The sequence below is a fragment of the Xenopus tropicalis genome, chromosome 1 (assembly GCF_000004195.4).
Source record: "Xenopus tropicalis strain Nigerian chromosome 1, UCB_Xtro_10.0, whole genome shotgun sequence".
NCBI lineage: Eukaryota > Metazoa > Chordata > Amphibia > Anura > Pipidae > Xenopus > Xenopus tropicalis.
The window spans coordinates 133,675,988-133,820,166 of NC_030677.2; positions in this window are offsets into that span (position 1 = coordinate 133,675,988).

The following is a 144,179-nucleotide window of genomic DNA, read 5'->3' on the forward strand; positions in this document are numbered from 1 at the left end:
CCAATGGGTACCCCGTTAGTTAGGATAGTCAGTGCCAGTGTAGGAACAGCTAGAAACAGTACAGAAGGCTTCTAGCCAGAATCCAAAGGGAAAAGGCCTATCCTGGAAGAGTGAAGGGGTATCGCCGCAGAGTACCAGACCACTAAAGTGAGTGGAGGGGTACTAGAGTGGATACTGGACCACTAGATGGGTAGGTACGACTAGGTCCAGGATACCGGAATGGGAAACGGTGGATGTACTAATAATGTAACTGGACTGGAAGTTGTGTGATAATGAAAAGAACTGTATGTATCATTGTGACGTGCTCCAGTGCCTGCCTGCATGTAGGGAACAGTGACCATTGGCTATAATAAAAGTTATTTACATGTGGACAAGTCTGGCTGTTTCCTTCCTGACTGGAGTTGGCCTACTGAGTACAGGTAAGGGTGCTGTCCCTTTAAGGTGTTGCACCCCCAAGCTCCTACAAATGCCTTTGGTGTACAAAAAAGTGCCTGTTGACTTCAATGCATTTAAACTGAGAAAAAAACTCAACATAAAACACCTAATGAGTCCAATGCATTTGAGGCAAGTAGAAACACAAGAAAAAATACCCATTTACTTCAATGCATTTGGAATGAGAAAAAAAACTCAAAAAAAAAACCCATCCATTGAGTCCAATGCATTTGGTGCAAGTAAAAACATGAGAAATGTCCATTGACTCCAATGCATTTGGTGTGAGAATAAAAGGCAATAAAAAATGCCCACTGTCTCACCATTTTGCAAATTTTTCCAAAAGTGAAATGTGCAACTGCAACAAACCAACTAACTAACTAGTCAGTGGCTCCAATAGATGTAATCATCAAATTAAATACAAAAAAATAGAAAGCAAAGGTGAAATACAGTATGTAAAAACACATATAGTATAAGCTTAACACAAATTATAGTTTGTTTCAACTATGAGTGAAGAAATCACTTTGAAAGATGAGACCAAAATGAGGACGTCTAATAAGCTGCTCTCCAGAGATGAAAGCAAAGCTTCAATAAAGTAAAATAAATACATATATTATGTGTGTAAATACAACTGTCCTGTACACGCCCCAATTCTTGTCTCTAGAACATAAATTATAGGAAACAATGGTAGTTTCTATGCTTTCATTTTTTCTATAACCTATAAAAACAGATATCAAACAACTATGCCAGCATCAGTATGTTGAAGATGGTTAGGTTCTTCCACCGGCATTTAGTTAGGGGTCTAAAGATTGTCATTTACATTTAGCTAAGCTGCCTTTCATCGTTGTCAATACTTGTATCTTAGAAATTACTACTGTCCTTGCTAATGGGAACATTGAGGAATTTGCTAAAAGTTTAACCCAGATTGGCCCTTATAGATGAGCAACTGATAGCTGGCAATACCCCAGAGTGAATGCAAACATTGTCCCAAACATTTCCAGATACACAAATATGTATCACCATATATGAATTGTTAGGGAGCATTTACTATTTCTCAATTGTTTTGGTTCAAATTTTTGTTGCCAAAACCCCTATTTTGTCACAAAAAAATGTGATTTTGTTGCGAGGAACGAAACCTGTTAAGATCATATAGAAGTCAATGGCAGATGTCCCCTTTACAACTGGAAGATCTTTCTTTGCTTAGTAGTTTTAGAGGTTTTCGGAGGGTTTTTTTTGCGACAATACTAAAAGTCTCAAGTTTTCATGAAACAAACTGAAAAAGGTTTTCACGCTTTTTCATTCATTCTTTTTTATTTCAGATTTTTTTAGATTAGTTGTGGTTTAAAAACACTATAAAACCACAAAAATCCAAATAGTAATAAATGTCCCCCTAAGTGTTGGTTTCACAGTCTATATTGATGTTATGAGAGATATCCTCTGTGTAAATACTTGGAGAAGTGGAGAAGGAGCTGCAGAGAGGTAAAGAATGAATTAAAAACATTATCAACTTTTTTTTTTAATTCAGGTACTTTTATTGAATATACAATACAATGGTCCATTTAATCATAATCAAAGTTACAGCATAGGGATTTGGAAATTTGAGCAGGTATAGGATCCATTAACCAGAAACATGGTTTCCAAAAAGTTCAGAAGATCCCTTATCCAGAAAACCCCAGGTCCCAAGCATTCTCAATAAAAGGTCCCATACCTGTACCAGGAAAACCAATAGCAAAAGTACATATAACATTACATCCTGTATTTTATTACCCTGAATTGTTTTAGCTTTTTCTAAGGGATATGTATCCATTCTTGGGCTCTAGATTTTTTGGTATTTAGTAGGGAAAAATACTGTCAACTTTAAAGCTAATATTTGTGAGTGTTGATGAGCGAATCTTCGAAAAGACTTGCAAATAGCGAAGTCAGCACAAACGCAAAAATGTTGCACTTCAATAAAAAAATTGGCACATATGGTTTTTTTTTTAACCAATTTTTTGACGCACACAGCTATTTTTTTTGACATGCGCCATTTTTTTTATGCGGATGACAATTTTTGGCCGCACTACAAATTTTTACACACCGAATTTTGACGCACATTTCGGGGAATAATCTGCAAATGGCAAAACGCGGAAATTCACCACGAATCCATGGCTGCCAAAATATTTTGCCCATCACTATTTCGGAGCTCTGCTGACAAAATAAAAGAATCACTTTATTCCCTAATATATTTGTCCTTATTGTGGTATAAATTACAGTATATTTAAGGGGCATTTCTATTCAGATGGGTATAAAACAAGTTTGAAGTACACCAAACATTGTTACAATGGTACACAAAGCAAAAGCCATGGAATGCCTTAATGTCTCTGTGTAGCTAAGTGTAAAATTTTGTTGTTCAAAAGAAAAGTAATCTTGAAAAAATGGCTCTTTTACATCAATTTTCATGCCCAAAATTCTGTGATGCCTGAATTAGTCCCATTAACCTCAGCAGGTTGCCAGGTGTGATCCTGATAGATTCCTATCAGTTTGAATTTCATTGCATTTATGGCTTGTTGTCAGTCAGGAAAGTGTTTAACAAATTGACATATTTATTAAAGCAAGTGAATATGTCACACTGTCAGAATAAAATAGAACACCATTCTTTTCTATAAGGTGTTAGCACTCAGCAACAGCATTTAGCTTCACCCCTCCAAATTGTTAATCCCAGATGCAAATTTGAATGGGGGTTTAACAATGATTTGAGGGCTTGTTTATGTTGCACTAAACAAATTGCAAAGTGCAAATAACACACAAACTGCAATGTTTATGTTTATAGTAGTTTGTACCCCACAAAAAAAATGACTGTAAATGCCCCTTTTTAAATAAATAATGCATTTATCTCATTTTGTACTTTGATGGGAAAAGAAACCCCATAAATGTTAGGTTTAATGTATTATTCAATACATCATTCTTTCAACGTCTTTAGCAGGCTGTTTATTGAGAGCTAAATATTATTAGCCCGGCTTATAGGAGGAGACATTTGCAAACAAGACAAACTGGTACAATCTACAGCTGGTCATTTATTTAGGAACATGAATTTAGCTGTGTTAATTAGAGGCATAGTGGCACTGGATGATCTGATCAATCTGCCAAAGTTACAAAATGACGCTCTTCCAAAAGCTAATCAGGGAAAGGCATATGGCTTACCCAGTTATAGGTCTGCGAGCCAAGTGATTACAGCAACAAAGCAATTACTGTGTCATTTCTCAATGAATAGATATAACACTTTTTTTTGTTTGTTTGTTTCGGTAATCATTTTCATTTTAGCAGATACTGATAATAACAATGTTTTTATTTTATTTATACATTTTAATGATTATTGTTATTGTTGCTATCTTGGAAAAGTCATCTGCGGTAGCAATAAGAATAATTTCTGGTGTCAGTGCATAACAACTGCCAAGGCAATAGGTGAACCTGAACAGAGAGCTAAACTGTTCCTTCATGCGTTTCCAACCTGAGCAATCCAACAACCTCATCTTGTCAGCACCACAATCCCTTACCTCTGCTGAAATTTCAATATCCTTCTCTTACAGGCTTAGCTTCTAACCACATTTTATTTTCACACTTCTTTCAACCTCTAGTGGTAATTTTACAGTCTGTTGCAGTGACCACAGTCGTGCCTCATCATCCATCTTACAGTTTCAAGTATAATTGGGCAATGAAAATTTCATATTGCATCTCTAATTGTGCAGCAGACTGGAACAGGAAATACTAATTCCAAGCAGTTATGAAGTTTCTGGGAAACACTGGCAGCAGAAGCTGCATTTAGCGTTTGGAGTAGCAAACCAGACGGGAAACCAGTTCAAGAAATATCTCATAAATCAATTTACAGGAATTTTTATATCCCCAAATAAATGCTCTGAAAAATAGATCAGATCTGTAATACTCAATACATGTGAGCAATAGTGATAAGGGTCTTTAATTGGATCATAAATGTGGGAAATGCTTATTAAATATGATTATTTTCAGTCTAAAGAACACTATACACATTGTGCCAGTTTCAGCAATTGTGGCTAAGCATTAAACAGCTCATTTACTGTGGAAATGTTTTCAGTGGTCTCATAGATAGTAATGGGCAGTGTAGAATTACAGCTGATAAACATTGTTCTCTTTCTCTTGATAAATTACAGGGTTGCTATGCCCTTAAATTACAATTTTGTATTAGTCTAAAAAACATTTATGATGGCATAGTTTTGAGATAAGATAAAGGAACTGCCCATGGATAATTGTTTGTTGCAGATTTTCTCTGGTCACAGCCTACACGGCCATGGCCCACGGGAAGATTAGGGAAGGCATACGCGTCATTCTGTTTTATTATGTCGTGCAAAGTTTCCTCTTGCAGGAAATATCAGGCGATTTTGGAAAACAAAGCAATGCATGTGCCTTCCCACTGGTAATGGGATGGTTGAGTACTAAAGATATGATCTATTTTCTGTGTGGTCTGTAGATAGGTAGGTCACTATATAAATATGAGTATGGTACTAATAATACAATTGTAACCCTCTTTATCAATTTGGCAGGTACTGAGTAGCTGATGAGTACCTGAAATTATTTTAAATGGTTTAAAATTGCTGATAGATGCCCTGTATGTACTGTATACCTAAAGGTGTCTTTTATACATTTCATAGGATTTGTGTAGGTGTGCCTTATTTACTTAGTAGCTAATACTTATCAGGCTTTTGCCAGAATTCATGCATTTGCTGTTAATATGTACTATGCAAGGCCACACTATCTCAAACTTAAGTATCTGATTTATAATGTGTGCAATGGGCAGACATATATTTCTTGGGAAGAATACAGTTACGGAAAAAAATTATGCTGTTTTCAAAGGTGATGCTATGCCCTGTCTTACCTTTGCACAGAGGACTGTGCCTTTCACTTATATATGGGCCTGGGCAACTTCCTGCGACTCCCACTAGAGCAAGCATTACATGGGACTCTCGCTTTTTGGTGGGACGTCACTGTAGGATGGTGGGAGGGTTAACAAGAGTGATATTTCACACACACATAAACAAATCTCTCAATAAGATCTCAATCTCAATAACAGTCTCTGGGATGTTACATACATGTATGGGAACATGTATGGGAACATACAATCACTTGATGGTATTTGGCACAGGCAGGTCACAAGTAATTGATTCAGTAATAGGTGCTGAAGAATCAAATATAATTAAAGAACCAGTTGGAAATTCTAAAACTTTCCATCTTAGATCATGGCCTCTTGTTCTGTTAATCCATTTTATCACCACCTTTAATTCTGCTAAACTCTACAACTTATTTATGAATGGAGCACCAAGATGTTATATTTATACCAGCAAGCCAATTGGTTTAGTTGCCATACTTCTGGTCAAAGTAGCCAATGCTAATATTGGGCTTACTGGGAATGTGATTCTAGTCCAGCATGCATCACTGGAAAAATACACGCATGGTTCAGTGCTTGGCTTGGTCTGGCTTTTCATTTTAAAGATTAAGGAGAAAGAGCACACACAATGAGAAATATTGCATTAGCCAAAACTCTTTGTTATGTTTTTAACTTCGTGATAGATTGTGCAGCATCACTTTTTTTAAAAATAAACATTTACAATTGTGCTTTTTTTAATATCCCTGTTTTTTGTGGGGATATGCCACTGTAATGGGAATAACAACTGATTCTCTTCTTTCTGCCTGGGGTGCATTAGCTAGGCCAGGGGTCCCCAACCTTTCTTATTCGTGAGCAACAGTCAAATGTGAAACGACTTGGAGAGCAACACAAGCATCATAAAAGTTCATAAAGGTACCACACAAAGGCTAATTAGGCAGCCTCTATGCACAATATCAACTTACATGAGGCTTTATTTGGTAGTAAATCTTGTTTTTATTCAACCAAAACTTGCCACCAAGTCAGGAATTCAAAAATAGCAACTTCCAAGGGGTTGGCGAGCAACGTGTTGCTCACGAGACACTGGTTGGGGATCACTGAGCTAGGCAGTAATTCATTGTTATTTTATTCAGCACCATGGATAGTACACGTGTGGCTTGCAGTACATAGAGAATAACTAGCCCTGTATACCTTGCATCAAACACAACAGTATTTCAGGATATTAATGTGAGAAAGTCTTGGTATAGCCTAATGATTGCTTGCTATAAATTAAGATTGCAGATATTTAGATGACCTGAAAGATAAAGCTGTTTATCGAGATTTCGGTTTGTTTTTGTCTGTGAATCTTATGGTTATGATGGTTTCTGATTGCATTAAGGAACATTTTAGCATTGATAATGATATAACCAATTCATCTAGGAGTTCCATGATTTTATACAGAGAGAATTTTGGAACAAAAAAAGTTGGTGAGACATTGTTGTTGTCCTGGTATTAGTAATTACAGTATATTACTCTATCTGATTTCATCCGCTACCCTCTACTAAGTAAATTGTCTTGCGGTATACCCATGCCTTGCAGTGTTGTTGCCCAAGAATATGCTAGCATGTTTTTTTTTTTATAAATTACTAAATCACACTTTCAGCCTTCACCAAAAGGTGAATACTGTCATAGATGGGTGGTATACTATGTAATAACTGTAGGTCCCTGAAAAAATGTTAGGCTATATTGCTGATGGCTTGACTTCCATTCATCCATAACTTCTTTCCTTAGTACCCCCTCGGTATGTCTTCTTATACCGTCTATTAGTTATTTAAAATGGCTTATGCTCTTCTACACATTGCTGCATTGCTCAAAGCTTCTCTAAAGATGAGTGGTCCTGATCCATATGTTATATCATATCATTAAGTAGTAAAAGTAGCTGAAGTATGGAATTATTACAAGCAGGCCTTGATATATAGTTTTGAAAATTGACTATTTATAGAGAATTGGATCAAGGACTGAGTGAAGGACATAATAACCAACAATCTGGAAATTCAGTAAAAGTGTAAATGGCTTATCACAGAATGACAGTTTGTTTTTGCTTTTATAACCTTGCTTATTTATAATTTACTCAACAACTTATCATTGAAATCCTTGAGTCTGTTTTTAAAATTGTTTAATGGCTATGTAGCTTAAATATTTTCACCCAATATGTTTACAGGGGTAAAGTGGCAGCTGAGATTCAGTGTAAATAAATGCAAGGTTACCAATAAAGGTGTAATTTACTGCAGGTAACTGATACACTTAATGGGGCTGTATTGCTTGAATCTGTATTAGTGAGGTATTTCTGAGAACTTTCTTGCCTTGATAATAGGGTGGACTCCTCTTCTGCAACTAGTACATTAATTGTGTTGGGTTGAAAACCTCAACATACTGTTCTTCCACTTTGGCTTATTCTTCCGCTTCTTCTTCTTCTTAGTGCCCCTCATTTTCTAAACGCTACTCCTCCTACAGTTTTAGGGGTACAACACCCAAACTTGCCACACATCTTCGCCCTATAGCGAAGCAGGTTGCTTGTGCTTTTCTAAGTGATCCCGCCCTCCGTCTTTTTGTGGCGCCGCTCCGAACCCCCCAATTTTCCCATTGACTTTGACAGGGAAGATTTTCAAACTGTTGCCACACTTACAGCTTTGAAGCTACACCCCCCAAACTTGAATAACATAATAATGGGGTCACCCCGATTGAAACAACCACATTTGATGGATGACCCTAAAGTGGGAGGGGCCAACAACAGCCAATCAAATTTCACCCATTGACTTTTATGGGGAAATTGAAACTGCTGCCAATCTTACAGCTTTGAGGCTACACTCCCCAAACTTGAATCACATAGTCATGGGGTCAGCCCAAATGTGGGCGGAGCTGTGAACAGCCAATCAGATTTTACCTATTGACTTGGCGGAAATCCAACCTGCTGCCATTCTCACAGTAATAACGCCGGGGTCCCCAAACTTTGCAGGGTTAGGCACAAGGTAACTGCATTTCAAGATTAGAAAAAGTGGGTGGAGCCAACAACAGCCAATTAGATTTTACCTATTGACTTTCAATGGGAAATTTAACCTGCTGCCATTCTCACATTATTAACCCCAGGGTCCCCAAACTTTTCACAGTTGGTCACTAGGGAACTGCAGTTTTAGTTTTGAAAAGTGGGCAGAGCAACCAACAGCCAATCATATTTCACCTATAGAATTTTATTGGTTTGATGCCAGGGTGAGTCTGGAGGGGAAAGTGAATAACAGTGAACTGCTAATGTTAAAATCTTTAGTTACAGGGGGTCAAGAAACTGTATCATTATCATCCCCCGCATCCCCCTAAAGTGGTACTGTCCGACCCCCCCCAAACAAAATTTTACGGTCAAACCCCCCTCCCCACCAACAAAATGGTATGCTCCGACCCCCTCTCCATCCAAAAAAATGGTACGGCCCAACCCCCCTTCAACAAAATGGTACGGTCAAAACAACCCCCTTCAACAAAATGGTATCGTCCAACCCCCCCTCCAACAAAATGGTATGACCCAACCCTCCCTCCAACAAATTGGTACAGATCGACACCCCCCTCCAACAAAAAGGTATGGCCCAACCTCCCCTCCAACAAAATGGGACGGTCCGACACCCCCCTCCAATAAAATAGTACGGTCCGACCCCCCCTCCAATAAAATGGTACGGTCAGAAACCCCCCTCCAATAAAATGGAACAGTCCGACCCCCCCCCAACAAAATGGTACGGTCCGACCCCCCCTTCCAATAAAATGGTACGGTCCGACCCCCCCCCCCCAGCAAAATGGTACAATCCGACACCCCCTCCAATAAAATGGTACAGTCCGACCCCCCGTCTAACAAAATGGATCGCTCCGACCCCCCTGTCTAACAAAATGGTTTGCTCCGACCCCCCCTCCCCAACACAATGGTACAGTCCGACCCCCCAACACAATGATACAGTCCGACACCCCCCAACAAAATGGTACAGTCCAACCCCCCCTCCAACAAAATGCTATGGTCCGACACCCCCCTCCAACAAAATGGTACAGCCCAACCCCCCCTCCAACAAATTTGTACAGTCCGACACCCCCCTCCAACAAAATGGTTTGGCCCAACCCCCCTCCAATAAAATGGTACGGTCCGACCCCCCCCTCCAATAAAATGGTACGGTCCGACCCCCCCCTCCAATAAAATGGTACGGTCCGACCCCCCCCTCCAATAAAATGGTACGGTCCGACCCCCCCCTCCAATAAAATGGTACGGTCCGACCCCCCCTCCAATAAAATGGCATGGTTCGACCCCCTCCAATAAAATGGCTTAACCCCCTCCAATAAAATGGTATGGCCCAATCCTCCTTCAACTAAATGGTATGCCCAACACCCTCCAAAAAAATGGTACGGGCCAACCCTTCCCTCTAATAAAATGGTACAGTCTGGCCCCCCCCTCCAACAAAATGGTACGGTCCGACCCCCCCTTCCAACACAATGGTACAGTCCGACCCCCCCTCCAACACAATGGTACAGTCCGACACCCCCCAACAAAATGGTACATTCCGACCCCCCCTCCAACAAAATGCTATGGTCCGACACGCCCCTCCAACAAAATGGTATGGCCCAACCCCCCCTCCAACAAAATGGGACGGTCCGACCCCCCCTCCAATAAAATGGTACGGTCCGACACCCCCCTCCAAAAAATGGTACGGTCCGACAACCCCCCTCCAACAAAATGGTATGGCCCAACCCCCCCTCCAACAAAATGGTACGGCCCAACCCCCCTCTCCAACAAATTGTTACGGTCCGACCCCCCCTCCAATAAAATGGTACGGTCCGACATCCCCCTCCAACAAAATGGTACGGTCCGACCCCCCCTCTCCAACAAAATGGTACGGTCTGACACCCCCCTCCAATAAAATGGTACGGTCCGACCCCCCCTCCAATAAAATGGCACGGTCCGACCCCCTCCAATAAAATGGCTTAACCCCCTCCAATAAAATGGTATGGCCCAATCCTCCTTCAACAAAATGGTACGGTCCGACCCCCCCTCCAACACAATGGTACAGTCCGACACCCCCCAACAAAAATGGTACAGTCCGACCCCCCCTCCAACAAAATGCTATGGTCCGACACCCCCCTCCAACAAAATGGGACGGTCCGACCCCCCCTCCAATAAAATGGGACGGTCCGACACCCCCCTCTAAAAAATGGTACGGTCTGACCCCCCTCCAATAAATGGTACGGTCCGACCCCCCCCTCCAATAAAATGGTACGGTCAGACACCCCCTCCAATAAAATGGTACGGTCTGACCCCCCTCCAATAAATGGTACGGTCCGACAACCCCCTCCAATAAAATGGTACGGTCCGACCCCCCCCTCCAATAAAATGGTACGGTCCGACCCCCTCCAATAAAATGGTACGGTCTGACCCCCCCCTCCAATAAAATGGTACGGTCCGACACCCCCTCCAATAAAATGGTACGGTCCGACCCCCCCCCTCCAATAAATGGTACGGTCCGACACCCCCCTCCAATAAAATTGTACCGTCCGACCCCCCCCCTCCAATAAAATGGTACGGTCCGACCAACCCCCTCCAATAAAATGGTACGGTCCGACACCCCCCTCCAACAAAATGGTACGGTCCGACATCCCCCTCCAACAAAATGGTACGGTCCGACATCCCCCTCGAACAAAATGGTACGGTCCGACACCCCCCTCCAAAAAATGGTACGGTCCGACAACCCCCTCCAACAAAATGGTACGGCCCGACATCCCTCTCCAACAAATTGGTACGGTCCGACCCCCCTCCAATAAAATGGTACGGTCCGACACCCCCCTCCAAAAATTGGTTCGGTCCGACCCCCCCTCCAATAAAATGGTACGGTCCGACACCCCCTCCAATAAAATGGTACGGTCCGACCCCCCCCCTCCAATAAATGGTACGGTCCGACCCCCCCCCTCCAATAAAATGGTACGGTCCGACCCACCCCCCTCCAATAAAATGGTACGGTCCGACACCCCCCTCCAACAAAATGGTACGGTCCGACAACCCCCTCCAACAAAATGGTACGGTCCGACACCCCCTCCAAAAAATGGTACGGTCCGACAACCCCCTCCAACAAAATGGTATGGCCCAACCCCCCCTCCAACAAAATGGTACGGCCTGACCCCCCTCTCCAACAAATTGGTACTGTCCGACCCCCCCCTCCAATAAAATGATACGGTCCGACACCCCCCTCCAAAAATTGGTACGGTCCGACCCCCCCTCCAATAAAATGGTACGGTCCGACAACCCCCTCCAACAAAATGGTATGGCCCAACCCCCCCTCCAACAAAATGGTACGGCCCGACCCCCCTCTCCAACAAATTGGTACGGTCCGACCCCCCCCTCCAATAAAATGGTACGGTCCGACACCCCCCTCCAAAAATTGGTACGGTCCGACCCCCCCCAATAAAATGATACGGTCCGACCCCCCCCCTACAATAAAATGGTACGGTCTGACCCCCCTCCAATAAAATGGTACGGTCCGACACCCCCTCCAGTAAAATGGTATGGTCCGACCCCCCCCTCCAATAAATGGTACGGTCCGACACCCCCCTCCAATAAAATTGTACTGTCCGACCCCCCCTCCAATAAAATGGTACGGTCCGACCCACCCCCCTCCAATAAAATGGTACGGTCCGACACCCCCCTCCAACAAAATGGTACGGTCCGACATCCCCCTCCAACAACATGGTACGGTCCGACATCCCCCTCCAACAAAATGGTACGGTCCGACACCCCCCTCCAATAAAATGGTACGGTCCGACCCACCCCCCACCAATAAAATGGTATGGTCCGACACCCCCTCCAACAAAATGGTACGGTCCGACACCCCCCTCCAACAAAATGGTACGGTCCGACACCCCCCTCCAAAAAATGGTACGGTCCGACAACCCCCTCCAACAAAATGGTATGGCCCAACCCCCCCTCCAACAAAATGGTACGGCCCGACCCCCCTCTCCAACAAATTGGTACGGTCCGACACCCCCCTCCAAAAATTGGTACGGTCCGACAACCCCCTCCAGTAAAATGGTACGGTCTGACCCCCCCCCTCCAATAAAATGGTATGGTCCGACACCCCCTCCAATAAAATGGTACGGTCTGACCCCCCTCCAATAAATGGTACGGTCCGACCCCCCCCTCCAATAAAATGGTACGGTCCGACACCCCCTCCAATAAAATGGTACGGTCCGACCCCCCTCCAATAAATGGTAAGGTCTGACCCCCCTCCAATAAATGGTACGGTCCGACAACCCCCTTTCAATAAAATGGTACGGTCCGACCCCCCCCCTCCAATAAAATGGTACGGTCCGACCCCCGCCTCCAATAAAATGGTACGGTCTGCCCCCCCTCCAATAAAATGGTACGGTCCGACACCCCCTCCAATAAAATGGTACGGTCCGACCCCCCCCTCCAATAAATGGTACGGTCCGACACCCCCCTCCAATAAAATTGTACTGTCCGACCCCCCCCCTCCACTAAAATGGTACAGTCCGACCCACCCCCCTCCAATAAAATGGTACGGTCCGACACCCCCCTCCAACAAAATGGTACGGTCCGACATCCCCCTCCAACAAAATGGTACGGTCCGACATCCCCCTCCAACAAAATGGTACGGTCCGACCCCCCCTTCCAACAAAATGGTACGGTCTGACACCCCCTCCAATAAAATGGTACGGCCCGACACCCCCCTCCAATAAAATGGTACGGTCCGACACCCCCCTCCAATAAAATGGTACGGTCCGACATCCCCCTCCAACAAAATGGTACGGTCCGACACCCCCTCCAATAAAATGGTACGGTCCGACCCCCCCCCTCCAATAAATGGTACGGTCCGACCCCCCCCCTCCAATAAAATGGTACGGTCCGACCCACCCCCCTCCAATAAAATGGTACGGTCCCATCTTAAGTTACAGGGGCTGTCATTATGTTGGGTTTACAAACCCACAAACTATTTTTCGACTTCAGCTTCTTCTTCTTAGCACCCCCCCCATTTTCTAAACGCTACTCCTCCTACAGTTTTAGGGGTACAACTCCCACATTCTCCACACTTCTTCGGCCTATAGCGGAGCAGGTTGCTTGTGCTTTTCTAAGTGATCCCTGCAGTTTTAGTTTTGAAAAAGTGGGCGGAGCCACCAACAGCCAATCATTGAATTTTATTGGTTTGATACCAGGGTTCCCAAACTTTGCACAGTTTAGTCACTCAGTGACATTTCCAAGTTTAGAAAAGTGGGTGTGGCCAACAACAGCCAATCCTATACCTTTACCTTTACCTATAGACTTTGCAAAGCAGAGCCAATCCATTTCCACCCATTAAATTTAATATTTAAACTGATGCCATTATTAAAGTATTAATTTCAGCGTTGTTAAACTTTACAAAGTTAGTCACTGGGTATTTAAAGAATGGCAGCAGTTCAAATTTAAACATATGAAGTCTATACAATGAAAGAAATGGGATTGAGTATGTAGTCACCCAGTGACTGACTCTGCAAAGTTTGGGAACCCTGGCAACAAACCAATAAAATTCAATAGGTGAAATATGATTGTCTGTTGGGGCTCCGCCCACTTTTTCAAAACTAAAACTGCAGTCCCCTATTGACCAACTGTGAAAAGTTTGGGGACCCTGGGGTTAATACTGTGAGAATGGCAGCAGGTTGAATTTTCCCATTGAAAGCCAATAGGTAAAATCGGATTGGCTGTTGGTGGCTCCACCCACTTTTTCTAACCTTGAACCGCAGTTACCTGGTGCCTAACCCTGCAAAGTTTGGGGACCCTGGCATTATTACTGTGAGAATGGCAGCAGGTTAAATTTCCGCCAAGTCAATAGGTAAAATCTGATTGGCTGTTCACAGCTCCGCCCACTTTTGGGCATCCAGCAATCATCATATTTCCATTCAGGCTGACCCCATGACTATGATATTCAAGTTTGGGGAGTGTAGCCTCAAAGCTGTAAGATTGGCAGCAGTTTCAATTTCCCCATAAAAGTCAATGGGTGAAATTTGATTGATCCCTCCCACTTTGGGGTCATCCAACAAATGTCAGTGTTTCATTTGGGGTGACCCCATTATTATGTTATTCAAGTTTGGGGGGTGTAGCTTCAAAGCTTTAAGTGTGGCAGCAGTTTAAAAATCTTCCCTGTCAAAAAATTCGGAGCGGCGCCACAAATAGACAGGGGGAGGGATCCCTTAGAAAAGCACAAGCAACCTGCTCCGCTATAGGGCGAAGAAGTGTGGAGAGTTTGGGTATTGTACCCCTAAAACTGTAGGAGGAGTAGCCTTTAGAAAATTGGGGGCATTAAGAATAATAATAAGAAAAAGCGGAAGAATAAGCTGACGTCGAAGAACAGTCTGTGGGTTTTTTAACCCAACAATGATATGGTTTCATGACAGCCCCTGTAACTAAAGATAAACCGTACCAATTTATTGGAGGGGGGGGGTCAGACTGTACCATTTTGTTGGAAGGGGGGTCGGACCATACCATTTTGTTGGAGGGGGGTGTCGGACCGTACCATTTTGTTGTGGGGGGGGGGAGGTGGGGCCGTACCATTTTATTGGAGGGGGGGTCGGATCGTACCATTTTATGGGGGGTGTCGGATCGTACCATTTTGTTGGGGGGGGTTGGGCCATACCATTTTACTAGGGGGGGTCGGACCATTTTGTTGGAGGGGGGTTGGGTCATACCATTTTGTTGGAGGGGGGTGTTAGGCTGTACTATCTTATTGAAGGGGGGTGTTGGGCCGTCCCATTTTGTTGGAGGGGGGGTCTGGCCGTACCATTTTATTGGAGGGGGGTTGGACCATACCATTTTATTGGAGGGGCATTGGGCCATACCATTTTTTTTGGAGGGGGGTTGGGCTGTACCATTTTGTTGGAGGGGGGAGTCAGGCCATTTTGTTAAATTTCATTGATTTATTTTTAAACTGATGCCATTATTTAAATATTAAGTCCAGGGTTGTGTATACTTTCCAGAGTTAGTCACTGGGTATTTGCCGTTCAAAGTTAGAAAAAAAAGTGGGCGGGGCAACCAATAGCCAATCAAATTTAACCTATTTACTTTCAATGGTGAAGTGTAAAATGCTGTCAGTCTCACAATTTTTATGCCTGAGTAACCAAACTTTGCAAAGTTGGTCACTTGGGGAGTCCAGTTCAAAAAATAGGAAAAGTGGGTTGGGCCACTAACAGCCAATCAGATTTCATTGGTTTAAATTTAAATTGCTGCCATTCTCATTTATGCACCACCAACAACAACCAATCACAATTGACCTATTGACTTTTATTGGTTTAAGTTTAAACTGCTGCCGTTCTTTAGCTATTAAACCTAGGACCCCTAAACTTTGCAGAGTTAGTCACTGGGTAACTGCAGTTCCAGATTAGAAAAAGTGGGCAGAGCCACCAACCACCAATCAGATGTCACTTGTTGACCTACAGTGGGGAAATCTAAATTGCTGCCATTCAGACACTATTATATATATATATAGAATGCAAAAGAGTAGGCACTCACGTATATCAAGGTTACAGTATGCCTGGGTGCAGTATAACAGCAAACAGTAGCACAACGTAGAAAAACGCGAACATTAATACAGCCGTTCCACCAGCACTGAGGTGGTAAGTTTGTGTGCCCTACTTTCATCCTATCCACCCCAGTGGAAGTAGACTTTGTGGCCAGCATTAATATGTATACCGCACAAGCGGGTCTAAACCCCGCTGAGCGCTCGAACCTCTATGGCAACTGACGTGCAGGTACAGCTTACCACGGGTTCACTCGTGGGTATTTTGTTGATATGCACAGGGACCCTACTCCTTGTCCCTCCACTATTAGTGACTGTACGCTCTGATCGTTATCTATACCAGAAGTGCAGATGTGTGCACACTGAGCGGTGCGGTTACTATGGCAACCCGCACTGATAGCATGCAGGACCTTACGAAATTAATTCTGCTCCACTATAAGCCCTATTTCCTTTAGACTACACATCATTCACATTGAGCCTTGCCTCCCAGCCGGTTCACCGAACCTTTTTCCCCCTTGCTGTGTGAGACTTAGTGCGCACAGGGTGCGAGTTGTAGTTCAGCCACTCGGTACAGCTCTTTATTTTTTGTTCGTTTTTCAGTTTATTTTCTTCTATCCCCCTTTCTTTACTGCTATGTTTTTAGATACATATCGAATTTATGTTATGTTTTACATTAACTATTCTTTACACTGGTGTTGATATACGCATGGTTGGTGATTGGTTATTCGCTATATGACGTCATCAGCTACATTTTGGCGCCATTCTGGGTTTAAGAGGGGGTTTGTTACTTTTCTGTTCACTTTGAGAAAGGCTGTGGATACGGCCAAAACGTTAGATTGACGTATTTCCATCAATAAATTTATTCTTTATTTTTTCATTAAGACCTGTGAGTGCGGCATCTTTTTCTACATTGTGCTATATATATATATATGATCCTAATAACTGGTCTACTGGGTAAAAACTGGATCATTTTACAGGTATGGGATCCCTTATCCCGGAAACCTGTTATCCAGAAAGCTCCAAATTACAGAAAGCCCGTCTCCCATAGACTCCATTTTAATCAAATAATTCAGAATTTTAAAACTAATTTCCTTTTTCTCTGTAGTAATAAAGCCGTACCTTGTAATTGATCCCAACTAAGATATAAATAGTCCTTATTGGATGCAAAACAATCCTATTGGGTTTAATTAATGTTTTATTGATTTTTTACTAGACTTAAGGAATGGAGATCCATATTACGGAAAGACCCCTTATCCGGAATACCCTTGGTCCCGAGCATTCTGGATAACGGGTCCTATACCTGTACAATATAGAAGTCCTATTTGCATCTATGTTGCCTGATGACCCCCAATTCTGATATAGGCACAAAAAAGTTCAGTTGGGGTGGGGGACACATCCTATGGGATTTTAGAAGTGCATTTATTTATGGGTAAAAATTAGACCCCACCATTTGATAAATTTGCTTCTAAAAATCTAATAGGAATGAATAAAATGTGGGTGAGTATATATTTATGTATTAAGCTCTTTTTGATAAATCTGCCCCTAAGTAGTCTGGTCCCTAATCTTGTTTTTAGATACAGAATCTGCCTGGTCATACCCAGTAGGAAAACATATTGTGTATGCATGATACCAAGTGGCATCAACATAGCTTTGAACTAGTTTGCTTTCATACGTTCAGTCCCCTATGATGATTTTGATTCATTTCAAATATTGAATTATTCAAAGATGGCTCCCCTCTGTTAAAATGGAAACCTAAAGTGTTGCTATTTGTTGTATTACACTTCATGCAATATATATTCATTTGTCGACCTTTTCTTCTTTATTTAGTGGCAGCATGGATGCCTATTTTCAGTTGAGTGATAATATTTGCAGTAACATGGAAGCTTATACTTCTTTTGTAAGCAGTGGTTTCTTCCTCATTGAGTCAACTATAATAACTCAAAGGGTTTTAATTAAAGCACTCTGTCGAGCCTTTTAAAGATTTCTGCTGAACTGGGTTTTTTGCTATGAAAAATAAAATAGGTTTCTGTTAATAACTTCATTAACCAACCCTCTCCCAACTACCTAACTGTGAGAAAATAGGTTTCTAATATGCAGCAGACTGCGTAATGTATTTTTTCCAGTGAAAATCTGCAGCCCTGTAGTCACCGAAATCCATTTTGTAAACAATTATTTTTCATTCTCCACAGAAAGGCCATTTCTACTAAGAAAACCTTTGAAAAGTCCATATGGTTAAGCAGCTATGCATATGGTAGTAAATCAATAAAAAGCAATACACTTAATCCTACTCCTAGGGTATTTCTAGATTGCCATTTTTTTTATTAATATTATCAGCTGCTCAGTAAAGCAAGATAATCCTACGTGTAAACAATACAAAAGTAAAGTTAAACAAGGTTATAATTTACTGGCACTTTGGATCATACAGTTTTTTTTGCAGTTCTGCAGCCAAAAGCAATCAAGAAACTGGTTAAAAAAAATTGAACAATTTGCAAATTAGCAATTTTTCTTCTTGTAGTGTTATACATTCTGCAGCTGCATTATTTTTATCTACAAATCCATCTAAACATTTCTGGAAGGAATTCATTAGACTTTGTTTTTTGTATATTATGGGCATTATTTGTACAGGTATAGGATCCATTATCTGGAAGCCCATTATCCAGAAAGCTCCAAATTATGGGAAGGCCATCTCAAAGAGTCAATCCTAAGCAAATACTTCTAATTTTTAGAAATGATTTGATTTTTTTTCTGTAATAATAAAACAGTACCTTGTACTTGATCCAAAATAATATATAATTAATAGTGATGAGCAAATCTGTTCCCAAAAAATTCGCGAAACAGCGAAAATGTTGCGCGTCAAAAATAAAATGTGTCCCTGCAGTAATTCTTTTGACGCCCGCTATCATATTGGGCTTATGCCGGCAAACCCCATGTCCCAAGCATTCCAGATAATAGATCTTATATCTGTATCAGGTTCCATAAAGAATGTCTGAGATATCTCAGGATAAAATACAATTTTAACATGCATTATGAAGAGTTCTACTTTCCACTATGGGAAATCCTTCATTATGCCAACAATAACAACTCTTTGCGTCCCTAGATTAAATTGCAACCATTCATGCTTTACAGTAATCAGAGCTGACACTGCTGGTATATTTTGTGGATGCCCACCACAGCAAGGGCCTATGCAGACCAAACAGAAGAGGACTGCATCTATAACCCAATATTGTCCTTGCCTTATCAAATTTTGAAACCTGGCCAATAAATAGTAGGCATATTCTCTGATTAGATATCAATTCTGCAGGTCATCATGTGGACCAATACACGGCCAATAAGTGCCTAACTCAGTCTTAAGTAGCTAAATTGATAGCCAATATCAGTTTTACAAGGGATACACGTATCCTAATCTTGGGATACTGTTTTGATGCCAGGTTTCGATAATCTTTTCTACTTCTAAAATATGAAGTTTACAATGTCTGCTTTTTTTCTTTCTATGAATCTTTGCATTTTGTACCCATATTAAAAAAAACACTGGCTACAGCTTGTGAGTTCATAACAACAGTAGGTATACTTTATCACTGGACATTATTTGGCAATCACACAGAAATATAAAGTGGTGCCAAAAGGCAGGAAATCCAATACTGATAAGACTAGTTTAATATTCTCTTAACTCCAAAAAAGCTGTGGAGGGTACTTTTTTACCTCAATAACTCTTTAGATGGCATTAAAATGCTCAAGTTACAGATCTGATAAAGAAATGTAAATCAGAGGAAAAATGAATCACGCATTATGATGTACAGTATGCAGATGTTCCCACAGGTAAATTAAATATTTTAATGTTGTGCTTTCTGCAACTTGGACATATTAACATAATTTTATATTTGAAGTCTTTTGGCCACTAGAGACCCTTTTTCACTGATGTTTATTTAAATAAACAATCTGAGTTTCTCCCAATCTTCCTTTTTCATAAATAAAGGAAAGCCCTGGAGCTATAAGCGCAGGGGCTGCATGACAAGGGATCCGAATAACCAGCAGCCAGATTACACTGGTTTATGTTTAGAGATTGGCAGAACTAGGTTCAACTGTGATTAGGTGAGAAGAAAAGAGTTAAGGCAGGAGAAAGCTGGCCTGGGGGGCGGAGAAATGAGAGGGATGTGATGTCAGAAAAAGAAGCACTCATTTCCGTATCTTCTGAGCAGGTAGTTTCTCTTCTTTTTGTTTTCATATTATCTATTAATAACTGAATGTGGATGTTTTCCTGAATGCATTGTTATATTGTGCTTTCTGTATCTTTATATGGTACAAACTTGAGAGTCAGCATTGTATTTAATTCATGTTAACTATGATTGCTTGATACAGGGAATGTTTCCGATTGCCAAGGAGGTCAGGAAGGAATTTTTTCCCTCTTGAGGCATAATTGGCACAGGCTTCAGGTTGGGTTTTTTTGCCTTCCTCTGGATCAAAACAGTGGATATATGTTAATATATTTTAAGTTTATTTGTCACAGCAGCGGTAGGACCTTGCCAGAGTACTGCACAGGTCATTTTAGCAGAGGGAGAAAAGAGGTTCTCTCCTGTGACTGCACGGTGGATTGATAGATACAGACGCTACTACTGCTTGTGCTAGGTGACAGCCTGCTTGGATTTCCTTTCATCGAGACACTGCAGATCCAGGACCGGCAGCAGGGCTGCTGAACTTCTCGCATGGTTGGTAATGCAGCTCCTACTGGTTTGGGACCATCCTCTCTGTAGGTAGAGGCAGTCTAATACTCATTCAAGTCTTCAGCGAGGAACAGCAGAGCATAGCAGCGACCTCTTATGGAATTTTGGCTTTGAATATTGCCTTGGGTTAGGCTGGCAAGGTCCTATTTATTTGATAAAATGTGAATAAATGCAGTGGCCATTTTCTCCATCTCTGTCTCCTGGTGTTTCATTAAGATATATAACAAGGGGGTTCAGTGGTGTGCCTCAAGGCGAAGGGTCAATTGAGGAGTCCCCTTGTCAAGAGAAGTATGCAGAAAAACAGAACTCACTGAGCAGCACCTTTTAGATTGTAGGCTGTTGTTGTCAGGATCTCTTGTATATGTTATCGGTTTGTTTCCTATATGTAGTCTGTATATTCAGTGTCTACACCTGTACAGTGCTGCTGAATGTGTTGGCACTTTTTAAATATGTGATACCTGTACTAATAATAATGATAATTTGTAAAAGCCTGTTTAATATATTTTTCATATTTTTAACATTTTTATTATCTGAGAATATGTTTTTGATCAATATATAAACTGTTTTTTAAACAATATTGGATTAGGAGGCAATGCAATGCCAGCATCTATGATTGAATGTCTTTGGGTATGGAAGGAAATATCCATCTATTGACAGGTGTTCAGTGACTACACTGAAAGGTAAACATATTCTTTATCTTCCTCTACCTGGGTAAGGAGACCCAATGCTCCCCCACCCCACTTGTACTTCAATGCTTACCTCCAATGAATGTACTGGTTAAAGGGGGGCAGATTTGCTGGAGCATAGAGCACAATTGCAAGCTCTACACAATGACAAGTTACTGATTATAAAACAACTTTAGATTTTCATTACCAAAAACTTTATTTTGGGCCTTTTTGCAGCTATATTTTTTTCCTGAGCCTTTCCTCTGTATGTAGCTGCATGCCATATGATATTCCCCCAAAGTTTTCTAAATCCCTGCCCTCCAATGGCATGACCTGGCAGGATCCAATTAGAAATGTGTCGGGAAAGTTTATCAAAAACATAAAAAAATCAATGTTAATGGAGGTTTGCATCTCTCTGTCTTCATATCTGCTACATAAAGGGGCTGATTTACTAATCCACGAATGGTCCGAAGGCATCCGAATTAGTTTTTTTCGCAATGATCGGTATTTTGCGTTTTTTTCGTAAATTGTTGCGACTTTTTCGTAGCCGTTGCGACTGTTTCGCAAATTGTTGCGACTTTTTCGTAGCATTATGACTTGCGTGAATTGTCATGACTTTTTCGTAGCCTTCGCGCCGAGTACGAAAGTTTCGGATTCATTCAAGCTTCAGTATCGTGACTTTTCTTGGGCCAGGTTGGAGCTGCAGAGTGCCATTGAGTCCTATGGGAGGCTTCCAAAATCATGCAAAGTCTGAAAGTTTTGCCCGCCATTTACGAGCGCTCAATACGAAAAAGTTGCGACAATATACGAGCAAATCGTAACGGCGACGAAAAAATCGCATTTCGTGGATTAGTAAATCAGCCCCAAAGTGTCTAATATTCTTTCCCAGTAGAAACCAGCTCTGTCTATTATGGAGTGTGGCTTCAGTGGTTAAAGATTATTATCTAATATAATAGTATGTACAACAAAAAGGCATTGCAATTATATCACCATACAATAACAATGCATGAGAAAATGCCCACATCCTTCCTACTTGCAAATTGCATCCGTCAGCACCTTTACACAATCAGGACTAAATATTTGGACCCAATTACCCATAATGACAGGACTATAAGATAAGTGGAGGTGCATTGTGGGACAAATCATTTTTGGTTTTTTACTTTGTACCTTTTCTTTTACTTTTGTACCATTTGCTTACTTTAATGAAGAGCCCTTAATGGAAATGACATTTCTTTGTTTCTGCAATCTCTAAATATATTTTTATGGGCAATTATAAAATATGTTAAACAACTTCCACCTGTTATTGAGGTTATATAAATTCATTTTATACATGTGTTGCTTGATGTGCAAATATCACAGACATACATAATTAAACATTTTAATTAGTGTAAGTTGTTCAAGCATAAATGGTTCTCCTTTTTTTCCTCTCTGTGTCTGTTTGCTTATCATCACCAATACAAAACTCTTACAAGGTCACTAGGATGTACGCACAAATCGCAGAGCAGCATACACAAACAACTGCAAAGTAAACACTGGCTGAAGTCACCATGCTAACTTTCTTCACCTATCCTTGTTTGCTTGATGAGCTCTTGAACAGAGTGAGTTTCTGAAAGACATAAAGGTATAACAGCTTGAGTCAATATTTGCCAAACAGAGTGATTTATTTAACATGAGATGACTGCCCCCCTTGTGCAAATACATCTATCTAGCATAAAATCCCTTGACAAGCAGCCAGCCTAAGACTAGATGGATGAAAATTCTATTCAGTAGCTCTGGAACTTGTTTGAAAAAGCAATAGCCATGGAGTTCTACATGTCAAAGTCACTCATTCAGAAACGTATTTTGCATTTTGAAACAAAATTTCTAATTTTTTTCCCCTGTTTTACAGAAATACAGAACTTTTGTTTCAAGAGCATCTTTCTTAGCATTATTGTAGAATTGCCTTGTATGGATTCATTATTTGGCAAAAGTAGTTTAAGTAAATATTAACTGCTTTGTTATTATGTAGAAACAGGTGGAAAGTTTCCAAAGTTTTCATAAGGAATGTATATGCATGTGTTAATGGGTCCATGAACTGTTGTGTTCAGTCTTTAGCTGGAAAAAAGCTACTAGCCCCTCTGGACACCAGAAAAATATTATTTGCTAAATTACAATGAATATCATTTATACTATCCTTTATTGATATAGTGCTGACCTATTAGGGCACATTTACTAATCCACGAACATCCAAAAAGCGTCCGAATGCCTTTTTTCTGTAATGATCTGTATTTTTGCGTTTTTTTTCGTCGCCGTCACAACTTTTTCTCGAATTGTCGCAAACTTTTCATCGGCGTCGCGAAAAAAATCGTACTGTCGTGCCGAGTACGAAAGTTTTGGATTCCCTTCAAGCTTTAGTATCGTGACTTTCCTTGGGCCAGGTTGGAGCTGCAGAGTGCCATTGAGTTCTATAGGAGGCTTCCAAAATCATGCAAAGTCGGAAAGGTTTGCCCGGCGTTTACGAGCGCTCAATACGAAAATGTCGCGACAATTCGTGAAAAAGTCGTACCGGCGACGAAAAAGTCACAAAAAATACTAAAAAGTCGCAAAATGTTCGTTTCCAATCCGATTTTTCCCATTCGGGATTCGGATTCATGGATTAGTAAATGTGCCCCATTGTGTAGCTTCATAAATTGAACATCATTAGCATCAGTCCCTGCCCCAGAGGACCTTACAGTCTAAAGTCCTTATTACACAAATAAAATGTGGTTCAAACTTGTGGAATCAAACTTTGGACCAGCCATGCTAACCCCTGAGCCACCATGCACAAATGTTTGCCCTTTTCTATTAGGATTTTTTCTCTTGTCAACCATACTAAATGTGTGAGGGGCAGTGCATGTTGCTGCTGAGACAAAAGGGATGAATGACAGTACATGGTATTCTACAAGGCCTTCCAAGCATTTGGAAAAGACGTGCATACCTAACAGCAATATTTATGTTTGAAAATATGTAAAAAAAAGGTATTACAATTGCATCCACTATAAAAATATAAATAAAGCTTTGTTGTCTATGTGTAGATCTGTCCACCATGAGATTCTTATCTATAATAATTAAATATGAATCCCTGGCTAGTCTACTTATGAGTTTGAGTTGTCAGTATTTATTGCCACAAAAGAAAAATTTTCCTTGGAGAACAACAGCAAACATAGAAAGTTTTTTTTATACAGGTATGGGATCCATTTTCTGAAATCTGTTATCCAGAAAGCTCTGAATTATAGGAAGGCCGTCTCCCATAAACTAATTTTTTCTCAAATAGTTCAAATTTTTAACAATGACTTTCTTTTAATCTGTAATAATAAAACAGTACTTTGTACAGTACTTAATCCCTACTAAGATTTGATTCTTATTGGAGGCAAAACTAACCGTTACTCGTATCCTGCAGTTTTCAGCAGGCTTATGATTCCTTGTCAGGTCCTAAGAATTCTCGATTACAGGCCCTATTCCTGTATTAAAACCAAAGTAACAAAGCATTATGTGTAATAGGCAATACAGCAGAATGCATTGCCTATAAAATAGGACTGTTCTGTTCCCTTTTTTATTTAAGGGCATATCGACATTACATGAAATATATTTTCCCTTAATAGACACAGGGATCAATTTATGAATGCAGGTAATAAATTGTACCAGTGCTGTTATCTTTGAAACTGATATGACCTTTGCTTTCACTTTCTAATTGCTGAAAGCTAATTGCTTATTGGTTGCTATTAGCAACTGCATTTGTGCAATTTAGAACCTAATGAAATAAAATGAGCCCTACAGAACCATATGGCCACCCAAAGCCAGGCATGATCCCCAGACTTAAACAGAGCATCAAAAGCAAGTATAAATGCCCTTTATAAATATTGCAACAACTTTGTCCTTTCAAATAAAAAAAAAAGAATTAGCAATCCAATGATTCATGTTTTAACATAAACATCTATAAGTAAGAATCTTAATAAAAAAACTATGACGCAACTAACTGGGGAAATATACATACCCTTAATATAACCATACATATATAGCCCCCATGGCTCCCCATATCTAAGTGCAATACTGCTTGTAATACAAACATATATATTCTTTTTCATTCACACTACTATTTGACTTGATCTCCACCTGTATTGCTTGTTGTACAGCACTGTGTTTCACTGACTGACCTTTAAGTACTGATTAAAATGCATTGTTGCAATAATGCTATTTTGAAAATAATATAGCAAACAGTATTGTCTATCCATTTATAAATGCAGTATATATGCTGATAATTAAATCTTTACTTTCAAATTGGTCTAGAGGAACAAAAATCATATTGGGCAATCGTTCTTTCTGACCACTGACGACTCCTGTGAGGACAGTGTCAGCATTCTATGTGATTACATTTAGAATCAAGAAAAATGTTTCTCTCCTCTCAGGTTTCAGGCATCTCAGCATATATAGAACTACAAACTTGCATTTTTAGATTCACAGAAAGTCTTCTATATCTATTAGTAGACATATGGCAGATCCCCTTTCAGTTTAAGGTGCTATCTCCACTGTGTGCCAGGTTTGCTTCTCTTGCAACCCTAAGCAGATCATTTAGAATATAGCTGCTTCTGCATTCCAAACACACTATCACATATAAGTCAGAAAAATGTGGATACTGCAGATTGTCTTGTCAGTATGTCGACTGGTGCCTGAGCTATTCATAGGGGTTTTTTTTTCAAATTTCTTTAAAAAAATCCTAGCTGAGACAGCTACACTTTCTTTCTGCTGATAGCACAGGTATCTGAGTTGTGTGATGGCAAAAGACCCACACAGATATTCAAATTTTATATAATTTACCCTATTTGATAGCATTATATATAAATGTACAGCTATATTTACATACCATCATAGTAGCCATTTTCCTAGATCTGGTCGCCCCATAGTTATATGGCACTAGATCATTTTACAGTACTGCTTTAAGTCTGCAAAGAATTGAATATTAATAATGTTTAAACAAACATACTGATTTATGTTGTGTTTTTCTTTAACATTTCATTAATAAAAATAAGTTGGTGGCCACATTAAAGTTGGTATCTACTATATAAGCACAAATGAATATATATACATAATATATACACAAATATATATACATGTATGTACAAAGGGCATTAAAAAGTGAGCATAAATTTGAGGAATTATCAATAGTACATATTTGAATAAATATAAATACACATTCGTTATGCTAATATAACTTTGGAACGTGCAGGATATAAAGATATAAAGGTTATTCTAGTATATCAATAGCATCCATTGTTATATTTCATCTATAACTAAAAAAGAGAGGCATTACCCTGGTGACTTTTTTAACATATATATATTTATATACATAATGCTGATTGGAGGCTACAGGTGACTGTACATTTTACACTTTTTATTGCATTATCACATATGTACTTTTAAGATTATCTCAAGGCTTTGTATGGTAATACATGCTATATATATACTGTATATATATAGTGGCTGCTCAATTATGAAAGTAAGATACAGATGTCATGTCTACAAAATGGGAGCAGCGTTACAATAAAATAGGCTACTTGGTGTCTCATTTAGTGAACTATCTGGATAATGTAATAAAAATTATTAGGTTTGACGAAATCTATTAACCCATAGCTGCTTGTTTTCATACAGCCAACAAGTAAATGGTACCTGCTGATTGGCTGCTACAGGTTACTAGCCAAGTAGCAAACTTGTAGAAAACTGCATTACCCTTTACTGGGGTTATGTAATAAAAGGTGCAAAGTTTGCTACAGTTCTACTTACCAAACAGCAGGTACCATTTACTGATCACATGTTTAAAACAAAATCTTGTTGTTTGCTATGAGTTACTGCACCTGAGCAAACTTTTAAGTCCTATGTCTTTTATTAGATGTGGTAAACCCTAGAAAGGTTGAACCAAGTCTCTAGCAGCCCCAAAATGGAAATCTTGCAAAAACCCAAGTGTTAGGTTAGAGAACAGCCCTTTCAGAAGTACCAACCTGTGCATTATATTGAGTGTGAATATCTGTTCTGTAGTGTTTAAATATCTGTAGCTGTGTAAAGTCTTCACAAGTTTGTGAAGAAATCTGTTCATCTGAAACTTTATGCACATAAATGGTAATCTTTTGTATATACAGAAGAACTCTTGGGACTCAATACAAACATTTTACAACTCACTGCATGACAGCAGTAAGCCTTCATCCATTTTCTCACATGAGGAGAGTCCTTCCCCAAGGGAGGAAAATGATTCATATACAGTCTGTGCATAAAGCAGCTGGACAAGTGCTGAGCATCTGAAGGAACCCTGTAATATATTCGTGGGCTACATTTGTCTAACTGAGGGCTAAGGGTTTTTGTGGGTTTAGTCAGCTATACTCACTCCAAAGGTTTATTTTTATAATATATATGGTTTTGAAAAACAACCTATTAAGTTGTATAGGTGGGACAGTGCTAACATAGTTCGTAATCAAAACAATTGATGCCTCCTAAAAGCCTCAAAAATAAATGCCTAGATGTACTTTCAAACTAAACCTTCCAAAGAAATGGAAAAAGCCCACAAAGAAATGTAAAGGTGGCCACACACGTGGCGATTTCCGATCTTTCGTGCGACCATCGGTCATACGAAAGATCGTACAATCGCCCACTAACCATTCAGGGCTGAAACGTCAGATAAGGAGGTAGAAACAACAGGATTTCTACCTCCTTCTGCCGATTCAGCGCTGAAGGCAGATTTTGATCAGGAGCCTTCTATGGCGCCCAATCAAAATCTTTTAACCTGGCCGATCGGCAAGTCGACCGATATCAGCAGCCTCCTGCGATATTGGTTGTCTCGCCGACTTGCCATACACGCACCGAATATCGTACGAAACGGGGTTTCGTACGATATTATTGGTGCGTGTATGGCCAGCTTAAGATGTATAACTAGGCCATACTGCAGGGGGCAAGTTGCAATAAAGCAGATTAAGATTTACTATGGGCAATACAATGAACACTGAAGAGTTTATGGGTCTAATCACCACTAGTCATCATAAGGTTGCATTTATTGGTCGCTTTTTTGAAAGAAAATATATTAGTGGTTGCTATGTGGTACTAGACCTAGGCAAACTTTGCACATTTTATTGCAATATACAATGCTGAAAACACTGAGGTATATTCTGATATCTTAGTTGGGAATGTGATATTCAAAAAATATCAAAAGATATCTAACCTTGTGACCTACATTTTATAAATGTGATCCAGTATTCCATAGTTTAAGATTCTGAAATACTGATTATTTGAGCAAGCAGCTGGGCACAAGAATTCAAGCACACTTGGAAGCTACAATATGGTATATGGTAAGGAAATATTGTACACATTAGAGAAACTTTTATGTGAAATACAAAATATTTCTGTTTCAGCAAAGTGTAAGATTATATTAAAAACAGCAGGAAAAAGGAGGGATCATGCTGATACCAGAAGATGGTATGGTCCTGCACAATATCTATAATATAAATTTTGTTCCCATGTGAATCTATGTTCTTTATCACTGAAGCAGAAGAATGTAATATTGTTTTCTAAGATAATTCAGATGTTTTAAACATTTGTAAAATAAACTTGAGCAGGTGGTAGAACAAATGGAAAGTCTGTTCTATTGAAAATTCTGCAGGCCCGTGTTAAAGAGAGGAAGAATGGTTTGTCCCACTTCGCCTTACTAGTAAAGGGGCATCCACCTACAGTTTACATTGCACTTTGATTTAAACATATATATTTTGAAAGAAATTGCTTACCCAACCAAAGAGGGTTTCATGGCACACTGGAGAATGGGATTGGCAATCTCATGAAGGGCTATGTTTTCTGCCTTTGTTTCACATTAGGAAAGTGAATGTTTTTGCTGCCACTGCGAATGCCTAGTCTATTCCTTCCTTATATGCATAGTTTTAATTGTATTGCCAGCAGCAGGAGAAGATCATGCTGCTCTGATTTTTGTCCCTATGGCTGCTAAATGTTTTCTTTGAAAGATGCAATATTTGTGAAATGGTCCCTACTTGGCAATAGGGATAGCGTAATGCATTTTGCATAATGGATTTTTTTTTTTTTAAATGTTAACCAGAAACTTTTGACCTTTTTGGGGTTTTTTTTGTTTCTCCGAGGGGAAATCTTAATCATTACTAAATAGTCTACTCAATTTTGCAGCACAATGTTAGCATTACAGGAGCTGCCATTACCTTGACAGCTTAATCTGGGAGTAACGTCATAAAAGTTTGCATAGGTTTAAGGTGGGGGGGTATTTATTAAAACTTGTCTTTTTCTGGATTAATATTTGTTTGAAACCATGAAAAAAACTCATTTCCACGAATGGTAGTCATTTCTCAAAATATCCAAACTGAAAAGCACAAATAAAAAGAAGTTATGGAAAAGTTGTAAAAATTATGACTTTTTCATACTGTCACACAAAATTGCATCAATTTGTTAATAAAGCTCAAAAACCTTTGAAAACCATGAAGCAAAGAAATCTTCCAATTGTAAAAGGGACATCTGCTATTGACTTCTACATAAGCTCGACAAGTTTTAGCTGGCGAATTTAAGGATTAGGAATTTCACGGTTTTGTCCAATATTAAATCGCGGAAAAGTCGCAAGGTTTATTTAGTGACAAATTTGAGATTTTGCCATCTAGAAACCCGACACGAAAAATTACATTTTAAAAAAGGTTTCCCTCAGGGGCCCATTTATCAATGTACGATTGGTTATGAATAGAAAAAAATTGTATTTTTTCTAACTTTTATTTTCTGCGACTTTTTTGTACTTTGCGACAATTTGTGAGACAAAATCGTATTTGTCGCAGTAAGTATGAAACTTTCGGAATTCATTCAAGCTTCAGTATCGTGACTTTCTTTTGGCCAGGTCCATTGAGTCCTATGGAAAGCTTCCCAAATGATGCATACAAGTTTCAAAGTTAGAAAGGGTTGCACCCCGTTTATGATAGTTGGGATGCGAAAATTTCATGACGATCGGACCGCCAATAAGTATACGATCATTCCAATGCAAAAATTTCTGAACTTTTGGATCATAAGTACCAAATTTTCATATTAAACGACAATAATTTTCGTGACATTTTCGATCTTCAGAATTGATCGGATTTCGGATTAGTATTCGTACCTTAGTGAATCGGCCCCTTAGTGTAGCCCCAAATTTTCACCAAATTCAACAAAACCAGGTATGTTGCTGGTGTAAGTTCTTCTTTTCATAATTCTGTTTTTTGTATCTTAAAGGGCTTAACTAAAGAAATAGGCAACCACAGCCCTTTATCAGGGAAGATCTGTGCCTCCAAATATGCCCCCAGTAGCTCCCCATCTTCTTTTCTGCTGATTCACTGCACATGCTCTGTGCTGCTGTTGGTTACTGAGCTTAGGGACCAACTCACAATATTCTGTATATATGGAAAAAAATGTCACAATATAAGGCCAATAAGTAATTAATACAGATTATTAGTACATGGCAGCTCAGAAACCAGTGCAATTAGCATCAGAAATGAATAATCAGCCCTGTAGCATTAACTTTTATGACAGACAAACTTCATTTTGATATTTTGCAACAACTCCTAACATTAATTTCTTAACCAGAGCACATTGAACAGATTTCAGTATGGTGACCCCCTCAAACAACATTGGAGGCTTGGATCATTATTGCAATAGAGATGCTAAAACTTTAGGCTGGTAGAATAAGTTCAGTATATAAAATATTGCAATTTTAGTCATATTAGTTTTTAGGGTTTAGTTGTCCCTTGAAAAAAATGAAATTTTTCTCACAGCACATTTTTGTAAATAAGAGATATATATGCCTGACAAATTGGGGCAGACGTTTGAGCATATTTACTAAAGTATGAATTTTCTTCTATTTCAATGTCACCAAATATCACCTGAACTCATCAGGGTTATTTCACAACATATCTCATATTTACTAAACATTTAAAGTATGCTGTTGCTAGATATGATAAATTTTATCTTGGGGTAAAGTCTCTCTAAAAATGTATGTGTATTTTCCCCATGCAATTGTAGTGTGAAAAATTCTCTAAACAATTTATACAATAAAGAAATTGTTAGTAAATTAGTGACATTGTAGTGAATTTTCATTTTGTGATGGAAATACTCTAGATTACTTCAGTTCACTTGGAAATTCAGGAACATGTAATAGATACATGTTGCAGGCCAGGACTGATTTAAAATAAACTGCATCAGTTCAGCCCTTCTAGCTGGATTTTTTTAGATGTATCACTGAATTTTCAGATGATCGTGTCACACTACTCCAGGTTACTTTTACCCATTAGAAAATATGCCCTTTGCTAGATGAAGAGAAAATTCACTCCTTAGTTAATTTGCCCCTTCGGCTTTCTTGGTTTAACAGTTGATTACACAAAAATCAAAGTATTTTTTGATTTGCATTAAACTTCTTTTTACACCAATTTTATATCTAGGACAGTTGCACATGAAAGGCAATAGCTGTATTGATGTGCCATACACATTAAAAACTCTACTTGTATAGTATGTTTCAGATTAAGGATAAATACAATCATGTAGATTGCATGCAAAGGCCAGCCCCTTATTCAGAAGTATCACTTACATACAGGCTTTGTAATAGCAGTCGTTGTTCTCACTATTATGATTTGCACTCATGATTCTAAGCTTCAGTAACAATTTTATTATTTGTATTCATCTGAAACATTCTTTATAAGGTATACTAAACAAAGCATTCAAGGAGGTACATATTCTGATAATATATTGCTTCTCCTTCTTCTAGTCAAATAATTGATTAGGAAAAATTGAAGCTATTATTTGTTCCACTTCAGCAGATCGGTATGCAGTGAAATCAAAAACATGTATCTAAATCCAAAGTTAATGATGAATTCTTAGGTTCTATTCTATGCAGTATGCAGGCAGAATGGAATTTATCAGATTGATTATAGGCAGATAGACATTGTTATTTCCGTGCACTCGCATGATAGACTTTGAATCTTTTGAATCTAGTCTGGGTATATTTGTTGGCTTACTAATAGATGCGGGTTGCACATGAAATATAAGAAACATTTTATAAATCAATTGGATTTGTCATTTACTATTTTATTTTTTAGTAAATCTTTTAAATCAAAGTAATGCATTATGGGGTAACTGTTCTACAGCCAGTGTAGCAATCACTCATCCAATATACAATAATTCATCCAATAATTTTCTTATTTTGGAACTCTGCTGATAATACAGAAATATATGTACACATGAAAAATATGTATTAGCTATATTACCTCTCAGTGGGATAAATCTTTAAGGCAATAGTTGCAATATGGTGTGCTCCATCTGCAACTGGCTCCATTTGTGTTTCATAACCAGTATTACATGGATAGAAGCTATCACCCTTTTTTGTTGACTTTATTTAAGGATATGCATTTACTTTATTGTGTTTAAATGAAAAATACATGAGGTACTACTAAACAGAGTTACTGAAAAAGATGAGAATTCAAGACGCTACTGGAGGGGTCTTTCACGAGTAAGCAGATATGTATTCCTTATTTATTATCTATTTCTACATTGTACTTTGCTAATTATTTCTCTTCATTTTCTTTGCAGTATTGTGTCCCCTGTGCTCCTCACCACTACACATTCTATGTTGTTTTATCACCCTTGTAATGAGTATTGTCTCAGAAAGGGCTGCCATCAGAAATCACGGGGCCCCTCACAACAAAATTTTCTGGGCCCCCCTCCACCCACGCCCTGCCCCCCAATGGCCCCTCCCATCAGTAAAAAGGACACACAGACATTGGTAGCCAGGGCCCCCTAAAACAGTGGTAGCCCGGGGCCCCCTAAAACATTAGTAGCCAGCATCTCCCCAGCATCCGCCAGTTAACCCCCCTCCCTTGTCCTTCAGCTCCTCCCCCTCAGCATCCTCCAGCTCCCCCCCAGCGTCCTTCCCACTATCTGACTAAGGTGGTCCTGCTCTGGAAGTTTGGTTTTTTATGACACACTTTGCTCTGTTCAAAGCAGTACTGCTAACAACCTCCAACATATGTCACCACTTTAACTCCCTGTATAAAAAGACACTGTGGCCCTCAACTATAGCCCCAGAATAATCCAGCACTGTGACACCCAAATAAGATTATATTTTGCCCCAACAAATCCATGCAATTAAACAGCATGGAGACCCTTAGCATCCAATTACTTGGATCCAGAATACCACCAGCATGTGATACAGACAGTAATGCCCCATCATGCAATTATGATATGATCTCAACAAAAGACAGCACTGCAACTGCTAGCATAAATTTATATTTTGACCCCAGCAACTTCCCCCAGCACTGTAACTCACATCACCAGCTCCGACCCCCCCAAGCATCCTCCGGGCCCCCCCTGCTCCCACCAGCATCCTCCAGCTCCCCCCCAGTGACTTCCTGCGGTTCCCCCCTCTTGATATGTGCCCCAGCTCCGCCCAACATCTGCACAGCTCCCCCAGCATCCTCCAGCTCCAGACCCCCCCCCCCACCAGCGACTTCCTCCAGCTCCCCCCCACCAGCGACTTCCTCCAGCTCCCTCCCCACCAGGGACTTCCTCCAGCCCCCCCCCCCCCAGCAGCCCTGGTCTCAGAACTAGAAAATATCTAGTGTGGATATCCATGTATTATGCAATGTAGTCTGAACTATTTCAGACTATTTAGGCTGTTTTTAAAAAACTTCTTAAACTTCATTGTAAAGGTTATTCCAACATAAAATTTTGCACAAAAACTTTACCTCCTTTCCAGGATTCCTACTGGTCCCATCTGTAATTGTGTTTTGAAGAGATCTACTTCCCAGTGCTCATTAGACATTATTAACCCAAAATTAGATTTATGATTCAAAAGCTTGAATGTCTGATATTTATTAAGTGCAAAAAACCATAAAACACAAATTTAAAACTTCAGCATCTAAAAGCTTGGAAATTTATGTAGAAGTCAAAGGGAGTTATCCTAGGCAAAGTCAAGCCATACTTACATTTCAAGATTTTAAAATTTTTCACTTTTTTTTGTAAACTCACAATTTTTGAAGTATTGCAGTTTTTTTATTTGAACTAGTTTTCCATATTAATAAATAAGCAAACATTGATGTTTTTTTAAAATGCGAGTTTAAAAAAATCTCTAATTCAGAAACTCACAAATTGATAAATAAGCCCATTTTATTAAGTAAAATGTTTTTTGTTTGATGTGAACTGGTGGTGCTTTGAAAAAAATCTTTTAAATATCATCTACATCAGGGGTCCCCAACCTTTCTTACTTGTGAGCCACAGTCAATGTAAAAAGACTTGGAGAGCAACATAAAAGTTCATGGAGGTGCCAAATAAGGGCTAAGATTGGCTATTAGGCAGCCTCTATGCATATCAGCTTACAGGAGGCTATATATGGCAGTAAATCTTGTTGTTATTCAACTAAAACTTGCTAGTAAGTCAGGAATTCAAAAATAATTCCCTGGTTTGGGGACACTGAGAGCAACATCCAAGAGGTTGGTGAGCAACACGTTGCCCCCAAGCCACTTTTGGGGGGTCACTGATCTACATGTTTGTATTTTTGCTCCAAAGCAACCTAAAAATTCAATTTAAACCTATAGGGATCTATAATTAATTTGAGCAGTAATTTTTTTGGAACAAAAAAAAAATTACGTATATTTCATTAAACACTGTTTTAAATATAAACACAGTTGTAATATTAAGGTGAGAGACACCTTTGCATAATCCTTCAGATATGACAAGAGACGTATTTATACGTAGGAATTCCAGTGAAATACTCAGTGTTATGTGACTAGCTTGGAACTGTCTTTCATGAAAATATATTTTATGAATTTTCTTTCACATTGATTAATACAAACATCTATGTAACTGGTAAGGAATGGCAAATATTTTTTTTCTGAGAAATAAAGAAGAAAAACATCTGCAGTTGAATCCCACCACTTAGGTAAATAAGGTTTACTTAGGGCCGTGCAGACCACACCGCATAACATTATAAACCAAAGCCACCACAATGAAATATGAGCATATGCTCAAAATGGATCCGTTTTTCAATAAATAGTTTACTGTTCAAATATTAACCAACATGGAACTGCTTTAATCAGCTGTGCAAATATTTGCAGTACAACCAAGCTTAAGAGCGGTGTTTAAAAATACAAAATATGCTGCTAGAACTATAAGAATTAAAAGTAGTGACATGATGTCTAAAACAAACATGTCATGAAAACACAATGGCACCATGTAAAGGTTAGTGTTTAACATATTCTTTCCATTTGTATTATAATGCTATAGTCTAAAATATATATATTTTTGCGCAGTGTCTGAGAATTATTAATTGCTGCCAAAGCAGGAGATTGTGTGAGCTTCCAATAAGCTGTCACCGAACTGAAATTCAATAATAAAGTAATGTTAATATTATATTCACAGCAGGGTTTCAAAGCAGAGTAAATGTTTGTTCATTCTCCGTGTTTCAAACACTGTAGGTCATTCATAAAACAGGAGTGGTTGAACTTCTCCATACAGATGGTACAAGGTTTTCTTGCTAAAGAATTGGCAGGAAATAAAACTCCTTTGAAAAATAAATGTGTCTGACTGAATCATAGATATTTCATGCTGAACATTTTTTGGCACCTAGACAACATAGCATACTTGTAAAAAGTAAACATTCTTTTTTTTTCTCTCTCTTTTCACCTTTGTCCCACTATAAAGTCTCCTGTGAGTTCCACACTAGTAACTGAGAAGTTTGTATTTCCAAGCGTTAGAAACACAACGGCTACTACAAGATGACTACAAGAATTTAACAGGGCTTAAGTTGTATTTAAGGGAAGGATTTATAGCATCTGTGCCATAATACACATTTCAGTAAAATCATAACCTTGATGAAGGTTGCCAGATTTCCTGTTGGCTGCCAACAGCGGTTAATAAATATATTAATAGTAAAATGAATACATAATAGTACTTAGTAGTAAAGCTGAACTTGGCTGTGATTTATTTCATTAAATACTATTTGCAAAGGTCATGGCTTGCAACTTTTGAAGCAATCTTAACACTTTTTAAATCACAATATATGGGAACACTAGGAAAAAAAATCTGTTAATGACATAGCCACCCGTTATTCATTCTATTTTCTATAAATATATAAATAGCTTTCAATATACACTGAAATATGCCTGAAATATGTTTGAAATATGATTTTTTATATTTGTCACTGTATGATGTCAGAAATAAATTATAGGCTTTATTTTTATTTTGACTACTATACTGTCTCCCTACAGTTAGGCGGCAAAATGACTGTATTTTAATGGGCTTAATACATTGTTTTCTGTATGGTATCCAATCTCCTTGTGACTTCTGCAACTTATCTATATATCTATAATCTATTATCTATCTATCTATCTATCTATCTATCTATCATCTATCTATCTATCATCTATTATCTATCTACCTATCTATCTATCTATCTATCTATCTATCTATCTATCTATCTATCTATCTATGTATCTATGTATCTATCTTTCTATCAATCTATCTATCTATCTATCTATCTATCTATCTCTATCTATCTATCTATCTATCTATCTATCAATTACCTATCTATCTATCTATCTATCTATCAATCATCTATCTATCTATCTATCTATCTATCTATCTATCTATCTATCTATCTATCATCTATATATCAATTACCTATCTATCTATCTATCTATCTATCTATCTATCTATCAATCATCTATCTATCTATCTATCTATCTATCTATCTATCAATCATCTATCTATCTATCTATCTATCTATCTATCTATCTATCTGTCTATCTATCATCTATCTATCTATTTTTTATTTAGAAGGACCATGATTAATAGTAAATAAGCAGAACACAGTGTATTCAACTTTATTTCACCCAATCCTGTCCTGTCATATGTGGGGGACTGAAATCTTCCTACAGTATTTCTGCATACTGACAGCTTGCAGTTTGAAGGATATAGGGATACTCTCCAATGCACTGTTAGTATTATGTAACAAAAAGAAGATAGCACCAAGCAATAATATCCAAGACCATCATCTCTTAAAGCCTTAACAATTATACCTGGACCTCTACAAAACTCCAGTTCTTTGTGTTTCTACAGATTTCTGTGAGGGATCCTCAATGCGATAATCCAAACATATAATATTTAGAGCCATGCTGAAACTTTTATTAAACTTTTGGAATTGATCACAAATCATCGGTCCAAAATTGCAGCTAAAGTATGAAAATCGATGTTGAGACAGAGCTACGAAATATTTTTACTGGACAAGCTTACCATCAGAATATCTTTGCTGGAGCTACCATTGATTGATATATTAAAATAATTGCTAAGGGGGCACATTTACTAAGCTGTTTTGAGAATTTTTTTTTTTTTTAAGTGTAGATATTTTCTACATTTATGAATGGGTTTTTGTCAGTACACAATTTTTCCAATATTTTTTCACGAAAAATTAGTGTTTTTTGGGAAAAAATTATTTACGGTAGTTAACTCTTTTTGTGCAAAATAAAATTGTCAGGTTTGATCTGTCGAGTACCATTGAGTCCAACTGAGGCTTAAAATAGCAGAGGAATAGAATAGTCAGTGACAGCCTGTGCTTGACACATTTCGAAGAGGAAATTAATTCCACCATTGTTTTCTATTTAGCACATTTTCAAGGGGAAATTAATCCCATCACTGTTTTTTATTTCACACATTTTCAAGGGGAAGTTAATCCCATCATTGTTTTCTATTTCACTTACTTTCAAGTACAACACATTATTGTTTTCTAAGAAAGAGCACCAGTTCTCCTGAAATGGCTGCTGGAGCAATTGCTGTTTGGTGAAAATAAAGAGGATTCATGGAAACAAACGTCTGTTTAGACTCAAAATTTATAAAGACAATATAGTGAATTTTTCAAGTTATAATGATACTGGCTTGAAAAATTTGTGATTTTCGAAATGTAAACTCAAATTTTTTATACAACCAATAACAGCATTATTGTGACATTTATAAATACAGCAATGATCAAGCATAATTCAAATTGATACCATGGCGAGTTTATATGACTTTTAAGACCAGAAAAAACTAATTTTAGTAAATCAGCCCCTAGGATGTAGAGCTGGAAATCAATCATAAACACTCTAGCAATCCCAACCTAGTAGTGGCATTGGCAACACCTGTCATAGGTAGGAGTGTTTTCTATTCATATAAATAGCAAGTGGTTCAGATTATGAAGAGCTGATGCTGTTGTTTCCCCTAAGGGCACTATTAGTCAAAATACGTGGTGAACTATAGGCCTAAGGAAACCTACATAGAGGCAGCTGTAAGATTTATGGCAGGTTACTCTTAACTACATGTGCAAGAAATCTTGAATACTGTTAAATAAAATGCACTTAACAAAAGATAAGGGTTTAGCACATTTATTTACACTGACAGTTATATACACATTATGCTATTTTGACAATCCCCTTGTTACTTCAGAAGAGCACAGGTTGCAGCTGGGCTCTCAACTTTCACTCCTTCTAGCTTGGAGGAGGAGACCAAGCTACTTAATTTAAAGAGGAATTAGGGCACCATTTATTAAAGGGTATATGCAGACTCCATAATTATTTTTTTAAAAAAGCAATTATTCATTTTTTGGTATGTAGAACTAGATTGTTCCAGAAGTGAAAACACAAAAAACTTTGGCAGATTTAGAAAGCTCAGATTCTCCTGAAAAAAACAATGTATCCCGTTCTCAGCCTGAAAACTATAGGCCTGTTAGTCTGACATCAGTAGTAGGAAAACTTTTGGAAGGGGTAATAAGGGATAGGGTACTTGAATACATTGCAGTTCACAATACTATTAGTTTGTGCCAGCATGGTTTTATGCGTAACAGATCTTGCCAGACTAATTTAGTTGCCTTTTATGAGGAGGTGAGCAGGAACCTTGATGCTGGAATGGCAGTTGATGCCATCTACTTGGACTTTGCTAAAGCGTTTGATACAGTACCTCACAGAAGGTTAATGATCAAATTAAGGAATATTGGCCTAGAACATAATATTTGTAATTGGATAGAGAACTGGCTGAAGGATAGAGTACAAAGAGTGGTGGTAAATGGAACATTTTCTAACTGGACCAGTGTGGTTAGTGGAGTACCGCAGGGGTCAGTCCTTGGGCCTTTGCTTTTTAACTTGTTTATTAATGACCTGGAGGTGGGCATAGACAGTACTGTTTCTATTTTTGCTGATGACACAAAATTGTGCAAAACTATAAGTTCCATGCAGGATGCTGCCGCTTTGCAGAGCGATTTGACAAAATTAGATAACTGGGCAGCAAACTGGAAAATGAGGTTCAATGTTGATAAGTGCAAAGTTATGCACTTTGGTAGAAATAATATAAACGCAAACTATCTACTGAATGGTAGTGTGTTGGGGGTTTCTTTAATGGAGAAGGATCTAGGGGTTTTTGTTGATAACAAGTTGTCTAATGCCAGGCAGTGTTATTCTGTGGCTACTAAAGCAAATAAAGTGCTGTCTTGTATAAAAAAGGGCATTGACTCAAGGGATGAGAACATAATTTTGCTTTATAGGTCCCTGGTAAGGCCTCACCTTGAGTATGCAGTGCAGTTTTGGGTCCAGTCCTTAAGAGGGATATTAATGAGCTGGAGAGAGTGCAACTAAACTGGTTAAGGGGATGGAAGGGTTAAACTATGAGGTGAGACTGTCGAGGTTGAGGTTGTTTTCTCTGGAAAAGAGGCGCTTGCGAGGGGACATGATTACTCTGTACAAGTACATTAGAGGGGATTATAGGCAGTTGGGGGATGTTCTTTTTTCCCATAAAAACATAATATAAAAAAAATATCAACACACCAGAGGCCACCCCTTTAGATTAGAGGAACAGAGCTTCCATTTGAAGCAGCGTAGGTGGTTTTTCACGGTGAGGGCAGTGAGGCTGTGGAATGCCCTTCCTAGAGATGTGATAATGGCAGATTCTGTTAATGCCTTTAAGAGGGGCCTGGATGAGTTCTTGATCAATCAGAATATCCAAGGCTATTGTGATACTAATATCTACAGTTAGTACTAGTGGTTGTATTTATAGTTTATGTATGTGAGTGTATAGATTGGTAGGTGTGGGTTAGGTGTGCTGGGTTTACTTGGATGGGTTGAACTTGATGGACACTGGTCTTTTTTCAACCCTATGTAACTATGTAACTATGTAACTATGTATATGTAACACTTGTTTGGCTTAGATATGGTAAACCCAGGCTAGTGATTGGTATAGAGCAGTGTTTTTCAACCTTTTTTGGGCAAAGGCACACTTGTTTCATGAAAAAAATCACAAGGCACACCACCATTAGAAAATGTTAAAAAATTTAACTCTGTGCCCAGCAGCAGTGCCCCCCTAGTACATTGGTGCCCAGCAGCAGTGCCCCCTAGTACATTGGTGCCAAGAGCTGTGCCCCCCTAGTACATTGGTGCCCAGCAGCAGTGCCCCCCTAGTACAATGGTGCCAAGAGCAGTGCCCCCCTAGTACATTGGTGCCCTGCCTACGGCACACCAGGCAACATCTCACAGTGGTTGAAAAACGCTGGTATAGAGCATGTGTTACATGCGACCTTAATACACAGGAGTGGGCCTCCGCTATATGGGAGGTATTACTGGAGCTGAGGGTGTAGTTGAACTACAACTAGATAGAGCTTGTGTGGTGCAGATAGAATAATGGACGCCAGAAAGGTTCTTGCTGATGAACTATAGTACAAGTTTATTGGACAAGGCACAACTTAATAGTGCAGCAGGGATTATACTCACAGACACAGCAGTATAGGATTTTAGTCACAATGGAGAATGCAGATGTGACCCTTAGGAACAGAATATCCCACTTGGAGGATGCACAGAGGATTAGCTGGTACCCGAGATATAGACCTTTCAGTAGGGAGTATTCCGGCCGACTGTGGTCCAGGGGAGAGCTCCTAACACTGGTTCCTGGCGTCTAATAAACCGGTCCCTAAAGAACGACAACAGAGCCGGGGTAGGCTAAACCCTTTTACAACTCCTGGTTGGGGCTATTAACGGCCCTTGCTAAATAAGCTGACTGTTCTCACCCCTTCTAGAGGGTGCTATTAATAAATCTGACTGTGCTGGCTTTACCTCGTTCACGGGGCCCTGTCCCCGACTTAAATAAAGATGTTTCTCTTTACTGGGGCCTTATGCCTCCAGGCTCAATGACGTGAAGCCTGAGACAACAGCAGCCAGAGAGGAAGCCACTTCCTTGTGCAAGACACTATATAGTCTGCCAAGGGGAGTGGTCAACCTGGACTAAACCTATTAGGGATAGTGTTTCAGCTGTAACCTGAGTATAGAGGGCTCTGCCCTATAACAGTACAGATAAGATTAGATAAGGGATAACACCATAGGGATCTTAACCCTATGGGTCCCTACATATAGTTTTACTACCTGAACTAAACCCCCCACCCCAAAGGAAATGCCCCTAAAATGAAATAAATGTTCATAAAACGTCTGGCATTTCGCCCAACTGTAATGCAAAATTCTACTGGCAATTTAATGGTTAAAGCTGCCTGCTCCTGTTGCATAAACAAAGAACTTGCAGCCTTATTTACAAAGATCAGGTGAGAATACTTTTGGATTTTAATGCTGTCACTGACCCTGAAGGGTTGAGAAAATAAAGCAAATATGAAGCGTCTATTTTGCATGCCAAGAAAATATTTCTATACAATGATTGATTCCGAAGTCCTTAAAGGGGTATTTAACCTTTACATTAACTTTTAGTATGATGTAGACATTAATATTCTGATAATATTTCCAATTGGTCTTCATTTTTTATGTTTTTTTTTTTTTTGGTTATTTAACTTTTTGTTTAGCAGCTATCCAGTTTGGTACTTCAGCATCTATATGGTTGTTAGGGACTTATTTACCCTAGCAGCCAGGCAGTGGTTTGAATAAAAGACAGAAATATGAATAGAGACAGTCTGTATGAAAAGATAAGCAATAAAAAGTAACAATAACAATAAAATTGTAGGCAATAGTTTTTGGCTGCTGGGGTCAGTGATTCCAATTTTAAAGTGGCTAAAGAGGAAGGCAAATAACTCAAGAACTTTAAAAAATAAATTTAAAAAAATCGCAGACTTGCTAGCAATAGGTTTTTCTATAACATACTAAAAGTAAAGGCGAATAATCCCTTTAGCTCTACTGATGACAACCTTGTATACAGCCATATAAAACACAATACTACAGCAAATGTGTACAAATATTGAAATGCTCTTTTTTCACTCTTTCTCTCACTCCATTAAAACCTGTTTGTCCAAAACAAAAAAAATGCAGGTAAATCTTAAAAGAGAGAATAAAATAATACGGGAGTTCCCAGGTATTGAAAGTACTGAAAGCAGTTAACTGCAAATGTATGAGCTTGAGGCACTGATACTGAAATTTCAAACCTGTACACTACGCTATCCTGGCGTTCATTGTAATCCAGATCATCAAACATCTTTTAGTTCCCTACTGATCACAGAGTGAAATTAATGCAGCCACAAAGTTAGTGTTCTGTAATGTAGATAAATGTGCAAAAGAAGCTACTGTATGTTATACATATACTATATGTGAAGCATCTAGGCTGTAACAGTAGGGGTTGACCCATGATAAAAGTAATTAGGGATTATGTGCCTGAAGGAACCTCAGAATATAGAATTAATGAGTCAGCCCTTCACTATACAATAAGTTGACCCCTGCTGGCATGTTTCAGGAATAGCTCTGACCTATTTGCATGGCTGGGCAGCTATTAGAGCTCATCTACTGCACTGTAAGAAATTGGCAAATTAAATAAGAGGGCTCAGTCAGAAGCAAGCCCAAGGCTACGCACATGGTAATGCGATCTGCAGTTCCTTAGAAAAAACTAAATTACATGTGCAAGATTAGATCATTAATCTCAATCCAAAATTATATTAAGAATACAGATTAGTTTATCTGGTCTTTACCATGTAATCAAATACTTAAAATGTCCATGTTTAAGTGTGTACCTGCCTGTTAAAAACAGATAAAACTCATTGTGAATAAAAAAAATTGTAACTCTGTATACACTGAATATTATCTGAATATATTTGAAAATGAAGGTGGAACCTTCCTTCCATCACTAATGCAATACCTCTTATCACCTTTTAAATGTTGAACAGGTATGGGACCTGTTATCCAGAATGCTCGGGACTTGGTGTTTTCCGTATAAAGGTCCCCATACACAGGCCGATAGTAGCTGCCGATATCGGACCCTTGGATGATTCAGCAGCTAATCGGCCCGTGTATGGGCACTCCCGACGGGCCTGCCCGACCAATATCTGGCCTGAAATCGGCCAGGTTAGAAAATCTAGTCGGATCGGGGACCGCATTGGCTCATTGATGCGGTCCCCGGACCGACTTTGCCTATGCCCATCATTATAATTACCCTGGATTGTCCCGATATCGCCCACCTGTAGGTGGGGGATATCGGGAGAAGATCCGCTCGCTTGGTGACATCGCCAAGCGAGTGGATCTGCCCGTGTATGGGGATCTTAAGGGGTCTTTCCATAATTTGGATCTACTTACCTTAAGTCTGCTAAAAAATAATTTAAACATTATATAAACCCAGTAGGATTGTACAAGGTTCTGTTTTATTATTACAGAGAAAAAGGGAATATTTTTTAAAAAATCTTAATTATTTCATTAAAACGGAGTCTATGGGAGATTGCCTTTCTGTAATTCTGAACTTTCTGGATAATGGGTTTTTGGATAACAGGCCCCATACCTGTACAGGTATATTTGTAATCCAGAATGCTCAGAACCTTTGGTTTTCTGTATTAGGGGTTTTTCCACAATTTAAATGTCCAAAGCTTAAGTCTACTAAAATTTAAACATTTATTAAACCCAAAAGGATTGTTTTGCCTCCAAAAATGATTAATTATATCTCAAGTCAAGTCAAGTTTTGTTCTTATAGAGAAAAAGGAAATAATTTTTACAAACTTTAATTTTTCGGCGAAACGGGACAGATTCGCTCATCACTAGTAATTAACCTGACAACAGATTATTTTCCAAAATGGAAATCAATTGAGAAAATGTTTCTAGGGACAGGAGCTATTCATTTTGGACACTTGTCTGAAGGTGAACATCCCCTTTACCTATCTCTATAAGCGATTGGTTAATACATGTTATGTTCCTAAACAGAAGTACAAGTCTGACATAGTATCCTTCTTCCATGTATTCTAGGGCTGCCCAGAAATGCAAAAGTTCTGGGGGGGAAATACTTAAATAGGTGGTTACAGAACTAGACCCCCTTGGCATTTGTTTACACTTTTATGCACACTTGGTATAGTAAAGTACCTCACACTTGCCCCGTATACTAAACTATGCTATTATTATATTATGCTATGAAAGCAATACTGCTGTCCTCTCCATAGGTTTGTGGAAAAAACTGATCAATGATTCCCTGACTAGCCAGAAACGAACCTATATAGCCGGAGGATGTCCAAAAAAATTGATTCAAAAATTGATGACAGAGCGAAGACAATTTGCTGATTATTGTATATTTGTACTTAGTGGGAGTTGTACTAAGACAACCCTATCTATCGAGGCCCTTGAGACCCTTTGTTATCTCTTTTGCTACTTTCTGTTTTTCTTTTTGGTTTTTTTTTATGCTTATACTAAAAAACAATACATAAAACAAACAATAAAATAAAACTATTTTTCTATTGGAGGTGGCCTTCCCATAATTCTGAGCTTTTTGGTTTATGGGTTTTCAGATAATGGATCCCATACTTGTATATGTATTGTGTATATTTTCATACCATGAGAAACATTTTATAAAGGCTGAATTTGTAAATTAAATTACCATTTTGCATTTGTAACTACAAACAAAACAAATAGTTTCTAAAATAATCGTTTTAAGACATTAAAAAAATAAAATGAAAATTCACCAGGGCTGCGATGCAGTTTAGATTAACAACTGTTTTCACATACTGATAACTCATGTGACACGCTGTTTGCCTCATAAATTTACAGCTGGATGGATAAACTCCACTGAGTATGATTATCCTTCTCTCCCTAACATAATGTAATAAAATTTCTATTTCAATGCATTACTCATAAAAATCAACCACAGACTTTTTGACATCCAGGGCAGAGTAATTTGTGGTTCTTATGAACAATAAATAATCATTGTATGAAATGGTTAGAGGAAAAAATCTTCCAGCCTTCCCATACTCTAAGAATTATTGAGGTTGACAGAGATTAACATTGGGGTAATGTAATAATAGGGTCAACATTTGCTCCAAGTCTATTAGCCTATGCTAATTTGATGTTTAGTTTTATAGAGTAGACCAGTAAATGTTACCTGCTGATTGGTTGATAGGGGTTTACTACAATAGGAGCAACCTCTATACCTCATATTACATTATTTAGAAGACTCATAATAAGACATGATGTGCTAAAATCTTACCTACGGAGTGGATTATAAAACTTAATACTGTGTTGTTCTCATGCAGTTTTCTACAACCCCAACATTTTATTTCCTAGGGAACAGAAAGCACTGTTAATTGGTATTTATAGATATACACATTTTTTTTTAACTGGTTATTAAAAAAGTGGGCATTTATGGATTGCTAGGTAAGTTTATAATGATAACACCTGCCTGGTGCTGCACAAAGGCTTTCCTGCCCCTCTTTAGTGAATGTGCAGTGACTTTACTACTCAGAACCATGCATATGCAGAAGAGCATGTAATTTAAATTTACAAGGTCCATTGACACTAATGAAAATGCCTTCTTGTTTGAACACCTTGCTTGTGTTCATATAGAATCCATTATCAGCAAACCTATTATCCAGAAAGCTCAGATTTTTGAAAATGATTTTTAAAATTTGGCGAAGGTCTTTCTATTTCTTATGATAATGCCACAGTCCACAGAGCGATGTCTGTACAGAAATGGTTTTTGAAGATGGAAATGGAAGAACTCAGCAACCTGAGGGAAAACTGGGAGTCTCGCCAGATCATCCAACATAAGTGTTCTACCTCACTAATGATCCTCTATCTGAATAAAGGACATCCTACCAACAGCAAATCTTGAAGCCCAAGGAAATGAAAGAGCACTGCATGAAAATTAATGCAATGAAAGTTAATATGGGACTCGGCAATGTCAAGAAGAGCTTGCTAAATCAAAAGTGACAAGAATTTGATAATAAATGAGACACGTGCTCCAAAACATGTTCCCAAAAGAGTATATATATTTCCCAGAAGAGTATATATAGAAACAAAGGGTGGGTCTACAGAATGTTCTTGGTGGTTGATTTAAAAATATTAAACTAGAGAATACCTAGGGATTATAAGTTCAATATTGTCCCCTATTATTCTTGGTTTTTCAGGAAAGCCCAAATCAAAGCACCTTGTGGCATGCACTCAATCAGACACTAGGGCAGCGGTGAAGGTTAAACAGCTTTATTCATAAATACATCTTAAGGATATATGAATAAAGATGTTTAACCTTCACCGTTGCCCTGGTGTCCGATTGAGTGCGTGCCACATGGTGCTTTGATTCAGTGTTTCTCCCTGTGCTGCGGGTCTGGGGCATTGCACCTGGACCACCGATAAGGAGCAGTGAGTGACCTGACTCTTTTAAAGATTTTTTTTAAATGTTTTCTGAGTTGTATGGCTAATTGAACGGAGTAAACTTTTCTAGTGAAAGGCTTGGGGCCAACAAGTTCCTTTTTATATATAAAAACCTAAGATAGGTTGGGAGCCTCCTTATGGTATAGTAGTGTGTTCATTTTTCAGGAAAGTGTCAAACAATTGACATATTTTTATCAAAACAAAGCAGTGTGCCAGTTAATCAGAAATTCTGGTTAGAGTTTAGTGGCAACACTGAATTTAACTCTTAAGCCTCAGGAAATAAATGACTTCATACAATGTAACTTAAAGGGGGGGTAGCAATTTTGGGGTTTGTAGCTTCCTATGATGACTACAGGACACAGTTGACACCTTACCCTCTGGCCCTTAACCACACTAGCAAGTAAAGGCAAGGTTACATAGGCTGGGGGACAAAAATTAGTGTCTCTGGCTTAGGGCACCCAGCCTTAGGTGGAGTTAGACTTTACAGAGAGGAAACACTAAAGGACAATTGTTAATTAACCTTTGATTTTTTTTCTAATTTCTGCCTTTCAAAAAAAAAAAATGTTTTGGTTATGGTGATTGCTACAATAATAACACCCAAGAATTCTCACCCAGTAATTCATACCAGCACATTTTTCTGTGGCAATGCCAAATCTGGAGTAGCTTATGTTGCTTCCCATTCTTTTCTATGGGAGAGAAATGGTCTTTGAGTCACTGATGTACTCTCAGAAGAAAACCTCCCAATTGCAACTGCAAATAGACCTTAGTTCTCTTATTTATGCCATCTACATGCATATTATTGGAAGTGTATTTTTTCTGCTAAATTTGCTAAAAAGATCAAATTAGTTTATCTAAACGCACCAAAATGCTGATTAAAATGTACTTTATACTATCATAACATAGAAATCCCATAGTAAATGGAAAACTATTACCAAATCAGGGAATAGTTCCAAATTACTGAGCAAATTTATTGTTTATTTTTAGAAGCATATGAACGGTTACGTGATTGCTTTGCATTTTAGATATGACAACTTTGCAACCACTGTAAGCGTTTAATTTTTATTTATTTATTTTTTTTCTCTTCGTTTGGGATTTTGTGCAGGCGGAACAATTATGCTGAAGTAAAGATACCACCATCCAGCTTTATTGTTTGCTTTCATAATGATACATTTCTCCTGGTGTGTGATGCCAATGAGCAAACAGTGAATGTAAGGATAACAAACCAGACAAAGCTTAGAATAATTAGGTTCAAATGGAGTTCAAACTGTTTTAGAGCACACAACCAGCTGCCTTTTCTGTTTGTTTGTGGATCTGCTTGTTTTTTGTAACCAAAAAAAAAACCGCTCCTCTGTACTTATTTAACCCTATGGGTAACAAGCAGGATACACTTACGTCAATTCCTGAAACTTGTGTCCGCCTATTAAATATATTTCTCAGCAGCCAAAGACCCATAACCTTTCTAAATGGCTTCTGTTGTGTATGGTTATGCCATGCAAGTACATTTGTATTAATTGCACCCCAAAGGAAGCGTCAGTACTCTAAATTATAAGTGCATTTATTCTCTGTATATTTCCAAATGCAATTACCGAAGAGTATGCTGTGCTCAAACAGGAAAAGATTGCAAAACTTGGCAATGTTACAATTCAATTCACATTATTGCATCATCCTTCACTAAGCCCATGAGGATATTAGGCTACATCTGTTTAACATCTACTGAAAATAAACAGAAGTGCTGTCAGCTCTTACCAATTTTAGACAGAAAAAAAAAAGTTCAATTGAACATGTAAAGCAATACTGCAATTTATTACAACAACGTATCCTGAAATCCTGTTCATGCAGGTTCGACAGTCCATTGTTAATTATTCGGTTGGCACTTTAGTCTTCTTTGATCTTGAGAGAAGGATTATGTTAAATGATCTAACACCCCACTACTTTGTAGAGCACCACTGTGGTTTATTATATACAGCCCCTATTTGCAGAGTTTTCTTTTAATATAGAAATTAATATTTAATATTTAAGCATTATAGGGGACCTGTTCCCGCTTTTTAAATAAATATTTGAATTTTAAAAGCAACAGGATCTGTACTAGGATAAGGTAATTACCCTGTTTCATTCTCCAACCCTTGTTTAGTCATTTGTTGTAAGCTTCTTGTTTGCTATATTACTTTAAAGCACTGCATAACTTGCTGGCGCTATATCAATAAAGAATGATTATTGCGGTGCCACTTATCATTTGTATCTAATGTGTAAACAGTCCAAGATTTATGCATGTGTAAATAATGTACACAGATTAAAAGCCATGATACTGTGGGGAAGTGTGCAAGAACAATAGAGATCTGACCTTGAACTACTTCTTTAACACTTTTTTCTGGTATCTTAAAAAGCAGTGTGATGACCTAGGAAAGTCAATTTATTTTCAGACTGATGGTTTGAGTACTTAAAGAGGAAGTAGCCTGTGGCAATGACTGCTATGGTTAATTAATCAATTAATCAATCAGAAAACACAGGCTAATTAGAATGGTAGGCATTCTGACAGATATAATAAAGTATTGTCATTTTTTTGAGTTACTCATACAGAAAAAATGAATTGTACTCCTAAAATCTGTGTTTGGAAACTACTTAGAGCAGGGTTGTCCCACTCGAGGTCTGCAAGCCCTCCAAATAGTATGTATGACTCCCAGTCTGCTCTAGGGCACCATAGACATTATTGAATGACACCATTATTTTAATATAACTAGCCTTTAAACACACTGTATGAGAATGAATCGTCTCACTACATGTAGTAAGTTGGACACAGATTTAGAGCATTAGGTGAGTCGACTTTTTAGCCCTGACCTAATGACCATAATTCTAGGATAGGGTCAAAATGTCTTCCAGCACAGTAAACCTATTAATAGTTCTAGAATCAGTACCTGGCATCAGTTTCTAGGACTGGATCAAAGTATCAACCATAAGGCAGTATGCAGGAGGTGGAAGTCAGGCTGAGGTGACAGTATGCAGGAGAGCAGCAGCCAAACACAACAGGAATCAAGCAAATTCAGAGATGGAACCAAAAAGTCATTCAGACATTCAAACAATGTATGAGCCTATTGGCATGGAGCTTCAATATGAGGGCAGTTGAAAGAGAGCTACTGTGCATAACAGTCCCAAGTATAGGTACTATGTCCACACACACTCAGTCAGAAGCATACTACATTAAAAAGTGATTGCTATGGCACATCATGAAAGATCGAATCACTGCATGCAAATGGCACGTATCGCAATACCAGCTAGATTATTTAAACCAGTTACTACCCAAAAGCCTTAATTTATCTGTTTCTGTTCTTTTTCAATATCTGGGTTATCATTATCCAACTTTTAACTTCATATAGAGAGGGAGAGAAAGCTTTGTGTAATATATAAATGAGCTTACTCTTCCGTGCAGTCTATTTTCTGCTAAACAGGGGCCATATGTCTCCATTCACCTCTAACAACACCATTAAAGTGATTATACAGGTTGTATTACTGCAGGATAATGTTTCAGCATTAAACTGTTTTTATTTAACTTCTAGAAACTGAAATGTCATATGAAGTATTATCACATCAGTAAATGCTGAATTAAATAACAATGACCTCATCTATTCATTCAATATTATGTTTTGAATTGTTCAGAACAGTTCAACAAGTAGTTATATAGTTAAATTCAACAAGTAGATGCTGCCATCTAGAGTGCAGGTGAGTCATTAAGACATATTATTAGCCAATTAACTCATTTTATTATTATTAAGTGTATTGCATATGCCTATGTTTATATTTACCCAAGGTGGTAATGATAATGTAATCTAATGTATGAACAAACAAACAAAGCAAAGCTTTTCTTCTTGAATACAAAGCACTGCTTACAAGTTTTTAATTTAACATACCGTATATACTCGAGTATAAGCCGATCCGAGTATAAGCCGAGGTACATAATTTTACCTAAGAAAACTGGAAAAACGTATTGACTCGAGTATAAGCCTAGGGTGGGAAATACAGCCGCTACTGCCAAGTTTCAATAATCAAATTATTTAATAAAAGGACACTTACAAGTGCTTACATGACTACCATATTAATAAACACATTTTCTGTTCTGGGGTTAGCACCACTGGTTGGGTATCAGACTGGATATGGGGAGGGTCGGATTTGGGGTAAATAACTGCTGTTTGCTGTCCTGTCTGCCCCTGGGTACATCCCTGGGCATCGACACTGACAACAGAGCAGTATGGCAGCTCCTAGTCATATTGATCAGTACACAATGGGCACAATAAGGCTCTCTGTGCAGAATAAGCCATGGCTCCGTTTTTACCAGCCATTTGGCCAGCAGTAGGGGTAGGTACATGCCAAGTTGGGGTGGGCACAGTTCTGATTGGCAGACAGAAGAACCCACTGACAGGAGGTGAAGTGAGTGCTGAAGGCATTAGCAGAGACACCATTGTTGGTGGGGCGTATGTGAGAGCGTGCCATCGCTAGCACCTCCCCCCTCCCCCTGGCCGTTATGCGCAAAATACAAATAAAAGCAATATCACCTCACATCCTCGGTCACCCCCGATGCATCAGTCTCCAACCGGCGACGTGTGTGTGCAGCCCCAGCACGAACGTCACATAGGCACAAGCCTTGACTCCCCATCCGGCGCATCCCTTTGTCGCGCCGTGCGCACCACTTCCCCCGTGCGCTGCCCCAGCACGCAGACGTGTCGCGCCGGTTGGAGAAGGATGCGTCTGGTGACAACGATGCGAGGTGATATTGCTTTTATTTTTCTTTTGCGCAGAATGAACTGCCAGGGGGAGGAGGGGTGCGAGCGATGGCACGCTCGGGGGCAGAACATAGTTCCAAGTGGGAGAGCGGGGTGGTGTGAGCCAGCATACATACTCGAGTATAAGCCGAGGGTGCCTATTTCAGCACATTATTGGTGCTGAAAAACTCGGCTTATACTCGAGTATATACGGTAATTATAAGCAATAAATGCTTTTCAAATTCTAAAGCAAAACCTTTACAAGGTAATTACTTTTACTTTTGTGAAAAGTTTGAGTAGTCAAAATGCATTAATATTACTGCTAAATATAAATGATCAGCCATTGTGAAACAAATGTTAAAGAAACAGTAACATCAAAAATGAAAGTGTTTTAAATTCATTAAAATGTAATGTACTGTTGTCCTACACTGGTAAAAGTTGTGTATTTGCTTCAGAAAAACCACTATAGTTTATATAAATAAATTGCTGTATAGCCATGAGTGCAGCCATTCAAGCTGGAAAAAGGAGAAAAGGCAGAGGTTACATAGCAGTTATATAATGGTGTTTTACAGAGCTTATCTGCTGCATAACCTGTGCTATTTTGCCCTATTTCAATTTGAATGGCTACTCCCATGGCTACACAGCACCTTATTTATGTAAAATATGGTAGTGTTTCTGAGGCAAACACACAGCTTTTGCAAGCACAGGGCAACAGTAATGTAATTATATTTTATATGCTTTTCATGGTACATATTATCACAATCATTAATTAATAAAGTGTTGAATCAGCTGAATTTGAATTTTAATAAATAATGATCACAAATGGAATTGTAAAAGTCAGTAGTTTGTAAATAATTACTGAATTCACCAGAAAAAAAGTTTTAAAAAATGTTATATTGCACCATAGCCAACTATGTGATCTTTGTGCTCTGACAAAGTTAAGTAACAATTTTATTTTATATTTTATGCAGAAAATCAGCTAGATTACCCATTTGATCATTGGTAAACCTAACTCAATGTATTGTTAGTAATATTCATCATGTGTATGTATATCCCTGAGGAAGAGCACAGATTGTGCTCGAAACGTTGGAATTTTTTCAATAAAACCACTTTTTCTTTTGTATCAAGTCCCTGTGTGTGCGGCACTCTTTCTACTATATATATATATATATATATATATATATATACAGTATATATATATATATATATATATATATACAGTATATATATATATATATATATATATATATATATAAATATATATATATATATATATATACATATAAATACATATATATATATATACATATAAATTCACAATATAAATCCCACAATTTGATCAATATTAGTCTCTAATGGCATATATATATTTACTGCTATGTGCTGTGTGATCTATAGAATGATATGTTTGGATGCAGTGCTAATCACAGGCCATGTCAGGGATATTACAAATGGCATCAACACATTGACAGTAATAAGAGAAATGTTTTAACAGTATTGATTTGTGGAATTTCACCATTGTGTAATTTTCTAATTTTGTCTAATTTTCACAGCAACATATTGCCCATAGACCCAATATATTTGGGGTGAAAAAAAGTTGCAGTGAAAGAATGCTCATAGACTCTAATGTATTCTGTGCTGAAAAGATCACAAAAAAGAACGCCATGTAAAAACACCAATTAACTATAATATGTACTACAAATTTTTCCACAAAATGGAATCACCGCTCATCACCACACATTAACCTTTCAACTATCTGACTCACTCTGTGGTGTGTTCCTTGGCATCCTACTACAAGGTATATGTAAACTGGATCCACATAGAAATACTTAATCAGTAGAATAGCAGGACATATACAAAGCACAGGTGTCAGGTATATATAATCCCAATTAGTCTTCACACACAATACTCTCCCCCTCAGGGTTAATCCATGCAGATCAGATAAATAAAAATGAGTCGCCTCAGCTTTCAGGATCTTCTCTGCAAGTGGAGCTTAGGCAAACTCTCTTTGTCCCTAGATCTGAACACTTGGTCCCTACTCTGGGCAATAGCGCACCTGGGATACTAATCTCACTAAATCTCCTCATAGGAGCTTCAGGCTGCTCAGTTAGCCCTATCTATGAAAGAGTATATTCTGACACTGACTAGGCCTGTACCTGGCACAATATACTGTATATATAGAACAGCAGGGAAGATCTCTGATTCCAAAGATGCCCCAGTAGCTCCCAATCTACTGATTCCCTGCACTTTTTCTGGACTGCTGTTACCTGAGCTTAGGGACCAATGCACAATATATTATATATTTAAAATATAAATGTCACAATATAAGGTGAACCCAGTGCAATTAGCATAAGAAATGAACCATCAGCCCTGTCTAACCGACAAACCTCATTTTCTGCTTGATAATTTGCTGCAACCCTTAAGCTTAGCCTCTCAACAGAGCACACTGAGAATATGCACTGTACTGGACATTTCTAACATATTCCAGTATGGTGACACCGCGTGACAATTTTAAAGTACTGGATCATTACTACTATAGACATGCTGAACCTATAAGCTGGTTCACTATGCTGATTATAATGCTGTCGCTATAAATACGTGAAAATAATATTTTTATGCAAATCACATTTATTACATTTCACCTACAGTACTTCTGCCTATGGGCAGTACACTGAGATAAGGTATGACTAGCTATTTACAGGAAGGGCCAAATAACATTGTTGTACTTTTTGGTTCTATTGCCTAAATTATCTGATCCGCAGGAAGTGAAAAGCAACTTGCTGATCTAGCTTTACACTATGCATCCAACAGCAAGTGCATTGGCACTGTTATATTTGGTTATATATATTTTACAGACAAAATCAGTGTAACTGCTCAACTGAATCTAGCTATGTATGTGCTTTTGCAGTTTCTCTGCATCTTATTTGTTGTTCAAATTATATTTGTATTTTTCAGCTCTGTAGGTTGTAACGTAAACTGATATCTGCCTGACCTAGGTAGCAGTTTAAATAGCAAACTTGAATATCAATACAAGACAGCCTGTAAGTAATGAAATATTGAACATTAAAATGAATCTGTTTCAGGCTCAGGAGAGGCAATACAATAATGCAGATTTTTTTTTAAAATAAAGACTGGTTGTAAATTGTCTCAAAATATTGCTGCCCACATCATGCTATAAATTTGCGGTGACTGCCCCTTTAAGTATAACAAGAAGCTGACATGCAATGGAGCCCAGAGTTCAGAGACAGAAAGTTTTGTATTGCTCAGTAAGGCATAAGAAATGTATCATTTGTGATACATTTTCCAGAGAACTTAATGAACTTTCACTTTAATATTTATATTTCTGTAAGCACTGTTTTGTTTATCATTTCTTCTTCAATCCTTCACTTGAAATTGTATGTCTTTTAGTGTTCAAAGAATATATTTCTACTTACTCACTAATAATGGTCAGGCAATACTACCCCCAAGGGGCTCTCAACTGACTAAACCAAATATCTAAGACTTAAAGGCCATGCTTTTTTATACTTTCGAGTGATGATGTTCTGCTAGCTGATTGCATATGGCTGCTAACAGAAGGAAAGCATCTAGTTGTCAGAATGACTTCCACCTGCCAGCAGTAACCAGTTCATTCCAGCAGCGAATTGCATGACTTTTAAATTACTGGTATTTTCCTTTTCCTTCAAAGACATTAAACTATATTAAACTGTGTCAGCAATGATTGCCCATGTCTGCAGCTTTCATATGTTATATGTCCAGCTAAATACAATATTTTGGCATTGGTATATTTTAAAACACCAATTTACAATGGAATGGGAGGGGGGGTTAATACTAAGACCTCTTTTTCTTTATTTTTTTTAGGGTACTAACAGCATGTTTGGTGCTGTGAAGTGGATGCAGTGGTAGTCCTGAAATGTTAAAAAAATTAGTATTCTCTTCTTCGTGCATCAAATGGGTCATATGATTAGTTAAATAACTAGGGGTGGGAGATTAGTATTTCTTTTAAATACTTGCTACCTGACACCTGTATTGCTGAAAGTGGTAGATATCAGAAAAGCACTCAATAGTAAAAAAGTCCCACTCATGACTCCTTCATTTACACTGAATAGGTGAAACAATAGCTTATTTCAATATCTGCTTGAAAGCAGGTCTGATATGCTTTCTGCCACCCGAGGGGCCCCCACCATGCCCCCCCCAGGGCCCCCTCTGCCCGCACAACCCTCTCCACCCCCACCACATGTATTTTATTCTTATCTTCAGCACAGTGGGGGGAAAGAGGTCAGCAGGGGAGTGCCAGCGGGGGATACAGTTTGGTACCCACTAGGTTTTTTCATGGTGCCCCGCCAGCCCAGTCCGACCCTGTCTATACTGGCACTATTTATTAATATATACTAGCAGGTTGGGTAAACACCAATGGATGGAACCAATGCCTTATTTTTCAAGGAACAGGTTAGCTGCTCCACACTGGGTAAAGTTCTCAGATTGCATTTTTGAACCATTTGACACAAAGGCCCAGATTCAACTCAATGAGAAAAACTTATCATGTTTATGGGAAATCGTTAGATTTTTCAATAGACTTTTATTGAGTTTTTATGAGATCGACCATAACAGTGCACAAACCGCAGCCAACCCCCAATTCAAATAAAGGGGCCGCATACACCTACTGTATATATATATAAGAACTTGTGCTGAAAATATATTCTGCCATTTTTCTTTTCAAAAAGGGTATATTTTTGCTATTTTTATTATTAAGCAGGAAAGGTACAATATTTTGCATTCTTCTTGCTTACCACACTTTGCTGTGACTGTTCTGGCTTACAGATAAACAGACATCCATAATGCAGTAGTTTTATCTGTGCACTAGCAATTGGATTGTTTACCTCAAAATAACAAAACATGGAATAGATTCAGTTCTCCTGTTTGCCCTATTTAAATCAAGGAATGAAAAAGTTGTTTTTTATTAAAACAATAGGCAAAAAGTATGAGGTTCTCTTCATTCCAATAGGTATACTGTTCCTTTAAATTTTTCAACAGACATCTATATTGGACATTTGTGGTGTCAAAACTGCTAGGCGAACACATGGAAGGCATAATGCCCCACATCATGTGTGCCATAGGCCTTATATTTATGTAATTTACTGGACTTATTATTTTACTCTTTATAACTGTTGTATAGAAATACAATAAAAATAGTTGCTGGGTAAAAGCTTTTACACTGTTTCTTTGTTCTGAGTTAAAAGGCTAAATCATTTTTGTAGCAACCGTTTTTATCCATGAAAAAAGATGTATTGAAAAGGGAGAGCTTTTTGATGACTCTATGCTCCATAAAATATTTATCTCCACAAAGCACAGAGCTAGCACATTTGTATAGATAGAAGGTGTTGTTCAACTACATTGAAATATGTTTAAAAATATTTCATGAGGTCACAGGAAAAAAGAATAATTGGAAGAAAAATTCTGCTTGTCTAAGCGGAGAGCACATTTGTAGCAGTAGGGTAAATGTTTTATCGATTGAGGAACTGGGAAACTGAAGTCATTACTCACCACGGGCTAAAGAATAATTGCTAATGCTCTAGTGGAAAGATTAAAAAACAGTTTCTGGAAGTATTTCTTACAATGATCAATGAAGTATCATCCCAGGCCACTGGATCTTCAATAACATTTTTCCCTTTTGGGATGCAATCAATTTTTATAATATGATTCATTTGCCAGTGGGCATGCTTTTTTTCATTTGATGAAAAGGCACTTATGCTCCTTATATTGTTAAAAAGTAACCTTACCGAGACAAGGTTCAGACTTGCACACAAAAGGTTCAGACGCCCCTCTGCTTTATGAATATATTTTACATTTAATGCAGTTACTTGTTACAGTTTCTATTATCCCATATTGTCATTTAATCTTTGCTGTTAAACTTTTTCAGTTCACTGAGATTTTAAATGAGGAATTCTTTCCATTATCTCAATATTTAATTAGATATTGCCAGAAAACAATGTATTTTTTATGTTGCTTCCCATATTATAGGCTAGGAGTCTGGTATTATTTAAAACCTTTTTTGCTATTTAAACTGCATGCAATCATTAATTGATATGACAACAATGCCCACTCACAGACACCCAAACCAATTCTTAGCAAAACATGGAAACTCTCCAAATAGCATTTGGCAAGATTTTCAACAACACACAAGTTTGTTTTTTATTTCTCTGTATTATACATCCAGATATGGAATTAACAAATCAACAGTTTTGCACAAACACCTACATGGATGAGTCAAGTGGATGTCAAAGTGGTAACAATTACTATTTTAGCTCACTTCAGTGGAAGCCACTGGTGTTAAAAATACCTTTTTTAAACTTCAGACAGCTTATTTTTTGAGAGTTTGTTGATATGTGTGTATATATGTTAATAAAATAATAGGGAAGCAATTAAGTTTTTATTGTACTTGTAGCAGTGTCTAAATAAACTTACTCGATAACCATTTCAATCTATTAAACGATTATAAAATTAAAATATTGATGGGTTCTTCTCACGCTATGCAGACCAGATCTTTCTCAAGCCTACTACCCCCTCCGCGCCGTACACAACCAACATATTCCCTACACCCACAAACATACACTCATACACAGACCCCCCCCCCCAACACACATACCTACATAGTAGTGATGAGCAAATTTTTTCGCCAGGCATGGATTCGCATCAAACGCTTTTTTTTTTTTTTTTTTTAAAGACGCGGTCACGTCCAAAAGCACGGGCGACAAAGAAATACACTCGGGCAACAAAAAATAGACGTAGGCGGCAAAAAATAGACGCGGATGACAAAAAACGCGGGCGGGCCAAAGCAAAACGGGACAGATTCGCTCATCACTACTACCTAGTAGTTTCTGAATGAACTTGCTTGTAATTTCATTTCAATCTTTGACAAAATTAAAATAAGTATGGGTTCTTCTCATACCACAGACCAGATTGTTTAATGTATAATGCTTTGGAAATAGACCACTCAATTCTAAATGTGCTGGCAATACGATCTTTAATGGTTGAAAATTTATACGATGGAAAGAAAGGTACCTACAGGACCAGCAGGATGAGTGTCTCCCTGGGAAATAGGTTCTAGTAGAAATTCTATTGGCCCCATTGGCAATTTAAATCCTTGATGGTGTGCTCAAGGTAGTTCAATGTAACTGGGTAGATCAGGTAAACCCCTGAGACTACACAGGGCAAAAGGGGATTAAAACACTGTTTTTTATGAAGATTAATGGTCTTTTGCTCCCAACAATTTGCCTTCAGTTTATAAATGTCTCTTTATTAATATAGTACATAGATACAAAACCAAGTTCTGGAATAGGATGTTTCTGATTTAACTTTTAAGAAACCTCATGGGATCTGGGGAAAGGTTCTACTGGGTTACTATACACAAAACAAAGTCATCCTGCTTTTAATTTCTGCACTCAATGAGATTACCGCAACAATTAATGAAGCTACAAATCTACAATAATTCTTTTTTATCCTTATTTCCTCGTCCCATGTGCATAAGGTATGGCAATGTCCTACTAATCTACTAATGGATGATTTCATTTTTTTTTTTCATGTGTTTTTGGGAAATGAGGTACTTATCTTCTTAAGTTTTTTTAAGATATATCGTACGTATAATTGCTTTATCTAACTTTGATGTGAAAACAGGGAAGTCTTTACTAAATCTAGTGTAGGGAATACAGGATTAGGAAGCACCTTAATGCAAAAAGAAATAGAGAAATGAAGGGGGCCATTTACTAACCATCAGATTTTTTTTTCAATTTGGATTTTTTAGAAATAAAATAAAAATTCACATTTTTCGATATTTCCTATGTGTCAAAAGGGCTAAAAATACAAATTCAACAATGCAGAAATCAGTGGCAGATGTCCCTTCACTCTCCTGGAAGATCCTTCTTTTATCCTGAAACTTTAGAGCTTTTGGATTTTTGACGCTGGTTTTTGTGTGACAATTCGAAAAGTTGATGTTTCGGAGACAACTCTAAAAAATTTGAGTTTTGTTACCTTTTTTTACACAGACTTTTTCTAATGGATTTTTAGTTTTAGTAATGTCCCCCTTACTAAAACTCATTTCCTCAAATGTCTAATCCGATAGGAAAAGTCTGTGCGAGAAAAGGTTCCACTAAAGGTACACACCTGAATGTGAAAATAATTGAACAAATTAAGATTCATCTAAGAAATTTAAGAAGCGGAGGGGGGGTGTAGTTTGAGGACTATAGTCCAGCCCCCCAACAGTCTGAGGGACCATGAAGTTGCCCCCTGCTTAAAAAGTTGGGGGACCCCTGGTTAATTGCATGAACACGTATGGTCAAGAACAATTTTAGGGGAAAAAAAGAATTCAGTTCCATTTGTTCCTATAGACGTCTTATTGAAGTGCATGTGGCCCTATGGGAAAATCTGGAGATGAATTAGATCAGCTTTTCTCATCAAATCTGTCCCATAATTTCCAAAAGGCTAAAGAAACTAAAAATATCACATTGTTTCCACATATACCCTGGAGTTCTCTCAACAAGTGAAAATGAGCTAAGCTATTGCTGGGCATACTATCAGAGATAAGCTTTTCTCATCAAACTGAACCTGGCTTTTTATCATGAGAGGACTGATTTAGCTGATTGGGTTAAAGCTTAGAAAAACCACTTTGGTAGACATTAAAGACATTAACACAGGGGACATTTGGCAAAAACTAGAATAATAAAGAAAAATAAGTGCTGTTTACCAAAGTCTTGTCGCTTTAAAGTGCAACTGTGTTGAAAGGTCAGCAAATGTGAAGCCTGCACTTTGTGTAAATGTTTACTTAAATGAAAACTATTTTCAGTTTACACAATATGTTGATGCATGTGATAGCAACTGAAAGAGAAAAAAGGGCAATAAAAACAAAAAAGGATGGGAAGAAAAAAGAGGGTTGTCCTTGATATCCTAACCCACAATCATTTATTCATTGGTAAACTACATACACACAGTTCCTAATATAACTGAATTTCTAATGTATATGATTTAAAAAAAATAATCCTTTTCCACTGACAAGAGGAGGCCATTTCTATTTGTGGTTTGCACTAGACGCTGCATTTTGATATTCTTTGTTGATATTTTAAGTTATAAATGCTATTAATCACTCTGCCAAAGGGAAAATAACAGCTTCTTCCTTTACAATAGTTGTCAACTACAAGCTCCATACACCCACCCACCCCACACCACCCCACACACCCACACAAGCAAGTTAACATTAATACAAATGTAAAAAAATATATTGTATGTGGCAGCATATACTAGAATTGGACAAATGTGCATAGTTTGCCCTGGCTCCTACTCCTCCAATATTAAGCATTAAAGTAATTAATGGTTCATCCATAGTGCTTTCAGTAAAGTTAGAGCCCTAAGCAAATGGCTTTCTGTAAATTAACCATTAAACATCAATGAAATGAACAAACCTATAAAGTGTGCCCAAGTCATAAACGTGTATAAAAAGGTGCACGAATTGTATTTTCCAAGAATTGTACTTCAAAGAGTGGCACACATCCAAAATCTATCACAAATCTTGTGAGAAGGCATTTACCTGTAACAATCCGAAAAAAAGGCTAATGATGCAGATCCAGAACTAGGAGTATTGAGCAAAGGCATATGCAATTGAGCAGGGAACGCAATTCCAAAAAACATTTTTACATGATATCCTGCTCTGAGCCTGCCCTCGCTAATCCAAACTGGTTGGTTACTTGATTGATGTTTTTAAAATAACACAGGTGCTGTCTGCTCTGGTTGGTTGAATGGTGCGGCAGATATCTGGGGGAGGCGTTTGGGTGCGGTGATGGATTTTATTGCCTTAGGCACCAATAGTAGTTGGCCCAGCTTTGTAATTGTGTCATTAAATTAATACCTAAAAATCTTTCATTCATGTTGTTTTTCTACTCTAAGTGAAATGATTATTTGTTATACATTTTCTAAAGAGCTCCAAAATACAAAAAAGCCTTTTTTACTAGAGTTATATTTAATCAAACAATAATTATTTTTGACTGACTCAGTCACAGTAGCTTGTGCTTGATGGTAACTAAGCTGCATAAATCTGTGTTGGCGCCAAAATAATTATTTAGTTTTTTTTATTTAATTTCTGTGTTCTTATAGAGAGCCATCAATGGCATTTAACCCCTGTGTAAAAACTGAATCCAAACTAATCAATTCTTTTAGTTTTCAGTACCACCTCTATGCTGATGATACTCATTTTAACCCAGAGCATCTAACTCGCGTCTCTTCCTGCTTGTCCACTATCTCTAATTGGATGTCCCAACGTTACCTTAAATTAAACCTCTCCAAGACAAAATTAGTTCTCTTTCCCCATCCAACACCCACATTGTCCAGAGATATCTGTCACAGTTAACAATTCTCCCCCATCTTCCCAGACCAGGTTCCTTGGGGTTATTCTTGATTCTGCCCTGTCCTTCATTCCTCCCCAGTGACTTATCAAATCATGTCATTAACTCATGTCAAGAAATATTTTAAAAATATGATCATTTATCATTTATCACCCAAGATACTGCCAAAATTCTTATTCATTCTCTTATCATATCTCGCCTGGACTACTGTAACTCTCTGCTGATTGGCCTTCCCCTTCTGGCTGTCCCCTCTCCAGTCCATAGTAAATACTGCTGCCAGGCTCAAACACCTCTCCAACCACTCCTCTTCTGCCATGCCACTTTGACAATGCCTACACTGGCTTCTGCTACCATCCAGAATAAAATTCAAACTTATGACTCTCACATTTAAAGCAGTCCATAACTCCGCCTCACCCTAGATTTCTGAACTCATCTCTAGATACCAACTACTTCTCAACTGCTCACACACCCGCATTCAATACTTTGCAAGGGTGCCCCCCCTCTCTAGAATTCGTTCCCACAATCTTTTCGACTTTCTCCCTTTCCGCCTCCAAAAGATTACCAAATACACATTTATTTAAAGAAGCTTACCCCAATTTAGTTTAAAATAACCTCAATGTGCTGCTAAATGCAATAACCTGTACCATACCTCTCACGTTGCTTAATTTTGGTCTTGCCCATTCCCACACCTTGTGTCTCAACCCTTTCTCCTTGTAGATTGTAAGCTCATTTGGGCAGGGCTCTCTTTACCTCTTGTATTGGCTATTGATTGCTTTATTAATGTATAAAAACCACTTATTGCTCAGTTCTGCAGAATATGTTAGCGTTTTTTAAATACATGTTTATACAAATAATAGTAGTGCTAAGTTAAGAATCAACCACATAAATTTTACCAGGACAGGGTACAATGTGTTTTAGGAGTCAACCTCAGGAATAGTGCTCACATGCAAGATGCCTAGCGTTGGCATACTGTCTCTCGAAGTGTTGCAACAAAGGGAACATCCATTACCTTGGGCTTAAAGATTTAAGTCCCTATTCTTGTAGGTGAACATCTAGGGAAATAATCCCACATTAGCTCTTAACATTTGATTAAACACTGCGTGTTATATTTATTGCATGAACTGTATGTGTGTCCTGACACCACCCTATGTCTATCAAAACAGTAATGTGTATGCTTTGAGATATGTAATTATCCAGTGCAATGTTGGCCAAATGCTTAAAACAGGAAGGGCTAAAAACCATCATATTACAGATATGAACCCATCATGGTGACTTCTTTATAACTGAACAAGCAGCATATTGCTAGGTGACAGATCTTTAAGACTACAAAGCCAGTCCACTGAAATGAAGAAATCATTTGTTCATAATAACTTTCAGATGACCTCACAGGCAAAAGAGATTTTTAAAGTGCTATCTATAGAACAGCATGTCAAGAGTGTATGTAAGGTTCTTGTCACCCACAGTAAAAGCAAGCAGGTAGTGAGACAAAGTAATAAACACCTACTGACAAGGCCTGAGCATGAAGAGATCTCATCACCTACCATAAGAACACTTATGAATAATTCAGAACTTTCTTTCAGCAGCAGGATATTTAGTCAGTGCTTTTCACTGTGCTCCAAAAGATAGGAAAAGGGCACTAGGGAACTCACTGCTTTGATTAAACCAGAGAGCCTAGAGGTCAATGCATTGCTGTACAAGAAGGTGCAAAGAAGTGAGCAAGCATGAGCTCAAAGACCTATTTCCCTTCCAATACATGTGGTGTTTTCCTATTATACGCTTACGGATTATGCTTCTTAGTTACATTGTTACTGACACAGATCATGTCCTACAGCAGATATTTATATATCCACATTACTCCTTGTTGACTTAAAAAATCAGAAGCTCTCTTACAATGTCAGTAGGAAAATATATGCCAGTATCAGATCGATTGGCCAAGGCATGAGATGACATTTAATGTGATGGAAGCAATAGAGAATTTGTGCATGCAAAAATTGTATGACATGGCCATTTATTTAATATTTTTACCACAACACATAATACAACAGGCTTACAAAACAAAAGAAAAACCTGTGAAAAAGTAAGAAGTAAACCTGTACATGCAAGCACATTTTTATTATAGTCACTCTAGAAGTGAAAGATAGGATCAGGGGCTAGTTAGTATAGCTACCAGAGGCTACAACAAGGAGACAAGAGAGCTGTGAACACTAAACCTGAACTTTTGTGAGTCAAGTTTGTGAAGCTATGCCATCTATGAATAAAGAGTTCACCTGCTTTTCAAGAACCACTGAGCCAACGTAATATGAAGAGTGGTGTGAGATACAGTGTGAGAAAAAAGAGTAACACACGCCTACCAGGAGTTTCTGAGAGCTGTGCCTGATTTGACCAGGCCTGAGGTAATTTGTTTGGAGTAATAGTGATTTTAGGGTAATACCGGTATAGGATCCGTTATCCAGAATGCTCAGGACCAAGTGTATTCCGGATAAGGGGTCTTTCGGTAATTTGGATCTCCATACCTTAAGTCTACTAAAGAATCAATAAAACATTAATTAAACCCAATAGGGTTGTTTTGCATTCAATAAGGATCAATTACATGGTACTGTTTTATTACTACAGAGAAAAAGGAAATCAGTTTTTAATTTCTGAATTATTTGATTAAAATGGAGTCTATGAGAGATAGGCATTCCGTAATTTGGAGCTTTCTGGATAATGGGTTTCCGGATAAGGGATCCCATACCTGTATAGCATTTAGCGTTTAATGTCTGTCAGAGTATTCACAGATTGCAGAGTCTCAATGAGGTGTTGCCTCTCCCGCAGCTCCCACAATGGAACAGCACCTGAGGGCTGAGACAGAACTGGCCATGTAGAGGAGTGGCAAAAGTGCTATAATAGGAACACTTACAGAAAACAGGGTCCAAAGGATGAGGAACAAGGATTGGTGCAGGTCAGAATCGGGGACAGGTGGCAAAAGAGCTGAATGAGGTCACAGGCCAGAGGCAGGCAGCACAGAAGCAATGTCGGGTCACAGGCCAGAGGCAGGCATTAGAAGTGAGGTCCATGCTCTTTCCATCCACAGTTTCAAAAGGTGTGTGTAGCAACCGCTAATTGTAATCTTTGAAAGCAGAATTCGGAGAATTCCAACCAAGGAACTGCACCACAGGCATGCTGGTGTACAAGTGCTGGAGAGCTACAGGCTGGAGAATTGCAGCACATATGACGCATACACAAACATTTTGATTTTCTTTCATAAAATTGTTTGTACACTGCTTCTAAAAACTTTGAACTGCATTTTGTTTATAAACATTTAGAGAAAACATACACAACCTTTCGTCTTCCTTTTGCTTATCATACTATTTATAGGAATATCAGTGAGAAGACCTTATGAAGGCTTATGTTGGTTCAGTTAAGTATGCATTCTTCAGCACATGCTTAGTGCATATAATCAAAATACAAAAAAGATTTTATTGTAATTCTATGTAGCATACATTTATTAATGGTTGGTATATACACTATTGCATTTGAAACAGAAAATATGAACTCAAGTATTTTATTGTGTGTGTGTGTGTGTGTGTGTGTGTGTATGAGACTTAAGAAAAAAAAATAATGCTATCAACAGATGATTTAATGAAAAATGAAAACAATGATAGTGATTACCCTGACAAACAGGTTAACATACAGTCACATGGCAATGCTTTTGTTAAATAAAGGTTTTAATCAGAATAGGAGGTCATTGTTTTTACTTGGAAACAATGTGTGACATTAGAAATAAATTATTTTCTTCAATCCTTTACAAATTATAGCCACTTTTTTTGTTTGCATATCACCTGGTAAACATAAGCACACACTATTTTCCAGTCATAAGATTCAAGCTTGGGTCACCCAAAAAAACTCTAAGCAACATGTGAAATTTTGATCATTATAGTGCTTTTAAGAAGAGGGTCCAATCCCTATTATCACCTGTTGCCACTTTCATAGAATGTGTTGAAAGACCTCTTTCAAGACCTTTTGCCTGATTATTTGGACTTTTTTCAGCTTGCTGCATGCCCCGACTACTGGCTTGTAATACAAACTTATAGTTTGTATTCTCTATTCCACTGATTGGACATGATTTTCAGTTTGTTTTCTTCTTCATTATTGTCTCTTGTTTTAGTTCTCATTAAAACAAGTTCTAAGCACAGTTACACATTCTTGGTTCTTCCAGCACCTAACATGGGAACACCACATTACCAAGCACTTATTTACCAGGCTCCTACCTGCCAGTCCCAACCTTGACAGAAATGGAAAACATTCTGCCTAAGGAAAACACTATAACAAGAGTAAAGAGTTTCTGCGCAGGAACTATTGTGTGCCAGAGGCTGTCCACAACACTCCTATAAAATGTTGATATTAATGCACATACACCCTGATACACACCTGTATCTAGAAATGGGCACAAACCTTTGCATAACCTGCAAAAACACTTGAACATGACTCAAACATGGCTGATTGCAACTATTATTTTAGTTTGTCGGCTGTTAACAAATGAGTACCTTTCTTTAGATCCTCAAGAGCTGCAGGCCCTGCAGCTCTTAAAACCCAGCCCAACTGAAATGCTTGTATCAGAACGGCTCTCATTGCATGTTAGGTACAAGACTAAACATCCCTGTTTCATGTTACTGTTTCTTCCATCACAGCTAAATAAGCTACCCTGGATAAGTGCATGGGACAAGTTATAAATCTGCAACTGCCAGCTGGATATTGAAAAAATGCATTCAGTCTACTGATTAGTGTGCTATGGAATTTATTGCAAGAATGTCACATGCAAAACTGTAATGAGGTTTTTGGGAAGGTAACTTTGTACTGTTGTTTTACTGCCCCCTACAGTCTCTGATTTACAAGAGACGAATGCTTAGGCATTTTTGCAAGGTCGCCTTGTCACCATTTTATGACCATCAGTAACTCCAGCAGTAAATTCTATCTGTTGATTGGTTGCTGTGGGTTACTGCTAATGGGCAATCTTGGTGCCTTTTATTACACGACCCCTATAGTAATTCAGAGCAGCAACTCTTTGAAACAATATTAAGCTAACATTAGAGCAATGGGAGAAATCAGACAAAGGCCTTCATTTTGGCTTTAATTTTTAATTATATTCACAAAACAAACACTATTTTTAATCATAATAGCCTTTTATGGTTTTTGCTGCTATGCTACCCCCTTCATCACCTGGCACAGTTTGAGTTGCTTTCTACATTGTGATAGGTGCACCATATCTCTGATTTAGTTTCATGTTGCTGCTGAGATTTTAGTAGTGAAAACAAACTTTTGCAGTGCTGTGTAGGAAGAAGGGAGTTGAAATACAAGAATATATAGAAGACGGCATCTTGTCAGTTTCTGTCATGTGGTGTCTCCAGGACCTGTTGGGTATAGCAATGAACCCTGAAAGCATTTTTATCTACCTGTTATTTGTTAAGAACCAACAAAAATATGGTTTTCAGAAGCCTACTTTAAGGAGCTCACACTAAAAAATGTCAAATAGGGCCCCCCACTTGCAAACTACAGCCTTGTTAGCTAAGAATGCTGGGACCAGAAGTTCACAGCTGCTTGAGGGCAATAAATTTGACATCACTGATATAATACATGCGCTGCTGCTGTTTCAAACACATGCTAACAAAAGTGTGATGGCTCTACTCTCTACTTACAACTAAGATATGACAGTTTATTGAAGGGAAAGGTATGTTTACCTGAGGAAAGAATGTCTTCTTGACACCGATCTGCTCTGATGAATCCACTAATGTGAAATTTCTGACCCAATAGACAGTGATTTCACAGAGCTGAAGCGCCACTCATTATTCATGAAATATGTGCAGCACGGGCTCAGCTCTCTCCCTGTCGACTAGCTGCCAAGCAATTACTCATTCCCATCACTTAGGGATTTTTTTCCTTTTCATTCAGTGGGTGTCTATGTGGCGTTCAGCTGAGAGAGCAAAGCACAGCTCTGGAATGAAAATGTTGATTGTCTTGTTTGAATTTAAATGGAAAATAACACTGTCGAGTCCTTAAATATTTCAACAGTTTAATATCACAAGAGGCAATAATCGTGAGCAGTAAGATAAAGATATATATAAATATAAGCATTATTAGGAATGTGGTACATTTTTCAGAACAGACGGAGATTACATTATGCATGATCCAGTCATAGTTCTCATCTAGAGGTGACACAGTTATGGTCCTTCCTTGAAAGTGAACTGATTATTAATAAAGTTTATTTTATTGAAGGTACATGTGGGGGTGGGATATTACAGTAAGGTTAAGGTAGTACATGTTGAACATATAGCCCAGGAGAAAGGCACAGCCATTGATATCTCTAGTATAAATAATACTAAAGCAACTGGACTTGTTAAGTAATCATTGAAGCCATTGATATCCTACACTTTCAGGGCACCTATGCATGCCTTTTAGGTGGACTGGTTTTGGTGTAATTTGCATCTAATATGTAGTTTGAATTGTTCCCTTGGAATGACTGCAGCATTGTAAATATAAATATTTAATCAGTAAAAATGATATATACACACACACAGATGCCTTTTATCAGATTTAGGATCCTAGCAGACTTAATGTGACCGGGTAAGGAGGCCCTTTTCAATTCAGATGACAAGGAACTCATTGCTGCCACAAAAAAGGGAGGTGGAGGGATATAGCATCCCATTAAAGGTAGAATGTTGTGACAGAACAGTTTCAGCCGCTATACCAGACATGTCAGCTGCCAAGACAAATGACTGCAGATGCTGAAGACTGGGACTAGACTGGAAAATATGTAAAATATTGTGACTTTGGCCTTTTCCAGTCCACAAACATAAATGTAGCAGCCCAAAACTGAATTCTTCTTCTTGGATATACATTTTTGAGTCTAGCAGCAGGTTCCATTGAGTGTGTTTAGGACCTGTCAAATATGTAGATTTAATTAGCAGAAAAGGAAAAACAATTAGAGTATAGAAAAAAAGTTGCAATTCGTAATGAAAGTTCATGGACCAATCCAACTATTAAAAGATTAAGGACAGCAAATGCCTAGACCCCTTTAAATGAAGTCTAGAAAAGAGTACTAGAAAAATAACCTTTTTATGGTAAATGTGTTAAGTTGGCAGTCAAAATAGTTACAGAAGAAATTATCCTGCCATGTTATCCTGGATGTATTCTTTTATGAAAAGATTTAAATAGGGATAGTTTATGCTCAAGGGTAACCTGGTCCTTTCCCACATTTAAAGGCCACACCAGCTAGACTTTAACATTTCCCTTCACCACGACCACACCTCTTTTTTTTGTCACCCACGCTTTTTTACGCAACCGCACCCTTTTTTGACTCGCCCACGCCAAATTTGATGCGACTGTACAATTTTGACAATTTGATGTGCGACTAAATCGTTTTCCGTGCCACAAATTTTTCCATGGTGAATTTTTATTGAAGTTACATGGTGAATTTGCCAATGGACAAATGAGGAAATTCGCTGTGAATCCATGCCTGGCGAAAACATTCGCTCATCACTAATAGTTAGCAATTTAAAATTTGCTCATTGGAAAATCAACTGAAGATAAGGAAGATATTGGTGACCATCCAGAATGAGAATGTTTACTTGAAAAAGTAGGTGAAATCTGACAAGTGCTAGTGGAATAAAGAGGAACCCATTCAACAACTGACCTTATCTCTCTTACCCTTGCTCTCCCTGTTTCTTCATCACTACCCTTCCCTTGCCTCACCAATCACATTAAATTGTTCTGACCCAGGCTGCCATTTGATTTATCACTCTCAGGCTTACTGTATAACACTAATGTGTTATTATTTATTTAAATGATATTATTAACTAAAAATAACTTTTGATGCCTCTAATGATCCCACAGCATTGATGAAAAAAATAAAATATAATGTGATTAATTATACATATTAAAAAAAAATTCAGTCCTAAATATGAAGGTTATTTCTGGGTACCTGTAGTATTCAGAAAAAGTTGGCACTATTAATTAAGGCAATTTGATGAATATATTTAGGGGTAGTATAGGGAAAGGATGCATTTTGGAAACTGAAAGTCTGGGGCACTCTATGCATGACTTCTTCATTTTTGCAGGCAAACGTCTTCTTGGGCCACTTAAAAACATACTTACTAAAAAGCCAAATCCCACATATTTGCTGCTCTTTTTAAAAAAATATATATATTTATATATATGTATAGATATACGATTTATAAATGTTCATATTTATTTTGTTTTCACAAATTGTGATTTATTAAGTGAAAAGAACAAGGGAAAAAATATAAAACTATGCAATCTAAAAGCTGTCGAGGTCATGAAGAAGTCTATGGGAGCTGTCCAAGGTAAATTATATTATTTAGGTTTAAACGCACAAAAAAAATTACGATATTTTAATTTGTTCATGTTTTTTCTACTCACCTTTTTAGTTGCGATGAGTTTATTTGTGATTTCAAAAAGCTCTAAAATCAGAATGTTTATAAATGGGCCACCCAAGTGCAAAGTGCAACAATAGATGTAACACTGTTGTTGTTTTTACCTGCAATACATGAATACTGCTACTATGCTGCACCATGCCTATTAAGAGGCCATTTATTAAAATTATTAAGGTTTTTTTCTGCTTCATCACTCTTTATATGAATTCATTGACTGATTAATTTATGACTGATTTTGTAATGTAGAGAATTTAAAAATACAATTACGGAAATACAAACCAGTTGCATGTATTTATTTTACATTTTTGCTATTTAGGTGAAGGGGAATTATAACAATTATTGCAGTGTATATCGCTGTGTTGTTTGGGTTTTGTTTGTTTATTTTATCAGTTAATTTTTTTTTAAAGGATAGCTTTTAGTATCTATACATGCAAATAAAGTGCAGCCATGCCCTCTGAAACAGTGGCCAAGCAGCAGTGTTTTTTTTTCCTTTAGGTATTTAGTTCCTTTAGTTAAAAGCACACATTTAGAATTTACTTTTGCTAGAATAGTTTTATGATGTATATTAATACAGGCTATAACAGGTGATAATTATTATATCTCCAGGCAAAGAATAGGTCATTTTTTTACCTTTTTGGCTGAGTGTAATCTTCCCACTAAATTTCAGTAAAAATCATTTACACATTATTGTATCTTAAGGGAATCATTTAAACACAGCTGATACCAACTCAGATATAATTACAAGCAATTACAATGTTTGCTTTATTTTTTTAAAACTACAAAAAGCTACAAACTATTTCAACAAACTATGACAAAAGATCATAGGGTAAATTAAAAACTACGTATAGGTTTTCTAAAAGAGAAACAAATAACTAATAATGATGAGCAAATATTTTCGCCATTGGCAATTGTTTAGTGAAACTTCTGTGAAAATTCGCCATGGAAACATTTGTTGCAAGTCAGAAAAAGTTGTGGCCACCTCCAATTGGGCCCGATTGCGTCAAATTGGGCATGGTCACGTCAAAATAAGTGCAGTCGCATAAAAACACTGGTGACAAACATTTCACTGATTTTTCGCAGATTCACTCATCACTAATAACTAATCATAAAGCAGAGTATCAAAATTGCACTGTACACTGTAAATATACTGTCAGTACTTGATCTGCATAGGACTGTGTATATTATACATTATTATATATATTATTATAGATTTGTGTCATATAACACATGTTTGTGTTCTTGTAATGACCTATAATTATACCTCTTTATTATAGAATATAAGATTTATATGAATAAACTGCCTTTTATTGTAATAGAATTAAGTTAATGTGAAACAAATATTTATATTCTTCTTTGGAAATTTGATTGATTTAAAGAAGAAGGAAAGTCATTTTGGCATGTTACTGCCAATAGATTCGCCACATTAGTGCAACCTAGAACAATATATTTATTCTGCAGAAAGTATTACCATATCTGAGTAAAGAGCCCTAGAAGCTTTCTCTGTTTGTTTAAGACAGAAGCTGCCATTTTAGCTTGGTCTTCATAGCTTCCTGTTTGCTGCAGATTACACATTCCTAAGGGTGGGTGGAGTGAGTTTTATGAATTCTTATGGTAAGGGGGAGCAGGAGAGGGGAGAGAGGAGAGAGCTGTGCAGACTCAGGCCCCAGGAATGAAGGATTTTTCTGAGAGAGGAAGTCTGATACCCTAACAACATGTTAACAAAAAAGGAGACAAGGAATGCTGTGTTTCTTTTGATAGAGTACACAGTGTATCTTTTCTGTGAGTGCTTATGGCTTTATTTACATAGACCTTTCTAATAAAGCTTTCTTAGTTTTTACCTTTCCTTCTCCTTTAAATGCTGAAATTACTTTTACTGTTTGCCAATGCCAATTAATTTGGCTCAAAGAAATCATTTGCAAAATCAGATTAGCGAATTTATTTGAAATAACAGAGAGTCGAGTATAAAAATAAGATCCAAACCCAGAAAGTAATCTTTTGCCAGATACCATATCAAACAATTTTATAAGGAGTGGCAGTGAGTCTGATTATAACTCATAAATCAAAAATGAAATATTTTGCGGGTGGAAGCTACGAATATTTCAGTACAGCCAGATAAACTGATTATAAAAAAAACCACAGAACCAAGATTTATTACAAGCTGGCATAATGTTAAGTACCTGGAATAAATTTGTTTGCAAGGTCAGTTTAGGCAATAAAACCAAATATTTCCAACATTTAATAAAAACGGATAAAACTAAGGAATGCCTGGGGGAAAGCAGGTGACCTGAATTTGAGAAAAGTAAGTTTTCTCTCCAAATATGAAAAGTTAAAGAAGGATAGTAAGTTTCATAAAGCAAATTTGTACATTTTAATGAGAAATTTTACAGAAAAATTGTGATATCTGGTGCAGAAAAACAAACACTGACTGCCCTTAATCCAGTATCAATCTATATTCTATTCAAATTAGAGTTTACGAGACTCAAATGTTTAAGATTTTAGCACAAAAAACTCAATGAAAAAAGTTAATGAAAAAGTCAATGGGCACTGTCACAGCAAAAGTTAAGAAATGTTTTTCATTTAAATGCAAAAGCAATTGAGTTTTCCAGATCTGAGATTTTTTAATAGATAAGTGCACATTCCAGTTTCTTCAACGAAAAATAAAGACTCACAATTTCAAATTCAACATTTTTTCGAATAATACATCTACCTGTTTTAGAGCAACCTGTTTTAACCTTGAGCCACATTAAAGTGTACAAAGAGTTGGAGAGCAACACAAGCATGACAAATGTACCTGAAGGTGCCAAATATGGGCTGTGATTGGCTAATTGGTAGTCCCTGTGTGGACTGGCACCCTACAGGAGGCTCTGTTTGGCCATACACCTGATTTTTATGCAACTAAAACTTGCCTCCAAGTTTCAAATTAAGCACCTTTCTTCTTTGAGGCCTCTGGGGAGCAACATCCAAGGATTTGGTAAGCAGTAAGTTGTTCTTGAGCCACTGGTTGGGTACCACTGTCTAAGATAGACCTGGTAGTCTGTGGGGCATTCCCAGAGAGTATTTCATACCATTCTGGCTCTAGGTAGAACCATACTGTGGGGCATTCCCAGAGAATATTTCATACCATTCTGGATCTATGTAGAAACATACTGTGGGGCATTCCCAGAGAATATTTCATACCATTCTGGCTCTATGTAGAACCATACTGTGAGGCATTCCCAGAGAATATTTCATACCATTCTGGCTCTATGTAGAACCATACTGTGGGGCATTCCCAGAGAATATTTCATACCATTCAGGCTCTATGTAGAACCATACTGTGGGGCATTCTCAGAGAAGATTTCATATCATTCTGACTCTATGTAGAACCATACTGTGGGGCATTCCCAGAGAATATTTCATACCATTCTGGCTCTATGTAAAACCATACTGTGGGGCATTCCCAGAGAATATTTCATACCATTCTGGCTCTATGTAGAACCATATTGTGGGGCATTCTCAGAGAAGATTTCATATCATTCTGGCTCTATGTAGAACCATACTGTGGGGCATTCCCAGAGTGTATTTCATACCATTCTGGCTCTATGTAGAACCATACTGTGGGGCATTCCCAGAGTGTATTTCATACCATTCAGGCTCTATGTAGAACCATACTGTGGGGCATTCCCAGAGTGTATTTCATACCATTCTGGCTCTATGTAGAACCATACTGTGGGGCATTCCCAGAGTGTATTTCATACCATTCTGGCTCTATGTAGAACCATACTGTGGGGCATTCCCAGAGAATATTTCATACCATTCAGGCTCTATGTAGAACCATACTGTGGGGCATTCTCAGAGAAGATTTCATATCATTCTGACTCTATGTAGAACCATACTGTGGGGCATTCCCAGAGAATATTTCATACCATTCTGGCTCTATGTAAAACCATACTGTGGGGCATTCCCAGAGAATATTTCATACCATTCTGGCTCTATGTAGAACCATATTGTGGGGCATTCTCAGAGAAGATTTCATATCATTCTGGCTCTATGTAGAACCATACTGTGGGGCATTCCCAGAGTGTATTTCATACCATTCTGGCTCTATGTAGAACCATACTGTGGGGCATTCCCAGAGTGTATTTCATGCCATTCTGTCTCTATGTAGAACCATACTGTGGGGCATTCCTAGAGTGTATTTCATGCCATTCTGGCTCTATGTAGAACCATACTGTGGGGCATTCCCAGAGAATATTTCATACCATTCTGGCTCTATGTAGAACCATACTGTGGGGCATTCCCAGAGAATATTTCATACCATTCAGGCTCTATGTAGAACCATATTTTGGGGCATTCTCAGAGAAGATTTCATACCATTCAGGCTCTATGTAGAACCATACTGTGGGGCATTCCCAGAGAATATTTCATACCATTCAGGCTCTATGTAGAACCATATTTTGGGGCATTCTCAGAGAAGATTTCATATCATTCTGGCTCTATGTAGAAACTTTAGTACTATTTTTGTACTATTACAACTGCAAGTGCAAAGTTTTTAAAATCGATGCAAAACTGTACTTTTAAACACTAATAACACTAAATTTGCAACTGGTGAATTTTATTGCGAAACTGCTGAAAAAATTTGCAGCAACAAAAAAGTTGAGGTTGCGTCACATCCAGGTCAAATTAAAAAAAAATTCATGCTGTAGTCGCATTTCGTGAATTTTTCACTATTTTGCAAATTTTTCTGCAAAACTGAACAGATTTGCTCATCACTACAGATTTTTACAAATATAAATAAGTGCAATTCTCAGTGTATGCTCCTCACTTCAGATACCGTGTCCCAGGTCAAATAAAATTCAATAAATAACTCCAAAGTGCCCTCTTCTGCTTTAGACTTAGCGATGAGGTCTTATGAGGAAAAGAAGAAAAAAAAAAAAAAAAAATATATAGTGTAATACTGTTTTTACTTCACAATGTGCACTCTCATGTGCTTTTTAACACCAGTGATGACTTTTACTTATATCACCCTTTTGTGCCCAGTTGTGATATCCCTTTCCGATTGCCAATCTACTTACAGACCCCCTTGGGTTTATATGGCATCCAATTGGTTCACTTGTAGCTCACTACTCTCTGCTTTCCCACCTCTTAGTTTCAGGCAGTGTTAGGAACCACTTCACATAGGTAAATTTCCAACTTTAGCAACTTTAGGTTAATTCCACGACCTTTCCGCTTCCCTTCCCCTTCTGTGCACTTACTGTGGGATAAATGCATACGCCATATGTGTAAAAACTTAAATACTTTAATATAAATAAAACTTCCCAATACACTCACAAACAGAGTATAGGATGCGCATGTCAGGAGTCACTGGTATGGATCAGGTGGCTGCTCCTTTTTCTTTCCCTGTTCCCGACCTGCAGTGTCGTTTCTGGGTTCAGCAGTCCTGCCCTGTATAGTGCTCCTCCTCTGCGTCCTCTCTCACCGCTGACGCGTTTCGATGATCGCTCAGGAGGAAGCCGGAAGTGGCGAAACGCGTCAGCGGTGAGAGAGGACGCAGAGGAGGAGCACTATACAGGGCAGGACTGCTGAACCCAGAAACGACACTGCAGGTCGGGAACAGGGAAAGAAAAAGGAGCAGCCACCTGATCCATACCAGTGACTCCTGACATGCGCATCCTATACTCTGTTTGTGAGTGTATTGGGAAGTTTTATTTATATTAAAGTATTTAAGTTTTTACACATATGGCGTATGCATTTATCCCACAGTAAGTGCACAGAAGGGGAAGGGAAGCGGAAAGGTCGTGGAATTAACCTAAAGTTGCTAAAGTTGGAAATTTACCTATGTGAAGTGGTTCCTAACACTGCCTGAAACTAAGAGGTGGGAAAGCAGAGAGTCGTGAGCTACAAGTGAACCAATTGGATGCCATATAAACCCAAGGGGGTCTGTAAGTAGATTGGCAATCGGAAAGGGATATCACAACTGGGCACAAAAGGGTGATGTAAGTAAAAGTCATCACTGGTGTTAAAAAGCACATGAGAGTGCACATTGTGAAGTAATAACAGTATTACACTATATATTTTTTTTTTTTTTTTTTTCTTCTTTTCCTCATAAGACCTCATCGCTAAGTCTAAAGCAGAAGAGGGCACTTTGGAGTTATTTATTGAATTTCATCACTACAGATGAATGGTATTCAAAGTGCGAGATGAGAGAACTTTTCCATTTAAATAAATACTGGTACATGCTGTATTGTCTGCAGCTTGCTTTCTGCATATATATATATATATATATATACACACTCAAACTGAGATTTCATGGGAGCAGAAGTCAAGAAATTATACAACAACATTCATAACACCAGAAACATCAGCTATATTACCCATAATAACTAATAGATAACATAGTCTTTTTGTGGATTAAAAAAGAAATGTCACAGTTCGCAGAATAAATAAAGAAAGGAAGGTGACACATTATATTTATTTATCTATTCAGCACATATATTTGGAATATATAAAACTTGGCAGAAAGCTGCTCAGAATAAGTGAAGGTCAAGGGCTGCCTGGAAAATAGAAACTGTAATGCCATATCAATTACATTATGAGTGAATTTACTGTACTTTTTTGTCATTTTATTTGGTTGACAATGCATTTGATGTCTTCAGTCACCAGCCTGTTGATCTAACAGCTTCTCTGTTGTGTAACATAGTTGCACTTAATATACCCGAATTTGTAATTTGCTCATTACATTAACTGGTCTCACTGTATTTGTTTGAGGGAGGCAAATCCCACATATAAAATCAGGACATTTTAGAGCATTGAAAAACGTCTGGCAGCAGAGCCAAGGTTCTAGGTTGATTCTATTAGTGGTATGTAATTAGGTATTACAGGATCTATTATCTGGAATCACATGCTGTGTTCCAGACAAGAGGTCTTTCCATAATTTGCAGCTATATAACTTCTGCTAAAATGAATTTAAACATTAAATAGGATAGTTTTGCCACCAATATGGATTCATGCAGCTTAGTTGGGATAAAGTACAAGGTACTTTTTTATTATTCCGGAGGAAATGAAAAACAAGAATTAATTGCTTAAAATAGACTCTATGGGAGAGGGCCTTCCCCTAATGTCTCTATAAGGGATAAGGGATTGTATACCTGTCCATCCATGTTGCCTTCAAAATAATACAAAGAAGCCAATACACATATCAGTATTGCATTACATAACAGAATAATATACACAAATATACTCTTGAAAACCTTTCACATTGTTACCCACATAATATATTTGGATGAGGCCAGGGTCAAGCAAAATTATCCTTTGATCGGATTTTTTATTGTCCCTATATTTTCCTTCCTTGTATTCATCCCTGTAATGTATTTTTCTTCCTTATCGTTCTATATATCTCTATCCATACATATCCCTGCATGCTATGGTTCATTAAATTAGTCCTATTTTTAGTATTTCTCATTATAACATGCTACCTGGGTGCTATGTGATGTTTATTATGTGCTTGGTTACTCTGCATGGCTGCCATAAGTAAAGGGCCCCAAGGTTTAGATCTCCAGCTCTATTGGTAATACGTTCTAGAATTATTGAAGTACAATCTGAATTGAATAGTACATTTCTACAATCTATTTTTATAGATAATAGATAAAGAAGAGAGAACAAGCATCCCCAAATCTTTGGCAAAGAACTGTTGCAACTCTACAGTCTACAGTACATTCAGGGTGAGATGACCTACCAAAGCTACTTAGTATCAGATTTCGGAAAATTCATGAATTCATGAATCTTTCAAAAGATTCGCCAAACTGTGGCAAATTTGTGAAACAGCAAAAATGTTGCACGTCAAAAACAAAATTTTTGCAAGAATTCTTTTTGACGCGAGAGACAATTCTTTTGATGATAGAGACAATTTGTTTGGTACGAGACAATTCTTTTGATGAGAGACAATTCTTTTTGACGTGGGCAACAATTCTTTTGCTGTGGAAATTCACCGCGAATCCATGCCTGCCAAATTTTTTCGCCTATCACTACTGTTATTAACTTTTAATGCAACAACATGCAGTGCAGGAGAAAAAAGGCGTGTGATTACACACACTCTCACAGGAACAGGAAACAATAGTTCAGGGAGCAACTCAGAACCAATAAGCAATCGCACACAGGAAATGACATTCTAACATAGAGCAGATTATGTCTAGGAAATGTAGTATTCTTTATATAACACAGAGCTTTTAACCCCCCATTACTTCAGGAGTTACCCATTTTTAGTGGCTCTCCCATGGTCTTCCATCCCCCAGCAGCATTCTCCCAATTCTCCTTATGTCCTGCAGTGAATTTTGGGCGCCCTTGGACAGAAATCGTTTGGTGACATAATTTGATGCATTTGCACACGCCTGGAATTTTTTGGCTTTGCGCATGACCTAATTTCCCGAAGTGTGAGGGACATATACGACGTCCGGGTACCGAGAAAATTTTTTGGTATTCCCCCGGGCACTGGCGCTCTTAGGTTGACAGCTCTGATAACATAACTAACACATAATAGAATTCTGTAATAGAGATTCAACAAAATCTATTTAGTAATTTATTCTGTGAATATTAATTTTTAATTTAGTATACAGTATAAAGTTTCTGCTAGAAAAATAGTTAACATATTAATTTCTACAGCCATTTTGCAATGTATCTTGTGAACATTCGTTTTTAATTTAGTACAGTAGAAGCCATGTCACGCGTACTTAGCAAAGAGATACCTCCCTCAGAACTTATCAATGAACTATGAAATTGTATTAAATACAATTAATTAGAAGTTTTAATGAGTCATGTCTGTCTTCATTTTTTATACAATGTAATTTTCAAGGACTGATTAATTATACACCAAAGATGATGGAATGTGAAATGTGATTCAGTGATTTGTTACCCATGTTAAGGAACCACCGATTACAGTTTTATTTTTACGTCTACAGAAAAATGATTTTCCATATTTATGCCTATGAATGTGAACTGCTCGGTGACTGCAGAGCGAATATCCCCTTCTTTTTTGCCGAATTTACTTATAAACTTTCCACCTTTTGAACAGACTGCTGAATAAATAATTGGAAAGATGAAACTTTATTTGTCCTAGACGTATACTTTTTTATGAATTTACATTTTACATTTTTATTTAAAAAAAAGCACCTTTCCCACTCAAACTTGTTGCCAAACCAACCTTGCTATATCTCCACCTTCCTCCATCCTAAATCTAGAAATTAGTAAAAAATGTTAGCAAGTTTAGAAATGCTGTTCATTTTAAAGGGTGATTATGTGCCCCTGTGGACTGATGCAGTCTCACAATGCCATTCCCCTAACTCCCCTGCACTTTTCTGTGCTCTGACAGGTGTAAGGAAGGCCCTCATTATAGTAACATAGTAAGTTTACTTGAAAAAAGACACAGGTCCATCAGGTTTAACCTTTTATGCCTATATATAACCTGACTAACTGCTATTTGATCCAGAGGAAGGCAAAAAAATCCCATCTGAAGCCTCTTTAATTTGCTGCAGAGGGGAAATAATTCCTTCCTGACTGCAAGATGGCAATCGGACCAGTCCCTCAATCCACTTGTACTGTGAACTATCTCTCATCAGTCATCACCCTTTATTCTCTCACTTGCTAAAAAGCCATCCAGCCCCTTCTTGAAGCTATCTAATCTATCTGCCAGTGTGACTGATTCTTTGAGCAACTTCACAGCTCTCACTGTAAAACAAAACCTTTCCAGATATATAGAACCTACTTTCTTGTAATTGGAATGGGTGCCCTTGTGCCCCCTGGAAGGACCTACTGGAAAATAAAGCATTAGAGAGGTTATTATATGATCCCCTTATATATTTATACATAGTTGTCACATCACCCCTTAAGTGCCTCTTCTCCAGCATAAACAATATGTTGAGACACTCACTTATGACGGGTAAGTTCTGTATAAAGGAACAAAAAATCCCCCAGTGTCCCCTATAAAGACAACCCAAGGCAGGTGAGGTAGGAGATAAAGGTATATAAATATAATATATATGCAAGGTATAAAGTAGAATATAAAAAGTGTTCAAAATCAAATGTGCCATCTTATAAAATCACAAGGGCCTGACATGATAATGCTGACTAGTTAAGCCTCTACATGCACTTTGCTATTTGCACAGCTGGAACCACAGAGCACACAGAAAGTTGTAAAAGGGGTATCATATACTTTTTAGATAATGTATGTCATCCTCTATAAAAGACTAAGATTTTCAGGGTCTCATTGGAAGCTGTTAGTGACACATTTCAGTTGCTGTTCTGTGTTGCTGAAAGCTTCCACAAGACTCTGTCTTTGATTAATGAATAAAGCAGTTATGCTAAGAACCTTGTCTCAGGGTCTTGTTCTATAATAATGTTCTGGTTGGTTAAGATTAACAACAAATACCAACCTGGCCAGTCTTTCTTCATAACTGAGACTTCCCATACCAGCTTAGTTGCCCTTCTCTGGACCCTCTCTAATTCAATAATGCCCCGTTTTAAAAATGTACTAGGGGCAGCTTTTTACCACCACAGGTAACCTGCCACACACTGCCACCTGCAGGAATGTTTACACCTTACTTATTGCAGTAGAATGCTCAGTTTAGTAAGTTGACATTGACAAAATATTTCACAAATATAGACATATAGGCATATTTTGTAGTATCATGTTGTAGTCTCCTTTCAAAGGACCACATATAGGGATGATAACATATAGGAATGAGCCTTTTTTTGCCTTATGCAGATTCACAATGAAATTCACATTTTTGCAAGTTGCAAAAATGTTTCCAAATCTGCGCTAGAAGTTTGCCATTTACATCCTTGTTTTTTACATGGAAAAAAGCAGAAGCAAAAGGCCAATGAACTTCAATGCATTTGGAACAAGAAAAAAAAACATAGAGAAAATCCATCCATTAACTCCAATGCATTGGCATGAGAAAAATGCAACAAAAAATAGCCAATGACTTCATTGTATTGGGAAAAATTTCAACAAAATGTTGCCATTTCTTGAATTTTTCTGCAGTTTCCCAAACCATAAATATCTATCTAAAAATCTTTGTGTTTGAAAATGTAAGCAAAGAAAAGTGCATTGATCAGTACCTTTTTCTGTGTGAAGTCATTAGTGATACACAAATATGTCATTCTTTGCCAAAAAATTGTCAAAATGGTGAAAATGCATGAACTGCATTAAACTCAATAGGCATTTCACAGCAACTTTGAAATCTAAGTCTATGGGGCACATTTACTAATCCACGAATCCGAATCACGAATGGGAAAAAATCGTATTGGAAACGAAAATTTCGGAAGATCGCAAATATCACGAAAATGCTTACGAAAAAATTGAATTAGTCACGATAATATCGTATTGGCAATACGAAAGTCACAAAATTTTCGTACCGAACAATTGTAAACAGTAGTAAAACCTTTCCAATTTTTTCGTGCAAACGTCCGAAAAAGTCGTGAGGCGTACGAAAAGGTCGTGCGGCTTGCAAAAAAGTCGCTCCCACTTTGATGGGAATAAATGGTTTGTATGAAGTGCTACCAGGCAGGCCTGAGAAAGGGCAAGAGTAAGCCTGAAACGTTGTCTGTTCATCCGACCTGAAAATATAATCATTTTTCACTTATCACAACAAGGATGTGCTGCAGTTTGATTTTCCTGTGATGTATGTCTATGATGGCGACTCTTTCCATGTGGTATGATATGTATTAAGTAGCCTAGGATTACTGCCCATTCATCTAAGCATTACATTTATAAAAGTAGCTTGTGTGTTACATGTTATAGACACTCAATTTTCATTTAAAATCCTATGTACAGAGAAAAAATAAAAAAAACAAATAAATGTTTGAGGAAATGTGACAAATATATCAATAAGAATTTGATCGTGTGATAGTAAGACCTATGATGATTATAAACGTTATATGGCAATTCAGTAAGGAGCAGTCTATAAGGTCATCATAGATTGACTGTTGATATATGGGATAATAATAGCAGTACTCTGGTTGACATTAACGCAGAGAGCAAGGTTATTCCTTCAAACCCACAGGTATTAAAAATATTCTATTTTAATCAAAAGTGGGTCAGGTTTAAAATGAGTAAATGACCAGTGCCTGTTAATAACTACGGTAGTTCATGCATCAGGCATTCATTTACATCATGTGACCATAACTTTCCCTTGTTTCTTTTTCAATTACATTTTCTATCCAATTATGTTCTGAATTTCCTCATTGTTATAATGACACTTTAACCTTATTATGTGTGGTAATTTGCATCTGGACAAAATGTATGAATTCTAATATGTACATCAGTGTGTTTCAAATTTGCCCTTTAGTGAATACTTTTTAAGAAAACTGCAGAAAGCAGTGAAAAGCATAGTTTGATGTTGTAAAATATAGTCTTAAATGGAAAGGCTTTACTTAATATGGATTAGTACAAAATAACAATGTAACCTTTAAACCAAAGCCATGCCATGTTAAAATACTAAAGTAAAGGGGCTATGATGAGTAGGGACATTTAAATAAGATAAAAGTTACCAATAATATGAACCCTTTTGTTGAGAATGCATTTCCAAATTTTAGAATCCTTCAGTAATTCCGCTAATAGATGCAGGCTGGATGTTCACATTCATTTCTTTTCATCCTTTTCATGGAATATGTAGAAAGCCAATGAAAGAGTGGTGCTTAGTACTCAGTGTACTTATGCAGGGAAAGCTATTAGGTTTTCAGATAAATTTGTATTATTGCTTGCTGCTAAAATGACAGGAGTGGTTGGTAGGGACATACTGAAGATCAAACATTTCATTGTATTCATAGCTCCCGAGTGCCCAGAGTTAAAAAAAACACTCAACATCCATAGAGAATGAAATGAAAAGCCATGGAAGAGTTAGTTCTACCATTTGTAATCCCCTTTAATTTTAAAATGCACTTTATTTACTTTTCTGTAAGATAATGCATTATTGATGACAATATATCATTTCAAAGATGTCATTACCGTTTTTTGTTAATGTCTAAACTGTAATAAATGATGAGATATTGTTGGTCTTAAATAATATTTAAAACTACATGAGTATACATTGTCATGGGTCAAATTGTTGATTTAAAAGAATACTTTACTAGTATACTCATTGGAGTTTCACAAAGTAAATTAGTTGGGAAAAAGGAAGACTCTTCAAAACATCTCAGCTGAGTCAAAAGAGAGAGAGTGATTAAGTAAATTATATCAACATATGAAGGAAAATAGATTTGTACATAGCTGTTGAAATATAAAAATGTAATAATTAGTTTTTACCTAACCATCATTTTTTTCTTTTTGATGCATGGCATAGAACAGGTATAGGATCTGTTAACCAGAATGCTCAGGACATGGGGTTTCTAGATAAGGGTTCTTTTGTTTGGCTCACGATACCTTATGTCTGCTATAAAACATTTAAACATTACATAAACCCAATGCATTTAGCAAAGTTTCACAAATTTTTCCACAAAATAGTCCAGTTTCTCTTATCACTAGTCATTAACCAAACAAAAATGGGTATACATTAATGTCCTAATAAATAGGCATGCACATTTATGTATTATTAACATAGAATTTCAATATATTCCTAGAACTATAATATTTTGTTTGTATAAATAACTAGAATGTATATAACTATAAAAATTCAGTAAATGAACTTGACATTTGAGCCGTACCATAAGTCATGGCAATATACTTGTGTGGAGAGTAGTGATGATCGGATATTTTGCTTTGTGTAAAAGTGTGCCAAACCACTTGATTTTAATTTTAAGGTGTTTTTAGTAGTGATGGGCGAAATGTTTCGCCAGGCATGGATTCACGGATGAAAAAATTCGCCGCACATCCAAAAATTGTCGCAAGAATAATCATGCGTCCAAAAATTGTCTCAAGAATAGTCGCGCGTCCGAAAATTGCTGCAAGAATAGTCGCGGGCGTCAAAATAATTGTCATGCATCAAAAGAATAGTCGCAGGTGTCAAAAGAATAGTCACGGGCGGCAATATTTTTTGCTGCGCAACATTTTCACCGTTTCGTGAATCTTTTGAAAGATTCGCAAATTCTTTCACTCATCACTTTTATCTCTGCAATAGCATATACATTGCCTTTGATTGATAGAGAAGTTCATTTCCACTGTCTTTATATAAAAAAAGGCTTCCATGTTGACAATTTCTTCCATCAATACTGTACTATCTAGATATTTTTTCTCCCAGTTGTTTAGGCAAAATTCTCCAAATCAGGCTCTAATCCCATTGGTTGAAGTTAAAGGCAAGGGACGGAATAATGATGTCTGTTGGGTGAGGATTTGGGGTTTTTTTTTGAAGTGTACAAAGCTGTAGCAAGCAAAAAACTTTGCTTATCCTTAGTAGAGAGGACAGAAAAATGGGCAGCAGGGTTAAGTGTGGAAACAGTCAAGCATTCAAAATGCAGTAACAGACAAGTACAGTATATCAGTTTAGCTAGATTTGGAAAAGGTATTAGTAATACTAATAGAAGGAAGCCAGAAGCTAGTATCAGACCATTATAATAATTTGGCTGTGGTCCTCACCCAATGGAATTTTCACTCAGGCAGGCCCCACACATTAACCAATAAGGTGCTGGCAAAGCCTGTCTACTGTCTATGCTTGATCACTGCCAACCATTTGAATTTTCCTAGCAGCAATATTGCTGCTTTCCTATGGTACTCTGCCCTGTTCCAACCAGTAGTAATGCACATGGTATACTTTCATATTAATTGGACTCAGGTAATTGTTGCATCTCCACTTCTACACAATTTACTAAGGATTGTGCCATTTCCTTGTCTAAACTTTGCCCTATCTGTATATTTCAGTGTGGGAAAGAGCCATCCATACAGAATTCCTTATTCTTAATATCCCAGGTCTCAGTGAAAGGTCTATTAATTTTATGAGGGGTTAGAATAGTGTAGCCTTTGAGTAAACAAGTCATAGGTGTGGGCCAGCCGAACACCATAAACATGCCTTTAGAGGGGGAGGGTGAACTAGGGGAAATTAAAACAATGTGTTGGGTAAAAAGTGTTAATTCTACCCACACCTATTATTAACCCACAGTAACCAATCAAATTTTTATTGTCAAGAGCAGAAATTGCTACCTCTTGATTGGTTACTATCCATTTCTAAAAAAGTATTGCATTTAAGACAATTTATATATTATAATATATTATAATAAATATATTTATACAAACCATAATTTTAGATGGAAATGCATTATTAAGTGGTTCAACATAAATATATATATTGCCTACTGTTTTTATTACTCATTATATTACTACAATTTTTATTAATAATATTACTTTAAGTTAAAGTTAAAATGTTACAAATGCACTGAAAGTAACTTCATGCTGAATGCTTTGGTGCTAGAATGTATGTACATATAAAATACAGTTTATTGCTCTAATCTGAAATGAACATGACCTAAATCAGACAAACAGTGATAATGGAACCTTTTAACCTCAGAAAGACATGTGATGGTGACATAAATACACTGGTTGCCATAATAGCCATCTGTAAACAAAAAGAACAAAAATAAATCTTGGACACAAGCAATCCCCCAATAAGCGTGATTTATTTGTGTTAACAAATATTGTTTTAAACCCAACCTGTACACCCTCTAGGTAAAATAAAGGTTTTAGTAACTGCATAGAAGACAATATGAAATTAAAATGAAATCAACAGCCAGTTCATGGGAAGACAGCATGCTCTCTCTTCTGAACTGTTAGCAGGTGCTTGGTGCATACAGATAAGTTGATAAAAGGCTTATTCAATAGACTACTAGCAAACACTTGCCTGGTTAGAAATTGCTTTTTATGGCACTGTACATCAAAAGCAAAGCGTCAGCCTTTGAGGTTAAACCTGGGATGGCTTGGGGGTTCTTTGAACTGATTCTAAGGCCCAAGGACTAATAAAAATGGCTGCATTTTTTCCAAACATTGGTTGGCCTTAAAAGCTTCAAAGAAAAGAACTATCACAAGCAGGGGCAATGCATCGATTGAACGAATCAGTGTGAAATAGTCTTTAATAATTACCAGAAAGCTAAAATCGACCAGACTTTGAGCTATATTTTATCTTTATTAAATGAGACACAGTAGTTTATGTTGAAGGGAATCTTGATGAATGCTGAAATTAAATGAAGTGTGGATAATAAATAACTCACATTAGATACACCAGCATGCCCATTCTTGCACCTATGTGATAATGAAACTTATATTTAGATACATACATTACATTAATTACTAATTACAATTAGTAAAAACTGTTTCTTTCAGGGTTCATTTATAAAAGCCCCAAGCACAACTATGTGTCTTTTGTCCAGAACATTGCTGCACTCTTCACCTTGGGTGGCAAGTACAGGGCACTCCTGCCCCCCCTTTAAACTTTCATCACCATTTTAGAAACTATTAACAAAATAACTGATATTTTCAGTTCTGATGCTATAGATTGTGTCAGACTCACCGGAGGTGCAGACTTGATGGACTGGTCCGAGGTACAAGAACTTCCCCTGCACTTCTCAATTCTGACAGTCTGAATAGGATGAGCTCAGATGCAGAAGTAGTATAGGTTCCAGTAAAGAAAACAGAAGCAACAAATTATTAAGCCAGGTATCTTGGAGAGAAACTTGTGAGGCAGAAATCGAATCCATAAAACAAGCAAAGGTCTGGGCAGGCAATGGGCCAGAGTAGAAAAAAATTGTATCCAAAAGCCAACCGAGAAGAGCAAAAGAGTAATTAAAAAACAAGCAGAGGCCAAACCAGTAAATCAGAATGAAGTAACACTAGGGGACCCATTTACTAAAGTGAGCATTTTTTTTTGTTTGTTTTATTTTCGCTAATCTTGGTTTTAAAGGAACAGTAACACCAAAAAATGAAAGTGTATAAAAGTAACTAAAATATAATGTGCTGCTGCCCTGCACTGGTAAAAGTTGTGTGTTTACTTAAGAAAGTCTACTATAATTTATATAAATAAGCTGCTATGTAGCCATGGAGGCAGCCATTCATGCTGTGTAGCCACGGGGGCAGCCATTCAAGCTGGAAAAAAGGAGAAAAGGCACAGGCACATAGCAGATAAAACACTATTGTATTCTACAGAACTTATCTGTTATCTGCTATGTAACCTGTGCCTTTTCTCCTTTTTTCCAGCTTGAATGGCTGCCCCTGTGGCTACACAGCAGCTTATTATATAAATTATAGTAGTGTTACTGTAGCAAACACACCAGTTTTACCAGTGCAGGGCAACAGTGCATTATATTTTTATTACTTTAAAGCTCTTTAATTTTTTGGTGTTACTGTTCCTTTAAGTGCTAAAATTGTGGATTTTATTACTTATGTGAAAAATTGATTGATTGATTGATATATTAAGCAAAAGAAATGGGAAAAAAAGACAAAACTATGCCATCTAAAAGCTGTCAAGGTCATGTAAAAATCAATGGGAGCTGTCCTAGGCAAATTGTAACAATCTTTATTTAATTTGTGGTTTTAGAGGTTTTCAGTTGGGTTTCGGATTTTTGATGCTGGTGACTTTTCTGTGGCTTTTTCCTACACATACTTTTTCAGTTCTTTTTAGTACATGTAAGAAATTCCTGGAAATGAGTTTATTCAAATTTTTAGTAAATCTGCCCCCAAATGACTTAATTTAACTTGATCAAATACATCAGTCTATTTATGGACCCCTTGTTTCTAATGGAGCCTTAAGGAATTTGTTCCCAGAATCCCTTTGGTCTATTTGCATACGTATGAGTCTCCTCAACCCTTGTTCGTTGTTTCTACAGGTAATGGCACAGCTGAAAAGAGGTTAGTAAGGTTAGGAGCTACAGAAACAAATACATATTCATCTCTTCTACATGTAACCTTCTTTCCAGTTTTATAAAGGAAAATTGTCATTTTATAAGATGTTTATGTATGTTTTTTTCTACCTCATTTTAGGGTTTATTTCACCAGACCAAGAGGAACACCAATCTTACAACAGTGAAACTCCATGCTTTGAGTTCTTGATGTTTCTTATATTGAAAGACTGTCTCCCTGGTGCCTAAGACAGGTCTCAGTTTTTCTAAAAGTTTGCTACATATTTAGTCACCTATAGCAACCAATCAGCAGGCAAAATGTATTGGTCACCTCTTTAAAAGGAAATATCTTACTGGTTTCTATGGTTTACTGGACCTGCAAATCCATAGTGGCTTTTATTACATATGGGGTTAAGTGAGGGGTAGTGGACAGATGTGATTGGTACCTTAGAAGAATGTAAACTCCAAAGTCAAATTGGGTGCGGCCGCTGCAAAATGGGCATGGCCGCATCAAAATAGGCATGGTTGCTTCGAAAAAATTTCACACAACAAAATGGTCACGCAACACCCGTGTTTCACGAATTTTTCGATAGTTTTACAAATTTTCGCTGTAAGGGGACAGATTCGCTCATCACTAATGAAAGCATTAGCTTTCTTCTATTTCTTTGGAACCTTAGTAAAATATGAGGGAGCTAAAGAGAGATATTTAATTATATTTTAATAAGTTCAAAATATATCAAGGTATATTGCATACAACCCCCTGATTTGCTGCCTTTCTATCTACAAGTGCACAAATTTGCATCTGGGCAATAACCTATAGCACCCTATTCATGATTAGCCTTTTGCATCCATCTGTAGGTTGAGCAATGAAAGCAAATACCTGATTGGTTACCAAGGGTTACTGCCCAGGTACAAATTTGCCCAGACTTTATAATTGACCCTAGTCATTCTGTGTACCACATACATCTTGTTCTGGTGATGATTTTGGGTTTGCCACACCCACTGCTTACATCTTTCTGGCCTACTGCATGCTAACTGCAGGTTAGTCTATTCAGAGCATCTTCATAAGCTTGGGTTGCACAGCTTCAGTATATTGTCTAATAGCCCTAGTTTCTGCCTTATTTAAGTATCCTATTAATGACATCCTGAGTCCTGGTTTAGTCACTGCATTGAGGTCAATCAGCAGACCTTTGTTTCTGTACATTACTTCTATTTAGCAAAGTCATCATTTCAATTAAAGAGATGTACTTAATGAAATTATAAGAAGGGCAATTTTAGGATTTGACACGTCATGCAATTTTTAATGTTTTTTGGTGTAGCCATTTAAGCTTTGATTTCATTTCTTGCAACAAAAAAAAAGGCAAAGGTTATTGCTCAATGAACTGCAGTTTGCACTGACATTTGCTGTAGTGGTTCTTAATTGCGCCTCATTACAGCAAGGCGATCATTACTCTGCTTGTCTGACTGATTTAGAGACCACTAAAACTGTCTTGTAAAAAGCAGTCGAGCTGTCTCCTATGCAACAGTCCTTTTGCTCTCACCCTCATTACTTTGAATCTGTCCAATTATTTGTCATTAAAGTAATAAAACGAACGGCAGCAGAAAACGTAGGAGGCAATTGCTGGAGCCCTGCCGAGGGAAAAAAAAAAGCTTTCAAGGCACTGGGAAGGTGACATTGTTAATTAAGTGTTAGAGAATATGCAAATCAGTCACATTCTCAAGAGACTGTAATAAAATTGAGAAAACATTATTATCACTTGGAGTAAAGACAAAGTTATCGTCACACTAGGTGGCTCAGTCATTTTATAATGGTTAAGAAAGCAAATACAAGAAAATTAAGAAAGGTTTCTAAAAATGATTCAACCACAACTACACCTCACTACAGACAAAGAATTAATTTAGCTACTGCGTGGGTGTATGTGTGCGGTACAGTGTTTTAATTACTATCACAACTCATTATCAGCTTGCTGTAATAGTAACATAAATGTACCTTTTACAAAAGTCAATAAATAATTATTCATAAACAGCATGCTATATTTCCAAGCAATTAATCCCAGCAGTGACTTTTAAAGGAAGTGTAGCGTTACTAGTAAATACTTCTTGCTTACAGCTTCCCCTCTGGCTATCCACACTGGGAATGCAAGTTGGATGCAGACCCCTAAATAATTACAATGGATGCAGACCTCCTCATATTTAGTTGTGGTTGGGTAACATACAGGCGCAGATTGGAAGGTAAGAGTGCACCAGGTATGGGCATTTGCCCTTAAGCGCAGGACTAGGCAAAATAATGTTTTAGTGTTTCAGAAGGTACAGTCTGAGTTTTATCTTAAAGAGAGTGGGTGAGTGTTCCCTATGGAGGGATTCAGGGATTTGCAGAGAATTTCCGCATTTCGGCATTGGCGAATTGTTTTGCGAAACTCCCGTGAAAATTCACTGTGGAAAAATTGGCAGCATGTAAAAATGTTTTGTCGCGTGGCAAATTGGGCATGGTCATGCAAAAAAAGGTGCAGTAGCGGCAAATTGGGCGCATGCGCATCAAAAAGGGGCCTGGTCACATCAAAATTTGGTGCGGTTGCGTCAAAACAGTGCGGGCGACAAAAAAAGAGGCAGGCGACAAAAAAAATGTGCGACAAATGCGTTTCGCAAATTTTTTGCTGTGTCATGAATTTTCTTGCCGTTTCGCAAATTTTATGGTGAAGCCAAACGGGACAGATTCGCTCATCACTAGTAAGGAGCAGTGAGATCAAGGGTATTGAACAACCAGGAAGTAAAAACAAGAGTAGAAATTTCACAGCAGATTAGCACAGTTTAGTCAATCAGTATTGTCCCTGCCCTGTAGAACTTGCAATCGAAATTGGAGGGTAATTTACAGACACAAATAGGAGAATATTAGTGCTGCAGGTTACAGTGGGCGGCACTGCAATACTGCATACCTGTACAGTTGATCCTACCAGTGCAGATACCCAACTACCAGACTTTATATGAGCTTAGGCTGCTTAATTTCCTTGCTGTGGCATAACTAGATATTCCTGGGCCCCACAGCAAATTTTATTTAGGGACCCTAAATAACATTGGTCAACATTGGTAAGTTTACCTATTTTACCAAAATATATTTATATGGCTAATTATTTAGAACCTTACTGGGCCCTCTACACTCCTGCGTTCCCCTGCAACCACAGGGTTTACTTCCTCTGTAGTTACCCCACTGCTTCCTTGTGCTAATTGAATACTATTGTTTTTCATGACTAGCCATATACATACAGATATTGTAGTAAAAAAGTGACATGACCAAAATTTCTTAACAAATTTGATTGCACAAACAAACAATGTCCATGACCTTATAGTGTCTGCCCAGATGAATACCATAACAACTTACCATACAAAACCTTACTGTCTGCAATATCTGTGATTGTATGACCCGATTAAGAAACAATGTTGTCGCTTTTAAACCTCTTTTTCTCACTTGAAATCAAGTTGTCAGCTGCACCATCATAATGAAGTAAAGTCTCTTGGCAACTGAAGGCGGAAATAAGTGCCTAATGTTCTATGATATTTTTTGATAAACAGACACAACATAACTACTGCATCTGAAACCATTACCTAAGTGATCATTTTAGATCAATTTGACAAAGAGAAAAGTACATTAGCAGCTGATTAACTGCTCTTACTTTGTGTAAAGTATTGCTCATCTAGAACAGACGTCAATTTTGCTGCCTTCAATCCTTTGGAGATGTTTGTAATTATAGATCACATTAGCTATTTATACTGTATAGTGCTGACATGTTAGGTACCATTGTGAGATTGTTCATCATTTACATCAGTCCCTGAACTGTGGAACTCACAATCTAAGGGTCTTACTATACTATATTTTATGCCATTTCATTAGGAGCCAATTAACATCCAGAGCATCAAAGGGAAGCCCACACAGACAGAGCATATTTTGCCTTGGTGTAAATACAGCAATGCTAATCCACTGGGAGGGAAAATAGGGGTACAGAAGAATCATATTTGTCAGTAGTCACTTATGCACAAAAACCTGCACTTGTAGGGATTTTAAGACCATAGGGGCCGTTAACCCTATGTGTCTCTACATAGAAGTCCTTATTCTATGTAGGGACCCATAGGGTTAACAGCCTCTATAACCTTAAATCCCTACAGGTTCAGTTCCCTTAGTTGCTGGGCAGAAGGGAATGTATTTAAGTAAGTTCATTTACATATGTATGTTATTGGCTAGCAGGAAAGGAGTGGCACTTCCTTTTTGGATTCTGCCCAAGGAACAGGGTGGAAGTTGAACAGGGCACCGTGAATGAGGCCTTAGATAGTGGCAGGTGTAGCTCCCGTAATAGTACACTCTAGGGGGGGTCATTTACTAACCCGCAACTTTTTAAGATTATGGTTTTTGATGGCAAAAAGTTGTGGGATTTATGTCACAAGTCAAAACAGTTGCGCTTTTTGTGACTTTTTTGTGACTTTTTCCTGCAAGTGCAGGAATTTTGCTAAATGTCTGACATTTGTGAAAACTCATTTATTCATGGTTTATAAAAAAAAAAAAAAAATGAGATAAATTCAAGTGTTAGTAAATCTCCCAGGCAGTTTTGCCTTAAGTATAGGGATCCCAGTGGATAGAGAATCAGAATAGAAGAATACCCTGAGGTGATCCAGGCCACTACAGGGTGTCACAGAGGTGAAGTGAGATTACTGCCAAGTCAGTACTCAGGGGAGTGTCAGCCTGTATTACACTCTGCATGTTATGTTGCCTGTACCACTGTACTGTGAGTATATCCTGCGGATGTTAAACAATTTCTGTTTTGGTTTTTTTGCAAGAACCTCTGGTGCCATCTGGATAGCAGATAGAGAGAAGAACACCTTCACTCTTCTCTTCCACTTAGCGAATGCCCATTCAGGGCAAGAGAGTCTAGTGTAACCCATGTTGTATTGGTAATAGTCCTAGGAGGCAGTTACTGAGCTGAAATAATGAACTGAAATCATAGGCGGAGGGTGACTTTTTTGTTTGGGGAGGCTAAAGATGGCCCATACACAGACTGACCTACAGCTAATGTGACACTTAGTGGATTCACTGCTGGTGTAAAAAATTAACCTCCCATCTACCTCTGGCAGTTCCCACTGACTCCCAGGGATACTGTGCAAAAGTGCGGGTGGGGGGGATTTTTTTAACCCTAAAATGCTTAGGATGTAAAAGTATTCATACGTGCACTTCTGTTAGGGGTTCTCTATACATTTGTGTTCAGTTAGATTAAAGGGCTAGTTCACCTTTAAATTAACTTTTAATATGATGTAGACACTGATATTCTGAGACAATTTGCAATTGGTCCTCTTTTATTTTTAATGGTTTTTCGGTTATTTAGCTTTTTGTTCAGCAGCTCTCCATTTGGTATTTCAGCAGCTATCTGGTTGCTAGGGTCTTATATACCAGGTAGTGGTTTAAACAAGAGATGGGAATATGAATAGTTAAGGGGCCTGCATGGAAAAATAAAACTGTAGCTTCACAGAGCAATACTTTTTGGTCAGTGACCCTCATTTGAAAGCTGGAAAGAGGCAGAAGCAAAAGGCAAATTATTCAAAAACTATATAAAATTAACTAGGAAGACCAATTGCAAAGTTGCTAGGAATAGGCCATTCTATAATATACTACAAGTTAACTTAAAAGTGAACCTCCCCATTAGATGTGTTTAAGTTAGCTTTATAGAAAGTGAGGCAGCAGGTACTGACACCCCAGGCACGTTATATAAAGCGAGTCCCAGTCTTTATATACAAAACCAGCACATTATATGCCATGAGGAGCAGTGGGTACAGAGGGCAGATATTCAGGCCCTGGCACTATAACACTGGCACTGATACACAGCATTGGCCCCACTGTAACTTACTATAAATTAAAAAAACAATGACAAAAGTAAAAAAAAAATAGAATGTGCAAAAAACCATAACAAATATATAAAAGCACAATGAGCTTTGTCAGGGGGAAAAATTAACTTACCCTCCATCTGTTAGGGTAGGGGATATTATAAATGTCAGATGACAAAAAACAATTTAATTCCAGCTAGTGGGTCAGCCTTTAGAACATATACAGTATAGTACCTGTGTATAGTACCTGGGTATAGTACCTGGGTATAGTACCTGTGGGATGAAAACTGCAGCAAAGTTCAAAGCTGGTTCATGGGTAAACTTACAGTCTGCAGATTCTTCTTTTTTAAGTCTTCATTTCTGCAGTTTGCAAAATTTCCCGATCCCTGTCTGCATCTGTGTCTTGATTGGTCAATTTTACGGTCTGTCAAGAAAGCTGTGCTCTGATTGGAGAATGTACAAAAAGAAAGATCCAATCAGAGCACAGCTGATTAGAGCAGAACCCGGAGCTTGCAGGGACAGGAGAAGATTTGCAGGACAGCGCAGAAACGGAGCCAGGTTTTTTTATTTTATATTTTTAGGGTGCCAGAGCAGGTTTGGGGAGGCTTAGCCTCCCCAAGCCTTATTGAAAATCCGCCTATGACTGAAATAGAGGTTACATCTATTTTACACAAGAGGTACTAAATGCAAGTTTGTTCATTTGAAAAAGTGAGGTTTGTAGAACCAATTGAAGAGTACCTCATGCTAAGACATATGTATATGTATATATATATATATATATATATGGAAAGATTTTAAATTAATTACTGATCCCAGTTGTTTTTTGGCAACTTCATTCTTGCACCCTAACAATTTCACCAACATATCCATCATCTTGCCCTTCCCTACCACAATTTTTCTTTGTTCACTTTCTAATGCCATCTTAATCTTAAAACATAATTAATCTAATACTTAATACATAGTTGTTAATCACTCAATACTTTTTAGCAAGATTATACTGACACTTATTGGTGAAGATATGGCAATCTTAAAAATTGTGGTAACTCTGGTTTTTATTGCTTTATTTTACTTGTGTCTATGCTAATATAAAATGATATTATCATATAATGAGCTATGTAATGTAATGTTCCTACCTTCTTCTTGTACATGTACATATTTAAACACAATTTCTTTACATGTCTGTTATCATTTAAACAACTTAGCCATGGCTAGATTTTCTGGCACAAATCAATCATGTATGATTCATTCATGTGAATTTGGGAGATGATAATGTCTAAATAAAGGGGATTCACAAAAGGGGGTTTCATCCGTAGGCATTTAAACTTCACCATTGTATCATTAATTATTTGTTTACTGAATGTCAATGAGAAAATTGCAGTGTAATGTAATGTATTTAAAGTAGTCTAGAGCCTTTGTCTACCCTCAGATAATGGAAATGCCTAGTCCCCTAACCATAGCTGGGTTGCTGAACACAGAACAAAAGAAGTTGCTTTGGTTTTAGTGCTATACAGAGTCTTCCAAAATCCTATCAAGGAGTAGTGAGCCAGATATTGGCAATTTCTCTGTTATTCAGTAATACATGCCCATGCTACAATGAAGTTTAATTCTCTATCCCATCCAACTTCGATCTTACAGTGAAGTAAAAAGATTATTGTTTTCTAGAGGAACTAATTACTATTAAAGTAAAGATGTATTACTTCAGATCAAGTATTTCACAAGTGGACTGCTAATATATGCTGGGGGTGGATGATGTCCAGAAAAGGGAGGTTCAGCTACGCAGGTCAGTTTAATATTGCACTGGGTGGGTAGAAGGGTTGTGTTAAGAGCTGGACTGGAGTTGACAGTGTCATGACAGCAAATGGTAACATCTGGGTAATGAAAGAGAAATTACAGTATATAGTTTCTAGCACTTATTTTAGAAAAGGTAACGTAGAAATTGTACCTTGCACATAGCTATCCCAATTGCTACAGGTCTCTGGACTCCATTTCAAATTTGGAGACCTGTGGCAGCCCATATGAAAACAGATCTGCTTGGAACAGCAGCTCTGTATTCATGGAATGATTGGGGAAACAAATAGGTGTCCTCTCTCACACACCCTACTCATCCCAGTGGCAGTAACAGACAATACCTCAGCAGGCCCCTGTCATTACCACCTACTCTATGACCAACACTGTGCTCTGGATTTCATTCTGGATATTTATCAGTACAGCCTAGGGAAGAAGTGCTACCCAAATAAGCACTTAGGACACACACTTGTTTTCTTGTAATTCTTCCCTGGATCTTTGTAAAATACTATTTTACAAATACAAGTTTTGTTTTGTTTTTAACGTATTTAAGGTTATCTTCATCCCAAAAGGCCTCAGAATAATGTTTATGCAACATAAAGCAGTTATACAGCATACTATACAATACAATTGTACTATGCAATAATAAGCAGGACTTACTGGCATCCATTTATGTATGTCATCATCTAAAATGTCATCATCTAAAGGATTTTTCAGCGATTTTTTAAAATACAAAATGCATGATATTTGATTTTTCTTCTTCTATAATTTGTAGAACTATTTTAGGGAAATAAAATTTATGATCAGTGGTGATGAATCAAAATGAAATAGACTCTTACACACAGAGCCTTCAAAATAACATAAAGTAAGGCTCTTATGCCCTCTAGTGAAAAAGACTAGAACTGTATTTTAATAGATTAATCATGAAGCTTCTGACTTTTCAGATCATAACCATACCATTGTATATCATAGTGACAAACTATGCTGCTCGGATTTTCATTGCAAATATATAAGTTATTGTTAAAAGCATATATTTGCAGAGAATTTACAAAAGGGCAGTAAAATAGCAGGTAATTAAAAGAGACTTCTTTTTTTTTTGCCTTTATCTGTGTATAATTCGCAATTACGGTTTAAGAGTGGTATGTGAATGAATTAGATGGACAGGCAAATGTGGATGATGACATTGGCTTAATATACTTTAAAAAGGTGTTTTTTTCTGCATTGGCTGGCATATTTGGCCTCAATAATTTCCCATACAGACATTTGGTTGGTAGGCAGAATGTACATACCAGGGGAGTCCAGGTGATCAGTGTGATAATAAACTTTGTAGTATGGGGTTCCCTTGATAATTGGCAGCCCTGCAAATGGTCACATTTGAATGAAGTGAATGTCAAGCAGTTTATCCAAAACTGGATGGTTTAAATTTAACCAGATATCCTCCCTATATTACTTTGTGTATCTCACTATTATGTATACTGAGGCTGAGGCAGAAAGTTTGAACTTAAACTCCTTAGCTGCAAAAATGAAACAGGGTCCCATCTGCCTGCAAATACAGCCCATATTTAATTGTATCAGTGTTCAAGTAATGGTTATTAAACCATTTGGTTTAAAAAAAATGCCTTTAAGGGAAACAATAAAAAAGTAAAGCTTTTGTAGTATTTTGCAGCACTGATAACATATTTATATAGCGAATAATGTACCGCCTGTTTGATTGCTTTTATACAGGCCATGGAACTTTTAGGTGATTTATAATATCTCCATATTTTAAAATGGGTATACATTATTTGTCATAATACACAAGTTTTAGTAAGTCATGTGACAAACATTGCATCAATTATTAAAACTGATCACATCACTAAGAACCGTGTATGAGGATATCATTTACAGGGAATTCATAGCTTTTGTGTATTGTGTATTATAAAGCTATTCATAAAACTCTGATTCATACGCTCCATACAAAGAAGACACTACTGTAAACACCTTATTGCACAACAGATGATTGTTCTAGATCAAGTAGTAAAGTAGTATGTATATTTCATGTTACCATAACATGTTCAGCGTTACACACTGTCATGTAACATCTTAATGAATTAATACTGGTGTTGGTATGCTGAAATATATACAGTACTAACAAACCATAACTTACTTAGGTTACAGTGAAGTGCCAGTAGAATGGATGCCACCAGTATAGTCCAGCCCAACATTGGTTGATATGAGTCTATTGATCTATTCAATTCAGGTACTCTGAAACAAGCACAGAAACATGGGGTGCCATAGGATACTGTAGTATAGTTGGCAGATGAGGAAGATGATGTTCCAAGACACAAGGCTATATAAAGGTAAGAACAGTTTGTTTAAAGTACAGGCAGCCATACAGGAGCCAAAAAAAAGATGTTAACTTGGACCCTTCAGCCCAATTTGACCATGGGCATGGGTGCCCAAATCTGGTCCAGAAGAATGCCAGACAAGCAGACCTTGCAGTGTATGGCACCTAAAGCATTTTATCTATTTAAACGTTGAGTTGTCAAAAATAGCAGATATTTGTATAAAGAAATCATTACAGGAACACTTTTTTTCTCAAAGGGCTTTTGACATACTAGTTGCCTTAAGCCTCCTGTATGCAATTAATCCTTTTCCCTGATACAAAGTACTACAATCCGTCTTTGGTGCTCAAAATATTTGCTGCCTAAGGCTAAAGCTAAGCTAAAGATGACAACAGATCTGCCCCTGACTAGTAGCACAAATGCAAATACAAAACGTGATTCTATCATCATAATTCTATCATTGTACATAACCTGTGTTTCAAAACAGAGACAGGAGACTTACAATAAATTAACAAAGAATGTTTGTAGCCTGAGTTAGGGTGTTTTTCATTTAATAACATTTCAAATGGAAATGTTGCATTTTAGCTGCCATTGACCTCCAATGGACAATACATCAGGTTTGCCAAAGCCTTAATGAACACTGCCTAACAATGTTAGTACAGATGGTTATAAAAGGCTCTAATGTGTATTTTTCGGGGACAAGAACTGCCTGTAATGCTGTGTCTGGCATTTTTAATTATATCAATAGAACGTGGCATAGGTGGTTATAAGTGTTTTCCAATGAGCCATTAGATTCAGACTACTTCTTCTGCTTCTACAGTATATAACATATTTATTGGTAACAACGCAACGGTACAGTGACATTCAAGAACAACTTGTCCACATTTTAAATACATTATATACAGTGAGAGGCAATGAGTCCTGACACCACAAACGCAGCAGACTACCTGATGCTGGAGCAGATTTTGTGTTTATCCAAACTAGCTCAGAAGTCAGATGCACTGCTAAAATACTCAACCTGGTGGTAGATATCAGAATTGCACAAAAGAGGACAAATAGAAGAAGCTGTCATATAAAACCTTGAGATAAGAATTGACTATCTGAGGTAATACCTGCCTAAAAGAACTTGCATAATGCTGTCCTGGCTGTTTCTGCAAGCATGGGATCAAGCATTATGAAATTAGATGGCTGCTAATGCACCATTATTAAAATAAAATGGTTAATGGAAGAGTGAGTTTTTTGCAAGGCCCACTGTAATATTGTCTTAAATAATACCCCCCAAAATCATTAATGTAAGTAGTGCAAAGTGCACAAACTATATGCCAATCGCCATGTTTTTACCTACAATGCAACTTTTCCCCCTATGAATTCCAGCATAGTTGCAGGAGCACACCAATACAGTTCACTGTAAATATCACAGAATACACTTATGACTGCAAATTAGCATCCATTTTGGTAAATTTAGATAAAGTTGTGACACTCCTTTTTTCACCCTGCATGTGTCCCTTCCAGAGCACAGGCCTCCAGCTTGGGCACTAGCTCTTTGGTACTATCTGCTCTCCCCATGCTTTCATATGTTCCTTTAGATACTCTGGTTTCCTCTTACACCCCAAAAATACACAGGAGGTTAATTGGTTCCTGATGAAATTGACCATAATGTGTGTGTGAATGTGAAACAGACCTTAAAGTGTGAGCTCAGCTGGCGCAGTCAGCAATAGGAATTGCATATCATTTCTGTATAAGGTTGAAGAATAGAATTGCAGAATATGTTGACAGTTTTTTGAAGAATAATAGCAGTGTCTGTTTCATTTGGTACATTCAGTTGCGGCTATTGATGCAAAATGCTAGGGGAACCTAGGAATTATTGCCAGCTTCAGGCTCTAAATCTAATCTAAAGGGGTTGCCTTTGGTGTGCTGAGAGCTTAAGGACTGGAGCCCAAAACTGCACTGCATACTCCAGGTGAGGCCTTACCAGAGACCTATAAAGGGCCAAAATTATGTTTTCATCCCTTGAGTCAATTCCCTTTTTATGCAAGACAGCACTTTATTTGCATTAGGACAACTTCTTATCTACACAAATCCCCAGATGTATGTATTGTCCAACTCGCATTTATTGTATTTCTATCAAAATGCATAACTTTGCACTTTTCAACATTGAACCTCATTTTCCATTTTGCTGCCCATTTTCCAATTTGGTCAAATCGTTTTGCAAAGTGGCAGCATCCTGCATGGAACTTATAGTTTTGCCCAATTTGCAAAGGATCATGTATGGGTGCAAATACCTTTCTAAATATAATCAATGTGTGCTAAATAATGTATAATAATAATAATATAATTAATAGTTTTGACAATTAAAGTGTATGAGGATCCATAAAAAATAAAAATGTTTATTCTATTTTACAACTAAATAAAAAATTATAATAACATTTGCTTGTCAATTATATAATTTACTTTTTTCCAGGAATATTGGGTGGTCCCATTCCAATGCAGAGCATTACCACACGTTTCTTGGTATAGAAGAAAGGGCACGAAATCTTTGTATAGTTAGTGGTCACCAGTGGGACAATGTGAGCCAACCAGGAGTTTGTGAAGAGGCTTTGTAAGTGTGTATTACATGTCTTAAGGCTTCAGCCTCTTTCAGATAAATATGGTAATAAAAAACCATAATAAGAGTGTCTGTCTTAATTTTTAGTTGAGCATAACCCAAGCTTTACAGTTTGGTTTATGTGCAACTGGTCAATGTTCTCATTTTTTATATCTAATTTGATCAGAGACAGCAAATTATTTGGGTTTTACAGTGCAAATTAATGGCACATGTGAGGATGCAGCTGCCTTGATTAGGCTCAAGTGAAGCTCCCACATAGGAAAAATCCACATTGGAAAAAAATGAGAGTTTGGTGGGACGTTGCCTTGGGAAGGGAGGATTGGTGTAGGAGGTTGTGAGTAGATGTAGGTTAAAATAGTTTATAGTCCTTCTCTGTGCAGCAGTTCAGTGCAAGTGGTAAATATTTACTGTATAGAATGTCTTGTGCTTCTATATGAACTGCTGCCCCCTAGTTAGTGTTTGTGTAGTTGTAATGTTTTAAAACTTCAATACAAATTGAACTGTAAAATGCCTATCTGTGCACACATTAATCACTTTAAACATATGGCCACTATTTTTGTTCTAAATATAGCTTCTCTAGTAAAATAAGACTCTAGGGGTGTGATTTATCAGTGTTCGAATTCAAAAAATTTTCCACAATTCAATTTTTTTGCGCAAATTAAAGAATCATGGTTTTGAAAACTGAAATGTTTGACATTCAAAATAGTGCAAAAAATAAACAAAAAATGAATGCAAAACTTCAGCATCTACAATTTATGCAGTTTTTCAATTCAAGGTTTTCCAGTTTTTCAAAAACAATTTTGAGAGTTTGTGGACCCATTGAAAATTATGAGCAGATTCATTTGATGCATTTAAGTTTTTTCATGGTTTAAATAAGCAAACATTTGCGTTTAGTAAAATTTCGAGTTTATTAGAATTGAAAAAAAACAAAATAAATCAAAAAATAAATAAATGAGCCTTTCTGCAAAACCACACTTTCATCTGTCATTGTAATCTATACTGGCAGTGCTTCTGACTGTTGAAAGGTAGAGAATTAAAGAACTTTTTTCCCACTTTTGATACAGGATCACAACACCAAAACAGATTGTGGTTTATTCTAGGACTAACTGAAGTAACTTAAATGGGATTAAAAGTCCTTGATTGGACTTTATGTCAGATGTCCCTCTTTATAGTCATAACCTGGGGAGATTCCTACTGACTTACAGATTGCTTGTAGTGACCTGGAAATGCCAAAGAGATACGTACACTGATCTATAAAGACTCAGCAGGACTTAGACTACTTGCGCAGTGACCTGAAATGATTACAGTTTACAGCCTTGTCAGACTAATTAACACAACCTATCACATGTAGCTTTGGGTCCCTTAGAAAAGTGTACTCTTTCCATCAGGATATAGTACAATGTATTCACAGAAGCTCAGTGGACTAAACTAAAGCCACCACATTTAGCCTAGTTCTTATAGAGGTAAATACAATTATATCTTATGTATGGCCTGAGACTGAAATAAAGTATATTATTAAAAATACATTTCAGGTGTTTTTTTTTCTATCTGTATACACAAGCACAAATGTACCAGATAAATTATAGTGTAAATATGGGGCTTTCCATCTAGAGCTCTATGGGCTATATGTGTTCCTCCTACTCACTGGTATGCTCCTAGCCTGTTCAAAGATCCCACAGACGTATCTGTATGACATTATATATATAACCTGAGGAGTTTCTGGAAAAACTAGACAGAAAGACATGAACATGTAGTATGATTAATAACTGATCTATTACATGGAGAAAAGTGGGACAGCTCAGTTTTAAGTAATGTGAAGTATATAAAACAAAACTTTAGACAGTAAGATAAAACCTTCCTATGTTAGCCAACTCTATCACTATTGTGGAAAATCATGATAAAAGTGCATCTCCATCTTGGAACAGTTGAAGGCTGAGATATTTATTGCTGGGCATGGAGCTAAGGTATTGTTCTGCTGTTTAAGATCTTTAATCCTTTGCTTAAAAGAAAATTGCTTCCACCTCTGGAGGATTTTCGCAGAATGAAAACCAACTATGCCTGCTTCATTGTTTTTGTTAGCACAGCTGGAGTGATTTAATATAAAATTAAAACTAAGCCAATTAAAAATATAAATACTCCAGCACTAAGACATTTATCTGGTACAGGTCAACGTTAAAGTATTATGGGATTACTGAATGTTATATTGGCATTGCTTGTATTAGGGATCAAGAAAAAGGAATAATTTACCTGATAATGTATGCAAATGCAGATGTTGAGTAGGCACTTCAGATGTTATGACGTGACATAAAGATTCTTAAACATGCTCAATAGTGTTGTTACTCACAGTCATTAAGGAGTAAGCTACAGCAACTAAACCACAATATAATAATACCATTTTTTTGCAGAAATATAAATGCACCTTTCTGTTTTCTCTTTATCAAGACATGTATTTTGTATGTAAGCTATGATTGAACATTAAAAAAAAGTTTGATACCTCTACCAACAAATAGGAAGGGAATAGTTACTGGTCACCTGTTTAAGAGCAATCATCTTATTGGTTGCTTTGTGCTACTGCACACTGATACTTACCCTGATATATAATAAAAGGCACAAGGTTTGCCCAAGAGTAGTGATGACGAATCTGTTGCGTTTTGTGAAATGCCGAAAATGACAGACTTAAAAACCCTTTTTTTTTCTGTGTGTCATTTTTTTATCACACACAACAATTTTTTGTTGAGTGGCTAATTTTTCTGTGGCAAATTTTTGCACCTGTTTTGAAAAAAAAAATCCGCCAATGCCAAACCTCAGAAATTCACCACCAATCCATACTAAAATTTTGATCATCACTACCCAAGAGCAACCAATAAGATTGCTTTTAAACAGTTGAATTGCTACCTGCTGATTGGTTGCTATAGGTGCTATAGCTTTCTGTAAGGGGCTTATAACACTAGAGTAGTGGGAGTGTAGCAGTTTATATTACATAACTCCCTTAGCGCCTTTCATTACATTTGAACAAAAGTGTTATGCTCAGGTAATGAAGGAGGTGGCACTTATACTCATGTTTACCGGCACATGGTAGCACAGCTAGACTTTACTGTGGCAGAATACATTAATAGTTCAAAACATTTAGTTTAGAGACAAAACACACAAATGAAGCATTTGCTTCAGTTATGTTTGTGATCTTCTTGTGTGTGTAGTGAGAAAAGTTGAGTAAAAAATTTTACAAGTGAAACTATCCTAACAGAATAGCCACCCAAAGCAACAATGTTGTTAAATTTGCAAAATGCCCATTTTGTGGAGTGTGTACAAGTCATATTATGTAATGTTTAATGTGAAAAATTGTTTGCTTCATAGGACCTCTAGTAACTGCTGCAAAATCAAGCAAAGAAAGTTCATCCAGTGGAAGCTGATCTTGTTTATCTCCTAAGCTCATGTCAGCAAACCTTTAAGGACATGTCAACCCCAGAAATAATTTTTGCCTAATAAAAGAAAACATGTTTCAAGCAACTTTCAAATGTGAATTTATTTAAAATTTTTAGTGCTTTAAAAGTTATTTGTAAATGCAATTGCTATAGAAAGCAGCATTTGCTAAACTCCTGGTTGTTACTTTTAAACAATAGAAAAGACAAACTACTTCTAACAGCAATTATATATACAAATAAGTAAAAAAACCATTGCAAATTTGTAATGAATGTATATTGCAAAGTTGCTTAGAAATCTGTTTTCCATAAAACTATATTTTGGGTTGACTTGTCTTTTAATTTGGATTTAACTACACTTATACATCCCACCCAGCAGCATTCTTTTACATAGTAAAGGCCCATCACTGAAGCAAAAATGATAGAAGTGGCATCCAGAACTCAGCATTTGTAGAACCTGAGCTCCAGACAACCTATTCCGATTCTTTTTATACACCTGTAGAACCTTTACCACTTTGTAAGGAACAGCGAACTGTTCCTTACAAAGCGTTAGCTCTTAGCTCAGTTCTCCAGCAGGCATTAGTCTGAAAGGAAAACTATACCCCCAAAATAAATATTTAACCAACAGTATTAAAACAATATTAAAAATCAAAATTTGAAAAATAAATAAAAATTATAATTAACCAATAATTCTTTTAAAAAGAGGCTTAATTTCTCCAGTGACTGCAAGCCCTTATTGTACACATGCAGTCCCAGTCCTTTAGTACCTGTAACGTAAAATTGGTGGGGTTGATGAGAGAATTAGCACAACAATTGCACAAGCCCCAATCCTTTGATATAATAAGACCAGTGGAGATTTTGCACAGCAGTTGAGAAAATTAGCGCCATTGTCTGCACTGCAGTTAGTGTCCAATTAATATTGTGATATTGCCAACAATATATAATAAGCGACTATTACAATACCTGTCTGTCGCAATTAGTTGGAATGTCTATTAGCCAAAAAAACACACAACACCAGCGACCAGCCTGGGATGTCCCCCAGCCGCTATATCCATGTTGCGTTGGTTCCTTATTAAACCCTAACATCCCCAAAGAGTATGGAACTCAATACTGAATAAGTAATGCCCATAGGCTTTTGCACACTTGAATTTCTCAGATATACAAATGTTATATTAAAAGGAGCCTGATGCTATGTTTTGGTAAAGGGTGCAATGAACCAAACGGCAGAATTAAACTGACTTGCCAGCATAAGGCAAAAGGAATATGTAGCATTTTAATACATTTTATATTATTTTTATTAAACTCTTGTATGTTAAATGTAACAGGTTATAAATGTTGTAATATAAATAACATGCTTTTTAAATTCTATAATGTGTTTCCAAAACACCAGTTCATAATAAGCGTGTCTGACAAGCCTCATTTAATATAGTGGTTTGGATGCAACTCTTCTATTTTATGTATGCGCTAATATTACACAATACACTTTATGCATTTCTCCTACCGCAGTAAACCAAGTGTAACTTCATCTCATCGTTTTATTGCTATTTCTAGTCTCTTTTGGCATCATCGGTAGTTTTTTAAGATTAATACAGCCTCATTTTGAAATAAATGCGGTCATTTTGTTAGAGACAATGGCCAAAATGACTGACTAATTTACAAAAATGGTATATTTGTCTACATTTTATTAGATTTTACTCCTTTAAGACCAATCTCATGGCTCTTAGCTCTGTAGCATTCTCCTTCTCTCCTTCACAGGCTGCAGTGTTATTGTCATATCCTCATTAGGCAACTGAGGGCTCTTTGCTGTCAGCTGCTCCTTTTGACACACTTGTTGGTTTGCCAATACTTGTTAGTATTGGATTGCGAAAGTAAAATGAATAAATACAAATGTGGATAAGAGTGTGTCATGCTAAACACTGTGCATGTTAAAGGAACAGTTCAGTGTAAAAATGAAACTGGGTAAAATAGACAGCCTGCACAAAATAAAAAATATTTCATATACAGTTAGTGAGGCAAAAATGTAATCTATAAAGGCTGGAGTGAGCAGATGTCTAACATAATGGCCAGAACACTACTTCCTGCTTTCAGCTCTCTAACCTCTTAGTTAGTCAGTGAATTTAGGAGGGGGGCACATAGGACATATCTGTTGAAACTGTGAGCATGCAGGACAGATTCAAAACCAAACTAACAGTTATGTCCCATATGCACTGCCCTCAAGTCACTGATTGGTTACTGACTGCTAATAGCTTAAAGAGCTGTAAAGGAGCCATTATGTAAGACATCTGATCACTCCAGCCTTTACAGATTACATTTATGCCTAACTATATTGAAAACATTTTCTATTTTGCACAGTCTATCTATTACCCAGTTTTCACTGAACAGTCCCTAATACCATAACTGTATTAACAATAGGGATTGTCAGACAAGATTAGTATGTGCCCTCATTTTCATTATTGCCTACAGCATTCATGGATTTTAGTTACCACTCACCCTTGTGCTTCAGTCATTCACTCCTAGCGCCAATGCATCCTATAGAAAGATTAATTTTATCACAGACAATACGTCACTGTGACAGGGACTGTATCCACCTCCAACCTCCGACAGTCTCCTCCTCAGGCATGCATGGTTCAATAAATCTTTCCTTAACTTGCCTACTTAGCTCTCATTCTCCCCAGTTGCAGCCAAGCATGAAACAGTGAAAGTAGAGGCCGAGAGAGAACATAAAACACTGTTGGCCACATCACAGCATCTGAAATGGAACAGTGTTTCTCAAATCCCAACCACTCTGTCTCTGTGGGCAATGCAATCACTTGTCCCCTACATTTTTAGTTAGAAGTCCATTTATATTTAAGGCAAACTGGGTTACGGATTCCAAATCTGGCTCTGATTGTGCCTCTCTACACAAAGTATGGCAAAGACAGAAGACAGGTACTGTGTGCACAAAAGATATGGACTACTAGGGCATGAGGGTGAGAGAAATGGTTTAACATTACCATGTGATGACTGAAGGATATAGGAACTGACACACCTTCTTTCAGAAGCTGAAAAGGCCTAGAGTGGAACAGACTTAAAACAGGGCGGTAACTAAATGCGAATTATATACAAATTAGCCATACATATTTTATTGTAGTAATAAAAGTTGATATAATAGAGACATAAATGTTAGAATTTATATTTGATGACAGTTCTCCTTTAACTGTGTTTTTGTATAAAACTGAACTTATGTAGAAGGTGTATTCATGTAGAAGTCACTAATATTTTTTTTTTTTAAATCACAAAATAATACCTGATTTGCCAGCTTGTTTTCCCTATAACAGCACCTCTCTCTCTCTTCTTTAATCAATGGCTTTTGCATTACATATAAAAATAGACACAAGCTGGGTGAGACAAATTTAAAAAAAGAGAAGAAATGTTTTTCAACATCTGAATTAGTACCGATAAGAAAATATTTTCACTTATAACACACAAATTAAAACACAAATTGAAACATCTACAAAATGGCTGTAATTTAATTTGAGAGATTTGTATCAAAAACCTAGATACTGATAGATACTGAACAGTTATGATTTTAGAACAATCTCAAATGAATACATTTATATGAACACAAAGTTAGAGATTTTACAAGGCCTTAGACCATTGATCAGGGATCCTCAAACTGAAGCCCAAGGGCAGGATCCGGCCCCCAAGGTAATTTACCCAGCCCCCGCTGCATCCTCACCCCTGGCTACTGACTGTCTGGTGTGTTTGGGTAAGAATTAGTGGCTGAGAATAAATAAAAGAACAAGCAACTAGAATCATTTAAAGAGAAAAGAGAAATAAGTAAAGATCCAGACAGGAGTAGAAGATGAATAATACATCAACATTACTTAAATAGAAGATCCAGTTAAATTGCAACAAAAGGGGGGTTAAACTCACGACCAGCCCTTCAGCTTAGGGGAGGTGGTAGGCATTAGTCTTCAAACTATTGCTGCAGTTAAAAAATAATCAGGTGTGATTGAGGCAAACAAGTCATTAAGGCACAAAATGCGTAAAGCTTTTTAGATTTGTTTCTTTAGTTCTTTAATTTAGTTTGTAACTGCTTTAATTCTTCTGAGATGGTCTGGATCTTGTGCCAGCCTGTTCTTGAAAATTTGAAGTAGTAGTTGCATAGAGCTTGATAGGACTAGAGTTACATGAAAAAGAGAAATGGCATAGATGTAAGTGCTTCCCACCTATATCGAGGAGAGTAACTAAGACCAGTGTATTTGCAGACATAGAAAAAGCAAAGAAAAATAACAATGGGATGTAAAGGCAAATCAAGCCTGATAAGATTACTAATGCACAAGATTATAAATCAATTGCTGGTGTAGGAAATCAGGAACCACCCAGCTATACAGTCCTTTTGCAGGTGAGGGTCCTCCATACCTATATGGTAGCAGGAGCCTTGACGGTGCTAGGAACAGCAGGGGGAGTGGAAGGGGAGTGTTTGTTTGTGAACTGGCTGATTTGCACCATTGTACTTAATGGCCTATCTGTTTTTGGCAATGGCTGTCTGAAAAAAATTCAGAGAATTAGAGCTGCACACATATATAGAATGTGAGTTCTTTATCCATGTACTGACAGTCATCAAGTGTGTGCAAGATTTTTTTATTATCTTGGTGAACAGATAATACAAAAGTAGCTGCTAAATACCAAAGCACCCCAGGTATCAAGTGAATAAGTGCAAGTGAGTGGGTGAAATGCATCACAAAAATGCATCAAATTGTTACCTGAAATCCTTAGATGCAATGGAGCAGAGAGCATGACCAGGGCATGCAATGATATGCATAAATCTAAGTACTGTAGGCACTTCTAAATAGGAAAAAAACAACATAATAATCTTACTCAACTGAATGATTCCTGTAATCATTTGCTACTTGACTGTTGCTCAGATAGGCTGAGCATTGATAAGTGGGTTTTAAGATTATGTTGAAATATATTACATGCAACATTCACTGTGTTGCTAGTTACATGAATGATATCTCTCAAAACAAAGGGGGCTTGTTGAAAAGATTGATGTCAGACACCATGACAATGAAACCCAGGGCCCCAGATCTTATTACCCATTGGCTGATCTATACAGAAGGACCTTTGCACGATGAACTAAATAGAAAATGCAACAGACACTTTCTCAAGTCATTCAATGTCTTTCTCCAAACATTATATAATACAAGCAAGTGAGTTTATTGTCATGAGTACTCATTGTTTTATACTTGAATATGTACAGTATGTTAATAAAAAAAACTTAACAAAGCCAAAGTGGCACATATGTTTTCCCACCAGCAATTTACATTATTCAAATTAGTAGAAGGGTAGTAGAGGAGAATTATTACTAAGAACTTATTGCCACATCTGCCATCACCCTTAGGAAAGAAACAAGGCAGAATTTTTTAAAGCATATTTCCCAAGATAATTACACCTGCTTCTGATCTGCCTCACCTCACACAATGCACCTTATCTAAATCCTACCCCTGTTCAGGTCTGATAAATTGGACCATCCAAGCTATCGTGGAATTGACTAAGGCAGGGTATTTTCTGTTGTTCAGAAGCCGTGACAAGTAGCTCCTACTAAAGCTGGCCACACACGTGGCGATTTTCGATCTTTCATGCGACCATCGGTTGCATGAAAGATCGTTCGAACCCTCCACTGACATTCGGGGCTGAAACGGCAGATATGGAGGTAGAAACAATAGGATTTCTACCTCCTTCTGCCAATTCAGCCCTGAAGACAGATTTTGCTCAGGCGCCTTCAATGGCACCTGCCCGATCAGCGAGTCGACCGATATCCACAGCCTTCTGTGATATCGGTCGCCTCGCCGAATATTGTACGAAACAATGGTTTTGTACAATATTATCGTGTGTATGGCCAGCTTAAGTAGATCCATGTGTCTTCACCCTATAGTGGACATATCCTGTTACATTACACAAGCCTTTGATTTGCCTCACCTCACACAATGCACCTTATCTAAATCCCACTCCTATTCAGGTCTGATATATGGGATTATCCAAGCTACAGTAGAAGTTGGTAGGTATTGCAGCCTTTAGGGCAATGGCACAAATTCTTTCCTACCAGTGAGACTGTAAATCCCTGGTAAGAAAACATATGTGCTGCTTTGGCTTTCCAAAGTTGCCCAGAGTTGCCTCATGAAGAAAGCTGAAACAAAACTTGTGTTTTTCTGTTTTCCACAACTCAACTAGTCAACTGTAATCAGTAGGATGGCCTAGGCATTAGGAATTAGTCTTACCCTGCTCAATCAGATTTCCACGTAAAATTACCCCAAGGACACATTTTTACTTAAGCGGAAAAACTAATGTTTCCCTTCAAAACACTTTGCTGGTTTCAGCTTACCAAATGTACCAAACCTAGGGGACATCTACAACTCTTCCAGCTGCTATCCCACAGAATGTGAATGTATATTCTATAGGCAGCTAAACATGGGCCAGTGGGATGAAAGGACAGAAAGCATACAAGGGGCCAAGCAAGGTATGGCTAACTTATTATTGTCCTCCTCTGCCAGTATACCCTAAACTGATAATCGTGGGGAATTTGCAGATAAAATTTTCTAACGTGCCTGATTCCTGAACAGATTTTTATTTACTTGTAGGGACCCATAGGGTTAAGCTCCCTATGGCTTTATCCCCTACCTCTTCACACCTTATTTGTTATTGGGTAATAGCCCCTGTACTTAATTTACAGTTCTAACCCTATGCCCTATAGGTCTATACAGGTTGACCCCTCCCCCTGCAGACTAATAAAGTGTCTAGCAGGAGGGAGTGGCTTCCTCTTTGGCTGCCACTGCTTTCAGGCATCAGTCCACTGAGCCTGGAGCACTAAGGTCCCAGTAAGCATTCCATCTGATAAGTCGGGGACAGGGCCCCGTGAATGAGGAAAAACAGCATAGCAGTATTTGTAATAGCACCCTCTAGGAGGTGTGAGATCAGTCAGATTTATATTGCAAGGGCAGTCTTGGCCCCATCTAGGATAATAGGAAAGGAGTAGTCTTCCTACCAGGCCTCAATTGCCTTATCGTAGGGACACAGAAGTGCTAGGGATTTAGGTTAGCAAATATGCCTTGCCCAACCTCTTGATGAGAAGGGACTACGCCGGTGGTGCGTAGCTGGGAATGCGAGGAGTGTGCGCGATTACTACCTTTGCAGCCGCTTACAGTAGATGCGCAGTCAGGCAGGAGCAGTTTCCGATGCGACCGTCTCCACTAAACTTTATCACAAAATGGCGGAGATGACGTACGTCCAGGAGCCGCCCTTAGATGTCTCGCGTCTAGATCCTTCCTTCACGCGAGAACTCCCCCTGCGCTCCAACTACCTCTCGTGTCACTTAAAAAGGGTGCGAAACAGTATAGACTTTGAGTGACAGAACAGGGAACCAATGGGAACGATTATAAGAGCTCCAGAAAACCGAACCCACGGCCAATTATAGTTAGAATTTTGCGATGCAGGCCAGCCTTTTGCCTCTCGGGTCCGGCAGTGCCTGTCAGGGATTTTTAAAGGCACAAGGCACAAGTTTCCACAAGCCCCACGTTGGGCGCCAAATGTAACACTTATTTGACTGTAATAAGGGGTATATACCAGGCTAGTTGGACTTAGAGCATATGTTACATGCAACCCCATCTCCCCTATAGCGGAGGCCCATCCTGGGAGAAGGGGTTGCATGTAACACATGCTCTAAATCCAACTATCCTGGTATATACCCCTTATTACAGCCAAACAAGTGTCACATACTGTTATCCATAGATTATTTTGATCCTGCCAAAAACTTCATTTTGTACAATATAAAGTACCTTGTATTTGATCCCAACTAAGATATAATTAATCTTTATTGGAGACAAAAGATTCTAGAAAACCTCAGTTCCCCTTAACTAGAAAACCTCAGGCCCCAAGTATTCTGGATAGCAGGTCTCATATCTGTATGTGTAAATTCATAATAGGTGTTATTGGTTCTTTAAAATAAAGCTTTTTCTTTATTTCTCAGGATCTACTGAAGCTCTTCCCCAGGCTAAAGGTGACCATACACGGCCCAATTTAGCTGCCGATATTGGTCCTTTATCTGCTGTGTATGGGCAGCAATGACAGGGCTCCCCAACCGTCATCTGGCCTGAAATCAGGCAGATCTCGATTGGATGCTTTTGATTTTTCCGCTGGATCGATGACTGCATTGGTTCGTTGATGTCCTCCCAGAACCAACTGTGCCTATGCCGCCATTTTAATTCGACAGTTTGACCCTAGGACCAAACGATCGAATTAACCCAATATCGCCCACCCCTAAGTGGGCATATTGGGAGAAGATCCGGTCACTTGGTGACCTTGCCAAATGTGCAGATCTTACAATGTATGCCCACCTTTACTTCTTTGTATATACTATACTAGAAGTTGCCTCTATTGTGAAACAGTCAGGTAGCTTACTTTATCACTGAACAAAAGAATGGGTTATATCTACATTACATGATCTCTCCAACTAATTGAACATTTCAGGTTTAATTAGTTTTTGGAACTAATCAGTCAGCAAATTTAGACAAAGTGATGAGAGTTGCTACTTTAGAAAATGTAATTTTAGCTGCCACAGTCAAAGGTTTTCTTCAGTCAAAAAAGTTTTGACCTTTTCATATAATAATGAGATGATCCTATTAAGGTGGAGTGAGACGTTATTAAAGCCTCTTTGTTATTTACTGTACTGACTGTATATTAAGAGAGGCAAATTTGGAATTCATTATGACAAGAAATTAGAAGACCATATATCTCTAAATCAATATAACACACTTTTAATTATATTGCAAGAACGGCTTCAGTCAAATTAGGACAAAATTAGATTCTTAGTGACAGAAAGAGAGCAATGATTTTAAAAGACGAGCATCATAAATTTAACAATGCTGGAAATATTCAATACGATAAATTTAAAAATCTATCTTTAGATGAAGCCTGAGGTTAGGCAAGAACGTTTCCAACCCTCGAGTTTAACTATGGAATGGTGTTTTATAATATATGTCAAGACTTTTTGCATCAGTAGATAAAATGGGATAGTAATAAAGGAAACAGCCGTTTGACAAAATAAGAAAAAGGAAATTTTGGGGCATTCAGAGATAACTTGGGACAGGAAGCCAGAAAAAAAATCTAAATGCCATAGACATCTTTACCTGGTTGCAGTTGCTATGTCTGAAATTGGATTGCATCCATAAGCAACAAGACACAACTAAACCTAGATTTTATACTGGCATATTTTACTGGGGAGAAAAAGTAAAGAGTGACAGAAGAAAGGCGCTGTGGGATAATATTGCCAAGGCTATGTGGAGCTGTAAGAGGCAAAGGAAGAATCCCTAAGCAACACTGTGGCAAGATATGAAAATATTACATTTTAATAGGCCATAAGCACATTTTCTAAAATAACTATGGATCTTAAAGTTTAGGTTACAGTTTCTTTGTTGTTCAGTGGATTCCACAACTATATCTAGATTGTAATTGTTCTGTGTTCAAATATTAGAAATGATCATGCCACTATGACTGGCAGAACTCCACAGGATTCAGTATGCGCAGGTTATCCAGCAAGTATCATCCCAAGATTAATGATGCTGTGTCTGAAATTCATTAGACATTCTGAAATGTAGATGATTAATGCAATAATTGTTGATGAATAATGCAGTAATTGTTATTAACCCAATAAATACAGTTAATCCTCATTATTGTATCTGTGAGCTAAAATAGCGATGCTGAGAATAAATTCTATATTTGGTACAAATATTATTATTTTTATTATTATTAACATTTATTTATAAAGCGCCAACATATTCCGCAGCGCTGTACAATAAGTATTATATGTAATCATAATATTACTCCTTAATAGGGTATTCTGAAAGCAAAAAATAATGATTCACTTAGATCCAATGAGGAGATGAAATGTGACATGGGGCCAAATGTGTTCTTTGTATCTTAGGTGCTCTGTGACTTGTGCTCTGTTTACTGGTGTATTGTTACCCTACTCCTTCCCCCCCCCCCCCCCCCCGCTTCCAGGAACCAATCATCAGAACAATGGGAAAGTAGCAAGATAGCAGCTCCCTGACACCTGAATTGCTAAAAATGCTCCCATGCTCCACCTAAAGGTAGATATGATAACAGCACTCATTGTAACGTAATGAAGATCCGCCCTTACCAGATAAACTCATTTCAGAGGTATAGGTTATTGACTAGTGGTAAATGAGATGAAAACCATCTCTCTGTTATAATTTCCAATGCCTTTAATGTCTGCCTTTAAGCAGACATGGTACGCAAGTTGTTTCACGAAACTTCTGTGAATATTTGCAGGGTAAAAATTTTTTGTTGCGCATCAAATTGGGCACTTCAAAAAAGGGCACAGACGCATCAAAAAAGGCGCAAGCATGTCAATTTGGGCACGGTTGCATCAAAAAAGTGTGGGTGACAAAAAAAAGACGCAAATTTTTGCCCGTTCCGTGAATTTTATGGCGAAACAGGACAGATTCCCTCATCACTAGTGATGAACCAATGAAGTACTTGTAGGAGACTTCCAAAAGAATGATAACTGTACAGCCTTGAAAAACCTCTTTATATGTAACATAACATTTCAAATTTTTAAGAAAACAAATTTCAAATTCTCAAAATATCTCCAATATCTCTTTTAGTGGTAGTTTTCATTTGGCATTATACCAAAGAGTTGTGAACCACTGAAAGGGGCACACCCTGTCACTTTAAATCTACTTATCCTATTCATATTAAAACACATCATATTTTACATATCTAATGCTTTATAATTAACATCACTTTACCTACTTTTATCGACATCCACAAACTTGCACTGGATGAACCTTATAGCCACACCCAGGACACAGTTAGTTACTTTTATCCATTTACACATTAAATTATCCACATTACTAACTATTATCATTAATTATTATCAACATTTTGGAATTATTACCACACTTTTGCAAACTTCTTAGTCATGCACATAATATTTTATGCATTATTAAATGAATATCTGCTTCCGAGTGATCCATTTTGTCTCACCCTGGTATAATGGCTCACTCGACAGAATGACATCATTAAACCCATCAAAACACATCAATAAAATACTTTATCAAGATTTTGCATGTAAAAAAAAAAACATTTTAAACTTTGCATATAAACATTGCTTTTCCTTTTTACCATATTAGAACTCAGAAACACAGTTCTTTTGAATAAGTTTTCCCAAAGTAAAAGGTTGGGATAAACTTGGATGAGGCAGTCCTCCAGACAAAAAAAACCCAAAGTTCATCAGCAGGGGCCAAAAACACACCAGTTAGTGATTATTTACACTAAAGGTGGCCATACACGGACCGATTTTTTACTTACAAACGACCGATTCCCGAACAATCCGATGCTATCGTTAAGTTATCGTATAGTTGGTGGTGTACGAACGATCGTCGGCCCACTAAACGAGCCGACATTATCGTCCCCAAAATCGATCGGCCAGGTTTAAAAATTTTGGTCGTTTAACGATAAAATCTGCCAGTTGGTATGAGTGTCAGACATTTGTCTTTCAACGATTGTTCTCTGCGCATGTCACGATTGCCAGCAGCAGAAGTCAACGACATCGATCGTACGTAGATGTACGATCGTAGGTATTTTACGATAATGATGCGACAAAATCTTTCCCGAATTATCGTTGCCCGTGGATGGCATATCGTATGGGAACTCGATCGCCATACGATCGTTTGTCGATATAATCGTTCATCGCACAACGAGCCAAATCGCCTCGTGTATGGCCACCTCAACACCAGTTAGTCGGAAACTTAACAGGGTTACTACATAGGAAATATAGTGCTGCAGGTAGGGCTTCTCTACAAAGTGCCATCTGGCTGTTTAACATCAACGCTGAATTACCCCTCAAAACTTTCTCTTCAGCACAGACAGTGACTCACCATGGCTTTGCAGGTTCCACTGGCTCTTATAACTTGGAGAAGGCATCAGTGACAGGGATAGGGTCAACAGACTTTTGCTAAATAACTGCAGTCTGGGACACCCTGGTGATGACTTCAAATTTTTGAAACTGTAACACCTTGTTATATGAGTCTTAATTGAGAAACACTATGTAACTTCTTGTATCCTGGTAGAACCCCAGAAAATTGACATGTCTTCTCTTGATTGCTTAATCATATTACACTATAATAAAACATTGGAGGGGAGGTATATATTGTTGTTTATGTATTTCTTACACAGATGAGGAGGCATTCACTTTGGAGGATTACGCTTATGATGTTATAAATATATTTACTTGATGGTGTTTCTGATGTGGGAGAGCTAATCACAAGTCTTATTAAGCAAACTACTTAAAGCATCCATGACCATATGACCAGGGATGCCTTGCTGCCATGAGACAAGTTGAGAATCTACCAGGAGCAGCAAAAAGTCATTAATTGAGGCATCAGTGGGGTATATGTTTTTCAATATTTATCTCAAAGAAAAACAGTAAACTAGCTCTGTAAGCGAAGAAGAGGGTCAACAAAAACAATACGACTACTACCCCACGCTCATTGCACATTGGCAAACTGGCAGCAGACCCAGTCCCAGAGGGATGTTAGGGGAAATAAGTATTGCTAGTGGGAGCCTAGGCCAGAGAACTGGAGGGTCTGGTTGCGGGTGGCCTAATTTGCACACAAAGGAGAGAGGGTGCTAGTCTGGAGGGACCCATGGCACCCGACTCGAATATAAGCAGAGGGTGACTTTTTTCAGCACATTTTGGGTGCTGAAAAACTAGGCTTATACTCGAGTATATACAGTAGGTGCTGGGGGGTGTGGGAAATGGCATCACAGAAGCCACTTCAGGGTGGCTTAGGGGACAGACTTGCCCCTGACCATCACATTGCTGGCTATAGTTCCCAGCTAGCATGGAGCCTTGTAATATGTTAGATATGCATATATGCAAATGCATTTCACTCTTTATCCCACTAACATTTGAGGGACTTCTGTTCCAGATCCAGATCCAGCACTGACTGGCATGGAGTTGGCCTGTATGTAAACACACAAAGCAGATATTGGTGTGAAAATTTGTTGATATGCCAGTCAGCACAGAGACATGACAGAGTGGATGAGTGCATTGCAGAAGCAGAGGCTGTACGTAGTGTGCCATTAGCCATACACTTCCATTGCCTGTTATCTCTTTACCTGGTTTTTATTTTAGTCAGGAAAGGCCCTTTTTTTTCTAAAAGGCTCTTTGTTTAGGCCTGATGAAGTTCCATCACTTAGTATCACCTAATGCAATTTCTATTATAGATAGGAAAAGCTTTTTTGGCCTTAAATTATATAAAAAGGACATTTATTAAAGTCAAAACATTTGTTAGAGCAGGATACAAGGGCAATTCAAGCAATACTGCAGCACTTACAGCACTCTGCATTATAAGATCAAGATAACAATGCTGAATGATCATTTCTATGCCCATTTCTCTGTTACTCACTACTCAGCAGTTGTGTACATTTTAAAGAGATCTATTTTAAAATGCACAAATAAACTGAAGAGTCGAACGTCTGGTTAATATCTTCTCTTCTGTCAAATTAGCAGCTGGATCTGGAGTGAACTTGAAATAAACGTCTAAACTGTTACCCTGAGCGTGTTATATATATACGAGCACAGGAACTGAGTTCTGAAATGTAGGAACTGATGTAACATCAGATTATTCTTTCTCTTTTCAGCTCCAGGAAAGCTATTTGTCTCTTGTTTATACATCTCCTCAGTCAGTGTTAAGTGTCAAGCTGTTCATGCCTGTTCTGTATTCTTAACACTGAACTCTGCGAGCAAGGCGATAATGTGAAAGTAATTTCAGAACTGGTATTGCAAAGGATGGTAAATCAATGTAGCTGATTTATTATAAGTTGACACATTTTATACCCCAAAATATGCCATTCTTGTTTCCCTTTTTTATTTTCTGGTAGTGCCTGTTTGCAATGTGGACTGCTGATCCAGCACAGAACGGGGTTAATTCCTGTAATAAAAACATTGTTCCAATCTAGTTATATTTTTTCTGCTTCATTACATTAGTCCCTACCCCCTCCTAGAATGAGAACACACACTCCCTCTCAGCCTCTCTGCTTTTAGCTGTAATTTGCACATAATGGAACAGCCAGAGGGGGGTTTGATCAATGACCTCTGTCTCAGAGATGCTGTTCCAAGGGAAACACATCTGCCAACATAAAGTATTGAAGCAATCATAGCTCAGTGAGCGTCGTAATAAGCAACTGTTACACTGGAGCCATCAGTCATGTTCAGTTACAGACCTGAAAGGATATGGTACCTCAGGGAGCAATGTCCTTCCATAAATTTGGGCAGCAATGAAGAATGATTTGCAATCAAGTAATAAAAGACCTAAAAAAGGTCCACCATGCATACTAACGTTCAGTCAGCTGAAGAAGGAAATGGGGGGGAAAAGACTTGGCATCATTTGCTCATTATGTAAACTACAGCTGTCCAACCAATTAAGATATGATTTGGGGATTTCTCTTGTAAAATATTGCTAACAGTGCTCCCACTTGTGAAAGCGACATTCTTTTTTTATCATTAAACTGTATTTCATTAAAATTATATCATTTTGTCTGGCCTAATGATGCCAATTCCTTAACCTTATGGTGATGTTTTAGACAAAAGTGAAATGAATGTCACACTGAGCATTGTGGGAATTTGCTTGCAAAAGACTGGCATTGTAAAATAATGAGAAAATGATTATTAACTGTTAAGGTTGCTGTCCATCATTGTTAATATAGAGTAAATGTAACTAGGGGTAACTAAATGCAGCTGGGCATGGTAATATTTAAAGGGGATGTTCACCTTTGAGTTAACGCTTAGTATAATGTAGAGAGCACTATTCTGAGACATTTTGCAATTGATCTTAATTTTTTTTCCGCAGATCTCCAGTTTGGAATTTCAGCAGTTATCTGGCTGCTAGGGTCCAGCTTCCCTTAGTAACCAGAGAGTGGTTTTAGAGAGTGACTGATATGAATAGAAACAATAACGATAAAATTGTAGCCTCACAGAGCAATAGTTTTTGGCTGCCGGGGTCACTAACCCCATTTGAGCTGGAAAGAGGCAGAAGAAGAGGGCAAATAATTTAAAAACTATAAAAGATAAAAAATGAAGACCAATGGAAAAGTTGCTTAGAGTTGATCATTCTATAACATATTAAAAGTTAATTTGAAGGTGAACTTACCTTTTAAGCTACAACGTAGAGATCAATACTTTTTATGAAAAAGCGATTTATTTAAAACTGGTCATGTATGTGCAGACATTCTAGATGGGTAAATGGTGCCCTGTGCTAAAGTGCAGACCAGGCCAATTCCAAGATCATTGAGCCCACACATGCAGCAAATAAGGTAACCAATAACCCTTTTGGTTTGGTCTTGATCAGCAAAATCATTTGACTTAGGGGCCCACACACTTATCATCATGGGGGTTATGTAATAAAAGGCACAATCAGCAGGCGGCATTTACTGGTCATCTGTTTAAAAGCAAATATCTTATTGGTTGCTATGGGTTACTGCTCCTAGGCAAACTTATTGCATTTTAACTACGGAAGTAGTGGTTTTTGAGCAAATCTCTTTTTATTAGTAATGAATGAGCACAGATGTCATGCATTTATTATCTTATAGTTATTTTTGTACATGATAAGTGGAACAATGTACCAATATTGTTTTTTGCTTTTATATAATTTATTCCTTTATCATGTCACAGCCCCTTGGGGCAAGTTGTAAGTGTAACAACTTGGATGGTTTACTTCTGAGATAAAGAACAAATTAATTTGAGTAAAGAGAATGCTGTACAGTTGATGGCCATTTCCAAAGAGATGGTATTGATGAGAATTTAACATACCAGTTGTAATCCAGTTGTAATCCACAGGACAAGTTTAAAGATAAGTGAGTAGTAAGGAGCAATTATACATAGATGGCCCTTAAATGCATATTCTGCATGTAAAAAATCAATATAACTGGTGCTACTCATTAGGGGTCATTTACACCACCAGGGTCACATGAGTGTTCCCCCTAGGGCTCATTTAACAACACTTGCTGTCTGCACAGAGCGCCAGATTTTCAGTGCGTAGGTTGCAGCATCTGGAGATGCATCCCAGCTCTGCACAGGGCCCCAATGCGGGTTGTGCCTCCTTCCACTCATAAACTCCTTCCATTGCGCAAGTTATGGGTGGGTAAGGGGCAGGAGGGGATTATATGCTACCCCCTGCCCATGGAGCACAAAGGCAATGGAGCAGGGTCTGTTTCCTCTATAGTTACACCACTGATTTTAATAAAATGATTCATAAGTTTATATCATAGTAGCTGTGGCTTAAATAAAACCCATATCCTGCTACCTGCTAGTTCATCATTTGATTAGTGCACACAGGGAGTATGGCCAAACATTTGTAACTATGTGCTTGTTTTTATTGGGGAGTTCCAGATAAATAACTTGTATAGGGCACTAGCATTTCTGGTACCAGCCCTGCAATGATCTGGGCACCAGTGGATCTTAACAAGTGAATAAAAATGTATTACTGGAATTTAATGGTACAGACAGAGTTATCACTTATAGACTGATCTTTTCTTTACTCTGTGTGCCTACAGTAAAGGCCACAGCTTTTATACAAGTGTGGCAATTTTGAGCGCTCTAATTTATAAATAGCCTATTAAGCACACAACTATTATAACACTATAAGTTCTAAGGAAATTTGGGTTTTAAATTTTGGGTTTTAAATCATTTGGTTGTTTTTATAAAATGCCTATTCATGGTTATTAAATAAAAAGACAGCTCAATTATTTTGTGGTGAAATGTGTGTATGGCAATATGGTAATAGATTCTAACAGCAGCAAAACTCCAGCACTTATCACTTTATAAATATTATTTTAGGGTTCAAGCAGTAAGCAAGGATTCTTTTTAACTTTGCTATGAATATTTAGTATACTCCCTTATACTGATAAGCAAATCTGTCCTCTTGTGCTTCTCTGAAAAATTTGCAAAAAGTAATTTCTTGATGCATTCAACTTTTTTGGAGCAACTGTGACATTTTTTGCTGGGACTGCAAGTTTTTTTTTTACGCGACCATAACATTTTTTGACATGACAAAGAATTTTCCGCAGCAAAATTTTGCAGCCAATTCGCGAAAACATTCGCTGATGGAGAAATGCAGAATTTCGCCGCAAATCCATGCCTGACAAAAAAATTCAAAAAGAAAAAATCGATTGTGCTATCCAAAATAGAGTCTATAGCAAAGTTAACTTGGAGTGCGTATTCCTAAAAGCTGTGGCTTCCGGCTATAGACATATTAAGTCTGTATTCTTTTTACTGATTACTCCCATAAACCTGCATGGAGGCAGTTTTTTGCACCTACTGAATCGTGAGTGACTTCCTTTTTTGTATTTTGCACTTAATATGACAAAAAAATTAGCTCATCACTACTCCCTTATCCTTTCTGTTAAATTGCCTACCGCATACACTATATTAGTCCACAAGAACTTTTGATAGCATAGACTACATAGGATAACAGGCAAGTATAATTTTTATAGTTTGATTTTTATAGGGGTGCCTTTGTGTGATTTTGAAAAAAAATTCTTAATATGTGCTGAACTGAATAAGGAATACAGCAACCAGGTATATTTTTTGGTGGCTTTAACATACCTGTTTGTAATAATCCATTTTGCTTTTAAGCCCACACATCAAGGTAATCTTGGAGAAGTCCCAATGTATTGTTAATATAAGGCAAGGAAGAAAATGATTTCATTTCTGATAAAATTAAATTTTTGCTATGATCATACTAGTGTGAAATAAAGGCAGCATTATGGTATGCCATGGTAGTGCAGCAATATTTTTGTTTTAAACTCATGAATATAAACAGACTCACTTTGTCTTTATTATTATGTGTAAGCTATAAATATTGACATGATTTAGCCACAAGCGGTTGGAGAATGGATTTTTTTATGCTTTTTTTTTACATGCTCCTGGTGCGTGCTTCTATATTAGAATGAGGCCCATTATGTTGTTTTGAAGCATGACTCTGTTTTCCTAAAGAATTTACAATCTATATGTCGAGATATGACTCTTATTGAAATGTTCTCGCTGTTCTGCTCCAGAGCTATGACATTTGACAAAGTGGTTTTTGTATTATCTTATTTGTTTAGGTTTTACCATATATAACCCACTAGCTAGTTTTACTTTACAGTAGGACTTGTATAAGCCCTTGGCTGCTTTGCTGGTACTTAGGAGTTCCTTTTTAGATCTTACCCTGGGGGGTAACGGGGTACCCTGTGTCTCATGATGCTTGTTTAGTACACATTAGTATGCATTTCCCCTGTCACAAATAGAACAAAATCCCTGACAGATTGAAGTCTTTTTAACTTAAGCATGCTCTGCTGAAACATGAATTATGGATACAAACAAATGAATCTTTTGGTATTTATAGGATCCTTAGCAGATGAGGTCAATACTGACATCCAGGAAGATTTAAGAGTGCCAACTTGCTTTCTGACAATGGCTTAGAGCAACATCATGTACAGAATGAAGCTTTGAGGCAGCATGCTGACATTGGTCTGGAGGTGTTTAGAAGAGATGTCAGTTTAGACAAGTTCCTTCTGTCTTTGATCAGTCTACAAATGTGCCCAACAGTATATTGAAACAGCTTTGACTTGAAAAAAAAAGTTGATATACGAAAGAGAGAAGCAGGCTATAACCCCAGCTAAAAGTTATGCAAGGACTGACTATCTCACAATAGTGAGGAAGCAAGGAGGAGGGGGTTCCCAAAGAGTCATTTAGCTATTCAACATAGCAATCAATGACCGCACTCACAGAACTTATGAACAGTGGCTACTTGAGGCACCATGGGCCTATGCAACTTTGGAAGCCTGCATGAAATGAAAACTTTGATAAGGATGTCCTCTGAGAAGTCTAATTTTACTTAATAATTCCACAGAATACAGTTTGTAAGGATGTGTCCCTTTTATTTTAAGCTCTTTAGTAATTTTTAAAATAAATGGTGGTTAATTTGTTTTAAAGTCTTTTCTGTACCCTAGGCTTCTATAGAAGATCATGAGTTTTATTTAAAACCTTCTTTCATTTAGACCTTGCTTATAATGGGAGTATACAAGTGTATAACCTGTAAGGGGCCGATTCACTATGGTACGAATCCGAATCACGAAATTCGATCATTTCTGATGATCGCAAATGTCACGAAAATTCTTTTCATTTGAATACGAATATTTCATACTTATGATCTGAAAGTTCAGAAATTTTAATATTGAAACAATCATTTGCGAATGGCTATCCGATAGTCACAAAATGTTTGTATCCCAATGATCGTAAATGGCACTAAACCCTTTCTGACTTTGACACTTTAATGCATGATGTGGGAAGCTTTCGAAAAAAAAGTCATGATACTGAAGCTTGAATGAATTCAGAAACTTTCGTACTCGTTGCGACAAATACAATTTTGTCTCACAAATTGTCGCGCAAATTGTCGCAAGGTACAAAAAAAGTCATGGAAATTAACGAAAAAAATCACAGAAAATATGCACAGTTGTATAACTTAGGAAAAATATGAATTTTTGGTATTTGGACTCAATCGTACATTGATAAATGGGCCCCTTAGTGTAGATGAAGTAATAGCAAGGTTTGGAAGCTGGAAGTATGATTAAATATAATCTCATATTTGTTTATTTGTTTTTTTTTATTTTTAATAGCCAGTATTGTTATAACATGTCTTCTGACCAGGGCAGTTTTATGCACAATTATATGATATGTTACTTTAGATTACCAGAGTATTCAAGAACTGAAAAAATTGCACTACCATACCTATATTTTACAATAGAGACGGACATAAAAAGCAGGGAATAAGAAGAAATGAACTAGATAAAAAATGCTAGGGAGTAGGGTGATGTACAGTATGTACCTATAGGAATACACTATGAAGAGCGATTAGAGTTCTTCAAGATCTAGCCACTCATCTTGTACTAAAGAGCTATGTAGATCAAAAGTGGGGAGAAGATGAGGTATGACAGACAATGTTGGCTTGGAAATATCTGATTCATAGCCATAACTATAAACGCAGTAGACTCTATAACTTATGGAGAGGGATAAAAAAGCCCACTGGTTAATGTTGTTGATGGGCTATTTCAATGTATATGGAAAACAGATGTATTCTGTTATATTTATGCATTAAATAGCATTATTTATGCATTACATATACTGTCAAGGGAAAGATAGGTCGCTTATACATTTAAAGCAAATGTGAATATAAAGAAAATACTTTTACACTGGGTATTAGACTAATATTTCTGTGTTATCAGGCACTGCTTACACTTGAGTAAGAAAATCTGTCATAGTAATATATACTTACAGTCAGTGCACCATCATGTCTCAGCTGGATAGTTAATTCATAGCATCCCTGCTTTACACAGTATAACTGTCTTTGCCATCTGCTTGAGAAGCACTGTGTTACAAAGGGAGGCAATAGAAATAACTCAGGTAAATGTATAAGGACAAAGAGACTACAAGCAAAGTAAAACAACAACATCTTGCCATTAAACAAGAACAGACTGAAATATATTATCAGCCTGATACAAACTGTAGTCCTCAAAGTAAATTGCAAAATTTGCCAAAAACAGACAGAGTAATAAAAATGCAGAAAGAACATCCAATGAAATAGTCCCGTTATTCTTATAATTTGTTAACCTTTTTTTATACTGCATAGCAGTGACATATTTCAGTTGAAGGTCCTTGTCATATTATGGTCATTTTTATCAGCAATTAACACAACAGCAAAGGTAAGTCTTTACTCTAAGGAGGAAGATGCCTATCACTACATTTAGGGGCACATTTACTAACCCACGAACAGGCCGAATGTGTCCGATTGTGTTTTTTTCGTAATGATCGGTAATTTTGCGATTTTTTTCGGCGTCTTTACGACTTTTTCGTATTTTTGCGATTTTTTCGGCGTCTTTACGATTTTTGCGTAAAAACGCGAGTTTTTCGGCGTCGTTACGATTTTTGCGTAAAAACGCAAGTTTTTCGTAGCCATTACGAAAGTTGCGCAAAGTCGCGATTTTTTCGTAGCGGTAAAACTTGCGCGAAACGTCGCGCCTTTTAAGTTTTAAAGCTACGAAAAAATCGCGACTTTGCACAACTTTCGTAATGGCTACGAAAAACTCGCGTTTTTACGCAAAAATCGTAAAGACGCCGAAAAACTCGTGTTTTTACGCAAAAATCGTAAAGACGCTGAAAAAAACGCAAAAAATACGAAAAAGTCGCAAAATGTTCGTTTCCAATCGGAATTTTTCCAATTCGGATTCGAAATCGTGTCTTAGTAAATCAGCCCCTTAGTTTCAGTTACAGAGGGAACACTTTGGATGTCTTTATGGGGCTCCAAACTCTTGAGGATATTAATCCTTGATGCTAACTGCATATGGGACACTTATTCATCACAGTGGAACCGTTTATTCCAGCCCAGCTACCAAGCAGTAGCTATTGTTATTTGCAAATTTCAGTTTACAGGTTCTTTTAGAGCTGAGCAAAAAAGTTGTGCTCACCACTAAGGGCACATTAATGAAAACACGAGTTCGAATCCCGAAAGGGATAAATTCGGATTGGATACAATAATTTCTGAAGATCGCAAATATCACAAATATGATTACGAAAAAATCATATTAGTCACGATAGCATCGTATTGGCAATCCGAAAGTCACAAAATTTTCGTACCGAACGATTGTAAACAGTGGGAAAACCATTCTGATTTTTCCGCGCAAGCATGCGAAAAAGTCGTGCGGGTGCCAAAATTTGCCAAAAATACACTCAGAGTGTTCGTGTCTTAGTAAATCTGCCCCTAAATGTTAGACTATTAAGCAGAAGTGCAATGAAGCTGTGACCACCACATTCATATAGACAGAAACAAGAGATCCTCTGCACTCACCCATTATCAATATTTCCATAGGACATTAAGACATTCGGTGCATTAAGCTACTAAGAAATGTCCTTCCTTTTTAACAAAACAGGGATTGTCAGTCCATACACTGCAATATGAAAAACTATGTCAAAGTCATCCCGGGTCTGGCCAGTCCTACACTCACCTTCATCCGATTCATCAAGAATTCTACTGCTCATTATAAATTTTACAAAGGGACTGAGTTTTATCTGCAAATTACTTGCTTTCAGGGTTAAAAATCCCAAATCCATCCTTCCATTGGCCACCACTGGAATCACCCGACTGCAGCTGGAAAGGGTGGGAGCTACAACATGGAGCTGGCCACTGCTCCTGTATATACTATATCAAAAAAGTATACTATAATCAAAAGTTGTGCTCACCACTACATTTTAAACCATTAAAGGGCAGGTTCCCCTTTATGTTAACTTTATGTTACTATCAATTATGTAATTGGTTTTCATTATCTATTTTTTATATTTTTTTAATTATTTCCCTTACTTCTCTGCCCCTTTTCATCTTCGGAATGGGGGTCATTCACCCAGCAGCAAAAAACTTTTACTCTGTGAGGTGATTACTTTTAATTACTATGCAGGAACTCGCCTATTCATATTTCAGTCTCTCATTCATATATAGGACCCTAGCAACCAGATCGCTGCTAGTATACCAAACTGGAGAGCTGCTGAACAAAAAGCTAAATAACTGAAAAACCATCAAAAATAGAAAATGAAAACCAATTACAAAATGTTTTAGAATAGAACTGTCTACATTATTAATATAAAAAAGTTAATCGAAAGTTGAACTACCCCTTTAAGCTGGGGTGCAATGAGGCTGTGACCACAAAATTCATATAGACAAAGTTCTAGAACTGACCGATAAACCTATCTTCTTTGTTTAGACTAACCTGAAAATGGAATTCACACCAAGAGGTATATTTATCCTCCTGTGTAAAAAGTGGAGTAAAACACGGGTGCTGTTACTCCTAGCAGCCAATCAAATGCTTTGCTTTGGTTTTCTAACTGTTGAAATCTAATTGCTGATTGGTTGCCCTCGGCAACCTCACCAGTAATGCTTTACTCCACTTTTTACACAGCATGATAAATATATTCCTAAATTTGAGGTGGGTGAAATGTCCCTCCAGTTTAAAACTGTGGCCTATTTCTAACAATCAGCTCCCAGAATCCCACTCACAGCAGATGGCTGTCATTGAGGGTAGAAGTTGTAATTCAACAACAGCTGGAGGGCTGCACCCTTAATATGTAATCCCTTTCTCCTCAGATGCGGCCCATGACTTACAATGTTTCCAAAGCCCCACTTCTCCTATACAAAAGGGATACTGAAGTTCTAAATAGACATTGCAGACTTCTTAGTTGACAAATGTAAATACAGTAGTAAACAACTGATTCATTGTAAATCCCTGCTAGGCTCTAAAAGCATTACAGGAGCATTAGAGGATTATCATGTATAAAGAAGCATATTGAATATTTTAAGCACAACCCATCCTTAACAGCTTCACTTGTCTCCTTTTGTTTACACGCCTCTGCCATTCTTCTTTGTGCCTTGAATTCTAAGCTATCTCCAGGGAGACATCACATTCCACACAGAATTCTTCAGCAGATGGCGCTTCTTACTGCAACAGAAGGCCCTGATTACACCTGAACTTTTCAAGAACCCAATGATGGAAAGAAAAACAAGATGAAGTTCTTTGAAGTTTCAGGTGGTGCCCACAGCAGAATATTTTCCCTTTGGTTTTAGAAGCCATTAGAAACATTTGAGACTCTAAGCTTAAAAATGTCAAACATGACTTTACTTATGCAGTTTGTTAAGTTGTAAAAAAACCTTTTCACAAAGTTATGTATCAGCCATATAAGGGTATATATAGCAGGTATAACAGTATATATAACAGTAGGTACACAGTGTATAAATTATCATTTATAGTGGATAAGCAAGGAGGGCAGCAGCATGTAATGAGGTCGGTGAGATCTAGGAAGTGCAGGATGGAAAGTGAATGTGATTGCTGTGCATCAGGCCTAAAATCTTTGTTTTTTTCACCTTTTACAGAACCTTTTACATTTGTAGAACTTTTAATTTTATCTTAAGTAATGGTTCAATTTGTTAGATGCTTCCAAAGAAAAAAGAACATGCATAGAATCTAACATGGTTTATCAGTTTAGCATGCACTCTGAAGCTGCAGTCCTCTGGTGCTCATAATATAAATAGAAAAGTGTGCCTTAGCAAACATCAGATTTGTTATTATTTATGTATCTGCTTTATGCATAGCAGACATAGCATCCAGCTAAACTGCACAAAAATAATAAACTGATAAATAACTTGGGAACATCAGAGAAGATTATGCATGGTCATACTGCCCTCCGAACTTAAATTTCTCAAGTATGTTTAACCAGTGAGTCGCAATCATCCAACAGTACATGCTAAAATTTACAAGAAAGAAATAAGGGGTTGAAATAATTCCGGTTGTTTGTAATATTGCAAGAAGATACAGCATGCCGGCATTAAAGGCACTCAAAAATGCTCTTTGCTAAATTTTCTCTTGTACAGAGGTATGCATATGCTACACTACAGTATTCCCTCTATATGAGTTCTGAAGACACCTGCCTTACTGCTTTTTAACAAAACAAGGTCTCTGCGCTAAATAAAGCCACCTACAAGCTTACATTTCCTAGCTGACCTGATCCTTTCTTGGTCAGTGGCTTGAGTATAAGAGCCTTCATTTATCCATTACTAATGCTTTCATGGAAAAAGATGAATGCACACACAGGCTAATCTGCCCAATAAGTGAATCTTAAAATCTGGCACCAAAGGGATTGTCATGGCAAGGAGTTATGTATTTTAAAAGTGCAGTGCTATTTAGGTCTATTAATAGAAAACATTTTTCTTTGTGTAGGGACCCATAGGGTTAACAATACCTATGGCTTTGATTCACTACAGGTTTAGTTCGCTTGGTCACTCTGTGGAAGGGAATGTATCTAAGTCAGTTCCTTTACATATGTATTCTACTGGCTATCAGGTAGAGTGACCACTTCCTGCCTCACTTTGATATAGTGCTGGGAAAGTAGAAGCACCTTCCTCTTTGCTTCCACCTGAGGAATAAGATTGATGGTTAGATGGTGGCAGGTGTAGCTCCCATATCAGTACACTCTAGGAGTGTAAGGCAGTTAGGGTTGAGTTAGAAAGAGCAGTTCTGAGCTCCAACATAGGAGAGGTAGTTTTGTAGGTATCTCTCCCAGGCAATTTTGCCTGTAATGTATGGATCATAGTGGATCAGGATAGAGGAATTCCCTGAGGTTATCCAGGCCACTACAGGGTGTTGCAGAGGTGAAGTGAGATTCCTGCCAAGTCAATACTCAAGGGAGTGTGAGCCTGTATTACACTCTGCATGTGATGTTGCCTGTACCACTTGCCTCAGAGAAACTGTGTTGTAAGTAACCCTGTGGATGCTCAATAAACACTTGTTATTTTGTTGGATGCAAGAACCTCTGGCACCCTCTGTCTTTATTTTTCTGTATAGCAGCAAGAGAGGTGTAGTTGCACAACCCCCTTACCTTCCTCTTCCATTTAGCAAAGGCCCATTCTGGGTGAGAGGGTCCAGTGTAACCCATATTCTTCTTCTACTAGCCAAAATAGAGGTTATGTTTGTTTTCCCCTTCCTTTTGGACTGTATTGTTAGATCTATGTAAAGTGAAATTGCGACAATCGACATCTCCTCCTAGCCTTCCTTATGTACAGGAAGGAGTCGGGCTAGGAGGAGATGTCGATCGTCGCATAGTGGATTCTGCATCTTCTGGATCGCCGTATTTGAAATGACCGGATGCAACGTTTTACAAGGTATTTTCTAATAAAGCATTTAAAATAATAAATGCTGGGAAGGATAGGGCAATTATTGGAGCAGGGTAGAATAGATTTTTTACTTAAAAAATTTTAGTGTTACTTTTCCTTTAAATAGGGAGATGTATGCTAGTGAATGTATCACCTAATAAATACATTAAGCAGGGCTATTAGATAAGTATATTGCACAGGTATGTAATTTGTATGGGGCAGTGGATAAAGCCATAATTGAGTTGTATGCATTAAACATAATGTACTGTTACACTGCAACAGAAAACATTTTTGGTTCAGATACTCAAATATATTGTATTTAAATAGGATATTATGTAAAAAGGCTACTTCGTAAATATAAGGGGTCAAGTTCATTTTCTACTAATGCTGTATGGCCCACATTTGCAAGTGTATAGTATATCATGGGAGGGTCCCTGCAAGCACAGACAGAGGATCATGGTTTCTTTTATCTGTGGAGTCAGATGATATGTGGAAAAAAAATACATTTATTTTTATTAGTGAAAGTTTAGACAGTGTTTATGCACCTTTTCTACCGAAGCCCAACTGAATGAGCTCATATCAAAATGGGTGGTACAGGTATGAGATACGGTATTAGGAAACCTATAATACAGAACGTTTCAAATTACTAGAACATCATCTCCCATAGACTCCATAATAAGCAAATAATTCTAATTTTTAAAAATTATCTCCTTTTTCTCTGTAATAATAAAAAAGTACATAGTACTTGATTTCAGCTAAGATATAATTAATCCTTATTGGAGGCAAAACAATCCTACTGGGTTTATTTAATGTACCGTAAGATTTTATAGATTTTCCCTACGGAGATGCAAATTACAGAAACATCCCTTATCTGAAAAACCCCAGGTCCCATGCATTCTGGATTACAGGTCCCATACCTGTATTATTTCCTTTATAAATAGGTTCAAATATCATTCATGCTTAATACACACCTATAGGATTAGAGTTGCCACCTGTTAAGTTCTGAACTGGCCAGTCTTGTTTTTTCTCCAGTTCAAACCTGCCTGACTGACATTGGAGTACATTGTTATGACGCAGTGGTCCATGATTGACTGAACTGTGCATCAATTAGACTTCTCTCCTAATTGATGCACAATTAGACCAGTCATAGGCTGCTGCATGATAACCCCTCCCCCTGATGGCACTGGCCCACTCTATAGCAAGCCAATATAGAACTAAAACTTTTTACATACTGTATATCAGAGGACTGTTTCTTTCAAGAATTAATTTATTTGCAGGTGCTGAGCAAGTTTCACAGACATGCCATGGTTCTTTTTGTTTCAGTTTTAAGGTTCACAAATATAATAGAGTTGGTCTGTTGGACAATGAGTATGAAGCTTTGTCTGCTGGGTCTTTTAATAGATATTATAAAGTAATATTCACAAGAAAATGGTTAAGCTTTTTTTTTGTTTTTAGAAACACGCAAGTGTTCTTGTAAAAGCAGGTCTAAAGTGACTGCAAATGGACAAAAGGGTGAGGCAGTTTGAATGATTTCTGTCATTTGTTTTGTAATTTATTTATACTGCTTTTACTGGGTGGTTAGCATTCTATCCTACTTGTTGACATTTTTGTGAATACTCTCTGCCTGCACCATTTGATACTGTATGCTTCTGTTCTGGAATGTTCTGTCTCTTGAAAAAAAAAAAAAAAAAACTCTCCTTAACGAAAAGATGGGTTTTTAAAGTATGTTCAAGACTCTAAATACAGAATTTTTATGCTCGCTCAAAAAATAAATACTAATGTTAATTTAAGAACCAGACTCTAATCTAAGCGACTGGCTCAAACGATCAAAATTGTAAATCCGTACCAAACATTAAGTAGAGACCCGGGTGTTCATACCCCGGGTCTGTCGCTCAAATACAACAGAAAGGTCTGAGAAGCGATATAAAGGAGCTCACCGTAGTCCCATAGTGGTCCGGGTGCTCAGGGCCCCGAACCCGTAGCCAAGGCAGAAATCCAAGGGTGAATCCAAGCGCACCGGACAACAGGATATTCTCTTAAAACGTAATCTTTATACATCCATTAAAAACATGCCACGCCTAATGCGTTTTATGCACAGATGCACTTAATCATAGGATGGAAGTACACATACATCACAGGGAATTTAAACAAAAAATGAAGATTGAAAAAACGACGTAGTGAAAATTAGCAAAACAACCCACACCCCCCAAAGGTAAGATTAAAGGAGAAAAAGACCAAAGAGAAACATCCTGAATTTACACATTTAAAGAAAGAAAGAAATTTCTTTTATCAAATAAATATTCCAATAAATCGATTATATCAAAAATCCATAATAGTGATAAATAACAACAATAATTAGCTTAACCTCATTCATAGATCATAAATCAATCAAGTGAACTTAACAATATCAGCTATAATTTGTAAATAAGTTATATTATACTCATTTAATTGCTTTATGATCGTATTATGTATAGTGACTAATATCAAGACAGAGTTTAAGTTACGATATCTGCTGAAGATTTGTACATAGGTGAAGTTACACTAATTTAATTCAATTAATTTAATTTAATTTCCATTGATTTAATTTAATTTTAGTTGTTTAAAAATCAAAAGCCTCTGCCCAAGATGAGACATGCAACTGTCTCTAGGCTGCAATGGTATCTTCCAGCCTTTGTCTAGGCTGAGAGATGTAACTGTCTCTAGGCTGCAATGGTATCTTCCAGCCTCTGCCCAGGCTGAGATATGTAACTGTCTCTAGGCTGCAATGGTATCTTCCAGCCTTTGTCCAGGCTGAGACATGTAACTGTCTCTAGGCTACAATGGTATCTTCCAGCCTCTCCCAAGGCTGAGACATGTAACTGTCTCTAGGCTGCAATGGTATCTTCCAGCCTCTGTCCAGGCTGAGAGATGTAACTGTCTCTAGGCTGCAATGGTATCTTCCAGCCTCTCCCAAGGCTGAGACATGTAACTGTCTCTAGGCTGCAATGGTATCTTCCAGCCTCTGTCCAGGCTGAGAGATGTAACTGTCTCTAGGCTGCAATGGAATCTTCCAGCCTTTGTCCAGGCTGAGAGATGTAACTGTCTCTAGGCTGCAATGGTATCTTCCAGCCTATGCCCAGGCTGAGAGATGTAACTGTCTCTAGGCTGCAATGGTATCTTCCAGCCTCTGCCCAGGCTGACAGATGTAACTGTCTCTAGGCTGCAATGGTATCTTCCAGCCTCTGCCCAGGCTGAGATATGTAACTGTCTCTAGGCTACAATGGTATCTTCCAGCCTCTGCCCAGGCTGAGACATGTAACTGTCTCTAGGCTGCAATGGTATCTTCCAGCCTTTCTCCTGGCTGAGAAGTGTAACTGTCTCTAGGCGGCAATGGTATCTTCCAGCTTCTGCCCAGGCTGAGACATGAAACTGTCTCTAGGCTGCAATGGTATCTTCCAACCTCTGCCCAGGCTGAGATATGTAACTGTCTCTAGGCTGCAATAGTATCTTCCAGCCTTTGCCCAGGCTGAAAGATGTAACTGTCTTTAGGCTGCAATGGTATCTTCCAGCCTTTGTCCAGGCTGAGACATGTAACTGTCTTTAGGCTGCAATGGTATCTTCCAGCCTTTGTCCAGGCTGAGAGATGTAACTGTCTCAAGGCTACAATGGTATCTTCCAGCCTCTCCCAAGGCTGAGACATGTAACTGTCTCTAGGCTGCAATGGTATCTTCCAGCCTCTGTCCAGGCTGAGAGATGTAACTGTCTCTAGGCTGCAATGGTATCTTCCAGCCTCTCCCAAGGCTGAGACATGTAACTGTCTCTAGGCTGCAATGGTATCTTCCAGCCTTTCTCCTGGCTGAGAAGTGTAACTGTCTCTAGGCTGCAATGGTATCTTCCAGCCTTTGTCCAGGCTGAGGGATGTAACTGTGTCTAGGCTGCAATGGTATCTTACAGCCTTTGTCCAGGCTGAGAGATGTAACTGTCTCTAGGCTGCAATGGTATCTTCCAGCTTTTGCCCAGGCTGAGAGATGTAACTGTCTCTAGGCTGCAATGGTATCTTCCAGCCTTTACCCAGGCTGAGAGCTGTAACTTTCTCTAGGCTGCAATGGTATCTTCAAGCCTCTGCCCAGGCTGAGACATGTACCTGTCTCTAGGCTGCAATGGTATCTTCCAGCCTTTGTCCAGGCTGAGACATGTAACTTTCTCTAGGCTGCAATGGTATCTTCCAGCCTCTGCCCGGGCTGAGAGATGTAACTGTCTCTAGGCTGCAATGGTATCTTCCAGCCATTGTCTAGGCTGAGATATGTAACTGTCTTTAGGCTGCAATGGAATCTTCCAGCCTCTGCCCAGGCTGAGACATGTAACTGTCTCGAGGCTGCAATGGTATCTTCCAGCCTTTGCCCAGGCTGAGACATGTAACTGTCTCTAGGCTGCAATGGTATCTTCCTGCCTTTGCCCAGACTGAGAGATGTAACTGTCTCTAGGCTGCAATGGTATCTTCCAGCCTTTAACCTTTAATTTACATGTCTCAGCCTGGGCCAAGCCTGGAAAATACCATTGCAGCCTAGAGACAGTTACATCTCTCAGCCTGGACAGAGGCTGGAAGATACCATTGCAGCCTAGAGACATTTACACGTCTCAGCCTGGGAAAAGGCTGGAAGACACCATTGCAGCCTAGAGACATTTACATGTCTCAGCCTGGGAAAAGGCTGGAAGATACCATTGCAGACAAGAGACAGTTACATCTCTCAACCTGGACAAAGGCTGGAAGATACCATTGCAGCCTAGAGACAGTTACATCTCTCAGCCGGGACAAAGGCTGGAAGATACCATTGCAGCCTAGAGACAGGTACATCTCTCAGCCTGGGAAGAGGCTGGAAGATACCATTGCAGCCTAGAGACAATTACATGTCTCAGCCTGGGCAAAGGCTGGAAGATACTATTGCAGCCTAGAGACAGTAACATGTCTCAGAATGGGTAAAGGCAGGAAGATACCATTGCAGCCTAGAGACAGGTACATGTCTCAGCCTGTGTAAAGGCTGGAAGATACCATTGAAGCCTAGAAACAGTTACATGTCTCAGCCTTGGTAAAGGCTGGAAGATACCATTGCAGCCTAGAGACAGTTACATCTCTCAGCCTGGACAAAGGCTGGAAGATACCATTGCAGCCTAGAGACAGTTACATGTCTCAGCCTGGGCAGAGGCTGGAAGATACCATTGCAGCCTAGAGACAGTTACATCTCTCAGCCTGGACAGAGGCTGGAAGATACCATTGCAGCCTAGAGACATTTACACGTCTCAGCCTGGGAAAAGGCTGGAAGACACCATTGCAGCCTAGAGACATTTACATGTCTCAGCCTGGGAAAAGGCTGGAAGATACCATTGCAGACAAGAGACAGTTACATCTCTCAGCCTGGACAAAGGCTGGAAGATACCATTGCAGCCTAGAGACAGTTACATCTCTCAGCCGGGACAAAGGCTGGAAGATACCATTGCAGCCTAGAGACAGGTACATCTCTCAGCCTGAGAAGAGGCTGGAAGATACCATTGCAGCCTAGAGACAATTACATTTCTCAGCCTGGGAAAAGGCTGGAAGATACCATTGCAGCCTAGAGACAGTAACATGTCTCAGAATGGGTAAAGGCAGGAAGATACCATTGCAGCCTAGAGACAGCTACATGTCTCAGCCTGTGTAAGGGCTGGAAGATACCATTGCAGCCTAGAGACAGTTACATGTCTAAGCCTGGAAAAAGGCTGGAAGATACCATTGAAGCCTTGAGACAGTTACATCTCTCAGTCTGGGCAAAGGCAGGAAGATACCATTGCAGCCTAGAGACAGTTACATGTCTCAGCCTGGACAAAGGCTGGAAGATACCATTGCAGCCTAGAGACAGTTACATCTCTCAGCCTGGGCAGAGGCTGGAAGATACCATTGCAGCCTAGAGACAGTTACATCTTTCAGGCTGGGCAGAGGCTGGAAGATACCATTGCAGCCTAGAGACAGTTACATCTTTCAGGCTGGACAAAGGCTGGAAGATACCATTGCAGCCTAGAGACAGTTACATGTCTCAGCATGTGCAAAGGCTGGAAGATTCCATTGCAGCCTAGAGACAGTTACATGTCTCAGCCTGGGCAGAGGCTGGAAGATACCATTGCAGCCTAGAGACAGTTACATGTCTCAGCCTGGACAAAGACTGGAAGATACCATTGCAGCCTAGACACAGTTACATCTCTCAGCCTGGACAAAGGCTGGAAGATTCCATTGCAGCCTAGAGACAGTTACATGTCTCAGCCTTGGCAAAGGCTGGAAGATTCCATTGCTGACTAGACACAGTTACATCTCTCAGCCTGGGCAGAGGCTGGAAGATACCATTGCAGACTAGAGACAGTTACATGTCTCAGTCTGGACAAAGACTGGAAGATACCATTGCAGACTAGACACAGTTACATCTCTCAGTCTGGACAAAGGCTTGAAGATTCCATTGCAGCCTAGAGACAGTTACATGTCTCAGCCTGGACAAAGGCTGGAAGATTCCATTGCAGACTAGAGACAGTTACATGTCTCAGCCTGGACAAAGGCTGGAAGATTCCATTGCAGACTAGAGACAGTTACATGTCTCAGCCTGGACAAAGGCTGGAAGATACCATTGCAGCCTAGAGACAGTTACATCTCTCAGTCTGGACAAAGGCTGGAAGATTCCATTGCAGCCTAGAGACAGTTACATGTCTCAGCCTGGGAAAAGGCTGGAAGATTCCATTGCAGACTAGACACAGTTACATCTCTCAGCCTGGGCAGAGGCTGGAAGATACCATTGCAGACTAGAGACAGTTACATGTCTCAGTCTGGACAAAGACTGGAAGATACCATTGCAGACTAGACACAGTTACATCTCTCAGTCTGGACAAAGGCTGGAAGATTCCATTGCAGCCTAGAGACAGTTACATGTCTCAGCCTGGACAAAGGCTGGAAGATTCCATTGCAGACTAGAGACAGTTACATGTCTCAGCCTGGACAAAGGCTGGAAGATTCCATTGCAGACTAGAGACAGTTACATGTCTCAGCCTGGACAAAGGCTGGAAGATACCATTGCAGCCTAGAGACAGTTACATCTCTCAGTCTGGACAAAGGCTGGAAGATTCCATTGCAGCCTAGAGACAGTTACATGTCTCAGCCTGGGAAAAGGCTGGAAGATTCCATTGCAGACTAGACACAGTTACATCTCTCAGCCTGGGCAGAGGCTGGAAGATACCATTGCAGCCTAGGGACAGTTACATCTCTCAGCCTTGGCAAAGGCTGGAAGATTCCATTGCAGACTAGACACAGTTACATCTCTCAGCCTGGGCAGAGGCTGGAAGATACCATTACAGCCTAGAGACAGTTACATCTCTCAGCCTGGACAAAGGCTGGAAGATACCATTGCAGCCTAGAGACAGTGACATGTCTCAGCCTGGACAAAGGCTGGAAGATACCATTGCAGCCTAGAGACAGTTACATCTCTCAGTCTGGGCAAAGGCAGGAAGATTCCATTGCAGACTAGACACAGTTACATCTCTCAGCCTGGGCAGAGGCTGAAAGATACCATTGCAGCCTAGAGACAGTTACATGTCTCAGTCTGGGCAGAGGCTGGAAGATACCATTGCAGCCTAGAGACAGTTACATGTCTCAGCCTGGACAAAGGCTGGAAGATACCATTGCAGCCTAGAGACAGTTACATCTCTCAGCCTGGGCAGAGGCTGGAAGATACCATTGCAGCCTAGAGACAGTTACATCTTTCAGGCTGGACAAAGGCTGGAAGATACCATTGCAGCCTAGAGACAGTTACATGTCTCAGCCTGGGCAGAGGCTGGAAGATACCATTGCAGCCTAGAGACAGTTACATGTCTCAGCCTGGACAAAGACTGGAAGATACCATTGCAGCCTAGAGACAGTTACATCTCTCAGCCTGGACAAAGGCTGGAAGATTCCATTGCAGCCTAGAGACAGTTACATGTCTCAGCCTGGGCAGAGGCTGGAAGATACCATTGCAGCCTAGAGACAGTTACATGTCTCAGCCTGGACAAAGACTGGAAGATACCATTGCAGCCTAGACACAGTTACATCTCTCAGCCTGGACAAAGGCTTGAAGATTCCATTGCAGCCAAGAGACAGTTACATGTCTCAGCCTGGGAAAAGGCTGGAAGATACCATTGCAGACTAGAGACAGTTACATCTCTCAGCATGGGTAAAGGCTGGAAGATACCATTGCAGCCTAGAGACAGTAACATGTCTCAGCCTGGACAAATGCTGGAAGATACCATTGCAGCCTAGAGACAGTTACATCTCTCAGCCTGGACAAAGGCTGGAAGATTCCATTGCAGCCAAGAGACAGTTACATGTCTCAGCCTGGGAAAAGGCTGGAAGATACCACTGCAGACTAGAGACAGTTACATCTCTCAGCATGGGCAAAGGCTGGAAGATACTATTGCAGCCTAGAGACAGTAACATGTCTCAGCCTGGACAAATGCTGGAAGATACCATTGCAGCCTAGAGACAGTTACATGTCTCAGTCTGGGCAGAGGCTTGAAGATACCATTGCAGCCTAGAGACAGTTACATGTCTCAGCCTGGACAAAGGCTGGAAGATACCATTGCAGCCTAGAGACAGTTACATCTCTCAGCCTGGGCAGAGGCTGGAAGATACCATTGCAGCCTAGAGACAGTTACATCTCTCAGCCTGGACAAAGGCTGGAAGATACCATTGCAGCCTAGAGACAGTTACATGTCTCAGTCTGGGCAGAGGCTTGAAGATACCATTGCAGCCTAGAGACAGTTACATGTCTCAGCCTGGACAAAGGCTGGAAGATACCATTGCAGCCTAGAGACAGTTACATCTCTCAGCCTGGGCAGAGGCTGGAAGATACCGTTGCAGACTAGAGACAGTTACATCTTTCAGGCTGGACAAAGGCTGGAAGATTCCATTGCAGCCTAGAGACAGTTACATATCTCAGCCTGGACAAAGGCTGGAAGATACCATTGCAGCCTAGAGACAGTTACATGTCTCAGCCTGGACAAAGGCTGCAAGATACCATTGCAGCCTAGAGACAGTTACATCTCTCAGCCTGGGCAGAGGCTGGAAGATACCATTGCAGCCTAGAGACAGTTACATGTCTCAGCCTGGACAAAGGCTGGAAGATACCATTGCAGCCTAGTGACAGTTACATGTCTCAGCCTGGGCAAAGGCTGGAAGATACCATTGCAGCCTAGAGACAGTTATATCTCTCAGTCTGGGCAGAGGCTGGAAGATACCATTGCAGCCTAGAGACAGTTACATCTCTCAGTCTGGGCAGAGGCTGGAAGATACCATTGCAGCCTAGAGACAGTTACATCTCTCAGCCTGGGCAGAGGCTGGAAGATACCATTGAAGCCTAGAGACAGTTACATCTCTCAGCCTGGGCAAAGGCTGCAAGATACCATTGAAGCCTAGAGACAGTTACATCTCTCAGCCCGGGCAGAGGCTGGAAGATACCATTGCAGCCTAGAGACAGTTACATCTCTCAGCCTGGGCAAAGGCTGCAAGATACCATTGAAGCCTAGAGACAGTTACATCTCTCAGCCCGGGCAGAGGCTGGAAGATACCATTGCAGCCTAGAGACAGTTACATCTCTCAGCCTGGGCAAAGGCTGGAAGATACCATTGCAGCCTAGAGACAGTTACATCTCTCAGCCTGGGCAAAAGCTGGAAGATACCATTGCAGCCTAGAGACAGTTACATCTCTCAGCCTGGACAAAGGCTGGAAGATACCATTGCAGCCTAGAGACAGTTACATGTCTCAGCCTGGGCAGAGGCTGGAAGATACCATTGCAGCCTAGAGACAGTTACATCTCTCAGCCTGGGCAGAGGCTGGAAGATACCATTGCAGCCTAGAGACAGGTACATGTCTCAGCCTGGACAAAGGCTGGAAGATACCATTGCAGCCTAGAGACAGGTACATGTCTCAGCCTGGGCAAAGCCTGGAAGATACCATTGCAGCCTAGAGACAGTTACATCTCTCTGCCTGGGCAAAGGCTGGAAGATACCATTGCAGCCTAGAGACAGTTACATGTCTCAGCCTTGACAAAGGTTGGAAGATACCATTGCAGCCTAGAGACAGTTACATGTCTCAACCTGGGCAGAGGCACCTACGGGTGGGCGTTATCGGGTAGCATCAACGAGCCGATGCAGTCCCCGATCTGACTGGATTTTCTAACCTGGCCGATCGAGATCTGGCCAATTTCACGCCAGATATCGATCGCCCAGGCCGCTCGGTTCTGCCCATACACGGGCCGATATCGGTCCAAGGGACCGATTTCGGCAGCTATAATCGGCCCATGTATGGGGACCTTTACAGGTAGACATTAGCCAGAATTTCATTTGTTGCCCAAAAGCCACCTAATTTGCAGTCAGCCAGTGTAATAAATCCATTCAAAATAGATTCCAGCAAAAGATCTGAGATCTATCAATGTAACCTGAGGAGCTTTAGGAATGGGTGCAAGAATCCGACCTTTGTGGTATTAAACCATATTGGCTGAGTATACTAGTCTTAGTCCTGTTATCACTTTCTGTTAACATTTTTTTAATCTGGGTTATTACAATTCTATACATTCATAGAGTAAATATGTGCTGCTTAACGGGCTCCTCCATTCATAAAATAATTCTAATACAGTGAAAGAAAATGTAATTTTATGTAATACTAATAATAAATACATTTACAAACAACAATAACCATTGCATACAAACACACTTGCATACAAACACACTCATACAGTATGTATCCATGTCCCCCTGTTGGTGATGGACTAAAAACTTTTTTTTGTCTTGCCAATGCCATGACTGCTCTTGTAATTATCTTTTGTTATATGGCAAGTCCTACACTCATTTTCATCCGATTCCTTAAGAATTCTGCTGCTTCATTATCCATTTTACACAGGGACTTAGTGCGTTACCTGCAACTTGTTTGCTTTCAAGTTTAAAACTCCCAGATGGCTGCCTTTTTGGGGACAATAGCAGCATTAAGAGCAGGCCATGAGGAATATGTCAGTGGTCTGAACACAATTCCCAAAGAAGATATAGGCAACACTCTCCGTTCCAGTTGTTGCAAAACTACATTTCCCAGTATCCTGCCAGCTCTTAATCTTGGCTAGTAAGACTGAATCCTAAGCCTCTGCTGTCGGACTCACAGTAACACTACCCTGTGAGTGTGATGGATGGACCGCTGTGAATATCAACAAATAGGTTCCCACCAGCACTGATTGATCCCAAAGTAAAAATAAATATTTAGTAAGCTGCTACAAAAGCACAGCAAGCTGTTGGCTACAATTATGTCATGCCCTGTCTGTGCTGACAGTAGAAGCACTGAAGTGTGAGTATCCCAATATGTAGGCTTAGGGGTAGAGTGTGGGAAGACAAGGAACAAAGCCTTACAAAAACTAAGTACATTTTTATCTTATTTTGAACTACAGCTCAGCGCAGCCACAGAGTGTCGTGCCCATCAATAAAAAATCTATGCAAACATTGAATAAATATAAAAATATAATTATTATCATATGCCATTTCTATTATCAAGGATATTTACTTTCCAATAGGCTGGGGTACTAGGCAAATGTCTGCCTTGCTTCATAACCACATACTAATATATCTTGTTCTTTGCTTGATTACAGCCTGCCACCATCACTGATAATTACCATTATACATTTGTGATTTTTCGCTGCCTTCATAAGTATTTTCCTGTGGACTGTTATCTTTCTGCATTGTATAGTTCAATTCAACCTGAACCAGAAGCGATATCCCCCAGGATTTCAGAACCATACACCCACCATTTGACCTGAAGGCAAATGAAGCCATTCAAATATTTGCTTATCTTGTCATCTGTTCTCATCAGACCTTGCAATTCCTGTCATGCCACACATGTCAGTTTAAAGCATAACGTCATTAATACCTCCAGCGCACTAATGGATGCTTCACACATGAATGCATTAATGAAATGTGTTATTGTTTTCCTTCACAGGACATTAACAATCTCACTCATGCTGAGACCCAGAAACCCTGCAGTGCTGCCGGAAAATGCTAGCTATCAAATGAACCCTCAGTTACGCCTCAGTAAATTTAAGTTCAAGTTTATCACCGAATTGTCATTCATGTGAAGAGAAGACACAAGCCTCTGAGGTCTTTTGAGCCCAGCTTCAATTACCATAAAGAGTAACGAGAGGCGATGGCCGCAGGAAAACAAACCAGCATCCGAGAACAAATTCATGTCAAGATAAAATAGAAAGATCTGAGTTTTGCTGTAATGGATTGCTTCTTGTCTTTCCCATGCGCCTGCACACCAACAGATTGATACCAAAGGGGGCATTTAAGTTTTTGTCTGATAGGCATAGGCATGGGTGGTCTCTGTTCCTTGATGGTGTCTCAGGGGATCAAACAATGATTAGGTTTTCTCCATTCTGTGCAAGGCATTGTACTTTCTGCCCATTTGCATGACAGGAGCTAGCTTATAGTGCATATGGCTTTCTTATATAAAAACTATAAAAAGTATAGCAAACACCTTTATGCTTGTATGCATAATTAGCTTTCCCTAACTAATTCCTCACTCACATATTTCTCATAAACAAGCAATGAATGTTTATTAATGGAATCACATTTGTATACAACTATATAGATAAGTGTTTCCATAATAAATTGAGAACATTAGTCTTATTTATGTAGGACTTTGAAGTATTCATACATTAAAATATGCTACAAGTCAAAACGTTTTTTTAGGGGGAAAAAAGTTCACTGACATTTCTTTCTATAAATATTTAAACACCTAGAATAAAGTGTGCAATATTTTGAGCGTATCGTATCAAGCAGTCATTGAGGCATGAGGGTTTTGCAATCAGTGAAGCAGAAGGCCATGCTATTACATGGATAAATGCTCTGGAGTTACTGAAGCAACACAATACAATCATATGAACATGACTTTCTAAAGTAGACCTTAAAAATGTCTTCATTTCAAAAGACCGTAACGCTTCAGATATCCTAAAAATACTTTGCTATTGTGCAACCAACATTTAATTGCACTTCTAACTATAGAGTTGGTACCATTTAGAAACATTTAAGGACCGATTTATTAAAAGGATTCTCACGTGATTTGTATGGTGTAGTTTACTAATTTACACTATTTATATTGCAAATAATTCATTCTTCCATTTAAAAATGTATTCTTGAACCAATAGATGTATTTTCTTAGCTGTAATATTGGTTTGTATCCAGCCATAAAGAGCCTGATTCTGAGGTTTCAGAAGAAGCCAGTACTGCACAATAGAACTGCTTTCAGATAAGCTTCTAAACAATTTCTAAATTTTTTTTTGATCTGCAGAAAATCTGCTTTTTGGAAGGGTAAGGAGGGGGTCTAAGGTTTCAGAAATCATTGCCCTTTTTGATATTTAATATATTTGGGGCCAAAGTTCCCACTGCCTCTCACTGTAAAATGTATCTGGAGTTATTGGTAGTTAAAAAGAATGTACCATTATTTACAAGTGCATACTGTGTATATATATCTATATAATACACAAGAGTCATTACTATCTTGTAAATTATATCCTTTTAAATGGTGATTAGTGATGTCATCAGTGCTTAGTGGAGTAATTTCTGTCACATGTTACATAAACTTGTATATTGTGTATTACTTTAGTATTATAATAAATAAAGTACTGCCTGTTGTATAATAGAAGGATATCAGAAGTCACCTCAGACTTCCATGACCTCTGTAAAAGCAATTGGCCTTTGGCCTTCTGCTTTGATATGGTCATGGAACACCTTGATGACTTTTAATATCCTTATATTTTACAATATGAAACAGTATAGGCAGTTTTGCCTTTTTACCCACTCACTAAAATTCAGGAAGGTAGCAGCAGTGGAATTAGCCTGAAGTAGATCAGTGGCAGCATGGGAACATAAAGGCAGTTTGGGCCAATGCCATATTTATAATTAAGGCACCCAGAGGCCCCCACTATCCCCTCCTTTCACACCACCTACCATCGCTTAGGATCATGCACATACATTCACCTTATATATGATTTGTGGCCTTGCCACAAATCCGGACCTGGTTCAGGCAGCTAAATCCTTCAGGAGAGGTGTCAGGCCCATTGTTCTGATGAAAAGCTGCTAGAGGGGAAAA